This window comes from Rattus norvegicus, chromosome 4 (genome assembly GCF_021556685.1).
Source record: "Rattus norvegicus strain SHRSP/BbbUtx chromosome 4, alternate assembly SHRSP_T2T, whole genome shotgun sequence".
NCBI lineage: Eukaryota > Metazoa > Chordata > Mammalia > Rodentia > Muridae > Rattus > Rattus norvegicus.
Genome location: NC_141537.1, coordinates 36710043 through 36854221, shown reverse-complemented (window position 1 = coordinate 36854221; position 144179 = coordinate 36710043). Strand labels below are relative to the sequence as shown.

The 144179-nt window shown below is 40.6% G+C and overlaps 1 protein-coding gene, 1 long non-coding RNA gene and 2 pseudogenes across 5 annotated transcripts; 2 read left to right on the top strand and 2 right to left on the bottom strand.

The window, feature by feature from the left end:
• The first annotated feature begins 15268 nt into the window (after nt 1-15268).
• LOC102550307 (uncharacterized) lies at nt 15269-36796 on the top strand. 3 transcript variants are annotated; one of them, XR_015686369.1, is made up of 5 exons: nt 15269-15506; nt 23383-23485; nt 31416-31710; nt 34848-34975; nt 36503-36796. It is a non-coding gene; the product is annotated as an uncharacterized LOC102550307 (long non-coding RNA). The 3 variants fall into 3 exon arrangements; XR_015686370.1 differs by lacking the exon at nt 23383-23485 and having other exon boundaries at nt 15273-15506; XR_015686368.1 differs by lacking the exons at nt 31416-31710; nt 34848-34975; nt 36503-36796 and adding an exon at nt 24019-24818 and having other exon boundaries at nt 15308-15506.
• Nucleotides 36797-76795: 39999 nt separating this feature from the next.
• On the top strand, nt 76796-77600 carry LOC134486877 (glyceraldehyde-3-phosphate dehydrogenase-like; annotated as a pseudogene).
• Nucleotides 77601-86069: 8469 nt separating this feature from the next.
• Nucleotides 86070-86191, bottom strand: LOC120102629 (small nucleolar RNA SNORA3/SNORA45 family; annotated as a pseudogene).
• A 3626-nt stretch (nt 86192-89817) lies between these two features.
• Nucleotides 89818-124936, bottom strand: C1galt1 (core 1 synthase, glycoprotein-N-acetylgalactosamine 3-beta-galactosyltransferase, 1). 2 transcript variants are annotated; one of them, NM_001398710.1, is made up of 4 exons: nt 124781-124936; nt 103320-103556; nt 98731-99398; nt 89818-94519 (listed from the first exon to the last, which is right to left on the bottom strand). In NM_001398710.1, exons 1-4 carry the CDS (start codon nt 124785-124787, stop codon nt 94316-94318), a joined length of 1116 nt encoding a protein of 371 aa, NP_001385639.1. In that variant the 5' UTR covers nt 124788-124936; the 3' UTR covers nt 89818-94315. The 2 variants fall into 2 exon arrangements, with proteins under 2 accessions (NP_001385639.1, NP_075239.1); NM_022950.3 differs by lacking the exon at nt 124781-124936 and adding an exon at nt 124394-124547.
• Between the last annotated feature and the right edge of the window lie 19243 nt (nt 124937-144179).

Below are 144179 nucleotides of genomic sequence, written 5' to 3'. Positions count from 1 at the left end.
AGTGTGTAAGAATTCTCTTGGCTTTGCATTTTCACTGTTGTCTTCTTTTCTTTTATTAAAAATAGGTTCTTTTCTCATGCAATATTTCCTAATTACACTTCCCCTCCCTCTTTACCTCCCAATGCACCCCCCCTCCCATCTGGATTCATTTTATTTCTCTCAATAGAAAAGAAAAGGCTTCTAAGGGATAACACCCAAACATGAAAAAAATATTATAAAGAAAAAGCAAAACCATGATATCAAGGCTGGATAAGGCAACCTAGCAGAAGAAAGAGTCCTAAGATCAAACAGAAGAATCAGAGACCTACTTGTTCTCATGGTCAAGACTCCTACAACATACTAAGCTAGAAGCTATAATGTGTGCAGAGAAGCCCTGGTACAGGCACAGGACCTGCATAGGCTCTGTGCTTGCTGCGTCACACTCTGTGAATTCCTATGTGCCTTGCTTAGTTGATTCAAAAGGCCTTGTTCTCTCTGTCTCCTCCCTCTCTTCCGGTTCTTAACATTGTTTCCACCTCCTCCTCCTTGAGCTCTGAAGGGAGGGATTAGTGGAGATATCCCATCAAATGTGGCTGGGTAATTGCAGGGTGTGGGTCTCCTCATCTGTTCTCATCTGCTGCAGGAGGAAGCTTCTCTGATGAGACAGAACAAGGCACTGATCTATGAGCAAAGCAGAACATCACTGGGAGTCATTTTATTGGTACTTAAAAGAAAAAAAAAAGTGGTGTTTGGTTTTACCTAAGTCTCTTGCTATCTGGTCTCTAGTGCTTGGTCACCAAAGAAGTGTTGGCTATGGGTTCCATCTTGTGGAGTGGGCCTTAAGTCAGATCAGATATTGGTTGGCCAGTCTTGAAAGTTCTAGGCCACTATTGCCCTAGCAGATGTTGCAGGCAAGACAGATTGTAGGTCAAAGTTTTTGTGGCTGGTTTGGCGTTTACATTTCTCTTTTGCTAACCTGCAGAGTACTTTCGCACACGAGAGACAGAAGAACATAGGAGCAAAGGCTCATGTAGGCACCAGTTGGACTTCTCCATAGGCAATGAGTTGTATGGGTAGTATCCTTAGCCAGTGGCCCCCACTGTTAGTGTGCAAAGAGCAACCCTTTGTTATAGCTACGACCTGGGTTGTTTGAGGGATTCTCATGTGATCCCCTTGGTCAACAACTCAATGGAATGCAACTGAGTCCTGTTACTAGAAGTCTTTTGTTTGTTTGTTTGTTTGTTTGTTTTAATTTTATCTTAGCCGTTCTGACAGGTATAAGATGAATTTCAAAGTAGTTTTGATTCGTATTTCCCTGATGGCTAAGGACACGAAACATTTCTTTAAGAGTTTCTCAGCAGCTTGTGATTCCTCAGTTGAGAATACCTTTTTGATTGGTACCCACATTTTAAAACTGGATTACTTGGGTTTCTTTATTTCTAATTTCTGAGTTCCTTTTATAGTTTGGACATTGGACCTATTGAATGTGGAGTTATTAAGAAATCTTTTCACACTCTATAGGCTGCCACCTTGTCTGAACAATGCTGCCTTTTGCCTTATAGAAGCTTTTCAGTTTCATGAGGTCCAATTTATTAATTATTGATCTTAGAGCCTGTGCTATTGGTGTCTGCTCAGAAAATCTTGTCCTGTGCCCCTGTGTTCAAAGCTATTCTGCACATTCTCTTTTATGAAGTTTAGTGTATCTGGCTCTATGTTGAGGTCCTTGATCCCACTTAGACTTGAGTTTTGGGCAGAGTGATAAATATGGATATATTTACATTCTTCTACATGCCAACATCCACTTTGGCCAGCACCATTTGTTGAAGGTATCTTTTTTCCCCCAGTAAATATTTTTGGCTTCTTTATTAAAAAAAATCAGGTATCTATTTATGTGTGGATCTGTATCTTGGTCTTCAATTTGATTCTATTAATCAACATGTCTGTTTTCATTCCGATGCCATATCTTTTGCATAACTGGAGCTCTGTAGGACAACTTGAAATCAGGAACCGTGAGAGGTCCAGAAGTTCTTCTACTGTTCAAGATTGTTTTAAATGTCCTGTTTGTTTTCCTGCATTTCTTTAAGTGAATTATTTATTTCCTGTTTAAGGACCTTTATCATATTCTTATAATTGAGTTTTAGGTCTGTGTTTCAGCTGTGTTGGAGTATTAAAGCCTTCTGTGGCAGTGTAGCTGGGCTCTAGTGCAGACATGTTGCCCTGGTTTTTATTGTGTTCTAGTGTCTAGGTATTTGTGTTTGGGGTAGTTATAGGTCTAGGTATTGATTTCTGGATTTGTCTTTGTTGGGTGGGTGTTTTGTTCTTTGGGTTCTTCTCTGGAACAGAAAGTGTAATGGCTGTGTGTTGCCTGTTTTCTTGGCCTACTCAGCTGGTAGGTTCAAAGGAAATGTCTGTTGGTGTTGGAGGCTGGGCACTGGGATGACTTGGAGTAGGAGGTTGGAGTAAAGGGTTTTTGTGATCTATTAGGGATGGGGTCAGAGAGGAAATGGAGACCACAGCAAGTTTTCTGCTACAGGGCTGGGGATAATACTGGTGGAATTGGAACTGAAGGAGCAAAAGGTGTAGATCTGCCCTCAGCCTAACTTATTTCCCTGGGAAAAGTGGTCCTTGGGTTAACAGGGGGTGCCTGCCGGGGTTGAGGACTGGGAAAAAGTGATGAGTGGCATGGTGGTAAGAAGGGTAAGATCTGTGTGATCTACAGGAAACAGGGGTGGGACAGAACATGGCATAAGGCTGGGGATTGGATTTGAGGAAAGAAAGGGAGAAGAAAAGACCTGCAGGAGGATAACTTTTTTTCTGGCCTTAGTTGTTGTCAAAATGGCTGTCCTTCTGGTGACCCAGGTCACTGTGCCATCTGCTGTGGATGGATGTATCAATTCAGACAGCCTGATGCTAAAAGACATTTGCATCAACCCACTAAATCTTCCCACTCCAATTTGGAGTCTTGAAGCATACTTCTGATTATTATTCGCATAGCAACTTTCTAGGAGGGGGATGGATCTGACTCTGTATATTTTTATTTGTCTACTAAAAGATAGGACAGTATGAAATTTTGCATGTCTTGTAATTCTTTTAAAAAACCTGAGCTGATGTAATTTCTCTGAAGGACCGGGAGAACAGAACATAAGAAGAGAAGTGCAAAATTTGCCCTGGAGTCACACTCCAAACTGGTTAGTATGCAGAAGTTATCTACATAGAAAAAAATCATTTAATTTCAGAATAAAGAAGGTGTGAGAAGCATCTTAAAACGCAGGAGAATAGGTCTGACACTAACCATGTTTCTTCTACTCGGAGGCTGTTTCGTAGCTTTATTAGGTGGTATTGCCTTGGGCTTTGCTTTTTAATAAGCCATTTTCTCAGGGATTCTCACTCTGAAACATGTTAGGATCCAAAGGTTCTCTAAAAATGTAAGCATATGAGGAAAATAATTGAGAAATGAAGGTCTATTTACTTCCCCCAATACTTGAGAAAGCAATTATAGACATGTCTGGCACCATCTAAAACTCAGAGGCTGGAATAAGAAAATTTTCAACCTTTGTACCTTGTTAAAGAAATGAATGGGGCTTGTGCCCAGGAGCCAAGAAAAATGAAGGAGAGTGGTTGGGGTGTTCTGGGTTAGCACAGGATAGACAGACCCTCCTTGAATTCAGCTTGGGCAGAACCAGCGATTGCTTTCTTTGTTCCCTGGACAGAATCTAGGTCTCAGGGCCAGAGAGCAAAAAGTACTGAGATTTAGAGATGCCTCAGTCTCCATCCAAGTTCCTCTCTCCCTTTCATCTTCCACTCTTTTTTCTCCTCCTCTTGCACGGTTAAGGAGGGGAAAGAAGACCTACTAGAACCACTGTCAAAACCACAAAATTCCAGGAGGCCTGTTTGTGTGCTTACCAGTTCCTAGAATTAACTTCCTGTTGTTGGAGGCTTACCAGGTGCTACTGGAGAGAGAGGTCTTTATTAAAACTCTGGGCTTGTTCCATAAGTCTCTGAGACATATATCATCCAATCTCTTGCTAACATGAGAGAAGGAGATTTTTGTCTCAGTCTCAATGATTTGGGTTAGTACCCTTGTCTGCTCAAGAGACAGCTCCAGCCATGTCAGATCCAGCTATAAATTCTACTTTTAAAATCTGGGACTTGGAGATCATAAAATTGAAAGATAAATGTGATGTTTCTAGCAGAAGTGGAGAGAAACTGTCATGACAATCATTTTGTCTCCCTTACAGAAACGGAATTTATTTAGCTGTGGGGGGGGGATGAATGATGAGTTCAGAAACTTGGCCAGGTACCCTCAGACTGAGTTCCAAGACTGGTTTCTAGCCATTGTGCATTGAGACTGTGCAGTGGGCAGGGTTTGGAGGTGTGGGAAGCACTTGTGTATTGAAGTTCCACCGGTGTGCTAGCCTCCTCATTACCCTCCACCGTTTCCTGAAACTCAGGAGAGCAACCAGTAACGTGGCAATGGTTTGTGTGTTCATCTTTGCTCACGCTGAAGTCTCGAGTTGGAAAACTGCCTTTTCTTCTATGTCTCCTGAGCAGGGAGCATGCAATAGTTATGGGGAGAGCGAACAAAGCCTGAAGCAGGGTTCAGGGGGAGGAGGCAGTAAAGACCAGAAAAAGATTGTTTCTCTAAAAATTAGAAAAATCATCAGCACACATACTATTAGGTATCTGAGGACTATTAAAAAATGCCAAATAAAGCCAGACACTGCGGGAGAGAACCAAGAAGGTCAAAAGTTCTTTGTTTCATTATGCGACGTGGCTAATGTTTTGTGTCAATCTGAGTAGGCTCCAGTGTCCAGATGTTCTGGCCCCAAACCAGCCTGGCTGTTGTTGTGGGAACAGATGCGATTAATATTTAAATTAGTAGACCTTGGGTCAGACAAATTACCTTTCTATGATGTGAGTGGGCTTTATCCAAAGGACTGCTGGCTGTAATAAAAATAATTGAATCTCCTTCTAGACTGCCTTCAAAGGCACAGCTTGCCAACTCTCCTCTGGGTCTTCTGCTTTGCAGATGAACGATTTTCCAGTTGTACCCTGTGTGAGCTGATTGGTTAAAATCTCTCCTCTTCCTCTTCTTCATCCTCCTCCTCTTCCTCCTCCTCCTGCTCCTCCTCCTCCTCCTCCTCCCGGTTTTCTAACACAGTTGAGAACTGACCATGTGTTCAGGCTACTCTGGAAAAGTTAAGACGCCAGAGCAGCTCTCAGCAGGCGCCTGGACTTTTAATGTCCCCATTGTTGTATGCATGAGAATCTTCCAAGTGTATCCCTCTGGATCTCATTTTCAGCCACTGACCTTCTTTAAGGGGAAAAATCAGGTGTGCTCATAGCTTACTTTGCTGACTGATTGGCTGATAAGGCAAAAGTGACATTTAATCACAGGGGTCAGACCAAGCACGTAATGATGTCCTTTTTCTGCCTGATGGCTTGAATTCAGTCAATAACAAAATTATTCAATGCTAGTTATATTTAGACTATAATTACATGTTATAAGGATTAAAAAGAAAGCAAAGACATCATACCCCTGCTCAAGACATATACTACAAAGACAATTAAGATTAAATCCACACGCTAGAGATAGAAAATCAATTACAATACTTTGTAGTATAATAATTCTTAGGAGATGTCAGAGTCTAAGCAAGTGAATAATTCTTATAATCTAAACTGTATCTAATATTTAAATTTATTTAACTTAAATAATATTAGGGATGTAATGACATGTATAGTTTGCATATTACTAAGGAAATCCAGGAAGCTGTGTCAACCAAGCATCATTTAGCTACATGGCAGTTTTAATGGAAAGATTTGAAAAATGTGGTTTGAGAACTCTAGGAAAAACAAGACTTAGACTTTCTGTTTTAAAATTCTGTATTTCCTGTCATAAATGTTCATAGAAATACATGATTCACTAGTTGGGTTGAGTTGAAAACTTTTATTTCATAAATGTCACGACTCAGTTCCTAAAGGTAGAATAATTTTCTCTCACAGTTACTTTAGTTAATCCAGCTGATCACATTAGTGAAGTAACCACTCAAAAGCAACTCTAATAACACACACACAAACACACACAGACACACACACACAGACACACACACAGAGACACACACACAGAGAGACACATACATACACAGATACACACACAGAGACACACAGAGAGACAGAGAGAGAGACAGAGAAAGACAGAGACACACACACATATTCACACACATATACACACATACACATATACACAGACACACACAGACACACACAGACACACTCACAGACACACAAAGAGACAGAGAGACAGAGAGAGAGACAGAGGTAGACAGAGACACACACAGAGACGCACACACATACACACATGCACACACACACAGACAGAGACAGAGATACGCACAGACACACACACACACACACACACACACACACAGACACACACACACACACACTGTCTCCTTCACTGCCCACACTGTTTCTAGCATGCCTAGAAATAGGGTAGCTGGCATGCTAAGTTCCCTTCTCAGACCCACTCTCAATGGTTGGCTTTTACTTTGCAGTTTGTTAAGAGCTCAGAGGCTAACTGAAGAAGTAGTGATTCCTAGCCTTTCTAGATCTGGGTCATGCCTGGGTCACAGGTATCTGAAAGGGTTAATTAGGTGTGAGTCAGACCTACAGAGTGTTTGGCTCCAAGAAGCACAATTACTAGAACAGATACTCAACTACTTTTCATGTGGAAAAGACATTATCTGCAGCAGCTACTTCAGTACTCCTTTGGTTTGAATGCAGACTGTCATTTAAAGAGTCTCTTGACCTTGAGTGTGGTCTGGAGCCAAGTATCTTAGAATTTTAAATCTACACATAACCAAACTCCTAACTCCCTTTCCCACAATATCAAGGCTTTATGGGTGCTCAGTATCTGGGCCTGGTGTTTCCAGTTCTTAGTGCCTTGTCCAAAGTATTGAAGTAAGCACATAGAGAAGTAGCAAGGGAAATTTATTTAAATCAAAATGATAATATATGCAAGAGAACAGTGGGCCACAAAAATCAAAGTATTCAAGGGTTCTTCCAAATATTGTCTGGGGCTTCCTTTGTGGGGTTCAAGAGGAGGAGTTTGGTTGCTAAGAGGCATAGCGAGGGTGTTTTTCTGTTTTGGTCAATAGATTAAGTTGCATAATCATCTTTACTGACCATTTTCCTTCCTGTAATACATTTTATTTTAATTATAATGAGCACCCAATTATAAATAAGATGGTAAATACAGGGTTCTCTCTAAAATTTCATTTAAGAACAGTTTGCCTTATTGTGCAACAAGTTTAGGCCATATCATCCTGTTGTATATAGTTCCCAGATGGAATAGAATAGAATAGAATAGAATAGAATAGAATAGAATAGAATAGAATAGAATAGAATAGAATAGAATAGAATAGAATAGAACAGAATAGAACAGAATAGAACAGAATAGAATAGAATTTGTCTGTGTTTAATGGTCCTTAATAGAAGGAGAGACTCATTCCACTCTTCAGGGTAATGTCAAGTAAGTAGATCAGGGAGAGGCTTAGGTTGCTAACAGGTGCAGGGTGAATTTCTCAGAGATGGGTATGAATAAATTGCACTTGCAGATGAAGATCTTGCATTGCTAATTGCATTTTTAGTCAAGGGCCTGTGTATAGCTGAAGACTAGCAAAGCTTTTCTATGTCCTCACTTGCCTCACATGGGCTCTTTCCAGTCCTCTGTTCTCTGGAAGAAAACAGCAATTTAGGAGGACAGATTTCATTAAAATTTATATGCATCTCCATGCATGACATTCTACAGAATTGTTTTGCAATTGCCATTGACTATTATTTGAAAACTACCAGTTCCCCTTTACATTAATACTGAACGACATCTGTAATCTTCGCCATGTATGTCCTTCTAATTCAGTAGTCATTTTACGCTCAAGAATTAGGTTAGTGGGTAGCATTGCATCCAATGTTAGGGAACGAAAATGAGATCTCACAGAATGGAACCAAGGGCCTTAATAAGTTATTCACATGATTAATGAGTGGTCTCTAGGTACTGGCACAAGTACCAGGAACAGAACATTCTCACTTAACCCCAATCTCCTGGCCCACTTAAGGCACAGGGAGCTGCAACCTAGCCATCACAATGGATTTGCCTTCAACCAGGCTCTTCTCTCAGATACACCAGAGTTATAGTCCCCCAGATGCCTGATGTCAAACCACTGCCTTCTCCTCTAGGTGGCACGTTCCCTACAGGATGCAAGATGTCCTTGGATTACAAAGCATTTTGTCCTTTCCACTGGGATACAATTTCTGTACCAGAGCCTGCCTTTGTGTGAGGTGTTACTTGAGATAGTTTGTCTTAGGAGAAACAAGGGCTTGCCATGGGAAAAAAATGAGGTTTAGCCCTCTGTATCAAAAGTGCATCAGTGCTACCCTGGAGTAGGGTTCATTTTTAGGTTAGTCTTATTATCAACTATGCTGATTTGATCCAGACTCAGGACACTGACTTGCTCTTGGGTCTTTGATTTCCTTGGAGGAAAGTTCATACAGAGGCCCATTGTCCTTTGTCCTCACGCTACACCCATTCCAGTTCTTCTTGCCCATTGATTGTTCACTCAGTCTTGATACACCAGGATGCCACTCAAGGGCAGCTCTTCAGCATTGCAGAAACCAAGAGAACAAGGCTGAAAACACACACAGACATCTTTACAACAGCATCATATACGGACAACCTGTGGAAAGACTACATCTACTTTGTCTTAGAAAAGCACATGCTTGCTTCTTTAATGCTTCTGGGTTTGTTTTCTTTTTATGTGTTCAAATTCCTCATTTGATTTTCTGTTCCTACTTCCCTCACACCCTGTCCAATTAAACTGCTATAAACTCAGAACTTCTCAACTGTACTAAAAAGGTAAACAGAAAGCCATTGGTTTGGAAAACTTGCTTTTTCTTGCATGCTCCAAAGGAGGCCTACTTATTTGTGGGATAATTTCTATCCTCTCCTTACGTCTGGGTAGCCTCTTACAAATCAAGATTGGCATTCTTAGTTCTGTGGAATCTAACTCCTTAAATTATATTATTAGACTTTTAGATTGGCAGGATAAAGCTAGCAGGTCTAAGTTTTTAGATCGTAGTATCCACGGTGAAGAAGTCATTTCTCAGTCTAGTGTCTGCTCTCATCTCAGCATTTCCAAGACGAAGATGTGCAAGGAATCAGAGAGAGTAGAGCCTAGACCTTGTCACTTGAGATATATAAGTTGTGTGACTGTCCCCAAGGTGGTAGAATCCATTAATTTCTGTGGTTCATTGAGTAACACTTCATGTTCAAGACGAAAACATGAAGCAATTAGTGGTATTTGAAGTGTAATTATGAAGCAAGGAGGAAGCTTTTGCAAGCCATAGGTCCTCAGATATTATTTTTATGTGTGTGAAATAAAGGCCCCAGCCTAGACCTCATTTCCATGTCTGCTTTGGACATTCTCCAATATCAGGGCAGATGTGAATCTAATTGGAAAAGGAACTATCTCTGACTCTTGGGAGAAGGGACAAAAGCAACCTTGGACTAAATAGTGACAAGTTTAGAGGTGGGCAGAAAATACACACAGGGAAGTCCCTAGGCTTTCCTCACTAGAAAATAGGACCCAGTGAAAACAATTGGGAATAGGGCCTCACGGAGAGGAGTAAGCCAAGTCAAAGGAAGTTCCGTCAGCACATCCGGAGCGTCATCTACAAATGGCGACAAGCAAGGGCAGAGTCTACACGGCAGTCCTGCTGGTCGGCTTGAGAGCAGGAGAAAATGATAGCTTTGCACACGGCAGTTGTTGAGACAAATGCAGATTGATGGTTGTTCCGCCAAAATAAACAGCAGCTTGACTGGAACCACTCAAAGAAACGTAGGCAGAAAACTCCACAGCAGAATACCAAAGTCCTTGTCTGACTTATCCCCCGAGACTCTTAACATGAGCGGAACACCAGAGGACAGCAGCAGGAGGAGGAGCAATGTGCGTGTCCAGATGGCTGCGGATGCTGCTTGGTGGTCACACATATCTAGCAGAAACGATGCAAAGACCACTGAGGAAAAAGCAGTTTCGTCAAGCTCTTTGGCAACATGTCAAAGGGTTCCAGACAGGAATTACACCCTGCTTCCCAAAGCCATAATTCTGTCTCTGACTGCTGAGGCCTGCACAAGAAGACTGTGGAAGAATTCCCCTCAGTTTTCCTTAATAATCCCCAACCCCCTTCCCGCTACCCTCAGCACAGGACGTGTTTTCCTGCGTCAGCTTCTGTGGTCTTTATTTATTGAAGACATATTTAGCCATCTTAATGAACCACATCCAATGACCTCTCATCAAATATACAAGATGGGGCACAGTGTGACACAGATGTTGCTACCTTTCCCTTCATTTGCCATGCCTGTTCTCTGGACTCTACTTTCTTCAGAGTAGTTACCCTTTCTCTTCCCTCAGCCTTGGAGGCTCCTCTTCAGCTCTTTGCATGGATGGTCCGCTGTGCTCTTCATAACTTGGGTCTGTGATTAAGGGTTATTGCCTTCCCCAACTGAGCTATCTAGGGTCATCTTTCCCACAGTGACTCTGTCCCACATTGCTTGTTCAGTTTTGGTTGCCTCTTCTAAGGTCCAGTGCCTTGTGTGTCCTGTTCATTATATTCCGTGTGTACTAAAGTGTCCCAGTGAGTATGTCTGAGTTAGGCAGATGAGTTGGGTGGGTGATAGGTTGGGAAAGGCAGAGGGTCTAGAGTCCTGTGTTTCATGGAAGTCAATCAGAAATTCTCCTTGCTCATTCTCCTCCCTCTGGGTCACCCAGCTCTATGTTTCTATGGTCTTGTTCCTTTAGTGACAGACAAGCACACAGAGACAACAGTTTGTATGTGGATTTCAAGCATAAATGGGACAGCTTCTAAGATTCTGTGTCAGACTGCTTTTCAGGTTCTGTGTCAAGGAGACAGCTTTTTTCCATCCTTCCTAGGCTCACAGCCACAGCTCCTGTAAGGATAAAGCAACAAGAAAAAAGTACACAAGCTTGTTTGACATAAGCTCTACTTCACATGGGAACTCTCATCAGGAAATGAACACCTCTCCTCCTAAACCTAGGCAAACTTGGATATATTTTATGCAGGCCAGGTATCACTTTTCTAAAATGCTTGGGATTAGAAGTGTTTTTGATTTTAGATTGTTTTCTTGTTATAGAGAGTTTCCGAATATAAAAAATTACTTGTTAATAATAAGTCTAAATATGACATTAATTAATGTTTAATATATGCCTTAAACATATTGTCTAGAAGTAATTTAAAGCATTTAAAAGAATTTTGTACACGAAACAATGTTTTATGGTGTGAAATTTTCCACTATGATACCATGTCCGTATTCAAAATGTCATAGATTTAGCTGAATTTCAGAGTTTTGATTTTTGGTTTAAGCCTTTGAAACTGTAATGAATTCAGCAAAGAATAGAGAGGAAAGGTTTTGGGTGATACTTAGCAGGATGCCTGTGATGGTTTCTATATGCTCAACCCAGGGAGTGGCAGAATTAGAAGGTGTGGCCCTGTTGGAGTAGGTGTGTCACTGTAGGTGTGGGCTATAAGACACTCATCCTAACTCCCTGGGAGCCAGTATTCTGCTAGCAGCCTTCAGATGAAGATGTAGAACTCTCAGCTCCTCCGGCACCATGCTCACCTTGATGATAAGGGACTGAACCTCTGAACCATAAGCTAGTCCCAATTAACTCTTGTCCTTATAAGAGTTGCCTTGAAACCCTAACTAAGACAATTCTTACTGACATTTCTGCATCTGTATTCTTAATGCATTTCCTCCAGGAAATGCCTCACATGCTCTCCTTTTTTAAAATTTTTAGATATTCTTAAATTTTTTTTGAGATTATAATTGTACTGCTCCTGATTTTTTCTTTCTTTAAACCTTCTCATATTCCCCTATACACTTTTCTTCAAATCCATGCCTTTTCCTCATTAATTGTAATTGCATGCATACATACATATGTATACACATATATATTCTAAAAATAACCTGACCAGTAATGTTATATAATATATAATAACCTGCACATATAATGTTACTCGTATGTATGTTTTCAGGGCTGACCATTTGGGACTGGACAACCAATTGCTCTTCTCTTCCCAGAGGAAAACCACCTGAGCCACTGCCTGTTTTTCTCAGCTGCCTGTAGTTCTTTGTGTAGAGGTGAGGTCTCAGGAGCTTTTCCTATCCACTTTGGCCTCTCATGAGGTCCTTAGGAGCTGGCCCTGAATCCAGTCTAAGGTTTATGAAGGGGAAAGAGAACATTGTATGCGAGGGACTGTAGGAAGAAAACTGCCAACATGACCACTGAATTATTAGGGAACATTTTTATTGTGCACTAGAGAGAAAATATCAAGAGGCATCTGGAGCAAAGAGAAAGTAAAACAGATTGAACATGGCCATGTCTAGGAAAGTGAGAGAGTGGGAGAGAACAGAGACAGCAAGAGATAGCATAGTCAGACAAGCTAGAGGCAAAGAGAACAAAAGCGACCAGGTGTTGGAATGGTAGAATATTGTGTTATAAGGAAGGTGAGTAGCTGTGAGGAAAGAAGGGTTCGGATACTGATGTGTGTGTGTGTGTGTGTGTGTGTGTGTGTGTGTGTGTGTGTGTGTGTTGAAATGCACAGCAAGTACTTGTAAGCAGGGACTGAGGGGACCTGGAAGTGATTTGGACATTGATATTCAGCTACAGGTATATGTGGATGGAGCCGTATGCCCGTCTGCAGAGGTAAGGGAAATGACTCCTTTTGGCAGGTGAGAACCTGTTTCATTCTGAAATCCTGAGGAATGTTAGCTTTTATCTAATCATCAGAAATCCTCTTATAGTTGAGGTTGATCTGGGGTTAGGTGTAATTTTGGACTGAGTCAGTGGGCCTTCCCATTTGAGGGAGAGTAGGGTACCCTTTGGACAAACCTGAGGCATGACCTTGCTTCTGCTGTTTTCCTAATGCCAGGATGGCATGCTTTGGGTATTGTGTCCTGAATGCTGTGAGTTCTTTAACTTGAAAGGCTTGGGAAGTCTTTGACTTGAAAATACTGTCGTGTCTATCTATTACTTTATCTAAAGGCATTGTGTAGTTGATTTTTTTTTAGTTGAATGTTGCCTTCTGGAATCTTCTTGTCCAAATGTAAGTAGCTGTGGTGAAGAAGTACAAAAAATATCACCACTGGCTTCCATCAACTACAGTCTAGGACTTTGATCTACCTAGTCCCAGAGTCCTCACAATCCAGCTTGAACCCGAAGCCTAACCAGGCAATTCTCCTTTAATAGGTTCAGAAAGTCTCTAGAGGAGGCTGTGAAATGCCCCAGTGGCTAAACTGATGGTCAAGAATGAGGGCCTGAGTTTGAAGCCTCAGAAGTCAGTAACATTCAACTAAGTAATTCCAGTGCTCTCACAAGGATATTGGAGGGAGACCAGAGAATCTTTGGAAGCTTGTGGGCCAGGTAGCCCAAAGAACACAGCACTGAACAGAAAAGAAGAGACTATGTCTCAAGTAAGCTGGAAAGCAAGGAACAAATACTGACCAAGGGCTGACATCAGGAGTTGTCTGTTGATTCCTCACCTCCTCTCTAACATAGACACAAACAGGCACAATAGATGAATAGACACAGACAGACACAGAGACAGACACACACTCACATACACACAGAAATATACACAAAGACAGGCACACACACAGACAGACAGACACACTGACAGACAGGCACAGAGAGAGATAAACACAGAGAGACACAGATACTCATTCACATACATACACACACATACATGCAGAGACAAACACACAGAGACACACACACACATGCACAGAAACAGACACATACTCACACTCTACATAGACAAATACACACAGAGACAGATAGTAACATACACTCACACACTCATCCACACAGATGGACATACACAGAGGCAGACACACACACACACACAAATGCATACCATATACAGAGACATACACTCACAAACACACATACAAACGACAAAAACAAACCCTTTCAAAAGAAACCCAAAGATCATTTAAAGAAAACAAAATGTTGGAACAGCATGGAACAAACAAAACAAAAGAATAACAAAAAGTTCATTAAGTTCTTAGTTGGAATAGAACTAATTACAACAGATGGCTCAGTATGAGGAAACCGACAGAGGGTTAATTATGTCATGTGTTTCATATATGTGAGACAGAAATGAACAATCCTTAAGATGATGGCTCTGAATTCTATCATCAGAAAAGAACTGGGTGTTTATAAGGAAGAAAGGTTATAAGGTCATGGTGGCAGCTTGGGGGAAGGCAAATAAAAGGCAAATAGAAGCTGGTTAGCTCCTGGGTGATGTGACTTTACCTGGTACCATCACTAGGCCCAGAGGTCAAAAGCTGTCTCCCTGGTTAACCTTTAATCTGTGGCTAGAGATGGGGCAGGGATGGTTAAAGTCCATCTTCATAAATCTAACTCCTACTTTTAGTCAAATACAGAGAAGATGGAGAACTCTTCAATAAACATTTTTTCCTAATTACAGGCAACTCAATGTTCCTTCACATCTTGGGGAGGCACAATCTAATTCACAAGTAAAGAACAGAATTCATTCCACGCCATACCGAACCCAGAGGTGGCTCACATAGAGATGGGTGAGGAGGGGACTTGACAGAAAAGAGTCAACACTAAAACAGTCACTCAGCTTTTGGAGTGCAACCACATCTCTCCTCCCTTATATATTTGCTCCTTGCAAATATAAGAGGGATGTAGTCACACCTCAGATAACAGCACTGGACCTGTTTAACCTGCCTCTCAAGGTACTTAATGAGAATGAGATAAAGGCTGATCCTTGTCTTGGGTTAGGCAAAAACAAGCATTGATGACAAAGCTTCTTCCTAGACTGAGGCTCTTTCCTTCTTTGCCTCTCAAGATATAATGGAAGACTTTCAACAAGACACTCACATGTTTCTGGGTCCACAATGTGCCTGAAATTGGCTTTAGATGTGATTTTTAGTGTAGGCAACACTTGAAGGTCATCATCCTTGAGAGATTGACATCTTTTGTTTTGTTTTGTTTTGCTTTGCTTTGTTTTGTTTTTCTTTTCTTTCCTTTCCTTTTCTTATCTTATTCTTAAGCTTCTATTTTCACTTTCTTCATTCCAGCCCTGCATACTGGTATTGTTGGTATTCTATCTAAGCTCCACCCCCACAGCTACCTGGCAACAACCAGGTATGCTCCGCCCCACAGTTGCCTGGCAACAACGTTATGCCTGACTATAAAAGGGGCTGCTTGTCCCCCTCCTCACTAGCTCTCTTCTCTCCTCTGCTCTCTTGCCCTCTTCCCCTTTGTCCCTTCTCTCCCCAGTTCCCTTTCCCCTTCCCTCCACATGCTCATGGCCAGCCTTTTCTTCTCCCCTCTTCTATTCTCTCATTAAACCTCTCCATGTGGAACCATGTTGGCTTGCTTGGTGTGGTCTGATGAGAGCCAAGGTTTAAACCCCAAAAGGTATGCTCTCTCACATGCATATCTCTCCATAGTTAACCCTGTTGATCTGACACAGTCTTGAGGCCAGCTTCCACTAAAGTTGACCTATGGGATCCCTTCTATTCTCTGGAGCTGGTGGGGTCTCTAGTGGTGTCAAGCCTCCGTTTACAATTGAAATTTTTTATTCTTGTGTTTTCTTGTTTTACCAGGCAGCCATTTAAAGGTACAACATTTTCTATTTTAGAATACCAAATTTTAAAAGTGTAGCTTGTATTACTCCCCCTCACATGCACACACACACACACACACACACACACACACACACACACACACACACCACAGTCTTGATCTAATCTGGACCTGGGGATCAATCTAGTCACATTCACTTCAAGTAGCATAGGCAGAAGAGTTTACTGATAACCAAGAAAAATAATAAGTGAAGAAAATAACATGTAGTTATAAAGGAAGAGTGGAGGTTATATCTACTCATATTTTACAGACAAAGTGAATGTTGAAGAACTGTCAAGCAGCTTGACCAAAGTGTACACAAGCTAAGATGGTTCTGGAACCAGGGCCTGCCATTTTATTCCCATTGTGCTGCTTTCACAGGAAGCACCGTGGACAAGGAATATACAGTTAGCATATCATCCAGGATCAGATAGCTACAGTACATCAAAGACTAGATGTAACACCATGTTTTATGCAAATTAGGAGTGTTATTTGGCAGTCTAGGCTCCTTCTAACATCCCAGAACACTTTCTTCAAACCATGCCTGTATTCTGACTGGTGTCAGGATGGATTTTTAACCAGATCATACATGTCTCGAGTAGGAAGAGGGGAGCTGAGGGAAGTGAGTACTTTACGCCAGATGAATTAGCTAGTCTCCTAAAGAATTTTCCAGAATTCTGCATTGTGTGCCTTTTGTTTTCATCCCCCAACCTGGGGGAGAGCGGTGTCACATGGTCTATTCTAGCTCACAGGCAGTAGAGCCCTGTCATCCTGGATTAAATGGGGTTCTTTAAGGAAGCAGCAGCTGTATTCTGTAGGCAACATGCAGTCTGCACAAACTGGAAAATTGGCTCTAGGTGCATGTCCTTCAAATGGGAGGAAATGTGGGGAACAGCAGAAGGTAATGGACGAACTCGGTCTCACTGCACTAAATCTTTCAGCAGTGTTTGGAGAACAGATAGCTCCCCTTCGTGATATTTAATTGCCCCTTGTTTCCCAGGAAATCATCTCCTGCTTTCCTCCTCTAAGATTCAACATTTCTTTCAGTGTCTTTGACTACATCATCCTCCTTTTCTGACCTCTGACACCAGAGAGCCTATAGGCTGAGTCCACAAGAGAGTTTCTCTGTCTTTGCTTCCTCTCTGGATGTCTCCTCTAGTATCATGACTTCATTGATTCTTTATATGATTCTTACCAGATTTTATCACTGCCCTTTTCTCTACCCTCTAGTCTTGAGTACCTGTCTGCTACAAAACATATCCATGTTTAATAGGCTCCCCAATGTAATGTATTTAAGAATCAAACTTTCTTATTCAGGCCAGCTCTCAGACTCTTTTGTGTGTGTATAAGAGTAATTTTTAAAGAGAAGAAATGTATTTCTCTACATTCTGGATCTCAGGAAATCATGTGTCATGGGTAGGCATGTAATGAAGAGCGTCCTGTTGCATCATAACATGGAGGAGAACACCATACTTTGTGTGTATGTGTGTGAGAGAGAGAGAATAGAAAATTCACTTTTATAACAAAAACAACTCACATTTCATGAATCCACTTCTACTATAAAAGGATAAATCAAAACAATCCTCAAAACTGATGCCTATTCACCCCCACGTTTGATGTCTCCATGATAATGGTAAGTCATGCTTCTGCCCAAAGCCCAGGTTCAGACTAACTTCTTTGGCTTGTTCTTACCCAGTGTGAGACCTTCATGACCTACAGAGACTTTTACCACCTTTTACAATTTTCCAGAACTGCATTGACGGTTAGTAACTAGTATTTTCATAGATATAACTCATAACTAATCTCTTTGCATCTATTCCTACTTTTGCAGTTGGTTTTTGTTTTGTGAGATGGGTTCTTGCTGTGTAACTCAGGCTGGCTTTGAACTCACCATTTTTCCTGCCTCAGCTCCCTGAGTATATACGACGGCACTCAGGCCATGCCTTCTTCAGTCTTTGGTATTCACTTCTACAGTGTTGTACAGAACATTTCTCTTAGACTCAACTCCTCATGCTGTGGCTAGAGCTAGGCTTGGAAAGTAGAAATTGGGTAGTCTTCCGGTGTAGCTCCCATAGCTTTGCTATAAAAGTTAACATACTTTATGATAAAACTATGGAGTGTAATCCTCCTCCCATGAGAATGCTAGGCACACTGACATAGGTGACTCACTGACCTCAGCTACATGCCACATCTAGACCAAGGATTTTGCCAGACCTTTGGAGAACTTAGGCTGTAGCAAGGCTGCTGTCTGGCAGCTTACTGTTAGGATTGTCCCTGTGTTGATCAGTCCTCGGTTGAATCTGCCTTCTAGAAAAAGATGCCTCAGACTGTTGACTTTGCACCCACAGAGGCCAACTTGCACCCTACTGGAGTAACTCGATTACAATGAAATTGGAACTCATTCTCTCTGTGTGTAATGTGCCCTGTCCGTTCCCTGTTTGTTTCACTCTTTAGGTGTGAAATCCTTCTTTGAACTTATTTGGCTGATATAAAATAGGCTTTTTAAAAGTTGGCTAATGGCTTATAAGGAGAGGCCTCTGTAACCGTGTCTCTCCTCTTCACCATGTTTGTACATGTCTAACCACACTGACCGTTTGCTCAACCTTAGACACATTAACCAGAGTCTTCTCCCTTGGCCCTGGCTATTCCCTATTTCAGGAATTCCCCATTCATGGCCTCCCCTGATCTGTTCTCTGTTCTAATAGTGTCCTTTCCTTTGAAAGGTCTTCCCAACTAACATGATAGCTATTTTCCTCACACCCGCAGTCTGCATTATTTGATTTTCATAGTGACAATCATCTGCCACCATAGCATACATTGATTAATACCCTTTTTCTCTCAGTCTTTCTACATGAGCTTGTCTGCTCCTTAAAAGCAAGAATTAAGGTGTTTTTCCCAATATTTTACCATTAGCACTTGTGGTGGTTAATCTTCTTTACTAATTTGACAAGATTTAGAGTCACCATGGAAACAAATGTGATTGTGTCTATAAGGGTGATTCTGGATAGGATTAGATAAGGGAAAGACTCCCCCCTTAATGTAGGTGGTACCATCCAATGGAGTGGGGTTTCAAAAGAAGTAAAAGTGAGTAGGGCAGTAGCATTCATTTCCCTGACTACCACTGTGGCTACAATGTGACTAGCCACCGCACACCCCTGCTATCATGCCTTCCCCATCATGATGAACTCTATCCTCAAACTCTGAGCCAAAGGGGGAAAAATCTCTGTCATCTTTCATTCATCAGACACCACTGCAAAAGTAGCTTCTCTGCGCTTTATAGTCAGTGGAAGCAGAGATCAGAGACCTCCATACAGTTTCAGGAGACAGTACTGACCGTGGATATGCACATGGTCTCTGGCCTCAGCATGGTCTCTGGTGGCAGTACAGACCACTGTATCAATAAGGCACTCAGCAACAGTATAGACCATGGACATCAACATGGCCTCCCGGGGACACCAACTTAGCTCCTGACAACAAGGCTCATGGATACCAACATGGCTTCAGGTGGCAACATTAGCCTAGCTTTCAGTGGCCACAGACATCAACCCATCCTCCCCCCAACACACACACACACACACACACACACACACACACACACACACACACACACACACGTAAGCCTGATGCAGTAGGACCACAAATCCCAACATGGCCTCAGGTGGCAGTACAGGAGGCTCACATCAACATGGCCCCCAGAAGCTATATAGTCCCCAGACATCAACATGAATTTAGGAAGGAGCACAGACCTTGGACATCCTCATAACCTTTGGTGGTAGATAACACAGGCTTTTGAGAGTCTTAAAGGGAGTTTACTTCTAAATGTACTTTATTCCAAGAGATAGGCAGATCAAGTTGGCAACACCCTTATCGAATTCCTCCAAGGAAACATACTATGTGGCTATTTCTATGACTATTAATTCCCTCCACCTTGAGAGGCACTTTGTCTTCCAACTGAAATTGAAAAGATAATCCCTGTTTAAACTGAAGAGGCGTTAAGATCACATTGTAGTGTTCTGAGGCCGTTGCTGAAGTTGAACATTAGAAACTGACTGGACCAATAGCATCAGCCTGTCCCTTGCAAAAGGGATAAGGATGCTGACATTCTATTCAATCCACTGCTTGAGTATTTGAAAGAATGATGGGAGGACAGGTACATACATAGAGCAAGGATCAGGTCCTCAGCAAGGTGAGAAAGAGGACCAATTATCCTGGTGGCAGTGGTCCAAGAAAACCTTTGTAGGTCAGGGGATAGATGGCAACTTTGCATATTAATGTTAGGGATGAATAGAAGGGGTTCCAAGAGCCACAGGACAGGACATACTTCTAAAGATCTCTTCAGATTTCTCAGATGCAAAAAGAACATATAGAAGGAACACTAGAACATATTTTTTACTATTATCTCATGGTAAGAAAAAATCTTAGCAGGATTATAAACACCAGAGTTCATAAACAAGAAAATAAGTTAATTTGTATAAAATTACATGGGACAGTAAAAAAAAATTAATGACTGATGAATGGCAAGCAAATGACAAACTGAGATTATGTGTTCAATGTATGAACTCCCAATTAACTGGTGGATACAGAGAAACAGCAAGGCAACAGAAAATGGATCAAGGGCAAAAAAGAAAAGAAAGGAAAAAGAAAGAAAGAAAAAAAGAAAGAAAGAAAGAAAGGAAGAAAGAAAGAAAGAAAGGAAGAAAGAAAGAAGCAAAGCTTTGGTACAGTGAAGACTATCCCTTTCTCTCTTGAATTTTTTCTTCTCCTTTCTTTTCTCCCTCTCTCCTTCTTTCCTTCCCCCTTTTCCCTTTCTTTTTTGTCCTCTTTCCTCCCTCCTTCCATCCCTACATTCTTCCCTACCTCCTCCCTCCCTCCTTTCCTTCCCCACTCCCCTCCCTCCCTTTCCCTCTGTCTCTTTACCCCTCTTACCTACTCTCCTGCTTGTCCTTGGTTTCCACAGATAGGCAAGGTGGGCAGTGCCAGCTCCTCAGTTTTCGTGATACTCCTGTTGGGTAGTCTCCTACAGAGATGCTGCTCTGCCTGAGGCCTGCCTTCTCCCCACACCTCAGGTCAGCCTGGGTGATGGCTGATGGGAGGTCAGACTCCCCTGCTCTTCCTAATGAGCTACCTGCCTCTGCATCCTCCTCTTTACATTTTGGGGAACTTTTTTCAGTAAGTTTAAAAGTCCTGTTTGCTGGGATTAAGACCTTTTTCCATTTGGAAGCTTACCTCTTCTTAAAAGCAAAAACAAACACGTCAGTAGCTCTAGGATTTAGGATAGGAGATGCTGGAGGCCTGAAAGGGGAGGCAGCTCTCTCCCATGTGTCCTTCCACACAGCAGCTGGATCACTACCTACCCCAAGAGTAGAAAAACCTGAAAACAGAAGTTCTCTTAAGGGCTGTTCACGGCTTCTAACTCGGTTCCTTTCCTTGCTGGTACCCAGAGTCTTTTCAGGGATCTTCCTCTGCACCATCAGGGCTTCCGACTTTCAGTTTGTGTTTAGGGACCCCTGACACAGACTTGAGCCCAAGAAAATGGAGAATCCTCACTCTTGTTCTCAACAAGTGTATTGAGTTATATTCTGAGATCGCCTGAAGCTAACTGGGCAGAGAGTTCTGCCTCAGCTCAGTTGAAGACCCACTGGGTCCTCTTGCCCAGATGATCTCATGTTTCTAGTGCTGACTTATTAGTGAAGGGAACTGTTTACATTTTGGTTCATCAGTTTGATGGGTTTTGTAAAAGGCTATATTTTCCCTGAGAACATGGTGTCCAGGAAACTGGAGGAATCTTGCTGTCTTCACCTCTACACACAACTCAGGTTCTCATTCGTGCATGACAAGCAACTTCACAGGCTAAGCCACTTCTCAGAGCCATGTCAGTCTTCTTGGCACAGTGTCTCGGAATCCCAGAGATGAGATAATTTTTTCCATCTAGTGTTACCTTTGAGCTGTATGTCCTGGCACTTCTTTACTTTCTTAGACCTTTTTCTTGAAGCAGAACCATTGTCTTGCTCCTCCAAAGCCATCTATGACTCTCGCCTTCAAGTCATGGGATATATCTTTCATCACTGTCCTTTCACTGTCTCTAATAATGACCTCACCAGCTCCCATTCCACTCACGTACAATGGCCTTGCCCTTTTCCCTTCAACCCTACCATTCCCAGTTGGTGTGCTCAGGAAAATAGATCCACAAAGTCTCTGTACTGCCACGGGGTCTTTCAACCCTACAATGAAACACAGAACATGTTCTGAGTAGGATAGGGGAGTGGTGGGAGAGCTGGCAGAAGAAAACCTGGAGAGAATAGGAATTGCATAATTAGCATACCGAACCTTTCCAGCTCTGGCTTGTTCTGGTGTCTGTTTTCTTAAGAACATCTGATGTGGAGGTTAATGGAACATCAGTGTGAAGTCTGGTTTACTACCTTTATTCAGTTACTCGATATAGCTGTTTCAGTGTGAATGAGGCTCCATCTAGGATGGTGAAAAATAAGAAATACCTATTTCAAATAATCTCTCCGTGTTCGGTGAGTACATCTACTATTCTGTCTTCTCTAGAGTATTTTCTTTGGGTGGATGAACAGGCGTTTAATAGGGGAGTAATTGGACATGTGTAGCATACTGCTAATGAGGTTTAGATGCTCTTCCACAGACCGCTCTTGGCTTGCCTGCCTGGCTATCCCACTTGGTTCAGAATAAGATTTATGGTTGTATAGTGGAGCAAGCATTTAATCCCAGCACTCAGGAGGCAGGGGTAGGTGTACTTCTGTGAATCTGAGGTTAGCTAGGGCGACATGAAAGACCCTGTCTCAAAAAAACAAAAAGAAGGGGTTGAGTATGTAATTATTTATGATAAACATATGATAGTCTATTCTGCCTGCATGGTCTAAAAGCTCCAATTGTTTTATATGAAACAACGCCCCCCCCCCACCTCTATCTCTACTAATTTTTTTATTGTAATCAGGAATTCTATAGTTGACCACTATTTTATACAGCAGGCAACATCTCTGGGATAGCGGACATATTCACTTAACAAGCCAATATCTTCCTCAAGAAGAGGAATCCATCCATTGGTTATTTTTATTGATGTGCGCGCGCGAGCTCGTGTGTGTGTGTGTGTGTGTGTGTGTGTGTGTGTGTGTGTGTGTGTGTGTTGTTTGTTTGAGTTTTTGTTCTTACTGTTGTTTTGTTTTGTGGCATGATTTTATCTGAATGTTTTCTGTGAAATTTCAAACCCAGGACAAAACAGCTGAAGTGCCTATTTAACATATCAAAGAGACCTGGCCTCCAGGTTTGTCTGGTAACCTTCATCCTCTGTCCTGAACTCTTCAGCCCAAGGGTTTGGGCTGCCCATCCCCTGGAGGCTCTTTCCTATATAATCCCCACATTTTGGTTACCAGCATCTTTTTTGTGCCTTTGCCCTCCTGGATGCTGTGTTGCTTCCCCTCTGTCCCTTTTCCTTTCTGTCAACCCTCTCATCACATGGTTCAGAGCCATGACTCTGCAAGATGTCCCTGCGTTTGGCTATGCTCTTCCTTTTATCTACAATAAACCTTCTCCTCCACCATAGGAGCAGTCATGGTCTTTCCTTTTCTTTTTCTTTCTTTCTTTTTATTTTTAATTTTATTTATTTATTTAAGTTTTTTATTGGATTTTTTTTCTTTCTTTTTTAAAGTTCAGTTTCAGTTTGAAAGAAGCAGCTAGGACCCTGACACCACAGCTTCCGTGAGAAATGGACAGTGTCTGCTAGAAGCACAGTATATGACACAGAGTATGTGGTACGTGAGTGACACTGTCATTTCAATGTCTGTTAACCAAAACTACTTTTAGATATTTTTCCTGTTTCCTTCGCTAGATAGTTTACAGTCTTTGTTCTTTAGATGATAGGCTGTTTTTTTCCCAGTTTTATGGCTCCCTGGAGAAATCTCTAAAATTATTGAGGGATATCTATTTTGCTAACAGAGTCTTCCCACAGCTGTCACCTCTGTCCTCAATTTGGGAGGGAGAGTGTGCCAGGCCCAGAAGTCGACTCTAGAGAGATTGTAGCTGTCTTCTCCATGTTCTTGCCTTAAAAAAGGGACAGTCAGACAATCCTACCTTCTTCCATACATGGGCCCTTTACCAACTCTCTCATAGGAAAGGCAGACGGAGAGGTTGAAAAGGTTGACTGGAGACAAGAATAGTGGTAAAGAATCAAACAGAAACCTCCAGGCTAGACCTGCCTTCCTGGTGTTCCTAGGTGTGATACCACACATTCTTTTAGAAGGCTAATGGCTAATGCTAATGGCTCTCTCTTCTCTGCCTTTTCTAGGCTAAAATAGTAGCCTCTATTGAAAGGGCCATTCTCTGTGTTCTGCCTGTTGCCAAAACCATCAACACAGACTCATCAACTCAGGTCGGCCATTTTCATGAGAATCTCCCACAGTATTATTCATAGCAGCTCAGGAGCTCATCTTTGATTCAAGAAATAAGCTGGACATTGTGGTATGCAACTGGGAGCTGAAGCTGGAGGATTGTATGTTTCTGGCCAATTCAGGCTACATGGAGAAACTGAGACACAAGAAAAAGAAAACCTATAGGAGTAGCAAGAGAAAGGGAAGAAAGAGAAGAGGAAGAAAAAGAGAAAGAGGGATTTTTAGATCTTTAAGAAGAAAAAAAAATTAATTTGTAATTAAACCCAGGCCCAGAGGCCTACATTTGTGAACTTTAAAGGAAGAAGCCAGATCAATACTAAAACTCTTTCAGAAAGTTTCCCAATTCCTTTCAGGAGGCCGCCATCCCTTGTAGGATGATGTCATCATGCAGGTGAAGGCAGGTGCAAGCTAGGACAAGGCCTGTCATTGGATGAGAAGGCAGGAGGGGCAGGAGAAAGGTTTTAGAGAGAGGAGAAAACTGGAGCAAAGAAGAGAAGCAGCAGAGAGAACATGGAGGCAGATGTTAAGATTCTTCTCTGTACCTTTACAGTTGTTATGAATATTCTTAAGGGATGGGTGTGTACAGGGCTTTGTGTATCTAGGTGGGCAATTATATATTATCAATTGGTTGTAAGTTAATTGTGTGGATGTATTGTACATTGAACATTTAACACATAAATCTGCTTGTTGGGTTCCAGTCTGTTGAGTAATGATTTCACTGGGTGTTGGGACTATGAACAGAGTTTGTGACAGGAAGCCGTACTAGTCTATAGAATGCTTGGGGCTAACATGGTATGGGGCCATGCTACCATGGCCTGCAGAAGGCTATGTGACTCTCAGGTGTGGTAACAACTACCAAGGGGATGGTGTGTGAAAGCAATCACAGAGAAACAGTTAGAGTGTGCGGATCCTCAGGAGTAGGAACGAGCAGGAACCAGGCCAAGTGTCATTTTTTATAATTTTACAGCAACAATCCCTAACCAGATGGAGTCTTCGGAAGAATTATAAAACTAGGTTCAGGAACACAGGTATGAAGATAATACCATACCATAAAAACAAATAGCAAAATGTGGGGATTATACATATAAACAAGCACAACATATTTAAGAACATAATCTAGCTCATGCCAGTTATCGGGATACATTACAGTAATGGCATAAAGGAGGTTTAAAAAATCATCATCCCAGTGGAAGCAGGAAAAGCATCTGGAAATTCTAACACCCTTGATTGACGTCATGCTCTGAGTCCCTTCAGGGGTGGGCTGTAACTTGGAGGTATAAGCAAGATAAACCCTTTCCTCCCTGAGTGTACTTTTGGTCAAAGTGTTTCTTCACAGCAACAGAATGGAGCTGGAACTCCACTGCTGATTTAATGTGGACATACTAGGCCTCCTTACTCTGAGAGTGAGAGGGCTGACAGCAAAGTCATAGCTGATAGCCTAATGGATGAAAGGCCGCATTAGTTTCCTGTAAAGGTGAGGACAAGGAAGGCTGCAGCTGCTTTTATCAAACACCGTGCTGGAGGTGTCAGTGGGTACCAACACAAAGAGAAGAACAGGAATGTGAGGGAGGAAGTGAAGTGGGAGGATGGTCATGCTCTCGGCATAGAAAATCCTAAGGAATCTAAAAATCTATTACGATGAAGTTTAGCAATATTACAGGACAGCTGATCAGTTTATAAAAATAGGCTGCATTTCTGTACTCTAAAGTTTCAATAAAGTTTCAAAAGGGAGGAAAATGCATTTCAACAAAGAAATTATCTTCTTATGTAGTAAGTACATAAGAATATAGTCGATATCATTATCCAACAGAAGGTGCAATTCAGAATCACGAGGATCCACTTCATATTCATGGGATTTGCTGCAGTGAAAATGACTCTCAATACCAGCTGTTGGTGAGGATGTAGAGAAACTTGACGGAAAGGACTGCATTGGAGCAAATTCTCAAATGTAAAGGATTAAAGCCACTTCAGGAAAACATACTATTTAGAGTGAGGTATAGACATAGCATAGGGAGCTGCAATTCAGTCCTGGGTTATTAGTCATAGAACGTTAACACATGTCTTCATGACATCATTGATCGTAGCCCGGAACTGGAAGTCATTATACAGCCCAGCCTTAGGCAAATGGAGGAACAAACTACATTCTGTCTCTGTGTAGAATACTGCTCTTCCACAAAAGGAACAAAATACTTGCAATAATATGGATCGATCCCAAAACAGTATGCTAAGTAAAAGACACTAGACTTGACAACTACATATTGTGAGTGGTTCTACTTGCCCAAACTTCCTAGAAAAGGAAAGATGATGGAGACAGAGAGCAGGGAATACGGATTGGCTGCAAATGAGCATGAGGGAACTTTCTAGATGACAGAAACTCAGCTATAATGGTAACACAAGTGAAAACATGTCACAACTGTTTGACCTGTGTGTGCTGCTGGGACATAGCTGGCAGCACTGAGTTCACTACAAAGGGAAGGATCCACTCAGCTCATCTGCTGTGCACTAACGACTCTGAGAAGTCATGCACTCATTGAACGAAGTCCATTAACGGACAATAGCCCTTGTGGAGATGTTGAAATATTGCAGATGCAGGGCCACATACCTCTGGCTCTCTCAGCCCTTCAATTAGCCACTTGCTCCACCTTTGTGACTATTTGGTAAGTCGTTCTGGAAGCTTCCACCAACAAGTTAAGAACATGACCAAATAGCACTCCTACTTACCTGTGTACACACCAATGTATTCGGAAAAGTGTTTCGATTTCTTATTTTCTTTGTTCTGATACTCTGCAAACTTCATGAAGCTATTAGACCATTGGCATGCAGAGTTTGGGATAAGCTAAACCCGTGTTCCAGGCTATTGTAACATTCTAAATGATGTCATCGAATTGACATACCTGAATCCCCCCTTATCCAATAAGGCCATTTTCAGAGCCCATTTCCCATAAGGGGCTGGCAAAGGGCGAAGGAGTGAGCTCTCTCAGATCCCAGCAGGTAACTGCAAACTGTCTGTGCTTGCTTCGCTATATCTTTACGTTTGTCAAGATTAATCTGAATGTTGTCTTCATTTCAGATATTGAGGCTTCTAGAGTAATAGTTATCTTAATGAGGCTACATTATGTGGTCAATTCTATACACTTGGCATCTGTCATGTAGCCATTGGCCAAGTGTGGTCCCCACGGAAAATGTGTGAAGCCCAACTTTATTCTGGGTTTACGGCTAGCAATATGTCCACATCCTGAGTCAGTATGGCACCTCCTCATTTAAATACTCCTATAAAAAGAAGAGAATACATGCTTCATTTTTTCTGAAGGTGGTTGAAGAGAGGATTTTAATACCTTAAAACGGTTTTTTAAAGGTATTCTCTACATGAACAATTTAATTTAAAGTGTGTTGCCAAATGCATGGACCCATGTGAAATGGCTATTTACCTATCTGTCAAAGGAGACTTAACATAAGGAAGATATATTATCATAATTGCTAACTGTCTAATAATGTGAAAAATGTGTATTATCACCCTTTTGTTAAGGTCTGAAACCAGTCCCTTAAGCTTTTCACAGTCAACTATTCCACTCTTGACTAACTTCTTATAATTCTGTGGCTCAAAATTCATACCAATTTTGCTAAACTTAAAGACACAATTTCAGTTGTGACTCTGCTGGAATTAAAGCAGACATAGGTTTATAGATATTCTGTTGCATTCATTTTCTTATACCATTGAGCTGAGGTTGGTAATGTTGGCATTCAGGACGAGGGATCATCCATCAGCCTGCCCATGCATATCGATCCCACAGACTCTCAAAGGCCATTAATATGCTTTGTCGGTAACAGGCAAGTTTCCCCCAGGACATGCAGGAAGGTGTGACTAAGTCATCTTATGGTCATTTATACTAAGTTCATCATCTAAAATTTTATAATATAAATGTTTAAGAACACATCTATACCTCCTTCAACTGTACTTATCATGGTTGTGGAATGAAAATCTTTCTCAACGTGGACTGCACCTTTTCTTTCTACATGCCACCAGCAGCAGGGAAGAGAGGAAAAGAATCTATTGATCAAAATACAATGGGAAGTTATATCTGTGTGGAGAATGCCCTTCATTCATGTATCAGCCTAAGTGGGGGAGTATCACGAGACTGTCTCAGACTTGCCAGTTGCACAATATGACACAGACATAATTATTATTTATTATAGCCCAGGCCTTAACTTAGGCTATTTCCCAATAGCTCATATAATTTAAATACCCATTTATTGTAATCTCAATTCTGCCATGTGACCCATTAGTTACCTCTCCTTCAGTCCTGGCACTTGTTCCTTCCTCCATGTCTGGCTGGTAAATCTCCCACCTCTGACTCTCCCAGAGTTCCTATCTCTGCCTGGAAGTTCTTCCTATCCTCTCCTACTTTGCTGTAGATTATTCAGCTCTTTACTAAAACAATAAAAAGGTGATGGAGAAGATGTTTACAAAACACCAACACTGAGACAAGTGATACTTCATAAAAACAACAATACCATAGTCCTGGTCTGTACTCAGTCAAATGTCTGCCTGCACAGAAACCAGCATTTGAATAATACAAAGACAACCTTTACACAAGGCACGAGAGAGTATCCCAACAGGGGGATGATGTTGCTGCACCAATTGAAGACAAGAGAAGACATTGAACAAGAAATGACCATTGGTAATTTGAGGCAATGGACTCAAAAGCTGTGTCAAATGATTATGAAAGCTATCCCTAGAGTACCGATTATGTGACTGTGGATGCTATAGTGGGCATGAAATGTCTGCTTTGGGTGACAGTGGTAGAAAGTACACAGAACCAATTTCTACCCTCATAAGTTGGAGCTATAGGCAGAATCATAGAGCACTGCTAGGAGAGCCCAGCTTGGGTCTTTTTAAAATGGCTTCTTGCCACTGGTGAAGCACCCAAAAGAGGAGTTTTCCAGGTAAAGCAGTGGTCCAAACTTTCTGTGCTATTTGTCTCGGTGTTTCTGTCTGTCTCTTATTCTCTGTCTCCCCGTGTGTGCACGTGTGTGTATGTGTGTGTGGTGGTGTGGTGTGTGTGGTGTGTGTGTTGGGGGGTATGGGTATGTGGTGTGTGTGTGTGTGTGTGTGTGGTGTGGTATGTGTGTGGTGTGTGATGTGTGTGTTGGGGGTATGTGTGGTGTGTGTGTGTATGTGTGTGTGTGTGTGTGTGGTGTGGTATATGTGGTGTGTGTGTGTGTGTGTGGTGTGTGTGTGTGTGTGCGCGCGCGCGCGCATGCACACATACCCCACTCTTGTTCTCTCAAGCTCTCACCTTTTAAGTGTTACTGCAAGTACAATGTAGATTTCCTTTGTCTCTCTTTTTCTTATGCCTCACCCTCTGCTTATGTCTTCCCTCACAAGAAAAATAGCACTCGCCTCTTCCCCACTCCTCCATTCAGGGCTAATCCTTTTGGAATGGGTTTTGACCTGTCTTCTAGTCTACTCTGCAAAGCTTCGAAGTTTACTTTCTGATTGAAACTAGTGTTTTTCTGCTCTCAGCTGCCTCTTGGGATGGCTGTACACCAACTATCCTTTTAATGTTAGAGAATCTAGCAATTTGTGCAAGGGGACCATCTGCCATCTTCCAAAAGGCTAAGTAGAGGAACTAAGATAAGCAGCACCCCTCTTCAAAGATGGCCACAGTGGGTTAGAGCTGGGAGTGGAGGTGAATAAAAGATCCTGGGACCATTTAGGAGAGATCTGATTGAAAATCCAGTCCTCAGCCATTGTTAGCATAAGACCCTAAAAGAACTTCAAAGATTCTTAGCTGCATTGCTATAGCTAGAGTGTACTATATTACATGAAGAGAAACAAGTGCTTTAAAATGCACAAGGGACATTACATCCAGGTAAGTGGGAGGTGACACCCCAGCAAGCCTGTCAATAACTTACAATGCCTGGTTCTGTTTCTATCTTAATAGTTAGGGTTTTAACAAATATTAATGACTGCTATAATATATAATTCATAAATAAATTCTAGCATATCAAGAAATGGTTTCTTCACTAAGGAAAGTTAATTTGGACTGGCAAAAGGGTTCAGGAGGTTAGCACACCTGCCACCAAGCGGGACAGTCTAATTTCAATCCCCAAGACCCACACTGTGGAAAGAAGAATCAAGTCCTTCAAGTTGTCCTCTGATTTCCGTGTGTGTGTTGTTTGTGGCATCTGTGCGCCACATGTACACACACACTTACATACACAAATACAAATAATAATTGTATGATTCTATGTACATAACAATCACATCTAAGGGATAGAGTCATAAGTTGTCTATCACATGTTGAACAATCATTATTAACCTTGAATCATACAGACATGAGACACACACACACACACACACACACACACACAGAGAGAGAGAGAGAGAGAGAGAGAGAGAGAGAGAGAGAGAGAGAGAGAGACTTGCACACATTATGGTTTTGATTTACACTGCATTCTTCCTTATTCTGTTTCCTCTGTCTATACAGTATACAGAGCCTCAGGCTATGTATCTTTCTTTCTTACCTCACTTGGCACGAATATTAGCTCCATTTAACTTTCTGCGTGAGATCACTAGTTCTCCTTAAGATCTTTCTCTGGCTGTGTGAGGTGTTCATGCCTTTGGCTTCACACGACTGCTCAGCCTTGTGCACAAGGGTTTGCCTGCAAAGTAACCAACACACCTTTTATGTTTCCATTAAACTGTGGATGAAAAACATCGCTCACCATAAAAACAATACTTAGGCAAGCAAAATAACAACAGCTTGGAGTGGAATATGGTCAGGTTTGGCAGGCGTCTTCACAAAAGGAGTAAATTTAAAACAACTTTGTTGGTGCTGAGGAGACTAAAATGGCAGACATTGTCCAGGGCCCTGCTTTTCTATAAGGACATTGCTTTGTATGTTGCTCCTTATGTGGCTGCAAATGGATCACAGTGCCCAACTGTCCTTGCTCTGTATGAGTGAAGGGTGAAAAGGGAGTTTAAGCTGCCTGAATTCCCAGATGGGCTGGCTTGGCACCACAACAAGCTGCATAGGTTAATTTTCTGAGGGCAGTTGTAATGGAGTACTGTAAGCTGAGTGATTTAGAACAACCAGAATTTATTCTGATCAGGTGCTGGCAGGGCCTGATTCCTCCAAAGACACCAAGAATGATCCCTGTTTCTTTTAGCCCCTGGCAGTGGCCCAAAATCCCTCATGCCCTTGAGCTTGTAGATGATGTATTCCAGTCACTGTCTCTCATGTTGCATAGCGTTCTCTCACGTATCCATGTGTCTTTTTTTCTGTGACAGAATGTGATCTCTTCTTGTGAGGACACTGGTCATATTAGATTTAAGGCCCACGCTAATGTACTATGACCTCATCTTAGGACGATGACATCTACAAAGATCTCATTTCCAGCATGCCTGCCTCATTATCCCCAGGGGTTTGGAATTGAGTGTGCGTTTTTGAGGGACACAGTTCAACCTCCAACAATGTTTTTCTCTGTGGAATTCAAACACGAAGCATATGCAGACTGCAACTGTCGGGAGGAATTCACAGAAGAGTGATGTGATGAGCCCATGTACAAGCAGAAGCACAGAAAAGGTACAAGATCGAAGCCAAGGAAAGGAGGGAACGGGCTAGAACAGCCAGGGAAGAAGTCAGGATGGTTCTGGAAACGGCCCTGCCCTTTCTTGCCCTTTCATCCTTCTGACTTAACCCTGCTCCTTCCCCTAGGAGTAGGGCCTTTAATAAGAGTCCAGGACGAGGCTTGCTTTAGAGTTGAGCAATCAGAGGTTCTGGGTCATGGTTCTGCCTCTTTGGCCACTGTGTGTGTTATAATCTCTTGACCTCTGGGATCAGGAAGGGAGCCCAAGTACCACTTGCAGTCAGCGCCTCCCTAGAAGAGCGGTTGTGACTCACAAGGCAGCAGGAGCATGCTCAGGCGTGTCCAGGAGGCAGAGGGTGAAAGAGCTGCCCTGTTAGTTCGATTTAGGGAGTCTGAGCCAGGTCTTAGATAGACATGCAGGGCAGGCTAGGCTGACTATGCTTTGTTCTACCAGCTTCGCATCCCGGTGAAAGAGAGGTTGACAGTGGGCCAGGAAAAGGCCAGAGTGACTTAGGCAAAGACTGCGCTTGAATCTTCTAACCTGCTCCCTTCCTGGCTGGGATAGAATAGACTATAAAAACTTCTCGCTACTAGCTGCAACCCAGCTCTACAACTTCTAATCAGAAGTGGTTGGGGCGGGGGACTGAATGAGCACAGATATTCTTAGAGCTCTACCCACCTCATTCCCACCTGATTCCTGCTTTCTGTCTTTGAAGAGAAGCTTTGTGTAAGCAGAAAACAATTTGCCATCCCAGGACCAGCACAATAGGTGCTTATTTAAAATTCCCTCATAACACTGTGAAAGCTTGAGTGATTGAAAATCCATTTTGGTTTAAATTTAAATAGCAGGTTAGAGAAGAAATGCAATTTGGAAACCGGAGAAAGGGCCACTACCTCTGTTGCTCTGCAAAGCCAGGCGGCTGAGCATGGGGATTCCCAGATCTGATTTCCTCTGGATGGCTGGGCAGTTGCTTGACTGTACAGGAGTCCGAGTGAAGGGAAGAATGCTTACATCATGGGAGAGCTGAGCATTGTGAGAATATGAAGGAACATGCGGCCAAGTGTCTTATTTAACACCGAGGACTCCATTGAGAAGTAGTTTTAATAAAGGAGAGATTGGAGAGTCCAAAAGACAGGAAGAATCTGTGTTGTTTGAATTCCTGTTGAGCAGGAAATGACGGGAGACCACCAGGGCTCTGCAGTTTTTGTTTTCAGCCTTCTTTATGTGAGACCAGGAATTTTAGAAAACAAACATTGGCGGTACAGCCATCAACGGAAGTATCATTTGCTAAGAGCTTACAAAGATTTGATATGAGTGCAGGAGGATGCTTATGTTAAAATATTCTACCAGAAAAGCCAGAGGCACAAATACAAATACATTATCAGCTCCGTGTCTTTAGGTTCCTTAAAACAACAAACATAAGCAAACAATAACTGATTTTTCAAATCTGGAGATACGTATGGCAAAATATCGAAAGCAGACGTAGTTACAAAAAGAGTAGTCATTTGTGTTTTTATGTTTTCTATACCAGACAATATCTCTGTTGTGCAAAACCCAACATTATAATCACTTTTAAAAAAGCAATTATTCCAGAATTTAGCCTTCAATGGGGAATGGCTTGGGCATTTCTAGAAACTGTTAGACTTCTCTCTAGTTACAGCTTGTGAAGGTTCTTTTCTGAAGCAACTGGGGAGTTGAAAGTAAAATGACTTTGAGGTCACATCTACATTGTAGTAAATCCACCTTGGACATTGTACAGAATAAATTGGAATCTAAGAAATGGGAGGAGAGGGCTGTTTGTCATGTATAATGGTGTACATGATGTAGATTTTATCTCACATGGGAAGTATGATTTGAATCTGAAAGTCTCTGACAGGCTCATGTTTTGAGCACTTGTTCTCCAGTGGGTAGTGCTGTTTGAAGAGTGTATAGAATCTTTAAGAGGTTGGCTGAGTTGTTGCTAGGGGCTGATCTTTATAGGTTAGGGTAACTTGGGGCCCCTTATAAGCAGTTAAGAACCCATATATAGTAAAATTGCTTTTCTCCCCATTGCAGACAGCAACTTTCTCTAAAAGATGCATAGATATTCTACCCACCTGTATGTGTACAAAGTTGGTTTGACCTGACATATCTTATCCGTGGTGACTGAGCTAAAATCTGTCTGCAAAAGTCCCATGGAAACTATAAAGAGCTCATCTGGGCCCCAGTGGAACAAGATTAACATTTCAGCCACTCTGGCAACTGCGGAGGGAGGATTGAATGTTCAAGTCCTGCCTGGAGTGTAGAGTGAGTTCAAGGTCAGTCTGTGTAACTTACAGACTTTGTAAAACAGTTCAAAAATGAAAGGTTGAGGGTTTACAGCTCAGTGAGGAAACCAAGGCACTGGGCTCTGGGTCCATTCCAAGTACTGAAAAGAAAAGAAAGGAAAAAAGAGAGAAAGAGAGAAAGAGAGAAAGAGGGAGAGAGGTAGAGAGAGAGGGAGAAGGAGAGAGAGAGAGGGAGAGGGAGAGAGAGAGGGAGGAAGGGAGAGAGGGAAGGCAGTTATTCCTATGCAAACAACAGGAAGCAGTTAGACCTTTGAAATACATAACGTTTAACATTGCATTTGTATACAGTCTGTTACACTTGACATTCACTTGGAGAGAGGAATTTTATTCTAGCACCCAATAATAATAACGGAAGTAACAATATAAGAAGACTTTAATAATATCCTTTAATTATAAGCTTAACTTACACCATGTTTGCCTGTTCCTTTAAACTGAAAAGTAGAAGAGCGGGGCCCTGGCTCGTTTTGAACGGTTTCCTTTCTGTGGGCTTTTGACTGTCCTAAGGGATGAGGCTGGTTTGCTTGCAGATTGAACTTGAGTTCCGAAGAAGAAAACTTGAGTTTTTAAACTCAGGTTAGAGAAAACTGTAAACAAAAGGATGCCACTTATTTTTCTTTCTTGGATATTTTAAGAAGCTAGGCTAAAATTATAAATTATTCAGGGTTCCTACTAGGCAGTACTTCTTTCTATGTCCGGGAATAGACCAAAAGAGAGTATGCTAAGTCTGCCAAAGGGTTGACTTTTGGTGTAGTTCCTATAAGAAATCAGTTTTAAAAGCTGACTTTCCCTGTGCTTCCTTTAACAGGCTCAAACCTCGAAGTTCCTGACACAGATAACACCACTGCCAAAACTAAAACAAAGGCCTACTCCAGCAAAGCCCATAGTTCTGGGAAAGTCTCTCAACATACTAACCTTGGTTTTTGCCTTCTGCAGGTCAGCTTCTGGGTAACTCTTCTTGTTAATGGGGATAGGACAACCTAGTACATAATTTTTACCCTTAAAACTCACCCGAGAACGGCTTAGTGCTCCACTGGGGTCCTAAACACCAGCTGACAGTGAAGCCTTTCTGTTGGCTTAAACCCATATCTGAGCAGTCTTCTCTAGTGAGTCCCTCACAACTGCCTATAAGGAGACAAAGAGTCTGATTTGTAATTTCTAGTCACCCACCACATGTTGCTTTGTATCAACAACATGGACGATGCAATTTGTTTTGTTTTTTCTTGGTGTGGCAGAGGGGTCATGGTTAACAAATCATTCCTTTTTTCATTTTTTAAAAATTGTTTTATTTATTTACATTCCAGGTGTTGATCCTCCCTCCTGGTTCCCCCTCGAACAGTTCCCCATCCCACTCTTCCTCCCCATTGCCTCTGAGATGGTGCTTTCCCCCCTAATAGGCCTCCTCCTTCCCTGGGTCCTCAAGTTTCTCAATGATTAGAGTGTCTTCTCCCACTGAGGTCAGATAGCCCTCTGCTGTATGTGCCTGGGGTTTTGGACCGCCTTGTGTATGCTGCCGGGTTGGTGGCTCAGTCTCTGGGACTTCTCTGAGGTCTGGGTTAGTTGAGACTGTTGGTTTTCCTATGTGGTCACCCTCTTTCTCAGCTTCTTCCAGCCTTTCTCTAATTCAACCACAGGGGCTCCTGACTTCAGTCCAATGGTTGGGTGTAGGTATCTGCATCTGTCTCAGTCAGTTTTTTGTTGGACCTCTGAGAGGACAGCCATGCTAGGCTCCTGTCTGTAAGCACATCATAGCATCAGTAATAGTGTCAGGCCTTGGTGCCTGCCACCCATGAGATGGATCCCAAGTTGAGCCAGTCACTGGACCACCTTTCCTTCAGTCTCTTCTCCATTTTTGTCCCTACAGTACTTTTAGACAAGACTGGGTCAGAAATTTTGACTGGGTGGATAAGCCTGTTTCTCCACTTGGGGCCCTACCTATCTACTGGAAGTGGACTCCTTTGAGTTCCGTCTCTCCAATGTTGGGCATTTTGGCTAAGGTCACCCACACTGAGTTCTGAGAGTATCTCACCTCCCAGGTCTCTGGGACTTTCTAGATTGGACCAGAAAAGATAATCCTCCCATTGCATAAAAATCAAAACAAATCATTCTTAAAGATCTCTGTAAGAGATTTCTCTTGTTGACTAAAAGCCATCAACAAAGTATTGGCAGGTCCTATGAGCCCAAAATAAAGGTGTAATATGTCTCCAAATGACTTAGGTTCCTAGTTCATTGCAAATTCATATTCAGAAAATATTTTATTGGCAACTTAAGATGCATTTTTTCAGACTCCTAAGTCCCAAGTTAATATCATTTTCTACGACTGATTGTGTTCACCTGCTCAGCTTCTCTGCTTAAAATGCAGTGACCTCTATCTAAGTGGGAACAGTTGCTGTTCTGTGACTTATGCCTGGTATACCAGTTGGTAACATCCTTTTTTTTTCCTCCCTCGGTAAACGTTTAAAGAATATGGAACAGATGGGTCATGCCAGCCTTCCTGTTTACAAATGTCCTATGGCATTTGCAGAAATCCAGCTTCATCCTTCTCAATTTTATATACCCCAGAAACTAGTCTGAAAATGCTTGTTATAGTAAAGAAGTCTCATCTGGCACAGCTGAAAACACCTTCTGATTGCTTTGATTAGTTCCTCGAATTGCCTGCACAGGGGCTTGGCTTTATCCAGTGCAGAACAATGCTTCTTGCCTCAAATACTCAGTTTCCACTGGGAACGTGTGTAGAACATTGCTGCTGTAAGGTAATGGGGTCACCTGTCTTTTCTTGTCTGAAAATGTAGTTGTGTGTGTTGGTTTCTGTATGGCAAGACATATGGGATTATGGCTGTGTCTCTTTGTCTCCCTTGCTCTGTAGCTTCAGTAAGACTAGACTTTTTATTACGTGACATTGTTCTGAAAGGCTATGGACCCTGCCTTAGAGCTGGTCTGGGATGAATCTCTAGTACAGGGGTGAGAAATCGACAGGTCATGCTACTTTACCACAAAGTCCTTCCTTCAGTAAACCGTTCTTCAGTGGTGGGGTGGGTTAGGAGATTGGCATTTGTCATGCAAGATGGGTGCCTTTTTGGCTACTACTTATCTCATATTAGAGTCAGGGCAAATTTCTTACAGTAGAGGTTTGGTAAGGTTCATTAGAGGAAAGGAAAAAAATTACTTGCCAGAGTCATCAAGGGAGAGACAGCAGGAGATCTCCATACTCTATCTCCTCACAGAGGGATAGGGCAGGATACCCTTTTGGATGTGTGATGGGGTCCAGCCTCGACACAGGATCAGAGTTCTCAACTGGAAGCAGGGATATCTGGAAGGCGCATAATAAATATACACAGACTACTCTTTGGGTACAAACTGACAGGCAATTTCAAGGCTTAAAGTTTCTCTCTCTCTCTCTCTCTCTCTCTCTCTCTCTCTCTCTCTGTCTCTCTCTCTTTCTCTCTGCCTGAGGCTCCACACACTCTGCATTCTCTTGCACACTCTGCTTTTTTTATTGTGGTTTTCTTTTCTCAAACTCCCACACTCATGCACACCTCTGTTCATTACCCTTTCATTCTCACACACACTCTTCATACACACCTCACACATATCTCACTCACACCACATGCACTCTCCTTTCACTCACACACACACTCTTCATACACACCTCACATTCTCTCTCCACTCACTCTTCACATGCTCTTCCCCTGCTCTCTCACTCGCTCTCTCTTCGCTCCCTCCTGCGTTTTCTCATTCACTCTCACATTCGCTCCCTCATTTGCTCTCTCATTCACTCTTCACATGTTCTCTTCATTCTCTCCGGCCTTTCCCTTGCCCCAGTCTTTTATTGATAATTCAAAAGTAGGTAGAAAAAAGCCAAATCAAATCCAAAAGAATAACTACATCCCACAAAGAACTAAGAATTATAATTATTCCCCAAAATTTCAAGCTTCCCCTATCCCTAGGCCTATGACCAAAATAATAGTAATTGTAAACGTATTATTATTTAAAGTTTAACTTTTAACGTACTATACTTCAGAGCTCAAAGCTCCAAGGTCAGCTACTTACATTTTCCTGTGAAGCTCTAATGATAAATGACATGGGAAAAGCTGCCAGGCAGTGGCCAGAAAGAATCAAGTTAACCCTTAACTCAGTGGTTCCGCAAGCTTTCTGTTCCTTGCACACAATGACTCTCGTAAGAGCCCCAGTATTTTGACTTAGTTTATTAGTATATAATTTTATATATTCTATACTTCCTTATCCAGGAACCACTCTCAGAAGTTACATAAAACTTAATTCCTAACTTCAATAACTTTTTCCTATCTTAGGGTCCCAATGTTGGCTCTAATTCATTTTTTATAATTTCATTAAAGCTTCTTTGCAAGTCAAGCATTAATCTGGAACTACTATTGTGCAGTTATTACATTGTTCCCAAGATGAGACACACAGCATGCACCTGGGCCATTAGGGCTGTGCTGTGCTGTGCCCCTATGCCTCAATGTCCAATTGTTTGAGAATCATAACATCAAGGAAGATCTAGTTTCACAGAATTCACTAGAGCAGAAGGAGAAAGAAGTAGAAAAGTCAGATATAATAGAATAATTCTGTACACCAAGGCCAACTGAAAGGAAGTCACACACAAATGAAATCTATACAGCAGTTGTCCAGGGCTAAGGTTAGGAGAAATGAAATGGGAACAACCAGTTTTTACAGAGAGCTGCTGCGGGCTACTGAGATGTCTCCATCCCGGCCTACTGCAGGCAGCCTCTTATTTCAGATGGCGGGTCCCCTGGAGGGATGTGTCTCCTGCTTCTCAGGGTCCCAGACGCCACCCTACTTTACAAGGAGCTGCCACGGGCTTCTGAGATGTCTCCATCCCGGCCTACTGCTGGCAGTCCCTGTCACCATATGTTGTCCCCAGCAGAAGTGTAGAGTGGGTTTATGTTCACATGGGGTAAACTGTGCCCTTGGTACCCTTTCTTTTTGTGGGACAGATAGAAGGAAGCAGCCTGTTGCAAGCAGAGACATACAGGAAGGATGCAGTTTACAGAGCCTGTCTAGGAGTGCCAGCAGTCAAGCAAATAGAAACCCTCCACCCATGGGAAGCTGAGTAAGCTAGGGCATAGGTAGGAGGAAGTAATATGGTCCCTTGAGCAGCTGGTATGAATATAGCTTAGTTTGAGTAAGAGCAACTGCTCTCGTTGTCCTGGCAACCCAGATGAGTATCTAAGACCACCTCTGGCTCTTCTGACCACTATCTATTCTTCAGGAGGGATCAGGGATCAGGGTGGATCCCATCTTTCAAGACCACATAACCAATTATCTAACAGCAAAGAGGAAGAAGTGGATAGAAGGACCAGAGAGGATAGAACAAGTTTGAGGAAGAATTTGCATATCAAAAAGTGGCTGTCACTTTCTTGATTGCACAAATGAGAATTCGATGAATACCAAAAGGACTAAGTCTGCTAGCTACAAACCAGGTCATTGGCTATTTTATGATAAAGTGGCTTAAGATGAAAATCTACTCTTTTTCTTTTTCTTTTGTTGAGACAGGGTCTCTCTGTGAACCTGGAACTGTCCTGGAGCTTGCTCTGTAGACCAGGCTAGTCTTGAACTCAGAGATCTGCTTGCCTCTGCCTCCTGAGTCCTGGGATTAAAAGCATAGACCACCACCATCTGGCTGGCTGAAAATTCTCTTAATTTATTGGAGAAAAAAAATAATGATTGTGCTCTTTTACCTTCACCCCTCACCAGAATCATAGAAAAGAGGACCAGTAGTTTCAATACCAATGTGAGTTTGCCTGATAACCTTGCTGTCTTGTCACCCTAACATAATTATTTGGAACCCAGGATCTCCAACTTCCACTCTGTGAGGGTAACAATACACCCCATCTGTTACTTATTTTGTAAGCTCAACTTTAGTGCTTCCCACAGCTTCCAGTCATGATAAAATCTAATGACTAACCCCCCCACCCCGCCCCCAGGCCCGGAAGTTCCCTCTTTTCACATGACTTCAGCCCATGCACAAGCCCTTCCAGAGCCTGGGGGTGACTTGATGGATCTAGTAAAGGCTGCATCCAACAGCTTGTTTCCGTCTCGCTCCCTTCTGCTTCCTGTTGTGCTCTATGTTGCCTCCCAACTTCCCTCTGACCTCCCATTAGCACTCGGAACATCTCTTAATTATGTAAGTGATATACTGGTTCTGTTTCATGCAGTTTGGATTTTATCGTGTCCCCGTTGAACACCCTGTGACCTCATGTCTCTCTAGTCGGGCCTGTTCTGGAGTGTAACTTTCTTGGCTTATGTTCACACTCAACAGGAATCTCATGACCAAGTTAAAACAACAAACAAAAGCAATTAAAATCATAGCTGGGATCAGCCCTGAGATTCTCCTTCATAGCACACTCTACTAAAAAGACCAATTATTAAAAATTCTTGAGGATGAGGTCATCATATTTCCAAGTAAAAAAAATGTCTTAAGAGTTTGGTACAAACACTATTCAACAGATGTGTGGATAAGGTTTTTTTGTTTTTTGGGTTTTTTTGTTTTGTTTTGTTTTCTGCAACATTTTCAGGAAGTAAAAAAGGATTAGAATATAAATAATCCAGTTATTAACAGGGTTCTTGTTATATAAGTCACCACTAGTTTCACTAGCGGGTGGTACAGGTATAAACAAAGTATCATCCTGTGATCATACTGATGGCATTTAAAAATTTATGATGAATTTTAATATTTATCCTTAGGTAAGAGAGTAGCTGCAAGCAGTCCTCTATGTTGCCAGTCATGCAAGAAAACAGTGGAGATAGAGGGTGCATGTATGTTTGGCTTTGTACAAGGATAAAATATTTCCAGAAAGATATGGAAACATTAGGAAGAGGCATTCGGAGGTTAGGAAGAACAGAGATTTCACAGAAATGCATTTTGCGTCTCTTGAGCCAGGAGAATGTATCAACTATTCTGAAAAAAAAATTACTTAAGAACAGCATATAAAGCCATATACTTACTTTCTCTTCCGGATTAAGTCTTTCTGTGTTAGTTTCAGGCCTTTAGCTAAGATTTCTGTTGTACGGTTTCCTGGATTCCTGTTTGCAGAGTGGCAGAGGGTGCTTATAAATGTTGTGGAGAACAGGTTTTGGAAGCAGGCTAGGTGGGAGCCGTCTTCCAGTGGTCTGGCTACAAGGAGGGACTGGCCAGCTACTTGACTTTACAAAGTGGGCTAGTGATAGATCATGCCCCTTTTTCTATTTGGTTGATTTCAGCTCAATAGCATCCTCTAGTTCAATCTGTCTATTCTGAATGCTGCCTGCCTTCTAGGGTAGAATGATATTCCTTCCTGCGAATGTCTATCACAGTTACTTAGATTTATCCAGCCATCAGTGGGTGTTGAGATCACCTTGTATTTACCTTCTGTGAATGCTACTGCAAGAAAACCTAGGAGCACAGGTATCTGAGGTTAATCTGTTACAGACATTTACATATCTGTGTGGAAGAGTTTTGGATTGTGTAGTACTTTGACATTTAGTTATTTTAAGAGGAGAAGAGACCTCATATTATTTATTTATTTGTGATATCTGCACTAATTTTTTCTTTTTTCTTTTTTCTTTTTTCTTTTTTCTTTTTTTCCCGGAGCTGGGGACCGAACCCAGGGCCTTGTGCTTGCTAGGCAAGCGCTCTACCACTGAGCTAAATCCCCAACCCCTGAACTAATTTTCAATCCCACCAATAGTATATATGTTTCTGTTTTCTCTACATCTTTGCCAGGATTTGCTTCTTGATCTTAGTCATTCATGATATGCCACATTGTTTCTATTTCTCTTTCTTTGTGGATTTGATGAAATTAATACTTTTCATTATTCATATGGTATCTTTGAAAAAAGTCAATTTAAGTTCTTTTTCAATTACTGAACTTGGCTTTTTGTTGGCTTTGTTACTGAATTTCATGTCCTTGTGATTTTGGGATTTACCTCCCTATCAGACACTAGTTTGCAAATGTTCTGGCCCCTTTCCTATGTTGCCTTTGTGCCCAGTTTGTTGTTCAGGGTGTTTTTCTTTGCCTGTGCACCCCCCTCCCCACCCCACTCATCTTTACTTTTTTAATGCTGCACTTCTAGGGTGCTGACCAAAATCTCGCCACTAAACCATGTCAGGGGTTGTCCTCTGGTTTTATAATTCAAATTTACATTAAAGATTTCAGCTCATTTCAAGTTCATTTGTGCATGTGGTATAAGAGAAGCATCCATATTCTTTCTCTTAAGTGCGGACATTCATTTTCCAGCCTGGTTTATACAAAAGGCTGTTCTGACTCCACTGTGAATTCTTGCTGCCTTTATCTAACAATATTATCTGACCATGTGTGTAGATTTTCTTCAGCTTCTCTCTCTTCCACTAATCTATGTCAGTTTCTGCTATTATCACATGACTTTAACTGTTGTAATTTTGCTGTATAATTTGAAAAGAGGTGGTTTGTCCTAGCTTTATTATTTTTTATGGTTGCTTTGATATTTGGGAACAAGTTATAATTCCATTTTTAAATTTTTGCTCTCTATTTTGTCTATTACTATGCATGGAAATACATATCAATTATTTATCAATGATAACTACATTTTAAAACAATCCTTTAATAGCCATATAGTTTTAGCACTTACCAAAGATGTAATCAAATTTTCACACTAACGAGATGGAATGTTTGCTTGTTCCTCCATTAAAGAATTAAAACGTTGCTGAATATTTGATGCTTTGGGGTAAAGAACACCTTTGGCATTTTGAGAACTGATTGATATTTTGATTTTATAATAATGTTGATGAAGCCACTTTGCATTAATACATAACACAAAATGACAGAACTATGTTTGGGGCTATTTTAGACATCATTGGAAATTCTGTCTTAATCCTAAGCCAAATTTCTTTTAATGATTTTTAAAAATAAAAATAAAGCTCGCTGGCAACCCAAACACCACTTCTCATCATGAAACAATTCTACAACAACACAATCTGTGCTGTAAAATGTTATCTTTCAGATGTACTAAAGTATGTAGACCATGAATGTTTAATGAGAGGACTACATTTATACAGCTATGACAAAGTCACCATACATGCTGGGGCTTGACTTCCCTGTGGTGTGGCTGCTCTGAGATCACCCTTGACCTGACCCTGGAACTAACTTTCATGCATGTTCTATAATTAAGACCAACAAATTCCTTGGTCCCCTCAGTTAGACTTCGGTGGAATTATACTTTGCTTCACCATAGGGTCATATAAGGAAGGGGTAGACATTTGTTTACATTTCCCCATGGAAGGAAGTCTTACAATATTCTCTGAGATTGTTCTGTGGGGAAAAGGTCATAGTGCTATTTTAACTTTTTAATTTTTGGACAGCTTCATATATCTGCACGGTGTTGTGGTTCTAATATCACCTTTCCTTGCGGGTTTCCACCTGCTCTCCACTCTAAGCCATCTTTTTCCTACCTTGACTTCCAGTGGCTCTGTTATTAGAGAAAATGACTTCCCCCTCCCAGCACCCATTAGAAGTCACTGTATCTTCAGTTTTCATAGGTGCAATAGTAATGCCACATTTGGACATGACCATTTTGTAACATTCTTCTCCACCGTCTGACTCTTAAATTCTTTCCACCCCCTCTTCTGTAATGTTCCTGATACAGAGGTCCAACCTGCTTAAAGCCGCATGCTCACCAGTCAGTTTTTCTAGGCACTTCGACCAGATGTGAGTCTCAGCATAACTGTCACTCTGTGCAGAGGGGAGCAGAAATGTAGGAAGAGGCTGTAAAATAGTATCTATGGGCGTGACATGGATATTACACTTATGAGGCTGCATTAGGTGTGGTTGCCTGCAGAAGAGTAGAGCTACTATTCTGTGCGGTTGGTGAGAAGCTCATGACACCCTGCTCTACTCAGGGGAACTAAAGCAGTTGGGGACTGTTGGAAGAGGAGAAGCCATTGTGTTCAGAAATGCAGCTACTGGCAGGTTACTCATGCTCCAGTAGATAGCCTTACACCCACATCCACATGAGTGGTCCAGGTTAAACTTAGTGGGTCACAAACAAACAAACAACAAATACAAAAACCAAAAAAACAAAAAAAAAAACCAAAAAAAAAAAAAAACAGCCCAAAGACAGCATGGATGTGGACTGGGGAGGAAGGCGAAAAATGGGAGGAAGAGAAGAAAGTGGAAGGATGCGTGTGACAGAAGGAACTACATACAACTATGAAAACCTTGAGAAAATTGCCATAAAAGAAGAAAATAGATGGGACCTTTACATTGCAATTATCTATGGACTACAGGGACATAAGCTTGCTCCCTGTGTCACATGGAGACATTGTATACATTTTTCTAGTGCAGGCAACAACAGTATGCCATCTTAGAAAGCAGAAATGGAGACCTCACCATACCCTAAACCTACCGATGTCTCAATCTTAAATTTCCAACTCTAAAGCTGTGAAACATTCATCTTTGCTGATAAAACACTCTGTCTCAAACATGTTGTTTTATCAAAGAGAACAGAGGTAGGCATGGAGGTTTATCTACAGATAAACATGGACACATTTGGTTAAACCAGCATTTGTTTGTTTAGTATAATAATTTTGTCAGGTATTATTTTCATTAAATACTTCATCTTGGGATAACTATAGACTGATTATGGCCCTAAGAACTATTATAGCAGGAGAGGAATTGCAATCCTCTTCCCCTCACCAACATCTACCGTAATCTTGTCTTACTGAAAATCATCACACAGTGTGATAGTCAAATAAGTGCCATCAAGGCGGTCAAGGTTCAAGCCACAGCCTTAGTCATGGGGACCTCTACACACAGGTGTGTGTGTGTGTGTGTGTGTGTGTGTGTGTGTGCATGTGTGACATTTCCTCCTGCTTCCATTCCTCCTTCACCAGGGAAGAATTGTATAGAAAGCTAACCTGTTGTCCATTTTTAAAATTTTGTCATTTTTAAGAATGTTAGATAAATCGAATTATATGGCTTTTAGCTTGACTTGGACAAATGTGAGATAGCAATCAAAGCATATATGTCCCTTCAGTGAATTATAAAACGGAGTAGAAAGTATAGGGAAATGTGTGCTCCAAAGATGAGTACCAGACCATATAATGCTATCTAAAAAAATTTCATGGGAAGCTGTTTAAAACTTTTAATTATCGGAATAATAATTTCAGAGTATGGTCGCAAAAGCTGTCATTGGCAGAATGCAGTGGATGAGCCTGGGCTAGAAGCAGGAAGACCAACCAGGACATTATCTCAACAGTGCATGGAAGCAGTTACCAGGGATGCTCAGTGCAGTGTCAGTAAGAGAAAAATGAACCACATAGAGGAAGTAGGAAAGAGAAGCATGGGATAGAGGGCAGAAGGCCATGGTCTTGGTGACTATGTAGCAGGGCACCTACCAGACAAACTGATGATGACGGACAAATTCATAGTGACAATGATGAGTGCAGTGCCTAACTCACCATTTTGAGGAATATAAGGATGGCTGATGGACAGTGCCAAAGAGGAGAGGGAGGGCTAAAGCTCTACAGAAGTGGGAGTCTAAGCTCTCCACAGAAAAGAAGTCAGGGCATGGCGAGGGGAGTGTTCCTACCGGAGGACACCGCATTCTTTTCTTTTAGCCAGGGCCTGTGTCACCCACGCTGGTTCTGCCTCTCTGGAGCTCTGAAGTCTCTTTCTCCACCCGGCTCCCACTAAGTTCCCATGGCTGGCTGCTGCCATGCATGCCCTGTGCTTCTGAATTCCCGTAGCTGATTGAGATGCCCTCTTGCACACCATGCTTTGCTGCCATACCTTTCTCTGGAACCAGTTGAGTCGCTGCCTGAAGGAAAACATCATACAGTCTTGGTTTACAATCAACAGGTAATACAGTTGCCAGACACAGAACCTAGCATCCTAATTTTACAAACTATTCTATGTTAGAAATCCTGCGGCAATGGATCCTGGTGGATTAGCCATTCGAACCAACAACCTCCAGCTACCTACATTCTGTCTGCCTCCCTTGCTCTTGCCATCATAAAGGGCCATTCCTTTCTCCTGCTTTCCCTCTTCCTCTTCCTCGGAAGTCCCACCTACTCGCCCAGTGATTGATTTCCTATAATGTTTATTTATTAGGGGAAAATCCTACCTTGTGTTCCCACATATCAGAGCCTAGAAGGAGACATAAAGCAGGACAAATCATTGCTCATCATCAGAAAATTGGCTATAATGGCAACCACCAACCCTACATTATACTCGGGGACGGGGGGGGTGGGGGGGGTGGAGTAAGAACTTTACAAATTCAAAGTATTGCTATTAAAACAAACACCATTCTGAAATATAGAGCTGTAAAGAAATGGCAGCAGATTTTAGCCCATTTTCCTTTCAGCAGTAAGCACTTTTGTACCACTCTCCAATTATGGCATGTTCCTATCTTAGCAGAACCCAGAGTGGCAGATGTGTAATTACAATGATATTCTGAGTGGGTGTTCGGGCATAAACAGCAACTTCAACAGCCAGGATCGTATAATTAGGGGCAAGTTTTCAGCCACAATTAAAAAAAAATAGTGGGATGTTACCAAGTGGAAGCACCAAAGAAGCAGACCCTCGTTACAAACTGAGAAAGCAGCGTCCACACATACCTTTCCTTCCGCGCGGTATGGCCAATTCTGAACTTTCCATTTATTCACTGTTCTGAGTTCTTTTTGCTATACAAGGTTGATATTAGAGACATCCATGTGGGAGACAATAGTGTTACAAATCAAAAGCAGTCATTGGAAGGAAATCCCTCCTTGTCCCCCTCACCCCAGTCTCCCCACAAGGTAACTAATTCCTCTACTGTCTTCACATCTCTTTATAGTAATGGGATGCATGGATACTACGGGGGGGAAAACCACAAGAAGACATCAAAGTGGTTGAGCACATGATATACAAAGGCATTTAACTGCATACAATTTGATGTTAAGTCCTAACATTCCCTATGTATGCAAGGAATGAGGTTACACATTTCCAAAGGAGTCAAGAGGACACACTTATTTCATGAATCTTATACATTTGTATATTGGCCCATTTCTCTTTTGTTGAAAAAAGTGTTATTGTATCCAAATTTCTCATGCCTCATTGACTGATATGCACTTTTATTTATCTAAGGAGCATCCATTGGGTGCCATAAGTAAGTCACATATTAAACTCAGGATGGGGTCTGGGGCTGGAGAAGAGAAGCCCTGCTCAGATACTTTATAATCTGGTGGATGCTAGTGAATGAATAAGATCTTGATTGTGATATTATAAAAAATATTTCTACATCTTTAAAGAATTCCATGTGACCTAAGAGAATTTAAGAAATCCAAACTACATGTTCTTCAGGGTCCCCACATTTCCTCATTTTTATTATTTTGGGTAAAGCTATCTAAAGGGAAATTTTACTTAACTTCAAAACTTTTTGGGGGAAAGTGGCTAAGGGTCCCAGATCAAAACTGAAGAAAAGAAATCTGACCAAGTACAGTAGAGAATCCTAAATATCTAGGTAATATTGCAAGGCTACATTTGCCCTGGGAAAAGGTAGTATTCATGTAGAAAGCCCTTCTTGGGCCATCCTGAAGCTTTGTGGAATAGAATCATGCAGCTCACCAAGGCGTTAGGGCAGCAACGCTACTTCATGCTGCAACAACAAATGAGACTGGAGGCTCCATCCACCTCTCATTTCCCTTACTGAACTTTATCCGTATTGAGAAAAAGCTTCTTGCAGATTATATCCTCTTGGAGTGGCTAAGAAAAGTCCCTGTATGAGACCACAGAGCATGAGTGACTATATTATTCAGTAGAGGTGGATAGAGACTTTGAAAGCTGCTGTTGGAACTCAGTAAAAACAAGGCAGATCCTTTGCCCATCCAGAAAAGAGAATAATGGTACTGGGTGTGGCAAAGGGAAGAACACAAGAATTCTCTTTTGCCTGGATATACGGCTTCTAATTACTTCTACAACCAAACTAGAGTTTCAAAGGATGGCTAACTCTTCATCTGTCCAGTGATTAAAGTGAGACGGAATCCTAGCCAGTTTAATTAATCCCATTTTCAACAAAGAATTATCATATGCCTGCTGCTATGCAGTGGGTTTTCAGGGAGCTGGAGGAGTGGCACAGAAAAGCATTTCATCATCTGGGTCAGGATGAGACATTAGATGATAGTTCAGTGGCAGTCCTATTTGCTTCCAGATTCACATATTCAACACTGGACTTGACCTTTGGTCCACATGGTCTACCTTCACTGTGTGTGACAAAGGACATAAATTCTCAACTTCCTAGCCACTCAGCCATGGTATCCTTATTTGGTATTCCCATTGGATCACTTATTGCCTATAATATAAACCTAACAATGAGAAGGGTTTAGGACTCAGATACTTACTATCTAAGGCTTAAGGGTCACTACTTTTCAGATCACTACTGCTTTGCTCACATTGCCTAACAGGCTTTGGTATGTCGCTTCCCAGCGTTGGCTTACAGACCCTCATCTCTACATCATATCCAACCAAGAGAGGAATCTTCAGACATCACTACTCTAATATCTGCTGCTTGTGCCTGTGCTATGTATGAAGCAATGACCCTTCGCCTGTCAACTCTGTCAAGGAAGATGTAAATCCAGCATACTCCACAAACACAACACTTAGTCCTACTGGACTTATTCTTGTGTGGAGAGCTTGTCTTTCAGAACTCAGAATAAGCACAGCTTCTGACTCACATGTGAGTCTAGTCACATATGGAGGCTAGAGATGGAGAGGTTAATGCCTTGACTCATGCTTGTACCCAGACTGATTGGAACCAACTTGAGACTGAACTCTAAGTTGGGTCATATGAGAAAAATTATTTTATCATCTCCAATTGGCTACTTCTAGTTGTGGCCATTATTTTGGTATAATACAGTACTCATAATCTTGAGAGGAATCTACTTCCAATAAGCTTTCATCTCTATATTAAATTTCCATTCTATGTCTCTCTAAAATTTACAGTCACTAATATAATTTTCATCTGCATGCATTTGTTATGTCTCTGTACAAAGTGTTTGGTATCATATATTATCATATAGAATCATTAGTCTTTGTACGTAAGATAATGTATTAAAAATGTAAAGTTATTGTCATTGGTGAACATCTTTGTGTAGTATCATGTAAGAGACAAGACCAATGAGGCAAAGCTTCCTCAGTTTGTGCCCTTCCTCTTGGTGACAGGTAGTGAGTGTGACTTGTTCTGAGCTGTGCATGTCACTTCTTTCCTTATCTTCCTCATTTAATAACTTAGGACACCAGGGTGGGGGCAGGCATCTGCAAGAGAGTGTGGGTGGACACAGTGTTCTGAAGGTCTGTGAACTGAATCGAAGGCACAGGCAGTGTCTGGGGAAACTTCGCTATGTTGGAAAGATTCAGACTCTTCAGGCACTTGGACATCCCGGGGAATTCAGACACAGATTCACAGATAAAAAAAGGCATCATGCACAGCTAACAAATGCATGCAGATTAGAACTGTATTAGTGTGACTGCAAATTTTCGAGAGACCTGGAATGGAGATATAATCTAGATGAAAGCTTGCTGGAAGCAGACTCCTCTCAGGACCATGAGAACAGTGCCTTTGGCAGTCTGCACTGTCATTGCTGCCAAAAAAAGAAGGAAAACCCTGGGGGGAAATTCAATGTCTGTGACAAGCTGTCAGGCAGTCATTAGTATTCCCTTGAACACCGAGTAGCTCAGATTTGAAGGTCTTGCCTGATCAAACACGCATTCTCAGTAATGAAGTATTGAGCCAAGCCTTGGAATAAAAGCCTTGTGAGTCTCCTTGGAATCACACTGCCATGTAGAATGTGGTCATCTCTGCTTGTGGGCATAGCCCCATGGGGTCCATTTTTTTTCCCTGAGACTTCAGTCATTAACACGGATGAGAATGATTTGAAGAACTATCAGACAGGTAGCTCACCTGTATTTCTTACCTAAGCTGGCTAGAAAGTGTGATCTTCTAATGTTGTTAATATAACTGATCCGGTGCTAAAACAGGTCCTAGAAATGGGACCCATTGTTCTTGTTCCTAATAAGCCTCTGTTGGTTATTTATATATGGATTTTACATATACTTTAACTGAATTTGCTTTTTACTTAAGAAATAGAAACCTTTTCTACTTGTTTGAACTTTAGAAAGGATATTCTCCTCATTACATATTGATGTCAACAAGTAATACCAAATTTCGTAGAGGAATCATCTATTGTCTGCAAATTTGTCCTGTGTCCACACTTAACACACTGATAAATGCAGAACTTAAGTAAAGAAGTTTAAATCTATAAAACTTCCTTGACCTGGGAATTAGAACCACTCAGATGTCATCCCCTACCCAGGAGTGTGTAATTAAGTTTCTATAATTTGCTGAGTGTGCAGCTTTAGAATTAAAGTGTTTGTTAAGAAGCCGGCATGGTGACCAGCATTGCTGGGGATAATTTTTGCTCGCTCATCTGGCTGCTAAGTTGGTTTTCAGAAGGTCATACCCAAATCCTAAGAGTTCAAGGAGAATGAAATCAGTACCTATACAACCGCGTTTGCTGGGATGAGTGTAACACTGGGCTCACAGGCCTAGAGGGTGATAGCATGGTTCTTCTTCCCCCAAAATATTAGCTTCCTGAAATCGCTCAATGAAATACCATTAGAGGGAAACATACTTCGTTTATCATGGCCAAATCACTGAGAAGTAGTGGGAAAGACATGTTAGGATATATTTTAAGTATGTGTTCTATCTGTTGGAAGTGTTCTGCTTCAAATAACAAGAGACGCTTTGCTCACACTTCCATTGGGATTCTTATTACTGCATCCTTCACCTCCTTCCCTCCCTGGGCTTTTTCAGACATTCAGTTGTCTTCTTCATGACTCTACAATAGTCACATCACAAGCATCAGGACCACTAAAAAGATAAGAAGGAAAGTATTTGGGCAAATATCCTTCTCTCTTGAGGTTTTGTTGCTCAGGATAGACCACCTCTGGGATGTTTGCCCATGTCTCAGTGGCATTGTATCATACACTTAGCTGAAAGGAATCTGGGAAGGTCAACTTCAGAATTACTGATATTGTGTCCAAGAGGAAAAACTGTGAATTTTGTTAAGAACAATAGGGAAGCAAAACCCAATAGCTAGTGTATTTGCATGTCTGTGAGTGTGTGTGTGTGTGTGTGTGTGTGTGTGTGTGTGTGTGTGTGTGTGTGTGTGTGTGTGTGCATGTACAGGTCTTGGTACCTGTGTGTGTATGTGGAAGTCAACATCTTGTATCGTTATCTTTTACTCTGGACTTTATTTTTTCCTGCAAAATCTGTCATTCAATGTAGAGATCATGAATTGGTTAGACTGGCTGATGAAGGAGTTTTTTGAGTACACACTTCATGTTTTAAAGCCATTATGTTAATGGGGTTGGGGGGTATCTTTCAGTACACTTTATACTAAGTAAAATGTCCTGGTAATAGTAAATAATTGTGTTGTGGCCACCCATGCTTCCTTAGATTAATTCTTCAATAAACAATGTTGATTTTCATAGCATATGCAGACAAAGGATAAACTTTACATGTTAAAACTCAACTCTGGCATTTTTCTGGTTGTAAAAAAAGCAGACTTGTATTTTCATGACTTTTCAAAGCAACATGCCAGAGATGTTAATTGAACTTATACTATAACCAACACATGCTTCGTTAGTTTTCAATTTATAAACATTTTGACTTTTCCCCTTATGTCTAGTAGGAGGAGAGAAAAAAGTCACTTTTAGCTCAGTCTGGATAAAATTGTAATTTAAACTAATAATCCCTCCAGATAATGCTCAGTACAAAAAAAAAGTTCTTCTATGTTTCTTTTTTTCCTTTCTTCTTTTGTTTTGTGTTGTTGTTGTTGTTGTTGTTTTTGTTTTTGAGACAGGATCTCTCTATGTAGTCCTGGATGTTCTAAAACTTACTATGTTGATAAATCTGGCCAGAAGTTCTTGGAGCTTGGTCACCAAAGGTAGCAAGGGTTTCTTCTTTTCTAGACTATGAGAGAACTCCATGAGTTGAATCCTAGGACTTGGGCAGGGATACATTAAACAGAGCAAAGAATATTTTGGAACCTAACTCCCAGTGCTACTGCTTGAGTTCAAGTCCTTTTCTTCTTTCCATACAACACTATTTGACATGCTAGAATTACATAATATGGGTTGGGTTTGTTTTCTTACTGCAAATACTAATGTGTACCTATGCCTTCAGTTAGGCATCACAGAGAGTTAGAAAAAGGATGCTCTCTTAGACAGGTTAAAAAGAGGAGCACTCTTAATGTTCATGATTATTGTAAAACGTGTTGCTCCAGGAAGTCCCTGCATCTCTGTATGAAGATGGACCGCGGGCAAGTAACCAATTCCTTTATAAAAAATAATCACAGAGTGAGGCAAAGCTTTCATTCTTTTGGAATTTTTGTTTTCTATAAAACCAAGTGTATTCTGTAGACAAACCTCAGGGAGCATTGCATTAGACCGGAGTACACAAATAGCTATTCCTTTTTAAAACAGAATATAGACAGTGAAGCTTGACGGTTCACCAAACACAGCAGAGGACCATCAGTACAAACTGACCCATGCATAGCCCATGTTACCTTGTGTTTCAAAAGCAATCTAGGAGGAGATTGCTTACATTCTATGGTCTGCAAGATCCTTTCAGTTAACTGAAACCGTTCACGAGTGAATTGATCTACATTGTCTCCCTCAGACACTGCCTGCAGTTGACTCCAGACACTCATGTGGTAAGGCTCATTGGGCTGAATGCTCCTCTAAGGAGAAAATGGGGTTATTTCTGAAATGTGCTTCCTAGAGATTCTGGCTTTTCATTTAACTCTTCAAACAGATCTCATCATCTCTGGTGCATTTATTTCCAACACAAATTTTAAAAAGCATTTTCAATACTTTTCCATTGTCCTTCAAATAAGGTTTCTTCTCTTTGGCATATGATTTTGTCACCTTTTTTTTTAAAGCCAGAGACTTTCAAGGCACACAAACTCACATACCCTTAGGGTTTTGTTATGATCAAGTCTCTCCATATTACATATATAAATAGAATGTCTACTTGGATATAAAAATCACATCAGAGTTTCAATATCTGAGATAACAGGGCTCACAAGTTACTTTGCTATTGGGAAATTCCATCTCTGTCTAATGTATAAAAGAAACTAGATGAAACTTTCTGGGTTTATTTTATCTTTATGGCACAACAACAAAAAAAATAGCAAAGGCATTGGATTTTACTATGGAATTAACAACATATTAACAGGAAATGGCTAATTAATTAAGCAAACATATTAGACTACTGATATATCTACACATGTATGACAAAATTATCCATGGCATCTCGAGTGGAAAATCCTTTCTGGAAAGTTTTGACTTAGCTTGTCTCACTGGTGATGATGCCTTATAAGCAATGTTCTTAAGTATGGAATTATTTCTTAATCTACAGGATGGATTTTGTGTTAACATGTATAAAAATCACATGTGTCTTCCTATATCCTTCTGTTGCTGTAAACTTATTAAAAAATGGCTGTCTTTTACCCCCACCAGGTCCAGCACCATAGTACCCCAAGATATCTGGTAGACATCTTCATCTCAGTCAGCAAAGCGTCTGCCCCATCCCATATCACACTGCCCATGGCTTCTCTGTGAGCCTGGCAACAATCTCTCTACCCATCTAGTTCCCAAGGCAGGTTGCCACCATGCCTGACATACACATGTCTCCAGTCACCACATACTCTCTAGAATTTAAATCGTTCCAGTCTCCTCCTCCCTCTAAAACTTTTCTCCTGCCCACCCTTCCTTCTCGTCCAATGACATCATCCTACATCCTTCCTTCAAAACTCCTGGCTAATCAGTGAACATATTTTGAAAGCAGTCCTTCTTTGAGCAGAAGCTCTCCACAGGAATCTTGAAGTAGTCAGTAAGCCTTGTTATGAACACATGAGCTTTATAGCTCATAGGCACAGATTTAATATAATTTTATTGTCCGTATGTGTGGGAGGAATGGCAGGCTTCACTGAAAAGGCAGTGGCCACCTCCACATAAACATCAATAAAAAGCTAGTGGAGCTGTGCTGTGGAGGTAACGTCCACATGAGGGCCAAACTGAAGCCTGCCTTACAGTCTAGAGATTGGCGATGCAGACAATGATAACCAATCAGGAACTGCCACTTGGAGGACACACTTGCTTGGCCCCAATGAGACAAGGGTAGAGGATATAAAGGGCACTCCCCAAGAATTAACATATGAACTTGCTGCCCCCAGAGTCTGAGCTGTTGATTCTGCACTGTCTCTTCCTCAGACCTAAAGGGTGAGTATGGTAGGGCCACAGGCAGTCCAGGGTGTAAAACAACATACAAGAACCTTGAAAGAGCAAATGAGTGTTGGCTTCAGTGCAAGTAGCCAGTTGCATTGTCCTCCTGGAAGAGGCAGGTTCTTTTGAAGCTTTGATGCCAGGCACTGATTGGGTTCTATCTCGCCATGAAAATCCAGCATGTTTCCTTCTCCTAATGAACGGCTATCCGCATATTCTGGAGGTTCTGTTGCTTGTGCGGTCACTGCCATCTGGAACCTTAGCTGCATCTCCTGAATTACTCACAAGCGAAACGTTTCCCACTTCAATCGGGATTATTATATAACGCAAGTGGCCTTCCTCCCTCCTGCCTCAGGAACAAATATCTGCCAAGGTAAGGCTATATTTCTGTAGCGTCCTCACTGGCCAGTCTTCATAAAACTGAGAAGTAAGGCTTTGCTCTGTGGTAAGCTGAAACTGATTTGGTTTTGTATTCAGATTGTTATTTTTTCTCATATTGGCACTAAAGCTATTTTTCTTTCTTTTTTTTTTAAATTGAGAGAACACTTTATTAGTTTTTGTAATCAAACCCACGTAGATAAGACCTTACATATTTAATACAGTGTGTTACCCCTGTACAAATGGAAAAAACTTAAGTTCAACATTTCTAGACCAATATGGCTGTTAATTTCTGTACAGTGCCAACTCAACACAGTAAACGGGGATACTTTTTTCCAAAGTTGACAGCACAGCTAAAGTTTCAAAAAATTCAAATTATATATCTGTATATATATATTTATATTTATATAAAAAGACCAATAATAGCAGTGTGTTATGCATCAACAGCAGCAACAGCTTTTCCAGGTTCTGCAGTCATCTGAACAAAACTGTAGAGACATCCAGCACACTCCATTAAAAAAAAAAAAAAGTAAAAAAACAAAACCCGAGAAAACGGCACAGTTCTGTTACTCTTGTGGTACCTGGCACCATTTTTTTTTTAAATTAGCTTCTCAATCATCATCTGGAAAGAAAACATTCTGAGCAACATCATTAAAAACAGCTCTGATAAAGCACGGTCACTACTACGTATCATAAAGCAGGTACAAGCTATTTTACATCCACAGAGGTATGATACAGTACTGTCCTACATCTATAATACTAGAGGATACAATTTAAAAGGCATTATTTGAGACTTGATTCTACTTTTCCAGCAGAGGGCCCAAAGGATGGTGTGACACAGCTTTGTAAAGAAACATACTCTAGACAGGATTTCCTTTCACTAGTGGCACAGTTCTAAGGATTCATTCTCTCCATGAATGTCAGCTAAAACTGTTATTAAAAAAATGAAATATCCCTAGAACAAAACCGTATAACCACCGGATTCACATGAAGATGACCTAGTGGAGACAAGCTGGACCTCACCTTACCAACAAGCTATCAAATCTGTTATGTTTAAACAGTGAGACCTCCAAGGAAGGAGATGCCAAGTAGTGCTTCAAAGCTTCGGACCACAATCAAACACAGCATCCTTTTCAACAGAAGCAGAAGCTCATCTGAATATGCTCAAGGATGCTGACATCAACATTTAATCATCTCCTCACTCATCCAGGAAGAAGGGGAGATCAGTTACTACTGTACTTTATTGTGTTCAACCAAATCACCATGTTACAAAAATAGCAAGCTGCCATAATAAAAAATAAGGCTCCTCTATCCAGCACCAGATAGCATCATTTTACTTTCAAGCCTAGAAATTGCACACTTGTATATAAACCAACCGAAGATGAGTATTGAGAGTTCATCTTGGTGGATTTTTCCTTTGATGAATATGAAGTGTCCTTCCTTATCTTTTTTGATGACTTTTAATTGAAAATTGATTTTATTTGATATTAGAATGGCTACTCCAGCTTGCTTCTTCTGACCATTTGCTTGGAAAGTTGTTTTCCAGCCTTTCACTCTGAGGTAGTGTCTGTCTTTGTCTCTGAGGTGTGTTTCCTGTAGGCAGCAGAATGCAGGGTCCTCATTGCATATCCAGTTTGTTAATCTATGTCTTTTTATTGGGGGGTTGAGGCCATTGATGTTGAGAGATATTAAGGAATAGTGATTATTGCTTCCTGTTATATTCATATTTGGATGTGAGGTTATGTTTGTGTGCTTTTCTTCTCTTTGTTTTGTTGCCAAGATGATTAGTTTCTTGCTTCTTCTAGGGTATAGCTTGCCTCCTTATGTTGGGCTTTACCATTTATTATCCTTTGTAGTGCTGGATTTGTAGAAAGATATTGTGTAAATTTGGTTTTGTCATGGAATATCTTGGTTTCTCCATCTATGTTAATTGAGAGTTTTGCAGGATACAGTAACCTGGGCTGGCATTTGTGTTCTCTTAGGGTCTGTATGACATCTGTCCAGGATCTTCTGGCCTTCATAGTTTCTGGCGAAAAGTCTGGTGTGATTCTGATAGGTCTGCCTTTATATGTTACTTGACCTTTTTCCCTTACTGCTTTTAATATTCTTTCTTTATTTTGTGCGTTTGGTGTTTTGACAATTATGTGACGGGAGGTGTTTCTTTTCTGGTCCAATCTATTTGGAGTTCTGTAGGCTTCTTGTATGCCTATGGGTATCTCTTTTTTTAGGTTAGGGAAGTTTTCTTCTATGATTTTGTTGAAGATATTTACTGGTCCTTTGAGCTGGGAGTCTTCACTCTCTTCTATACCTATTATCCTTAGGTTTGATCTTCTCATTGAGTCCTGGATTTCCTGTATGTTTTGGACCAGTAGCTTTTTCTGCTTTACATTATCTTTGACAGTTGAGTCAATGATTTCTATGGAATCTTCTGCTCCCGAGATTCTCTCTTCCATCTCTTGTATTCTGTTGGTGAAGCTTGTATCTACAGCTCCTTGTCTTTTCTTTTGATTTTCTATGTCCAGGGTTGTTTCCATGTGTTCTTTCTTGATTGCTTCTATTTCCATTTTTAATTCCTTCAACTGTTTGATTGTGTTTTTCTGGAATTCTTTCAGGGATTTTTGCGATTCCTCTCTGTAGGCTTTTACTTGTTCTCTAAGGGAGTTCTTTATGTCTTTCTTGAAGTCCTCCAGCATCATGATCAAATATGATTTTTTTTTTTGGTTTTTTGTTCTTTTGTTTTTTTGGTTTTTTTTGTTTTTTTTTTTTTTGGTTCTTTTTTTTCCGGAGCTGGGGACTGAACCCAGGGCCTTGCGCTTCCTAGGCAAGCGCTCTACCACTGAGCTAAATCCCCAACCCCCAAATATGATTTTGAAACTAGATCTTGCTTTTCTGGTGTGTTTGGATATTCCGTGTTTGCTTTGGTGGGAGAATTGGGCTCCGATGATGCCATGTAGTCTTGGTTTCTGTTGCTTGGGTTCCTGCGCTTGCCTCTCGCCATCAGATTATCTCTAGTGTTACTTTGTTCTGCTATTTCTGACCGTGGCTAGACTGTCCTATAAGCCTGTGTGTCAGGAGTGCTGTAGACCTGTTTTCCTATTTTCTTTCAGCCAGTTATGGGGACAGAGTGTTCTGCTTTCGGGCATGTAGTTTTTCCTCTCTACAGGTCTTCAGCTGTTCCTGTGGGCCTGTGTCTTGAGTTCACCAGGCAGGTTTCTTGCAGGGGAAAAGTTGGTCCTACCCGTGGTTCCAAGGCTCAAGTTTGCTCGTGGGGCACTGCCTAAGTCCTCTCCGCGGCGGCAGCAACCGGGAAGATCTGCGCCGCTCTTTCCAGGAGCCTCCATGCACCAGGGTTCCAGATGACGTTTGGTGTTTTCCTCTGGCATCTGGACGTGCACAGAGTGCAGTCTCTTCTGGTTTCCCAGGCGTGTCTGCCTCTCTGAAGGTTTAGCTCTCCCTCCCACGGGATTTGGGTGCAGAGAACTGTTTATCCAGTCTGTTTCCTTCAGGCTCCGGCGGTGTCTCAGGCGCAGGGGTCCTGCCGCTCCTGGGCCCTCCCCTACGGGAACCCAGAGGCCTTATACAGTTGCCTCTTGGGCCAGGGATGTGGGCAGGGGTGGGCAGTGTTGGTGGTCTCCTCCGCTCTGCAGCCTCAGGAGTGCCCACCTGATCAGGCGGTGAGGTCTCTCTCCCACGGGGTTTGGGAGCAGAGAGCTGCTGCGGGCCGGGATCCGCGGGTTGCTATTTTGCTTTCTTATCATTTGGGGTTCCCTGAAGTAACACTTTTAATTTCCTTCAACACTCTTTCCTTATATTTACAACTCAGCTTTTTGCCTCAAGAGATATCTATTTCATCTTTTGAAGTGCCTTCTTCCCTAAGCATAGATTTTTATTTAAAGGGAGTGATGTACAACTCTTTTCTCAGTTGAACACTTAGAGGCTATTAGTGGGTCTGATTTTAATATTTTCTCATGTCTAGGGATATTTATCGCCCAAGGAAAGGGAGAGAGCTAGAAGGTGAGTTGGTCTGAAGTATTTAGAAAACAAGGTATTTATAAATAAAGTTTATCATCAAAATATTAGCATCTGTTACTTATGTGTAATGGATTTCATTATGACATTTTAATACTTGTAAATTATTTTGAAAATATCATTGTAATATATCACTCTCTCCTATGGTTCATCTTTTGTTTTTAGTCTCTTTCTTCCTTAGTCTCTTCTTTCCTTCTCTCTGTTTAATCAGCAAGCTTAATTAGGGTAACTTATAGGAACCTGGGTAATGGGCATTTACAGAAGCATGGGCAAGCTACCTATTGGCAATACCACTGAGGAAGATATCTCTCTCTGGCATCCATTGACTGTTTATAAGATGTCTGGAGTGACTTCATAAGCACCCCCCCCACTTGAGGCTGAAATGTTAAATTCCCAATATCATACAGGTCTTATATAGGTAACCTTGACTGCTAAGAATTCAAGAGTATAATGGGCATGTCATGACTGCCCGATTGGATGACACAATTCTGCAACACACCACCCATTCTCCCACACTCAGATCATTCCACCCCTTATTCTATGATAGTCCTTAAGACTTTGATATCAATGTCATTTTTAGGGATGAGCAACTCAACCATCTCTTTTCCTTGGCACTGCAGTCTGTAGTGATTGTTACCTATAACAAAAAGAATCATCTTTGAGCAAAGGTGATAGTATCATGAATCTATGAAGACAACTTGATAGACATATCATGTCTGGCCAACAAAAAGACAAAACCAACAACAACAGCAACAAAAACAAAAACAAAAAACCAAAAATGATAGCTACCCAAGTAGGGACTATGGTTTTCATCTGGTTTTGGCCAGGTTTACAACTCTGTACATACATTTTTTTCTGTAGAATGGTTCCTAAATTCAATCAAGACACAAACAGATGGTTACCCTCATAACCGTCTTGCTATTATTGCAACAGTATACATATCTTACCTGAAAGGTCAGTATGTAGCCTGCAGAATCCATAGCTGAGTAAGAGTGTTGATGACATTTCTCTCCAGTAGCCTGCATGGGTGGCACCTTTCAATACTAGAAAACCTAGCTATCAGGGAGGAAACTTCCAGTCCAGTTCCAGCTTGACTTTTCTATATCCTGCAGCTCAACATATGATACCATCATCAATATACTTTGCTGTTCTACAAGCATGCTTGGCAGTTAATCTTTATTGTCAATGTAACTCTGTTAAGAGTCACGTAGAAGAAACTTTTAGGTACCAGAGAGAATTTCCTGAGGAAGGAATATTCACCCTGAATGTAGATGACGTTATCCTATGTACTGGGGTCCTCTACTGAATAAAAATGGAAAACTACGTTAATGATGGCATCCTCCTAATTCTAGTTGCTGGTCTACTATGATGTAGCCAAACATCCTGACTCTGCTACCACCACAGCTATACGTCACTCTGGCTGCCATACCTGTCTAACCACATAGACTGTATCCTTACAAATTATAAGATATAATACACTTCTGTTGTTTCTTATCAGACAGGTGGTCACTTTGGTAGTTTGAATATACTTGGCATGTTAGTGGCACTATTAGGCAGTGTGGCCTTGTCAGAGAGAATGGATCACTGTGGGCATGGGCTTTAAGACCCTCATCCTAGCTGCCTAGAAGTCAGTCTTCTCTTGTTTGCCTTAGAACAAGATGTAGAACTCTCAGCTACTCCAGCACCATGCCTGCTAAATGGTTCTATGATCCATTTTATGATAATGAACTGAACCTATGAACTTGTAAGCCAGGCCCAATTAAATGTTGTCCTTATATGAGTTGCCTTGGTCATGGTATCTATTCACAGCAGTAAAACCCTAATCAAGACAGTCACAAACATGAGAAAGGTATCTAACATATAACATTGCTTCTGAACAGTGAGGTATTGCTGGAGTCAATTTTTACCAGGTGGTGCGTGCGTGTGTGTGTGTGTGTGTGTGTGTGTGTGTGTGTGTGTATAACTTTACAACTAGTTTGGAGAAGTTTAGAGCCAAAGGCCAGAGAAGCCATAGAATGCTCTAAATATAGCTTAATAGGCCATTCTGATGGGATAGAATGGGAGGCCAGAATGTGGATAGATATGTGACCCTAAAACCTCTTTTCATAAAGTTTCAGAGAGAAACAAAGATTCTGTTAGAAACAAGCCTATAGGCCATTCATGTTACAATCTGCAAAGTTTCTGGTTATTGTCTACTAGTGTACTAAGACTTAGAGTGCAATGAAATTCAGAAGTAATGGACTAAGTTGTGTGGCAGACGAAATCTCAAGGCACCCATGTACAGTTTGTGACAAGGTAATTGTTCGCTACTTTTAGTCAGTTTTATAATGAGATGGGTCAAAAACAGTACAGTCTGATAAAGAAAGAAGCCTGACATAATGTAGAGAGAGTTAAGCTGTAGATTAGAAAATATGGATAAGGTTCTGTAGTTGTTAAATAGATTAACATCATCAGAGAGAAATCTCTATATTTATTGGGACAATAGGAAAGATACCTTAAAGACAAGAGCCAATTCATAAAAAACTCCGGGTCATAATAATGCAAACTAATTTCTCAAACTTTGATTTGGAAAGAGCATACTTGAACAGAGAAAACTTCAAGGTATCCTGCACCTACTAGGCTCCCTAGTAACTGTTTTCTCAGGTTTAGCCTCAAAAGCACATTGAGGACACTTTAGTTGTGCCCAAATGTTGTGGTAAATATTTAAAAATGTGGAAACTTTTATCCTGTGCTAATACTGGCACCTGTAGGGCCACATGGCACTGCAGGGTATCTTTATCTCAGTGGGTCCATGATGCCCCCAAGTACTCTCAGACCCAGGTGATCCATGAGCCATTCCAGTGTGGCACCTTGCCACTCTGGTCCCTAGAGTTAGTCCTAGCACCCATGGAGCCATATGGCAATAACCATAATTTTTCTCTGGTTAGTATCTCTTCCGTGGCTCTCTATTAGCAGAGAACTCTCTGGGTCCAGCTACCTGGTAAGATCAGGGCTCTAGAAGTCCAGCATAGGGTTGGCCTATTGTGGCTCCCTGCCATGAACTCTGCCCACACTCTCAACAACCGCCCTCTGGTAGTTAAATTATAAACTTCCAACACCCAGTGAAATCAGGATGTAATAAACTGTAATTTATCAATTACATTTCTATGTTAAACACAATACATCCACACAACAAACTCACAACCAATTGATAAGGATATAAACTGCCCACCTAGATAAGATAAATTGGCCTATAGAAATCCATCTCTTAAGAAATTTACATAACTCTCAAGGGCCATTTAAGACCACTAAGATCTGAGTCTTTCTTCTCAGTCTCCATCTTCATTCTCCCCCTTTTTCTTCCCCTTCTCTCCCTTACAAAAACTTTGTCCCACCTTACATTTTACTGTCCAATCATGGGCCTTGACCTAATTTGTGCCAGCTCTCACCTGCATAAAGAGATCAACCTACACCCCAAAGATATTAACAAACTAGCTAGCAATAAAATTTGGCATCATCTACATGTGGCTGGTTTTAAAAGCATGCAAGATGCAAAAGTAAGGGATCATAGTGGCTTTTATCAATGTTCCAGAAAGTCACTGGTTGCCTTCCCCGAGTGGAGATCTTAAGAAGGTTTTGCATGAAGCTATGAAATGGAAGCCTAAATTTCAATGGAAATTCTGGCATATTGAAGAGAACAACAATAATCACTTGCTGGAGAAAACTTCAGGCACCAACTGGCACTAGCTTAAGTGAGAGACTACCCATGCCACAAGCAGCAGAACTGGAGTGGCAGGGCTACCCAAGATCATTGAATCACAAACCCAAGATGCCAGCCATATAGCTGGAGGTTCTGGTATTTTCCCTTCTGTGTTTCAGTACCACTTTGTTCTGATATTCCTTGCTATCCTCTGGTTCTTTCCTCTTGAAATACTAATGGTTACTCTGTGTAATTGTAATAGTTGAAATTTTAAAAATTTTCTGGGACTCGCAGATAAGAGTTTCTCTTTAATTTTTTTTTTTTCAGAGCTGGGGGCCGAACCCAGGGCCTTGCGCTTGCTAGGCAAGCGCTCTACCACTGAGCTAAATCCCCAACCCCGTTTCTCTTTAATTTTATAAGAGACTTTGGACTTTTAACATTGCTGATATTTTAAGATAATGTGGTGTTTTGAGGTCTAACTGAATGCTTTTGGAATTAAGAGGGGACTATGAGAGTAACATCATGCCTTACCAGTGACATGTTTGTTACAAGTGACATGTTTGTGTTCTCAGTTGATAATTAATGGACTTGTGATGGTTAATATTTTCAACTTGACTAGATTTAGAATAAGCTATGAAAAACATACCTCTAGATATATCTGTAAAAACATTCTAGGAAAAAATGTAAAGGAGAAGAATAAAGACTCATCCTGAGTGCAGGTAGCACAATATCATTGGATGGTCCTAGACTGAGAAAGGTGAAAGCCAGATGAGTGCTAATATAACCCTTTTCTTGTTTTCTTCTCAGTGGAGATATAATCAAGCAACCCCAGCCTCCTTCTGTCACAATTGTAAGCCACACCAACTCCTCTGTCTCTTATAGACTCAGACTCTTCTAACAGAATATACATTTCTCTTTTACATTGCTTTCTGTCAGCTATTTATGTTTTCAAATATATTCTTGGCACTCAGTGAGAATTTTTTCACATAAGAAGTATTTGTGTAGTAGAGTATTGTCACCATGAAAATCTCTCTATAAACACCCAAAGCCATCTGAAAAGTATCAAACAGTTGACAGAACTAAGAGCAAGATTTGCAATGTCAAGCTTAATAGAGAGTTCCTTTCCTAATACAAATTTTACTTAATATTTAAACAAATGTTTAGCTATACTCATCAAAATCAAACACCTTTGTGACAGGAACTCTTACTTAAAATTCTACTGTTTTTCCATTCATGGTGTTTCTCAAACCATGGCTTATAATGTTTCTAGTTCCTCAGTAATCCTATCCTGTGTGTGCCTCAGGACTTTCCTCCTAGCTTGTCATCAATGTTGACCTAGTTGATTGAGTATGTCTTAATGAACACACAGAGAAGCAGGAAGGTAATTTTAATCTGCTATAGAATCACATTACATGTACCTTCTGTTTATGTGCTCTTTACCCTTGACTTCTTCCAGGAAGACTTAAGGATGATGTGTTCTCAGAGAGTCCTGGCCCATGATCATAAGCTTACTCATATAGCAAATGCTTTAGTCTTATACTTTTAGCAGCTAGGGCTTCACTTATTAGAAATAAATTTAGAGATCAAGTAATGGGTAAGGCCCAACTTTAACCATTCCACTGATCTTTTATAAAAGGGATACTGTGAGAAATAACAAGGCCCAAGCAGTTCAGAGTTGCCAGATATCAGCAATGTCACTGCTCAAAATTAATCATGGTGCATGTCATTGGTTCCCCTGAACTGGAAGGGAAGAAGCCTCTTCCCATAGGTAGAAGATTCCTCAGAACACTACCACTCATGTTATGACTCAGAAATCAGAAATCCAACTGTTATTACCTACATCTTGGGTTCTGTACCATGTCCTTGGGTCCCGGATAGTGTAAGAGATGTAAAAATATGTCTCCCTGCCTTCTGAGAAATTCAATCTATGTATGAAAATAGATTTGTTAAGTGGAGAAAAAAAAACAACAACCTTTGTTTTAAATAAGTGCAACATGAACACAGTGTAAAGTCCAGAACCATGTGGTCAGCTCTCCTGGAAGCGTGGGGTTAAGCCTGAAGAGAAGCAGGACGACTTAGGCAGTGAAGAAAGAGGCTGTGGGAAGTCACAATAAAAACAGACTGTCCTAAAAGGCTCTAGAAATCCCAGCACAGTCATGGGGAAGAGGAGGCCAACTGCCAGGCTGTCATGAGGCACAGAGCTGGTTCCCTCCATGAGGGAAGCAAAGGAATGATCAGAGACCTGACACTCAGTTGCCCTCTATAGAAATAAAATAACCCAGAAGTGGAGTAATGGAGTATTGGGTTGTTAATTTCCTACAATCTCCTCCAAATATAGCTTTAATTCTGAGTTTTATAGGAGAAATGTTCCAATTTTAGTGTTGGATAGAGGACTAGATTTAAGAAAACTCATGTTCTTTGTGTGAGGATGCTTTATTCCTCGGGCAAAAAATAAGCCCTTGCTAGGTTGGAGCAGCTACAGGAAAGTGAAATCAGCTGGTTTGTTTATTAGCTGGTTTCCAGTTGATAAAACTTGTCCTAGGGTAAGATTCATTACTGTGGTGACTTTTATGTCTTCATATATTTAATGAGCTGCTGATTCTTGTCACAGAATGTCAAATTGGGATCTGAAGAAGGTGAAGGGGAAAAAAACTCAAAAGGGTCAGAAATTCTGTGCCATGATGTATCATCATGGCAAATGCACATTTAATGTAATATGACTGGGCTATAATTATGTGTTACCCTGACGTTTGGAAGGATGCAGATTCTAATTTTGTAAAGAAACCCGTTGGTTCTTCCTTTATTAAAAAATCATAATACACTGTCATTTGTTGGTGGTAAAACACTTGTGTGTCTTGTTTAATCTTCATGGAGTAGACATGTTTAGGGAGAATTTGAAAAATATATCAGGGACCTTTGAGGTGACCCTGTAAGAATGTGCATGGGTTTAGGCTTAAGGAACATGGTTTAATCCTGTAACCTTTAGAAATGCACCTGACTATTCAGTGTTTGTGGTTCAGTCTGAGAGAATGAGATAGAAGAATATTCCAGGCTGCCCCCCAAAAAACAGGTTCCCAGTGTGTCAATTACCACATGGATGATCGAGGATCCTACAGTTGATGTCAGTCATCCCCTACTGACGCGACCAAAGCTAATGCTGCAGGCTCTGCCTAGGGCAATAACTGGAGGAGACCTGGTAGTGTTCCTCATGAGGCTCACATGACTTTCTATGCATGGGGCCACTTCCAAAAAAATTATCAGAGATAATGCTAGGGTTAGGATGATGATAAAGATGCTTGAAGTGGGAAATCTGGGGATTTTATACAAAGAGATTATGTTATTACAATATCTAACTTACTAATATATGTTCTGGTAAGTGGAATTAATGTGTGAAACTTCAAGAGCTTCTCTCCTATGATCATCTAATCATTTTCAATCGATATAAACATTGAATAATTGGTGCTTTATCTACTTCCTTTCTTACCCCTCCACATGTACTCATATTCTCTAAATCATTTATCAATGTGAGTTTTACAAACTTTTTTCTGCCTTGAACAAGAAGCTGGTAGACGTGTTTCTCAAGACTCTCTTTGTGATTTCTGGTAGGTTTAATACTACTAATCCCACAGGAACTGTGCCATGAAGATGTGCTTCCATTGGTTTGGTTCATAGTACCATAGAGTAGGAAGTAGCTTTGTCTTCTGGACTAGGTGAGCTGATAACAGCTCATGTAGAAAACAGTGATTTATGAAAAACAAACCCAGCCAGCCCATCTTTTCAGCATGTGTTAGCCTTTCATTTAGAGTCTTACCCCTTGGCCACTGATAACAGTTGCTTGTCCTAAATCATCCTCTCTCTTCCCTATCCAGGGAGTGGCACTGCATCTTCTACTTTCTTTTTTAAAAAGATATATTTTATTTTTAATTATATCTATATGTGTGTGTAAGTGTGAGTATATGCACATGAGTGCATATGAGCATAGAGGCCAGAAGAGGAGGTAAGATTCCACGGAGCTAGAGTCATATGTAGTTGTGGGTCTTTTGACTTATGTTCTGGAAACTGAATCAAAAATTTGGGAAGAGCAAAATGTTCTCAGAACCATTGAGCTATCTCTCTGGTCCCTTTTCTGTTTCTTATGGTGGAAAAAGTTCCCTTAGTTGTGGTAGTCTCCTTTTGTGGTTTGGCTAAAAGTGTGTCAATGGCTGACTCTAGCCAGAAACAGAACCTATAGGACAGGTTTATATGGAAATTGCCCAACATATAGTAGTAGTTCAATTTCAGATTATATTGTCTTTATGCTAGCATAAAAATGGCATGTATTCAGTAAAACCATTGTTATTTTTCTATTTCCTTCCTCCCTTCCTTCCCTCCTTCCTTCCTCCCTCCCTCCCTCCCTCCCTCCCTCCCTCCCTCCCTCCCTCCTTCCTTCCTTCCTTCCTTCCTTCCTTCCTTCCTTCCTTCCTTCCTTCCTTCCTTCCTTCCTTCCTTCCTTCCTTTCTTTATAGTTGTATGCCCACATATGTGTGCCAAAGTCACTTGCTGGATTCTGTTTTCCTTTTCTAATATGTAGGTTCTGGGGATTAACTGAAAGCGTAAGGCTTGGTGAAAAGTGTCTTAGCCCATTGAGCAATTTTGCCAGCCCCGATAGAAACCAATCTTCATCTTTTAGCTTGTGGAAAGCTGGGAATACTGTACGATACTCTCTTGTGATGCTGAGCAGCAGCAGGGAGCAGCAGCTTTAGTCACGTGATCATAAACGTGAGCCTTCCGTATGCTGCATTGCACTGAGCTTCCTCATCAAATAGCAATTACACCCAGTTCAGTGCTTTGACCATTCTTCAGGTCCAGTGAACCTGCAGCTGTGGCGAGATGGGGAGATGCTATCGAGGCTCTGTAAAGACTACAGAGTCCTACAATCTACATTCTGGGAGTTGGAGGCCCAGGAAAGCTACTGCCGTAATTTGAAGTAAAGGGCTGAGAACCAGGCGTGGGCGCAAATTGGGTGAAGCAAAGGTCAAGGGCTAGAAGAGTTGAAAAGAGAGGTTTCCATGAAGAGGTACGGCTAGAAATCAAGTGAATTCTTGCTTCTTCCTATTGATTTAACTTTTCAGTCATGCCCTGGGGAGCCTGTAGTGTACCCCCTTAGGGAAGGTAATCTCTACTTTAGAAGCTTTCTGAGTCAAACGCACATCCTTCCCCAAGCAAGCCAGGCATTCTTCTTTAAGATCTTGCATTTTTAAACTGGAAAGACTTAAACAAATGTTTTTCATCCTAGACAGGGTGGGGATAATAACCCAAAGAAATTATTCTGGCCTAGTCAAGCATGATGAATCAATGAGTTTCTTAGAGATGTAGAGAACTTGGGCAGTTGTGTTTCTGAAAAGCCCAACTGCATGAGTGGTGACTCACTAAAACTACAGGCAATTCCATAGAAGAGTCTCCATCCCCACTCAACAATAGCTTATAGAATCGTTTATAGAACCTCAGGAGGGTCCTTTTGGCACTTGTAACTTTCTGGTGAATTTCATGAGCTTCCTCCCTTCCCTCCAGGAGGGACTACTTCAATTCCAAGGAAATAACTATACAGCCTGAGTAATGCTGAGTGGATGTTGGAGGACTGCAGAGATGGCATGGTTCTTGTACCACTGCTGAGGGATACAAGTGGGTTTTGGGTCATACTTTTGGACATTATCTGGTTATTACACAACCATCCAAGGGTCTTTAAAAGTTCCAGATGCCTTGATATCATTGATTTAAGTTGAGGCTCAGCATAGGAACTTTTAATTAATTGATTAGAATTTTTCTCTTAGGTAGGTGACTCAGTTACAAAACTGGAATAGGAGCTCATCATTTTCATGTCCAAAAGAAACCCAGGATAAATGGCTAACTGTGGTGCATGGGGACCTCTAGGATCCCTTAGCATCACAGAATGTTACAGAATCTAGACTACTAGCATCGCTGGCTCCTCTTGGCTCTTCTCACCCTTTTTTCCCTACCCTAAACTCCTCCAGGCCATGGGCTTCCCTTCCCTCAGCCTCTCATTCCTATATAACCCTGCCATTTCTTGCCCATCTCTTAGTGCCCCCAGTTCCTTCTGCTATACATAGTGTACAACTTTCTTCCCTTGCTCTAGACTCTTCCAATTGTCTCTGGCTTTACTCTTCTTCATATCTATAATAAAAATTTTGTCCTCAGTCATACCTTATAGTGATCATGTCCTCACCTCATACAACCAAAATCAATTTCTCCTAATATCAGTTGGAAGACCACAGGAATGTTATTAGGATTATCATGCTGTTTGTCACCTAGGGTCAGTGTTAGCTTCCAACACACAGATGTGCATATATTGTTGAAGCTCAAGATAGCATGTAACAGGTGAATAAATTTGAATCAACATACTTTCTCTAATGCCAGATGATTAAAAGGACAGCTTCCAATTCCTTCCAAAGCCATGGTGTCACTCAATCTGTGAGTGTGTATGTAGGGGCAACTGTACTTACTAGGTTTTTATTGCTATAGTAACAAATGATCACAATTCAGGCAGCTTAAAACATAAACTCATTAGCTCGCAGCTATCTAGGTTAGAGTTTAGGTAGATTAGGCTGATTTTTATGCTTAGCCTCACAGAGCTCTAATTGATGTTGACTAGTTTAAGCTTTTAGCCTAATCTTGAATGAAGAGTCTGATTTTAAGTTGACTCCAGCTTTTGACCAATTTCAGCACATTGTGTTTGAGACAAGCTGGGATCCTCTCCCTATTCCTGGAAGCTTCTTACATGGCTTCTCTTATGGTCTCCTCCATCTCCAAAGCCATGCAGTGAGCAAGTTCGCTTGAAGCTATCTCTCTCTGGTTTCCTTTTAGGTTCCCAGCTGAAAAGGCTCATGTTCATGGCTCATGTGGTCAACCTCATGTGGATAAGCTAAGTTCAACTCTTTATGTTAAGGTTGCCTGCAATTTATCAACCAGTAAGACCACAGAAGTGCTGGGTCGTCAAGGTCGAAGGTTCTTCAGAATATGATAAGACATCTTTGGGGATATCCTGCCCACTATAGCTCTCCATTTTCTCCCCTGTCGAGCATTCCTTTCCCCAGTGGTTCTCATGTATCCTATAGTCCTTCAGTGATCCATACCATGTTTTTTATTGTAGCTCCATGTAAATATCATATTAAGCAGGCACCAGGACAAGAATGTAAGGCATCTTACAGCTGTCCAGAGCAGTTTTTTTTTAAGAGTATGAAGACCCAAATTTCTTTAGTCTGATTTTTAATGATCATGCTGGAAAACTGCCTATATATTAAGACCAGAACACAGAGAATGTTTGTAGTGCTTGAAGAATTCGGAGTAATAATCTTCAAAAGACAAATCAAGGTGAACAAGACGGTACAGTAAAGGTGTTTCTTGCCAAATCTGCTGACTACCCGAGTTTGATTCCAAGATTCACATGGAAGGAAGAAAGAACAGAGTTCTGCAAATTGGCCTCACGTTTCCACAAACATGTTATGTCATGCACATGACCACTCCCAAATAAATGAATATATATATTTTTTTAAAAAATTGAGAAAACTAAAAAGCAAAATCCATAAAATTACAGGTGTGAGGCAGAAGTTACAGGTGAACATTCCTAGTGTTTTGTGTGTGTGTGTGTGTGTGTGTGTGTGTGTGTGTGTGTGTGTGTGTGTGTGTGTGTGGTGGGAAGTGAACCTATCACCTCACACATGTGAGGCACTCAACTACTGTGATACATCTCCAGTCTTCATAAACCACTTCTTTACTATAATGCTACAAGGGACAGTGATACATGGCCCAGTCCCTACTTAAACTTGAGATTATTATAGTACATCTAGCGGCTGATACCTATTATTAAGTACTAATAATGGAATTTAGTCAAAGAGAGGTATTTTGCCCAAGGTCTTGGTGCCTTTCTGGTCACTACTTTCCAAGGATTGAAAAATGTTAGGGCAAGAACACACAGCCTTGGCTCAAATAGAACAAAAACAAACAGCTATCTATGCTGTAGCATATCTTTGAGTTGTCAGCTGATTTTGGCTTCTTCACAATCCAACCCATCCTTCTACCCAATCCTGCTGCCTTGACATCTTCAGAGGTACCAACCTACTATACCAACCCCAACCTGCCTGTGTATTCCTCTCTGGCTGGCAACAGATCCCAATAGTCTCAGCAGCCTTGAAGATAGATTATTTGACAGACACATTCAAAGTAGATATGCCTCTGTTCTCGAGATACGTATGTGCTTTCTAGTGTATCTGAGAAGGAAGAGTGACGAAGCAGTAGTTGGTTAATCTGCTCTAAACTCCCCAGCAGGTAGGCATGCACTCCTCACCACCTGCACAAATGTTTTGGATCTACAAATGAAACACACACACACGCACACACACACACATACATGCGCACACACACAAACATACACACACACATGCACACACACACACACACACATACACACACATGCAGTCTTCTATTTTAATATGCCTTAAACAGTGCAATGACTGGACACTTCCATACCTCCCTGCTATTAACACACTCTCTTCCCCCGATATTCCTGAAGTATTACTTACTAAAATCTATTTTCCATCCTGGCCACCATGGATCCAGGCCTGCGGCCCTTGTGGGCCACAACCCACGACTCCTATATCTTAACAGTGTCTCTGTCTTTCTGTTCCACACTTCTCAGACTGGGACCTTCTCTTTCCAAACAATGGTGATTCTCTTCTTGTCTAGCATCTCTTGCCCAGGAACCTCAAAGTTCCATCTCTGTCTCCCTGCCCTGCCACTGGACCCTGGCAACTTTATTTACCTGTTAGTACCTGCTGAGGGGAAGGGACCATCAGCATCTCACATGCACATGTACAAATTTCTCATATAATTTGGGAACCCAATTAACATAATATAAGCAATAAACCAAATCCACAACATCTCATCCTTTTCATCAATTAAAAAGACCTTTCTCTCAGATATAAATTAACATAGTTATAACAGTTGTAAACTATAAGCTATGATATATACTAATAATGTCCAGTCCATCAATTCTGTCAATTTGTATACATTAGTCTAAAATCATACCTTAAAGAATTTATAATTCTATACCTGAATTATGTTCTGATTTTAACTTGCATTACCATCTGAAAACCATCCTTTCAAATATAGATCATCTTTGTTAGTGTTTGACAACTTAAAGTTTGATTATGAGACTATAACTAGCCTTCAACCTCATCGAAGATCTGAGAATAAATTAAATATTACCTGAATATTTAACCAATTTTCAGAGACAGTCGACTACCTGGGCAGTCCCCCATTGCTTAAAACATTGTAGCATCTGTCTTCAGTCTTCTGGCCCAGAACCATCTTATAGAACTTAAGTGAAGCAGGAACTATGAAGGACTAGCTTACCCTGTATTGGCAGAGCTAAGCTGTTGACTATCCCATAACATGTGTCCTTTCCTGGATGGTATGTTTTTGTTTGTAGATGAATTAAGGCAATTCTTGCCCAGTGGCTACCTTGTCATAACTGGAGCAGCTCCATGTGGAAGTTATAATGTTCAATATCTTCTTTGAACCATGAAGGGGGCACTGTCAGGAACTGACATGTCTCTTAGTCAAATCTAATAATAATGAAATGATTATAAATGCCATATTTTATCGATTTCTGATGTTTTTGAATACTACCTATATAAAGTATATCTGAACTGCTAAACTTGACTATGCTTAGCTATTTCTATTTGAATAATATTGAAAATATTTTATTATAATTAAATCAGAATTTAATATAACCACAAGCTACTATCTGGCCCTTAACTTTCATTACTTAATCATATTAAACAGTTTGTAATAGCAGCTACAGAAGGACTGGGTCAAAGCCTTGTATCTTTAAGTGAGTTGTATAGGCACAACATCAATATAAGAGTAACAATATTAATTTCAAATTTTGTATCAATATACAAAGATTTATATCAATGAAAATCTGAACTCTGTATCAATATATAAAATCTTTACCCATGTAAAAAATTTACAACTTCAATTTTATGGATCAATTATAAAGATCTCTATCAATTTAAGAAATGGCTGTACAATGCTTTGTTCATGAATGAATTTAGTAATACATTCCATCTATCTCCTTGCTGTTCAGAATTTTGACCATTCCCAAATTATCCCTTAAAATGACAACCTATCTATAATTTATAAAATAACTGTAACCAGACACCCAAAACCAAGGGATTGGGATGACAACTCTCCACAACTTCTTCCTGCTGAAGAGGGGCAATGAAAATTTTTTTAAAGGAGTAGGAGGAATTGGAAAATTAGAAAAAAATTGGTTAGACTTAAGAAAGCTAGCTTTAGCATCTGCTATTCAGTCTCTGTGTGTTTTGAAGGCTCAGGACTTTACTGAAGTTCTCACTGGATCTGTCTGAAAGGCTGGATGAATTGAGTCCACTGGGAATCAGCAGTTATTACTGAAGTTATACTGGAAGCAAGTTTTTGAAAACAACATCAAGAGGCAGGTAGTTGAAACAGCAGATCATTTCAGCATCCCTGCGGATGCATTTTGTCAGAGTTGCACATTCTGTAATATATGAATCCTACAACCGAAATGTTAGTACTATTAAATATTCCTATGACTTGTGCAAGCGAGGTGCACAGATCAGTAAAGGATGAGTTTTTGCTCCTTGTGTGTGCAGGCGAAAGACAACAATCCTTTTGTGAGTTAATTTGTCCAATAATAAATGTAATAAATATTCATTCATGCAATATGTAAGATGACACAGTGAGTCTTAAGGATTCCATAACCAACAAGCTTTATTGTCTAATTTTAGCTGAAATATTGGCTAGAGACATTTTTATTTCTAAGCCAGTTACAGGGCTGTTCCTATGTGGAGTAATCAGTTACCTAACCCATTTGATTTTTTCTGAATGTTTCTTTCCTGTAGCCAAAATCTTCAGGTTGCCTTCCCCTGTCATATCTGATCCATATCACTATGAAAGGGGTCCAAAGTCTTTTCTTCCTATTAACACATAAAGAGCCTCTCCCGACAATAGCATGTGGTCCTACAGCCCAAAGTCATCAAAGGTATAGACTGATTCAAAGAAGCAGCCTCCTTCAGTCCTGCCCCATTTTAACCTCTCTCCCAGAGGCTTTTTAATGTCATAACCAACAAACTTAAAAACCACATACATTTTGATAATTAAAATAATTCAAAGTAATTAAAGCAATCTAAACAAGTAGTAGTAATGTTGAGACGGTGCTCCCCCATTATCTCCTACCTTGTTCTTACACAAATAGTTTATAACAGTGAGATCAAGACCTAAATTTATTTATTCATCTATGTATACTTAAATTCTCCCTTCTATAGAGATTAATATCTCTGTGGGAATATATATCCCCTTTCTCTTACATAACTTGAATTAACACCCTTTCCTATGTATTTAACTTTAATTAAATTCCCTTCTATATTTCTGTATGAGCTTACTTATCATACCAGGCTAAGCATTCCTAGATATCTTATGCAGACCATGTTCAAAAGATCCTGAGGGCTGCCCTGGCATAGACGTTTTCAAATTTCTTTTAATGCATTTTTTTCTCATTCAGTCTATTCTATCTCTCTGCTTTTGTTTCCTACATTTGAGATCAAAGGCCTAGATTTCTTTATTCCATGTATACTTAAAAACACTTAAACAATTACTATTATACTTCTTTCTATCCTTAAAAATAATTAAATCAAATTTCATTAATCTCTATCCTTAGTTTACCCGATTGTTGGAGGCAATCAGCCTCTAATGACTGCCTGTCTCTGCCTTCTGAGTAGCCTGTCTGTTTGCATAGCAGGTGCTCCAAACCCCTCTAAGTTCAAACTCTCTGAGGCAGTCAGAAGACTTTGAGAAGGGTCTGGGTAAACATCTACCAGTCAGCTTTGTCTGAGTCAACTTGGAGGAGTTAACTGTGTCCCACCTCACACCATGAACCACGAGGAACCACCAAGCTCAGCTCAGCTCTGCTGAGAAACCAGTTCTCCCCACCTCCTAATCTCACATCAAGGAATGTGTCTTCCATTTGATAATTCTAATTAATTTTTAATAGTGAGTACAAGTCTCACATGTTGGATGCCATTAGAAGTGGGAGTGTGGTTAATCCACTCTCCAGCGGGTGTACATGTGCTGCTCACTACCCACTCAAATGTTTTGGATCCATAAATGAAAATCATGTAGCCTTCTATTTTAATATGTCTTAAACAATGCAATGGCTGGACACTTCCAATCTCTCCACTGCTAACACACTCTCTCCTCCAATATTCCTGAATTATTACTTACTAAAACCTATTTTCCATTCTGGCTACCATAGACCCAGGCCTGCAGTCCTCATGGGACATGACCCCTGACCCTCACATCTTGGCAGTGTCTCTGTCTCTCTGTCTTACATGTCTCAGGCTGGAACCTTCTCTTCCCCAGCAATGGTGATTCTTTTCATGCCTCATGTTCCTTACCCAGGAACCTCAAGGTTCCATTTCTGTCTCCTGCCCTGCCTTTAGGCCCTGACAACTTTACCAGTTAGAACCAGCGGGGGGCAGGGACCATCCTCATCTCACATGCAGACCTACAAATTCTCTTGTAATTTGGGAACCTAATTAACATAATAAAAGTACTAAACCACATCCACAATAGAGGGGAAATGGTCTGGCAGTTTTGAATGTTTAAATGAGGGAAGATTTGAAAAATCCCATCATGTACTACAATTTCAATCCTAGGAGATATCAAAAAAGAAGTGATGGAAAGTTAAAAACTTCCCAGAGGTCATAAACACATCAGAGCCATTCCTTTCAGCAATACAATGAATATACTGTGTTTGGAGCACAGATGAGAGGAAGGGTAGGTTGTCAGTCATAAGTAGCTATGCAAGATTTATAAAATAGTGGAACCCTTTCAAAATTTACATTAGTCACAAATAACAATTTTCCACTACCTCTAAAAAGTAATTCGAGGGAATTTTTTTTCTATAATTCATATTCAAGCTTTATCTGGCCAGTGGAGTGGATAGCACTGTGACCTGAACAGGCAATCTTGATGAATATTTACTCTTGGGAGAGTTGCGTCTCTGTGTAGAGCAGCAGGGGTTCTCATTCTTGACCTCTACTCAAGATGGTTCGGAACATTAATTGGATAGTAACTGTCACATTGAATTTAGGGCGGTATCAGAAACATCCTAGGAGAGAAGCAGTGTCTAATGAATATGAATATGACAACAGGAATCCCCTCAGGAAGAAGACACATGCACACGTCTGGCTCAGGATCAGAAGTGCAAGCCCATAGGTATTTTCTAGGTCTTCCAAAACACTTGATTTTCACAGAAATTGTCATAGCCTGAGAAACGCCCAGTCTTAAATAGTTAGGTCACAAGGTCACATAAGGTAACCTTAAGGTGCTCATAAGGTCACAAAGTGCTCTTAAGCATCATGAGCTATCTTGGAGCCAGCTGGAGAAGAAAGATGAATGCAACATTTCTGGTCTTCAGTGATGCACATTTTGGATAACATTTAGACTCTACAATTCTTTAAATATAAAGTACTAAGTAAAGGCAGGTCCTCATGAGTTAAAACATTCTTTAGAATGACAAATATTTTATAAACTATTATAACTGTAAGCAAATATGGGAAACAACAGACTGCATAGCACAAATCAATGCCTCTAATCTGAGGCTTCATATTATCTCTAATAGAATCATCCAGAATGACTTATAAAACTAACATTCCTAAACCTTACTCTAGACCTGTTTGGCCCAGTACAGTAAATTTTATCTCACATACAGAGTGATTCTGGGACAGGAAAACATAAGGAACACCTCCATTATAAGGGGATAAGCTTAAGGACTGGTAGAGTCTTTATAGAGAGCTAATCAAACCCTCTTGAGCTGTAGCTAAGGCATACAGATATAAGGTTCAAGAAATGGGCTGAGATATCTTTATTTGAACAAACATTTAGGACTGACTTGCCTTCGTAAATGTGTGGGGAGAATAAAGAGATGAATGAAACAAGTTCTTTTCCTCCATGAATCTAAAATGCCGTTTAAATTTTCAACAGAATGTCATTTTTAACTTCTAATTCTCTGTTTTTTATTCTTCATGAACATTGTGTCCTGGAAGTCATTTAATGCAATGCTCATAAAATTCCAACTAGTAATTTTATTCTTGTTTTAAAATCATTTCCAAGCTCTATGCTTAAGACCAGGGTGCTGGATGGTAAACTGGAATGTTATAGGCCACTTTAACATCAAAGCTAGGCTCCTCCCTGTTCCAGAGACAGCTGCATCTTCTCATGTAGTGCCAACCTCATCCTGCAGACAAGATGGTGAAGGTTGGTGTGAACGGATTTGGCCATATTGGATGCCTCGTTACCAGAGATGCCTTCTCTGCATCTGGCAAAGTGGAGATTGTTGCCATCAATGACCCCTTCATTGACCTCAACTACATGGTCTACATGTTCCAGTATGACTCTACCCATGGCAAGTTCAATGGCACTGTCAAGGCTGAGAATTGGAATCTTATCAACAGGAAGCCCGTCATCATCTTCCAGGAGCAAGATCCCTAACATCAAATGGGGTGATGCTGGTGCTGAGTATGTCGTGGAATCTACTGGCATCTTTACCACCATGGAGAAGGCTGGGGACCACTTGAAGGGTGGGGCCAAAAAGGGTCATCATCTCCGCCCCTTCGGCCGATGCCCCCATGTTTGTGATGGGTGTGAACCATGAGAAATATGACAACTTGCTCAAGATTGTCAGCAATGCATCCTGTACCACCAACTGCTTAGCTGTCATCTGTGACAACTTTGGCATTGTGGAAGGGCTCATGACCACAGTTCATGCCATCACTGCCACTCAGAAGACGGTGGATGGCCCCTCTGGAAAACTGTGGCGTGATGGCCGTGGGGCAGCCCAGAACATCATCCCTGCATCCACTGGTGCTGCCAAGGATGTGGGCAAGGTCATCCCAGAGCTGAATGGGAAGCTCACTGGCATGGCCTTCCGTGTTCTTACCCCTGTGTATTCACTGTGGATCTGACATGCCGCCTGGAGAAACCTGCCATGTATGATGACATCAAGAAGGTGGTGAAGTAGGCATCTGAGGGCCCACTAAAGGGGCTACACTGAGGACCAGGTTGTCTCCTGAGACTTCAACAGCAGCTCCCACTCTTCCACCTTTGATGCTGGGACTGGCATTGCTCTCAATGACAACTTTGTAAAGCTCATTTCCTGGTATGACAATGAATATGGCTACAGCATCAGGGTGGTGAACCTCATGGCCTACGTGGCCTCCAAGGAGTAAGAAACCCTGGACTACCCACCCTAGTTCAGCAAGGATATTGAGAGCAAGAGAGGCCCTCAGCTGCTGAGGATCCCCATCCCAATTTGGCCCCCAACACTGAGCACCTCCCTCACAATTTCCATCCCAGACCCCCATAATAACAGGAGGGGCCTAGGGAGCCCTCCCTACTCTCTTGAAACCATCAATAAAGTTTGCTACACACACACACACACACACACACACACACACACACACACACACACACACACACACAAACAGTCAAAGCTAAACTACTATTATCAAGCATGTGGCTTTAATATACAAATTGAAGTGAATACATTTACAATGTTTATGCTGTGTTCCACATGTAGCATGCCATGCTCTACTGATTTGTTTACATGGCATTGCCCTGGTAAATTATCTGTTTCAGAGGGGTCTCTGAAACTTCAAGATTCAAGCTGAGCCTTGCTCTCTGGTCCACATTTTAAGACTGACTTTACTGACTGGGACCAGTCACAGTTTCTCTCATCTGTAGCTTTCTGTGAATTTAAGTCAGTTAAGTATGCAACTGAAGCTCTCTGTAGGACAAAGAATGAATGATATTAAGCTTTCTCAGCTCCTGTGTTCTCAATTTAATTTTGGAGTCCACTGAAGTATGACTGCTTAGAGATTAAATGTATGTTTATCCTCCCTCTTAAGACCATAGAGTTCAGCGCATCCCCAATTGTCTAAAGTGTGAAGGATTTTTCCTGGGCTGAATACTAACCAAGGTAAATGAGTGTTCTCCCCATTGCAAGAATAAGAGTGGGCCTTGCTTTTACTTCATTTGTTACCATGAGGACAATTTTTTGCTGAGTTCTCTCTAATTTCACCATGAAATTGGTAAGCAAAAGTCAGATCTCGGGCTGTCAGTCATATCACGCCACGGCCACAGAACTTTGAAATGTTATGTATTATGGAAAGTACATATTACAGCCTCTGTAAGATAGGCTATTGGGGTTTTTTTTCTTTTCTCATCAAAGGGTTTCTGAGAAGTATAATATTCCTGCCAAAAGACAGCATTTAACCCAAAATAAAATAGGAAAATACCAATGAGTACCCAAAGAAATAAAAGACAGGAAACTCAGCAGTAAAAGATCCTGCTGATAACATCATTTACATGCATTCTATGATTTTATGCTTAATATTTCTTATGCTTAACATTTTTTATATTTTTTTATTTTATTTTATTTTATTTTTTTGGAGCTGGGGACCGAACCCAGGGCCTTGCGCTTCCTAGGCAAGCGCTCTACCACTGAGCTAAATCCCCAACCCCCTATGCTTAACATTTTTAAGGGAATAAAAATTAAGATGAATACCAGCAGAGACCTTAAGATAGTTTTTGAAGTATTCAAATGGTATTTCTGTGCTTTAAAACTTAAAACAAGAAACAAATAATTCAAAAAGGACTTTACAGTAGACAAGCTTTGCCAGGAAAACTCTATGACAAGTCACTGCCTGGCCTCCCTTAGGGAGAATGAGGATTTTTTTTTTTTATATTTGAATCATTCTTTGCTTCTAAGCCCTGGCCCTAGTTGCTCAGGCTGGCTTGACATATTAAATAATTCTCTCCTTGAGTTGAAGGACTCATCTCTGGGCATGGAGTTCTTGGAACCTTAGCCTTCTCTCTCTTTTCAACCTCAGGAAGGGAGATATCCTGAGGAAAGGAAACATTCATTTATATGGTCATAAGAATGACAACTGAAAAGCAGAGGGAAACTGAGCAAAAGATTGGTAAGAAGAACATCAAAGAAGCAAGCCTTGCAGTATGCATCCCACACAATTGTCTCCTGGGTGTGGCTTTGCCTGACATTAAAGCTGGCAAAGGAAAGCAAATGCTTGCTAACTTGTGACGTTTGGATATTTGGGGTGGATCTTGGGTGGAATTCCTGTTGAGAGTCTGAAGAGACAGTGACACTAATACCCTGTGATGCCATCATGCCAGACCATGCGCGAAGTTAATCTTTAGTGCTTTAAAAAGAAAATGATTTAGCATACTGTCACATAACACAGAGTCTGGGGAAAAGCTTTGTCAGTTCAAAGGAAGCTCCTACTTCAAAAAAAATCTTATTAAAAATTGATGATCTCATTGATGCTAACAACAGTGCTGCCGGGTGGAAGTCACTCCTAACATGTTTTGCAGACTTCTCTTTCCTTGGCTTCACTTTTTTAGTTTCAGTAGAAGTAGGAGGTTTGAGTAATTCGGCATCAAAATCTTAAATTCAGAAAAAAAAAAAGGTAAACTTATTTGTGATTTTTTTAAAAAAAAGTTCCAAACATTGTCCTAGAAGAATCAGAGAACAAATTTAGAAAACTCTCCGAAAGCCTGGTGTCTGTAGACTACGGAGTGGGTAAGAATCCAAGCAAACCAATTTCTACTGCTTACCATAGAGTGAATTTATATATTAAACTACTAATTTGCATTACCACAATGAAACTGGCTATGGGTGAAGTTATTTGTGATTGCACATTGAAATATAAGGTCACAGTTTTTGATGGTGTTACACTCCCTGACTTACATAGTTTCCACCCCAGAGAAGACTGGGTTCTGCTTTGTTTTGAAACCTCAGACTCAGGTTAAATTTCTGTTTCGTTCTGCACCATGGCTCTCACTGATTCTCCCAGCATCTGGGTGCCAGCTTTCCATGGGGCAGGGTTCTGGGAGGATTTGTCCAAGCTGACTGATTGTGTCTAAGCAGAAAAAGACACATGGACTCGAGGGCTATCTTGGTAAGGATGGTGATTTCCACACAGAAGAATACCGTTTATCTCAGAAATTGCTGGTCCTATGTCTAACTTAGGCTCACTTTAAGAGGGTGATTTCCCTCATGCTTGCAACTGACTTTTCCCCTTTCCCTTTTTAATTATTTGTGTGTCTGTGTGTGTGTGTGTGTGTGTGTGTGTGTGTGTGTGTGTGTGTGTGTGTGTGTGGTGAGCTGGGCATGGCTTTGTCAGTTCCAATGAGACACAGGCTTACTGGGAGATTTTTTTTTTCTCACAGAGAACATAAATCCAAACCGTAGGGCACAAATGTTTTCGATGTTGGCCTCACAGGGTGAGGTTAGATTGTCAGCAGGAACGAGGGCTGGGATGAGAGGACATCTTCAGTACGCTTGGCAGGCCAAATTAGCTCAGCATCTGAAGATGTGATACCTGGTCTGTTTCTGTACTGAGACAGATGAACAGCTACTCAATTATCCGCTACTCTAGAAACAGATGGCGAAGAAAGTCAGGAACCAACCTGATACTTGGCGACTCTCATAAGGGCGTACCTGGTTTCTTTCCCTACTCTCTGGAATGATCTGGAAAAAAATGTAACTATATTGAGGTAGAATGGGGCAAAAATGGTTTTTCCCCAAGGCCACGCAAGCTATAGGATAAAGTTACCAGTTGAAGATTGCATGCCATCCTTATGGCTGTTACCAGACGGACAACCTGGGAGCTAGGTGAGACAGCAACATCTGTCTGGATACAAATGACACTGGGACTTTCTCAGGTCAACACTTTTGGTGGCTTCCTTTGGTAGGAATACTGGAAAGAGTTCAGGGAATGTCACAGTCTATGACATAGTCATGTATATTGCCTGCACAACATTATTCTGACTATTGTTATGACTCTGAAAACTGTGGTATTACAGAAGAAATAGGCAGGGGAACAGCAGTTCACATATACTCTTAAAAGATGAAGTCATATACGGTGCTAAGTGTTTTCAAATAAATTTTGAAAGACTAATAAAACAATTTGAAAGAAATAAGGAGCCACTTTCTAAAATCTTCTCCTAAATTTCCTAAGTTTAGAAGAGAGAAAGAAAAATATAAACATACAAAATCATATATGCATGAGTAATGGATGGAAACATGAGATTTGTTTTTCTGAGATTTCCTTTCGTAACTACACTGAATTTACATGATTCCCCTTCCCCCTCCACTGCCCTAGGATTCATAACCTCTTTTTCTCTAACTACTGTTACATGCGTATAAAACCTACCGAATCCATGCTGTGTTGGCTATTTTTAGGGCTGAGCACTTGAAACTGGCAAACCTGTCAGGGGACTCATCCCTAGAAAAGACTGGTTCTCCCTCTCTTGGCATCCACTGTCTGCCCATAGGAGTGGGGCCTTGTGAAGTTTCTCCATTCTAGTCAGTACACTGACTGACATAATCAGTGATCAGGTTTTATTTAGGTGGCCATATCGTTGTAATTCATAGGTGCAAGTTCTCTGTCGTATCTAGAAGACACTATCTTGCAGCAGGCTTCCTGGTTCTTTTGGTTCTTACGATCTCTCTGTCCCTACCCCGACCATGTTTTCTAAGCTTTAGGTCTAGGGGTTGTATTGTAGATATACAAATTGGGGTTAGGTAACTTACACTCAGTTATTCTCTGCATTCTGACTAGCTGTGGAATTCTGTAGCAGCCTTCTCCTATAAAAAGAAGCTGTTTTGACGAACATTGAAGGCTATTCTTACCGAATGTGTATAGCATAGTCAGGTGTTTTATTGATTGAAAAGAAAATGGTGGTAGTTTCTTCTCTAAGATCCATGAATTCTCCAACCCTGGGTAGGGTTTCTATCCATTCCCCTGGTTCTCCACTGCCTTGGGATTCATGACATTTTCTTCTCTAATTACTATTACATATGTATAAAACCTACTGAGTCCCTTTTGTGGTGACCTAGTCACATGGTTTTAGGGCTGAACACTTGGACTTGGCAAACCTATCTAGGTTACAGTACCAGGCATGAACTGTATTGAGCACTTCTAAGTTCTATTAGAACTTAGATGTTGGTTCCCCTCAGGAAACAAGCATCGTTATTAACTCCACTGGGGATATCTTACCTAACTGGACATTGTTGTGGTTCACAGGCTTAAGAGCTGGGTAAGTCTACTGATTGTCTTTTATCTTTGGCACCTTGAATAGCACTGTTGGTGCTGAGGAAGACAGACCCCAGGAAGGAGGCTCCCAGGTCAGTACCAGCTAGATACCCCCAAGCCTTGTGTCTAGAGAGTGCCTCAGCTAGAGGGTCTTAATCTTCCTTTTTTTCTGCTCTATATTCTTTTAATATAAATATAATGGTTTTTGCCTGGTGGTGGGTGTGTGGAAGCTCAATTCTACATATTTTGAAGTAGAAAACCTGTTTGAGGGATCCCTGCAGTCATAAAGAAGATGTTTGGGCTAGACAACTCCATATATTTGGAAGAGAATAAAGTAGGGATTACACATTAGCCTCAAAACTTTCTTTAGAGTGACAGGGTCTCATAGTTTATTTCTACTCATATACATGTATGTATATTTCACATTATTTATCATACAAAATGGAAAAGAAGGTATCCAAACCCTGCCCACACAGGACACAACATTCTCACTATATAATTTAAACGCTAATCACTTAATTGGTTTTTCTCTGAGTAGTGACAAGGGAAGTCTGCGGAAGAAAGCAGTGCAATACTGAAGAGAACATCTGAAGAGAGAATGGATTCTGGAAGGACACATGTCTAAGAGTCAGCAAAGTGGGGTTTCTGGGCTGCAGAGTCAGCCAGGAAGGGCAGCCACTGTACAGCATGTTCTTCATCATTCCCTAGAGCTTGGGAGTCATGCCTCCAACTGAACCCTTTAATGGCTGCTTTCCAGACCTTTTGCAATAAGCTCTATTTATTTTCAACTGCTGTAAAACTAACCACAAACTCGAAGACCTAAAACAACAGAAATTTGTTTGCTCATAGTTCTGGAATTCGAAAACGCGAAATTAATGTGCTGGCATGGTCACACTGTCTCCAAACGTTCTCGATGGAATCCCTTCTCCTCTGGCATCTAGTGGCTCCTTGCATTCCTTGGCTTGTGGGAGCTTATCTTCACTCTCGACTCTGTGCTCATGTGGCTTTCCCTGTTCCTCTCTATGTGACGACTGTCCTTCTCTCCTCTTTGGAAGGACATCAGAATTATCTCATTTTGAGAGCCATAGTTAAATACTCCAGGATGGAACTAGAAAATAGCATCCTGAGTGAGGAAATCCAGACCCAAAAGGACGCATGCATGCATGGTATATACTCATGATAAGTGGATATTAGCTATACAGTACAGGATAACCAGGCTGTAATCAACAGAACCAACGGAGCCAAACAACCAGGAGGGCCCAAGGGAGGATGGTTGAATCCTTCTCAGAAGGGGAAATAAAATAGATATCAGAAGTAAATGGGGGAGGGGACTGAATGGGGGAGGGGATGGGGGAGGATCTGGGTAAGAGGGTGCTATGAGGAGGGGGGGTCCTGATACTTCAATGTAAAGTGAATAAATACATTTTAAAAAAACGTCTACAGCTGTCCTCCACCACAGGCAGCTATAGCACCCGTGACTGAGGGCCAGGAGCTCCTTTCTCCTCTTAAGCAGTCTTTGCTCTCAAAACATAATTAAAAACAAAACAAAACAAAAACTGCAGAACATAACATGCCAATTAATCTGCTTCTAATCCTAATACATTTATGTGTGGGGGAGGGGCTCACATGTGTGTATGTGTACCTTTACGTATGTCTGAATTCTGTCGTCAACTTACTCTTTCCCTTTTAAATGTGTTATCCTTTGCCCCATGGCCTGTTAGCTTCATGTTTGCATTTTAATAGTTAAGAGGCTTACATTTGTGGCTATTTTGGTAATTTTATGACCATTTATTTAGCATATTCTCTTTCTGTTTCTTGAAAGATATATTTCACAAAATTTCTAACTTCTGAAACTTCAAAGCAATTAGGGCCTTCTTCTCCATCTTCAATTATCTCAATTTTTTTTTTTAAAAATCAAGACTTACAATTATGTTCTGCTATTTTAATTTTGTATTGAAATAATGGGACAACCAGCACACACCCTTCATCTTTTGTCCACTCCTCGTTTTAAATGGGTATCATCAACCAGTTTTCATCACCATGCCCCCTTACTCTTCGCGCTTGCCTTTAAGTTTGGGATCCAGTATGGCTCTCCTTGGGAGAGTGTTAGGGAGAACTCTAAAGGCGTCTGTTAGCCCTCTGTCCATTCCTTCCCTCCACATATGTGACTTGAATCTGTTTGTTAGATCTTGGGCTATCTGCGCTCTAGATCAACCGGCAGGTTCTCAAGAACTCTATTTTAAATATATGTATAATATAGTAAAATAGTGTTAACTATACATTTAGGCTACTGGTCTACTGTTCTGTTATTGATGCATAATAGATTCTGAAACTAGTTTTAGATAATAAAATTTAGAGTTCTATTGTTTGAATTTGAATTTGAATTCTTGAACCTTAATGTCTAATTTTTTTAAAAAAATTTATTGACCTCAAAATTTACTAAATAGATTTACTGACCCATGGGTGGCGGGGGGGAAGGGGGACTGCCAGGGAATATGTAAATGGTAACACAATTTACTTTTGAGATGGTGGCTAATTTCTTGACTTATACCCTTCTGACACAAAGGAGAGGGAAGCATTGAAAATGTTTTAAGAAAAAGCATTTCTTAGATAGACTTCACTTCCCAGTCTTGACAGCTTGGATGGAATGTTGGGTAAGCCAGAGAATCAGAATTCCCCTCTCTGGGCATCCAGAGTCAGGCTAGTTTGTAAGCTCACGCTTTCTTGGTGTTGTGAGGTTATGGTATAAAAAGCACTGAGTGCCACAGAAGGAGAGTTTTCACAGAGTCGTCACATTTATGGCTGGGTATGGGCAAGAGGGGCTCCGGGGATGCTGCTCAAGGGCCTTACTTATATTCTGTTTCTGTCTTTCCGATGCAGCATCTTGTTCTTTCAGTTCCCTGTTCATAAGTGCTTCCCAGTTAGCAAAGAAAGCACTCAGTTCTGGTCCCAGAGATTCTTTACTAAGTCTCATTTCCAACTGAGGAACTCCAATAGATAAGACTATCGCCACTGGAAAGCTCTTGTCTCTCAATGAATTTCCAAGATGTTCTACTATTATTGGATGAAGAGCTCAAATGTGTCGATGACCAATCACTAACTTCATTGCATTCTTAGGTCACCCGAACTTGTGGGCTTCTGCTCAACTGTTTGTAATACTCATACAAACTTTTTCTTCCGCATTCTGTGGTCATCTAGAAAACACCTTATTTTAGGCATGTCAGGCTGTAAAATCTGGGTTAAAAAGATCACCCCAGGAGGAGTCAGGAGGAGTTACAAACTATTCGGTAAGATCATCTGTGAGAGACAAAACTGAAGCCATGACTAAACTCCACAACTGAGAGTAAATTTATTTTATTTTTAAAGGATTTAGAAGAAAGTAAGTATGCACTGATAGGTGAAGTAGGACATTTTTCTGCACTGGTCACTAACAAGGCACTGGGTGTCCCTTCCAGTGTACCAAGACCAGCAGATTCTCTCAGAGAATTCTATTCACCAGGACATATGCTGTACCAGGCTGTGACTCTAGTGAAATAGCAAGGGTGAAATTTTGATGGAATATTTTATTAGTTGGTTTAGATCCTGTATGCTGACTTTCCTTTCCCCACCCCCCCCCCGGAGCTGGGGACTGAACCCAGGGCCTTGTGCTTGCTAGGCAAGCGCTCTACCACTGAGCTAAATCCCCAACCCCGTGTGCTGACTTTCCAAGTACTAATGTACCAATGTCATATCAAAACACAGAATATGGCTGAGAAGAAAGAAACTTCTTATGACTATTGATCCTTATGGCTATATGGAAGAGATCAGATTCATTTACTAAAACCCAGACAATAAAAATGGGCACAGTCATTGCATAGAACTTACCAGAAAGAAATAAAACAAAACACGCTCAACTGGCTAAGAGTTATTTTTCTGCTCTTCCTTTTTTAACCTTACAGTACATAGTAGTGATAACTGACCTATTTTATTGACGTGTTGAAATGTTGATACTGCTCTGTCATTCATATAGACTTGGATAAATTACTTCAACTATAAACAGGTTATAACTACTGCCAAGATTATGATTATTCACTCAACAGAATAATATAGTGTAAAGTAGCCAGCACACTCACCACCTTGATATCTATAACCTAGTGTATTTAACTACCTTTAAGTTATTTTCACTTTATACCTCATAAAAAGTGAGATCTCTGAGACCATCAAAAAATTCATTTACCTATTATATAGCTCTGTGCTTTACTTGAAATAGGTACTCAAGTACTTGTTAAAATGTTTGACTGGAAGCTGAATGTGTGCTATTAAATATTTGGTTAGTATGTATCAGTAAACAATAAAGGGATATTGGTATGATCAGGCTGTTGGGGACCACAAAATCTTAAAATACACTGAAATTCAAGAGGTGGTAACAGAGCTGGGCCTGGTGACATAAGCTTATAATTCTAGCTACTTAGGAGACTAGGACAGGAGACAAATTCACACTCTGTCTAGACTACAATTTTATATTTCTCACTTGCCTCCTGCTCAACATAGGGAGAGCCCATCTCAAAATTTTAAGGAGAGATGGTTTGGGGATATAGTTCAATGGCAGGACTTATAGGTGGCAGGCTCTAGTCTCAACCTACAGTGAAAATAAAATGAAGTGATAGAGCAATGAACTTTGGTGTGGTGGGCTATTTTAATACTGTACTGAAACAACTTTTGTCTACAAAGGTGTTTTTCTCTCAACTGAGGTGAATTAATACACTTATTTCTGTCCTTTATACCAAGAGATGTTTTACTCTGTGAAATACGTATTCTTTTCTGATTGTTTGCCAGTTCTCCAAATACTCTAAGATTAAACCTAAGTTGCTCCATAATGTTAGAGGTCCAAGCATCTCAAAGAGATGACAATACCCTAGTTAAAAAAAAAATCTGAACCAATTTAACGGATACGTAGCTCCTAAAGACCACTTACTTTAGGCTAATACAAGATTCTGAATCTGCTTCTTTTGGGTAATTTCACATATCCCTTCCCAATGCCTTGCCTCTATATTCCTCAATCCACCTGGGATTAAATCAGTTAAAATGCCATTTGTAATACCCAGGAGACAACCTCAGGTCTTTTGTTACCTTCCTACCCTCTATCTGAAGGAGCAAGTCATGTTTCATCTCAGCTGGGAAACAATTGCTTCTCAAAATAACAGGGTTTGAAGTTTTGTTTGCCAAAAATGGTTGTCAGCGTGCCAAGAAGTGTCACCTTCCTGAGACACCTGTTAAGAACGCTAAGCACTATTTTCCACAATGGTGTGAACCTCCCCTCCAGCAGACCGGAAGATATTCAGTCTCATTGTTTCAAAACAAGTGGGAAAACATGTCTGATTATGTTACTAAGACATTATAGGCTAAGACAGTGCCAGTCCAAATCTCAAGTGCCAGTTTTGCCAAAGAAGATAGTATCGATTGTAGTTGTAAATTAAGTTTATCTCACTGGGTAGTATGAGTTTACATACAGAAATTTTACTAGCTTAGGTTTTAGAAACATTTGTGTAGGGAAGAAAAATTCTAGGTCATGTTAACATGTATTTTCAGTCATCTTCTTTCAGTAACATATAGGAAATGGCTAAGATTAACTGAGAACTGAATTTCTCTTTTAACTATCCAATAAGGTATAATTTCAAAACAGTTTTTCCAAATGTGGAAGTAAGTTATAAAGAATATTAGCAATGAGAAGACAACAATGGTGTGAGTGAAAGTGGAAATAGGCTGTGAGGTTTGACAGAGCAGAAACCAAAAGGCAAAGGGCAGAGAAATTCAACTGGGCAAGCAGTTTCTAAAAGTTATTTTATAAGCCAGAAGTCATCTCTGTGACTAATTATTCTAAGCACATACTTTCACCTCACTGAGAAAGCTGTTTATATTCACCATAAAAAAGGTGAGAGTTTTAATGAGAAATGGAATCATTAAAACTATACCCACATTTTTGGTGGTTTGAAAGAGAATGGCCCTCATAGCTTGTATGTTTGAAGCTTTTGACCCAGTTGATGGAAATGTTAGTGAAGGATTAAGAAGATGTGGCCTTGTTGGAAGTATGTCACTGGGAGTGGGTTCTGAAATTTCAAGACTCCTGCAAGATTCCTAGAGCTCTCTCTGTTTCTATTGTACCAGGAAACTTTGAACCCCCAAAAGACCACCAAGGAGCCAAATCTGATGCAATCACATTAGGGTCTCTTTATTCAAACTTGAGTTTGGGTTCCCTGCCAACCTTGACACAGCAAGAGGGTAGAGTCCTGAGCCTAGTTTTAGGCAAGCATTTATGGGAGCAAGAAAGGGTTATCTAGATAGCCTGGTACCACGATGGACTCTATCCCTCTGAAACTAGAAGCCAATTGACACACTTTATGAGTTAACTTGCTCATTTGTGTCAATTGCCTAGGAAAAATACTGAGTCAATTTTGATTTATATCCTAAATATACCAGATAAATCTAACATTACCAGACCTGAGCACCAGATGAATTGAGACTACAAACACCAAATATCCCAGCCTATCATCAAATTTCAGTGAGTTCATATATGTGCCCAAAGCATGCTTAAGCAAATAAAGTAGCCTGTTTTTATATACCAAGAACAATGAACTTCAGAGGCATGAATGGCTTCAGAAATTCACAAAATGTCCATCATTCTGGTCAAAGTTACCTTCTCAGAGCTCTCTGACGCACTGTTCAGAAAATTGCTGTTTCATAGGGCTTTATTTTCCTAATATCACTTCCCTTGGTAAATGTTCACTCTACTAATGAATTTCCTGGCTCTAGAATGACAAACTGGATGACAGTGAGTCCTGCTTGCTACTATATTTCTAGCTGATGCTTATTGAATAAACAGATTCCTCAGTTTATGGAAAAGATAAAAATAACAAACAGGACAGCAATCTTTCTTCCCTTTCCTTGTTTTTCATTATCCCCCCTCCCTTCTTTCCCTATTAGCCTTCTCTGTAGGACTGTAATGAGTAGCTATTCTAATTTTATATATGCATTATTGTAAGTCACATGTGGGACACTTTGTTTCCTTATATAACATATATTCTAGAACAATTATGAAAAGTTATACAAACAGAAGGTTTTGATAGAGAAAATCCCCTCAAACCCTTACAGCAGTTAAACAACACGCAGATGAAGCAATTTTTGAACATGGTAGTTTATTTTATGCAGTTGTTTGAATCAATTGTTTAAAAATTCTCAAAAGGCACTTTAAAAAACATTTAAAAATACATTTTTTCTGACTTAATGGTGATCACTTAAAATAAGCAAGTCACCAGACATTTTTAAACCCTTCATTGACACTACTACTTTAAATAATTTTTAAATTCCCAAACACAAACATTTACTGTATAATACAACACACTGCTTAGCAGTAAGATTAGTTTCCCTCTAATAATACACTTCATGTAGATCATTAATTTATAGAGCCCTGCAAAGTTACTCAAACTTAATTAATGTAACTGAAAACTTTAATGTAACTGAAAACTCAAAGGAGGTAAGGGAGTCGAAATGAAGTACATTCAACTCTGATGCTGATTTTACAGTTGCTTCTCTAAAGAGAATCTGTACAAAGTTCTCACTTCCATTGGTGTTAAAATGTCAATACAGCTGATATAGAACTGTAAATCATTTTTAATCAAGAGGTTACATTAGTGTAAAATATACCACAGCTTGTCTCCCATATTTCTCATGATGTTTCTTTAAGTCCTAATACAAAACAATAGAAACGAAGGCAATGTGTTTGCCTTTTGCTTTTAAGAGGGGGGGTAAATAACTTTGCTTTCTTAATTATAGATGTAGAATTGTTTTAGGTTGTACAAGTTCAATTAGGGCAAATAGCCTGAGAGTCAGCAGACTATTGTTGGACTTTTAGTCTCATGGGAAACCTGTGCTAGGTATAAAACTATCTTAAAGGATAAACATTCTGATCACCCAAATCAACTACTCCAAGTAACTAGAAGTTAAGCATGAAGGAACTATCAAAAACAGAATGAAACTGAAAGTGCAAGAACAAAGCTAGGTAGGATCTGACAAACCAAGTGCAGATGTCTTTCAAGTATAACAGGGCCTCAATCTAGCAATACAGTTTGACAGGCTAAGAGTGTAAAAACAAAACAAAAAACAAAGCAAACCTCAAAAAACAACTATGAACACAACCAGTTAGCAAACACTGTAATGCTCAAACCCAATTACCATATTCAAGACATAGTATGAACTGGTCAGTGATTTATTTTTGAATCCTTTTGTAGTAACAAACTGATCTGTGAAATTTAGATATGTTCAAACAGCCAAAACTCTGGGGTAAAAACCTGCTTCGTATCTATGAGCTGCTCACTAGAAAAACACAAGCATATTATTAATAGATAACATAAGACTTTACTAAAAGTCTTATGTCTTCTTGAAACCACACTACAATCAATTATTCATGTGACAGAGATCTTTATCTAAAAGATAGTGAATTAATCATTTCACCATAAAATCTTGTTTTATGTGCTCTATCAAATATTTGGGAGAATTTTTTTTTTTTTGCTTCATTAGATCACAGGATAGGTACATAGGTTTTGAAAGTGACAAAACTTACTTATACTGACAATATAAATTAGCAGAAAATACTTGGCATATTATAAAGTAGCATTTTTCTATTTCTATTGGAAATTTCAGTAACTAGTGGACATTTTTTTCATGATATTCATTTACATATGTTTTAATGAATTCATATGTACATATTAGTACTCACTGAACCCTTTCTACTCAGTGTGAAATGACTAAACTTGTAGAATTATAGATTTTTTTTAAGGTCCTGGTAATAACAATTAGAGTGAAGGGAAGAATTTTGCCAAAACCAATGATGCATGGACCCATTAAACTTTATAAGATTTTTTTAATATAGTATGATCCTGGACTACACTGATTTAACACATATTTCAGAGTCTTTGAAAAATGCCTCTCTCCTGGGCAGAAATCCTGAGTGTGTTCCAAAGACTATTTGCACCAAAATCGTGTAGGTAAACAGGCAATGGTTCTCAACATAGGATTAGTAAAATAAACCTTCAGAGCTTTTTCAAACCAAACTGACTTAGGTCTGAGCTGGGGTGAAGAGAAGAACAAGCTCCAACAAGCTCTCGGCAGTGCTACTTTAATAATTCTCACTAGAAGTCATCTGGTAAGAATGCATACTCTAGGGCCCCATGCTAAAAATCAAACCTTGAGATGTTCATCTCGACAAACTTATAGCTAGAGTACGAGAATCACAATTTAACAATCAGCATGCCCATTTAGCTGTCTGACCAATGTTTACTATTGCTGGCCAAAAGTTCCAGAAGTTACGTACTATTCATACGTGTATGTGTGTGTAATTATTCCACATACTCATGTGACTAACCCTAAGGCTAACATAATACAAACAACACACAGGTTTTGATTACAGATCCCAGCCTTCTCACTTACTAGCTTTGTGACAGTGGAAACATTACTTGAATTCTTTGAGCCTCAGTCTCCTCACCTATAGTATGGGACTAACACCCAATTATAAGGATTAACACAAACATACAGAATAAGACCAGCATCTGGCACACAGCAGGTACTAGATGAATACTACATATTACATATTGTAAGAAATGTGCAAACCATTTCTTCAGATCTCAGTTGATAATTTCATCCATCTAAATCAAATTACTTACACTCCAAGGTAACAGAATAAAACTGTATACTTAAAAGTCATGCCCTTTTCTGAGCCAGTGTTCTAATAACTTTATGTATATTCATTTATATGATCCTCATTAAAATCCTGTGAGGTAGGTAGTATCATTATCCCTAATCTATAGATGAGGAAATGGAGGCACAGAGAAATTAAGTAATTGTTCAAGGTTACATAAATAGTGATGGAGGAGGAACTTAAAAGCCAGGCTGCCTGGCTTTGCAGCCCAGGATTCATTGCAGCGTTCACTTGCTATGAATGAATGTTAAGAATTTTGGATGATTATGATAAATCATTTACTCTGCTAGTAAAGAAGAGTAGCCCATATGGAATACAGACAAATTCATATCCAAACCATGGTAAAGAGCTGTGCAAAAAGCAGACTAGAAAGTAGGATACTGGTAGATGGCACCACCATAAGAACAACGTAAACCAAATTAAATCTGTAAGTTGGACTTTGTAGTTTCATTACAGGGACAGCGTAATCCATAACTAGCCAATGAAATACATATCCTGCCAAGCAGATCACCTATAAAGGTTATGATTTTGGCACCATAAGTATAAATTATATTTATTATTTAGCCAAGATATAGACTCAGTGGTGTATTGATCAGGCAAAATTAGCATGAGGAAATGTAAATCATTAACAGTTAAAAACAATCTTATAGGAAATCTGTAAAATATTCTGCTCTACATTCAGTGTTGATGATGACACAAAAAAGTTAAGGTTCTATCCTGTCGGAAGCTCTTTAAGCAGCCAGTCAATCTGGAGTGGTACAGACTACCTGACAGCAGACTGAACGGGGCTGACTCTGCTCGCTCTGACGGAGTTACTGCTGGCAGGACCTATCCCCAAATCAGAAGTCAGCAGGAAATATGTCCGGATTTCTAAACAAAGCACTCGACGTTTTAGCTTCTCTAAGTACCCTTTACTTGCTCATGTTTTAGATTTATTCTGGCCAAAAGCTGCAATTAAAAATTTTTGACGGTGTTACCTGTCACATCAGACATAAAAATTAATTTTAAAAGTGCTTTAAACAAGTTATGAAAGGCACAAACAAGTCTCATCTCCACAGGGTGAAAATAGAAGAAACAATTATGTAGTTGGGAAAGACTTCTAAATAATCAATAGTTCCTGAGCGTGGTGCCAATACAAGAAAAGTTTGTCCAAGCAGCATTAAATTCAACTGTTACCTACAATTAACAATGGATGAATCTGGGAACAAAATATTTAAAAATGCATTATTTTACAGAATGCTGCCAATGCTTTGAGTAAATAAGTATTAATAATGAAAATGGTATTCAAGAGTCAAACATTTCAAAAAGAGACAATGGGGACTTGGTGTAAGACTGATTATATAGAGAACTAAGTATGGAATGCAGTCAAGGCCCATAATTATCAGAAATGTGGTTCATTAGTGCACTTTGGGGTAAGTGCCATTTTTACTCTATTTTTTCTTGCGGAAACATTGCCAATTATAAGTTTTCATCCAGCAATTGGAAGGCTGGTTTGTAGCATATACATATTAGCTGAGAAACAATACTGAGCAATAGTATTTCTTTCTTTTTTAAGGCAGATCTGTTCAGCAGTGTGTTCTAACTTGTGTGGTACAGAAGGTGACTACAAACTAACCAACTTTAGTGGAAAACCACATACACTGTCAGGAACAGTCAGTCTTTCTAGCTCTTCTGTCACCATTTAAAAACACAAATTCTTCATATAGATTTATTTATATTTATATATTACTGTATCAAAACACATTTTAGCAAACTTCACAGCTCTTTAAATGCTTCAGTTTATAGTCATCCATTTGAAAACTTTCTATACGGAATGTCCACTTCAGATGAGTTCCTCACTGGGATTTCAGTGTTCTGTCACAAAGGCAGGAGTCCTTCAGTGCAATGTAGACCATTTGACCACAGTCCACTCCTGGTCTGCTTTCAGGGGTTGCCTAATTTTATTTTTGTATCTTCCTTTTTGTTTACTTGATTAATTTCTTTTAGTATATTCTCAGGTAAGGCAGGTTGATATCTATATAAATAACCATATGGACGAAGATGATAAACGAGGTATTCTAATTCATACATAGTTGTAGAATCAACATAGTGAAAAGAAACTGCAATATCAGAACAGCAACCAGGACCCTAAAAAACAACAGAAGGGGACATTGTTAATGAGTGGCACACAGCCCACATTTCGCATATTCACACTAGTTTTAAAATACGAAGCCATCGAAGCTTGAGGAGAAGGCCGAGGTATCTAACCCATGAGATGGTGTAAGAAGCCAATAGTTCTTTCAGGTCCTAGGTATTTAAACCAAACCTGCAGCCGCCAAAGCAACAGCAACTGGAGCTGTATTTTCTTATATATATTCTTTATTGCTCAACCATGAAAAATTTTGATTTCCTGCACCCAGAGCCAGGGCTGTCCTACAGCCCTTGAACACAAAATCTGCTTCTCTTCCAGGAGCGCTCTCCCTCCTAAGCACACAGCCCACAGGTGGAACCCCACTTTTTCTTCACTGACTGTCCAAGGAGAAATACACCAGGAGCACTCTAGGCTCAGGAGTCGCAGGGCGGCCTAGGACAGGATCCTTCCAGTCTCCATCTGCATCCAAGGTGAGGCTTGGGCACAGCTCTAGGACCTAAAACCTGCCCTGAGAGACCTGGTCTCCCAGGAGCCCTCTCACTCCTAAGATCAAAGGCTCAAAGGAAGGACAAGCTCCAGTCAGAGACAGCAAGGCCAACTAACATCAGAGATAAGCAGATGGCAAGAGGCAAGCACAAGAACCTAAGCAAGAGAAACCAAGATTACTTGGCATCATCAGAACCCAGTTCTCCGACCAAAGCAAATACTGGATATGCCAACACACAGGAAATGCAAGGTTTGGATTTAAAATCACGTTTCATGAAGATGACCAAAGGACTTTAACAAGGACATAAATAAGTACCCTACAGAAATACAGAACACAGGTAAACAAGTAGAAGCCCTTAAAGAGGAAACACAAAAATCCCTTAAAGAATTACAGGAAAACACAAACAAACGGGTAAAGGAATTGAACTACACCATCCAGGATTTAAAAATGGAAAGAGAAACAATAAAGAAATCACAGAGACAACTTTGGAGATAGAAAACCTAGGAAAGCAATCAGGAGACACAGATGCAAACATCACCAACAGAATACAAGAGATTGAAGAACGTATCTCAGGAGTAAGAGATACCATGGAAAACATCGACACAATAGTCAAAGAAAATACAAAAAGCAAAAATCTCCTAACCCAAAACATCCAGGAAATTCAGGGCACAATGAGAAGACCAAACGTAAGAATAATAGGTATAGAAGAGAGCAAAGATTCCCAACTTAAAGGGCCAGTAAATATCTTCAACAAAATTATAGAAGAAAACTTTTCTACCTAAAGAAAGAGATGCCCAAGAGCATACAAGAAGCCTACAGAACTCCAAACAGATTGGACCAGAAAAGAAATTCCTCCTGTCAAATAATAGTAAAAACACCAAATACACAAAGCAAAGAAGGAATATTAAAAGCAGTAAGGGGAAATGGTCAAGTGACATATAAAGGCAGACCTACTACAACTATACCAAATTTCTCACCAGCTATACCACTCCTGGGCATATACCCAAAAAATGCTCCAACGTATAACAAGGACACATGCTCCTCTATGTTCATTGCAGCCTTATTTATAATAGCCAGAAGCTGGAAAGAATCCAGATGCCCTTCAACAGAGGAATGGATACAGAAAATGTGGTACATTTACACAATGGAGTACTATTCAGCTATCGACTACATGAAATTCTTAGGCAAATGGATGGACCTAGAAAATATGATCCTGAGTGAGGGAACCCAGTCACAAAAGAACACAGATGGTATGCACTCACTGCTAAGTAGATATTAGCCCAAAAGCTTCAAATACCTAAAAGAAATTCACAGATCATATGAAGCTCAAGAAGAAGACCAAAATGTGGATGTTTCAGTCCTTCTTAGTAAGGAGAACAAAATACTCACAGTGGGAAATACAGGGACAAAGAGTGAAGCAGGAACTCAAGAAAAGGTCACCCAGAGATTTCCATACCTGGGGATCCATCCCATATGTAGCCACCAAACTCAGTCACTATTGGTGATGCCAAGAAGTGCTTGCTGACAGGAGCCAGATATGGGTGTATCCTGAGAGGCTCTGCAAGAGCCTTACTGATACAGATGAGGATGGTTGCAGCTAACCATTGGACTGAACAAAGGGACCACAATGGAGGAGCTACAGAAAGGACTGAAGGAGCTGAAAGGATTTGCAACCCCATAAGAAGACAACAATATCAACCAACCAGACCCCATCAAGGCTCCCAGGGACTAAACCACCAGCCAATGAGTATACATGGAGGGACCCATGACTCCAGCCACATATATAGCAGAGGATGGCATTGTCCAGTGTCAATAGGAGGAAAAACCCTTGGTCCTGTGAAGGCTCGCTTCTCCAATGTAATGGAATGCCAGGATGTTGATGTGGGAGTGGGAATATCCTCATAGAAGCAGGGGAAGAGGGAGGGGATATGGGAGAGGTGGGGAAAGGGATAACATTTGAAATATAAGTACATAAAATATCCAAGAAAAATAAAATAAATGTTAATAAAATTCAATGTGTAAAAATAGAAATTTGTAAGATGTCTAAGGTATAATTTGATCTTAAAATCTGCAAAACAATGCTGACTTATTTATACGCATGTCAACATGTAGGGAAAACAAAAGCTTGCAATGGTAATGAATAACATTTAATTCCTGGAAGTGGTGGTTGGAGGAAAAAGATAAGAGAACTAGATACAAGGGCACACAGCCCTTGACTGTCTACAATACTTTTATTCTGAAAATATTTGAGGCAAATGTGGCGATAGTTTTAAACTTGGGAAAGTTAGACGTATACTTTTGAGACAGATCATAGATATCAGTTCTGATTTAATGTACATTAAGATACAAACTAGAGTCAAGCTTGTCATTAAATACTGTCCTGGACTAGACTACACCGTAATTACAAGTAGATGAGAGACAGATCATATCCATTTTACAAATGAGAAGCTGAGACTCAAAGATAAGCCAGATCTTGCACATTAAGATCATCCAACTACGAAATGGAAGAACAGTAGTTGAATCTAGTCTTTCTGAACCTTATTTTTGTCCTGATAACTATAAAACTCATTGTCTAGATCTTACACAGCTTTCTGGCCTTACCCAAAGTTTATTCAATGTCACCTCCTTAATCACCAAAACCATGGTAGCCTACTCCACCTCAAGTCACACTGTTTCACTGGTTTTCTTTAGAACAATGGTTCTCCTTCTTGATGCTCTACTTTTTAATACAGTTCCTCATGTTGTGGTGTGGTTCTCCCCGCCCTCATGGATCATTTGGCTGACACAGTCCACATGGGCAAAGGGAGCAGAGATGATGATGAAGGGTGAACGAGTGGAGGGGAGTTTGGAAGTCCTGTGAGTATGTATGGTGAATAACATACCAGGACCAGCTGGAGGGAGTCATATCAATTTTACTTTGGGTGATTCAAGTCTTATGAAGTTTGGGAGGTGGGTAGAAACATCCAGGATAGGGTACCAAAATGCCTCATTACCATGGGGAAGCATTTCAGGATTCTCAGATGCTACCTGAACAGTTTTGTATCAGGAGACAGGAAGTTGATCCTATAATCTACCTGAGGCTATAGTAACATTCCTCAGGTAGAGGCATGTGTTGGAGCTTAGGATTCCCCAGACAAGGTCAGAGAAGGAAAGTCCAACTAACGAAGGACGTCTACCATTGTGTGCTGAGCCTCAGAGTCTATCTATCTGGTCAGTGGTGGATTTCACCCTTAATTAGCAGAGTTTTACTACATTTGTGGTGATCCCTAAGCCTAAAATTATTTTGGTTGCTAATTCGTAACTGTAATTTTGCTAGTTATGAATCATAATGTAAATATTTTTGCAGTTAGAAGTTTGCCAAAGAGTCATGACCACTGGTTTAGAGCAGCTGCTATACTCTAGTCACTTCTTTATAATATGCTTATTTATCCTGTGCCGCCTTATGTAGAACATAAAGAAACTCTAAGTTGACTGTATTAACTTCTTTATGTCTGTGACAGTATGCTAGTGGCTGGCCTACAGAGGTATCAACTGATAGCTACTAAATGACTGGCTGGGGCCCCTGTTCTCATCTGCTTTGTTAAACTGTCAGGCTATACATTAAAAAGAAGGAAAAAAAACAAGCTCTAGTCATTGGTACTAATGAAACATATACATATTAACTTTTTTTTTTAATTTTCAGGTAAACAAAAGTCAGTCCCAAGTAACTTCTAGACTTACCTCTACGGGAGGATAGTAGTTGTAATTCCAGTACCAAAATGTTTTTGGCAGATAGCCTTTGATTAAGTGGTGTTCTGGTACAAAGGGGTGGAAGGTTTCCTTCCCAGTGGGATCTCTGGAATCTCCAGCTTCTACCTTTATAATCTCCATGCACCTTCCCAGGGCCAAGTCTTCAATGGAGGAACTGTGCGTACATTTTTCTGTTTTAAATGCATCCACAAATCTTCTCAAGGCTTCCTTGCTTAGGACATATCCTGCTCCTCCACTCATGTATCCCTGCTTCACATAGGGCTTAAATCTTCTCCCAAAGTAAATGGGCTGTTCAGGGTTATACTTTGATAGAAGCCATCTCAGATTGTCCAGTATGACATAGGTGTCATCGTCTGCTTTCATAAACCAGTCAGCATCTTCTAAGTAATGGTCATGTACGTACTGAAACGCTTTAATTGTTTTCCAGTACAGTTGCTCTCTGCCTTCTTTGGTTTCCAGCCCCACAGTAGGGAAGTCTTTATTTTCTTCTGAACTCATAAATAACACTTTATTACAACGCTGGGCCCATGTAGCTTTGACGTGTTTGGCCTTTTTCTCTAGATTTTGAGGGCTTGTCATAACCCAACAAAGAACTTTAACTTTCTGATAGAGGTTCTCAGCAACGTCTGTGTTCTCATCTATCAAACAAACATTTTTACAAGTTACCTTTACACAGATGTAAAGCCCAAATAAATCACACCAACGAAACTTTTTATAAATAACTTCCAAGACTCAATTTACCCATCATCATTAATGACTTTTAGAAAAGGGAACAAGCTAATATGACTTGACACTCTAATTTCCTGTCAATCTTATCCACAGATCTTTAAATCATCGCCAGCTCCTAAGTGCTTACTACCTGAACTGACTCAAAGTATCAAGAGCACTGGAAATCTGTTAGCACTGAGGTGTGCTAAAGGTCCCACCTCAGACCTCGCAATTCAGCTTCACATCCTATCTTACACTGTCTCTCCTTGCTACTTAATACTACAAAGAAAGCAGTAATTCCCAATATCCCTGGGAATTTCACTGTTGTGAAATGTTTCTAAAAGACAGAAGAATAAAAAGGAAAACAAATCAGGAAAACCATGCTGCTAAGTCCAATTCGTTATTTTTGAAGCCCAGAAGCCAATTGTTGTAAATTTGTACAAATACTCTAAGGTGTTCTTGAAGACTTTCACAATAACATCAGTTCAAGTTCAAAGCAAAAGAGTTAATGAAGACTTCAGAGTGCTTGGACAAAACTATATTCCTCATTCCAAAATGCAAACCCAGCAGTTAGAAACAGAGCAGAGCAATGGGTAGAGGTTGGATTCCTGAGATTCTCTAGAACAATGCTTCTGTAAACTATCAGTTTGTAAAGAAATAGGAGGTTCATGTCAGAATATAGAGCAGAATACCACTGTCATCAAACCAGACTTAATGAAAATGCTTACTAAACACAATAGTAAGCTTAGGATCTGAAACCTGGTCCAAAAGCTTTTTACCTGGGTGGAAACAATTCTCAAGCTATCAGGCACACAATGTGAACAGCACTGGTTTAGATGAAGTGTACAACTAGAAGATCTAGATTAGTGCTTTTTAAAAACATAGTTTTTCTTCTCTGAAAGATGTATACATTTATATAATATATGTTGATCATACCTTACTCTGTCCTTCCAATTCCCCCTAGTGTTACAGCTCTTTTGTCCAAACTTCATAACTTTATGCCCTCTTTTTTCCCCTAAAAGCAGGGCTTCATTTTGTGTCCCTTGCTGTCCTGGAACTTGCTCTATAGACCAGGTTGGCCTCAAACTCGGAGATACACCTGCCTCAGCTTCCTGAATGCTGTCGTTAAAGGTATGTGCCACCACTCGACTGGATTCTCTTCTGTACTTTTATTGTCATTAATAACTGAAGTCCAATTAGTACTGCTCATGAGTTATTAACGTGTGGTCATATGCCAAAGCTTTCCAAATTATACGTGGTGAAGGAGCATGCTTTATTTTCAATTGCTAGAGGCCTACCTATACTTCTATAAATCATTACAAAACACTCAGCTTTAGAAGATATACAAGCCCTGCATCTCTATTTTTATATCTATACAAAATTACTTTGCAAATTAGTGTTCTACTCCTGATTTCAACTTACTCAATTACAGAACAATATAATCTATAAGCAATACTTGATAAGAAAGCTCTAGTTGATCCTAAAGTACAACACTTTTAAAGTTAACAGTCAACTAGTTGTTGAAGCCTGTAAGAGATTAACAATGAGGTAGAGTTAACAAGTTAACCGACTGACAGAAAACAGAAGAAAAGGTGATGAAGGGCATGAAAGAATTTTCAAGCCATGGAGTAGCAGGAACACAGTTCAGAGAGAAGAGCTGCAATCTGTAGTTAGGGAGCATCCACTGCTCATGGAATTAAGGAATCAATCTTAGCCACACAGACACATCAAACCCTGGACGAACAGCAAAACATGGTGTAGTGCATGGAGGAAGGTAAGATAGCTTTATCCTCTCAGTTGGGGTCTGATAGATCCTCTCACTGTATGCACATATATTTGATAAATATGTGTTACCTTTATGGACCACAAGATGTGCATAATGCTAAAAATTACTCACCCCACTCCCAAAATGTATTCATTGAATTCCTTTTTTCCCCCACTCTCAGAACATTACTTTCCTTGTTTTCTCATATATCTAGCTTTCATTTATTAGTTACTTTGTACTAGTTATGTGCTAGCACAGGAGTGGAAATATGAACAGACACATTTCTTACCAGAACAAAATCCAGTTTAGCAGGAACTTCACTAGTAAACCAGGAATTATTGCATAGTAAGAAGTACTGCGACAGAAGGACTTTTACAATAGATATATTATTTATTTCAAGTGTATGGGTGTTGAGTGTGCATATGAACCACATGGCATGCAGTGTCCAGAGGCTCTGGAATTGGGGTGCCTGCTGTAGGCCATGATGTGGGTCCTCTGGAAAAACAGCTAGTGCCTTTAAGTACTGAGCCATTTCCCCATCCAGCTGGCAGGTGAATGTTGAAAGGGGTGAATGTTGAAAGAGTTCTGTATGCTGAAGAAAAAGCAAATGTGGGGACTATTAAATGAGAGGCTCAAGAACTTGGGCAGAACAGAGAAGGGAGAAATGTAGGCACTAGAAAGATGATGTAAGACATGGGTCTCCAGGAAAAGCTCACTACAAGAAAGGGCAAGAGAAGGCGTGGGCAAATGTAATAGAATGTAGGTATGTGCAGGCAGCTGCAAGCCTGACTTAGGGAAAACATATTTGAGAGCAAAAGATCTTAGAAGACAGTGATGTAGAATTGTTAAAATTCAGTAGCAATTGCAATGTAAAAAGACACGTCCCCAGTTTCATAGTTCCCAGCTTACATGGATGGTTGTTGGATAAAATGAGAAAATAATGTTCTGGGAATGGGGAGAAAAAGGAGTTTGATTAATTTAGGCATTTTGAGAGTGGGGTAATTTTTAGCATGACTCAAATGTGGTTCATGAAGGTAACAAATATTTATCAGCTATGTGTGCATACAGTGAGGTGCAAAGCAGCTTCCCAGTGATGCAGACGTTTGGAGCTGTGCAGTAGCGTAACTCCTGGGCAGTGAACTGCTCTGTAAGAACACAAAGCACCACTGAGCCGCTGTGCATAAACTGTCATGCAACACAACAATTGGCTACACTGCAAATATGTGTGTTAGTCGATAACACATAATCGGATTCAGATACCCTCACCCTCGATCTCTGTATAAGAGGTAAGAAAGAAACAATTTACTACTAGGAAGATAAAGCAATCAACTCTTAATTGGAGAAGCTTTTCCATTTTGCAATTTCAATTATTTCTAGGCTACATGTGTTCTGTTCTGCCAAATCATTTTGCAGAGATGTATGCCTGTGTTAATAAATGCCTTCTCTCAATGTTCAGAAATGGGCGGTAGATAAACTCAGTAAGGAAAGTGCAGAAGTCAAAGCTTTAAGACTTGGTGCTACACACAGCCAAAGGTAAAGGCTGAAACTCAGAGAAACCAACATGCCAGGGATACTCGGAAGACGAAGATGCCACTGAAAGAAGTCTGGTTTCAATGATAAGAAAGAAATGAAGTCATTTTCAGGAGAAAATGAAGTCATTGTAACACACACTTAACTTTTGTTACCTCTGAACCTCCTTGACCCTCAAAAAGAAAAATGATTAATCACTGACAAAAATGCAAATTAAATATACATCTTAATGTTTCTCTATGGCAGCAGGACTAAACAAAAATAAACAGCCTATATAAATCATAACAAAACTGACCCTAGAGAAAAATTTCCTCAAGCTTGTGCCTTTCTCCGAGTCATGGTTTATGAATCATTTCCATTTACAACTAATTTTAAATTTAACTTCTTAAACAAATCATGGGTTTTTCTCCCAAAGCAAATCAAAAATCATCATCATATCTTAACACATAGGTGTCATTTTAGTAGAGAGAGCAACTCTACTAGTGTCATTGGTAGAGAGAGCAACAAAATTTCCCAACATACTCAACAACTAAATATTTATTACCACAGCCCATACCTTTATGTTGGCTAGAATCTGCATTGAAGTCCATCTGTCCTTTGAGGTGATTATGTCCACTGTCGTCTGAATGTCTGGCATGAGGATCATTATGAAGCATGTTAGGCTGAACGTCAGCCTGTTCTTGCAACAAAATATTCAAGAGTTGAGAACATAAGAAAAATCCTATTGCTGATCCACAGAGGAAAGTTAAAAAATTCAGCCAAGATTTAGAGGCCATTTCCTGGGAATGTATTTCTGTTAAAAAAAGAAAAAGAAAAAAGAAAAGAAAAATAGTAATAATTATAAAATAAGTAACAATAAAAGAAATAATAATTTTAAAATTAGTACCTGGTTATTAAATTATTAAGTGTCTACATTATCAAGAAGAAATATTCTGAGGTTTAATTTCCATGGCAAGTTGATCCCTCCCTCTGTAAGATAATATGTCTAACAGTAGTAACCTCTCATCTATAACTTTACCTCTTTATGTGTTGTTTTAAAGGCCCTTTGTGGACAATTATAAGCAAGTACAAGGTGGAGTCGTTGTTACTGGCCCAGAGCCTGGGATCCTCCTCTCCCCGGGATCCTCCATGAACCAAGCTTGTTTGCTGAGATAGTTTTCATTCTTGGCTGTCAACTCTAGTGCCTTCACCTCTGTATCAATCATCATGTACTCTATTCCTCAGTATGGGGTGAGCAAACTCTGAGAAGAACTGGAAATAAAGTGCTTCAGGCTTTGTGAGCTACAGAGCTTCTCTGTTCTCTAAAGTGTAAAAGCCATCTCTCTCTCTCTGAGTTGGAGAGCCTGGACACTGGCGCCAGCTCCATTCAAGAAGCTGGTGGGGCTATGGGAAGAGAGAGGAGACTGAAGAGGATCTGTACTTCTGAGAGAAGACTACAGAACACCATGGCTATTCTTGAAGAAACGACATGAGGATGAACTCAAGCAGCAGGAAAAGGAGACGGAGCGTTTGTACAACCATAAGATGAAAAACCTAAGACAGGGTAATTAAGTGCATGCAGCCTCCCAGAGAATGGCCTGCGCCACTGCCTACTTCAATGAAAACACAATTAACACTTGATCTGTGTGCTATGGACAGATAACAACTTATCTACAGAAATATATATGTAGCAGAACTTCCCTCTAATTGATTAAAATAATAAAGATAAGAAGCCAATCACTGGGGGAGAAGAGGGCCTGAGAGAGGAAGAGAGAAGGCAGGAAGAGGGGACGTCCTTTTGGATACTGGGAGCAAGGTGAACAAGATGTAGGCCGGGCGCTATTAGTTAGGGTGGGGAATCCACCAGGATCCGGACCTGAAGATTTCTAACACAGAATAGTTGATGAACTTAGGATGTTAGGTTCCGCGCCCAGCGACTGTGTTATCTGTCGATTCTAAACAGAAACTGTCTGGTGTTTTCCATCGTTCTGCGACTCAGCTGAGCTCCAGGGAAGGGTAACCACCGCAGAGTGAGTGAGCCCTAGGTAGCAGCAGAAATTTGGGAGTGCTGAGTGGGTTTGGCAGCAGCCAGCTGCCAGGAGGAGAGAGCTATCTCAGAGCTCTGGAGAGGCAGAGCCAGTGTTGGTGGGAGAGGCCTTGTCAAGGGAAAACATGTGGTCTCGGGCTTGGTACCATGCTGGAAACAGACAGAGACCAGCTGGTGCCTAGCCAACGATAGTGTGGATTGTTTCTTAATGTTACACGCTATATATAAAGATAGGTAGGTAGATAGATAGGTAGGTAGGTAGGTAGGTAGGTAGGTAGATAGATAGATAGATAGATAGATAGATAGATAGATAGATAGATAGATAGATAGATAGATAGATAGATAGAGCGAGCGCCAGGGAAGGGTAGGGAATGGGCAGAGTCTTGGGATATAGGTTCCTGTTTTTCCAAATGTAGTTTTATTTTAAAACATCCATGTTTATTCCTGTGTATGATGACTGTGGCTGGTTCCAAATCAGAGCTGAATAACTACAACAGAAGTAACATGTCCGACGAAGCTTCGCCTAGCCCTTTCATAGACATTCGCTAGCTCCTACTCCAAATCCCTGTTTTGTAACGTGGCTGGACGTAGACTCTGGATGCTCAAGGCTCTCACTGCTAACATCCTGGCTCACAAAGCCCAGTGCATCTGTCTAGCATCAAATTTAGTATGGTACCTGGAACAGTGGGGCTCCAAGAATACTTACTGCCTACTTCACAACCAAGTTACTCTCTTTTTAACATTTGTTAACAATCAACTACATGGCAGTTATAAACCTGTATGAGAGTGGCCCGAAGTATACTTTCTCATTCTCTAAGAGAAGTTCCAAAATGCTAACCATCTGCCACATTGCTAGTTCACTTTCCATTCTCATAATGTGCGTTTTACAAACAAGAAAACAGAAAGTTTAAAAAGTCAAGCTGGGGAAATAGTTCATTGTGAAGATCAAAGTTTAGACACTAGCACCCATGTAACATTACATACAAGTACCTTTCCATTTTCTATAGATTTTGCCATCTGTGGATTTAGATATTCTGGAGAAACCTAGAACCAATTTTCCACCAACAAGCTGGCAATTTTGACCACAAACACCTATAATTCTGACTGTGAGGGGTCTGATAGCCTTTCCTGGCCTTCATGTATGCATACTCTGTATGTGTATGTGCACACACATGCGTGTGCACAAACACACACACACACACAATAAATCTTTAAGTCAACAGGTAATACAGACTTTCCCTTGATACTATTTCCAATACAATATAGTTTAACTTTATTAGGCAGTATAAGTAACGATACAACGAAAAGGTATTTGCATATAACATCTAACATCTTCCCATGTTGTGTAAATGGTTAACACAATTACAAAGCAGAGATGTGCACTCCCATCTACCTGCTTAAGAAATGTCAATGTTTTTATTCACTACATTTCTCATTCTTTCAAACAATCACCATTAATAGAAAGGGCAACATACATATAGGGAGTCAGGAAGAAGTCAGTGTTCTATTAAATTAAAATGCAAAAGCCAATGACCACCACTATCACGACACCCCCCCCCCACACACACACAGCTCTACCACTGTTTTCATGGAATACTCACTGGGTTCACCCCCATTAGTCATCAATGCAATGAGAACAGATGAACAAAGTCTAACAGACTGTGTGAAGACAGTGGTGAAACAGAGACAGGGATAATAGTGAGGAGGAAAAGGGAGTAGTCAGGATAGGTGAGCAAGGAAAATGATTGTATATGTTTACTACACATGCACCTTTCTAATAGCTTTACTCTATCGTTGGCTCAATTTATGGATATGGCTATAGAAGGCGGAGTTATACTGACTTCGAAAATAAACAGTTGGGGCTGGGGATTTAGCTCAGTGGTAGAGCGCTTACCTAGGAAGCGCAAGGCCCTGGGTTCGGTCCCCAGCTCCGAAAAAAAAAGAACCAAAAAAAAAAAAAAAAGAAAATAAACAGTTGAGGTGGCAATAACACTAAGCAAAACTCAAAGTTAGCATCTTCCTGGGAGAGATGCAGAGAAACACTTGGTGCTGTATATAATGTGTTTTCAATTTTAAAATGCTTCGGGACCCTGACTGATGCTGCCAGCCTCACTTACTCTTCTCAGAGCCGAGTCACAGCATATGAAGGCTCTTCCCCACTGTAACCCTTCCTGCGTCAAGGACTCCTGCCTTTATGACTACTCGTGAACTCCTATTTTCTTTCCTGTTCCTACAATAAAGCGGTCATCTTGTGAAGGTGGAATGTATCCCCAAGGCCGGTTGGATTTCCTAAGAGCATGCCCACCTCTCAGAGTCTTCAGTCCCTGCATGCAGTAGACTAGGCTGGAAGAAGACCACTCGGCCATGTTGTACATTAATTATGGAAACTTGCTTACGTGGGAGAGAGTTGCCTATTTCAAGGTCCATATATATGAGAATCACTTGAGGAACATTTTAAAAATTCAGATCTTTGGGCTTGTAAACTGTGACCTCATATGCAAAACTGAGAAAATTAAAAATCATTTGGATTTTAAAGAAAGGGCTTTGTATTGTTGTTGTGAAGAAAAAAATTCAACCAATAAGGATCTGTATAAAGGAGGAAACAACCCGAAGTTCACTACTCAAAAGTAATCACTATTAATATTTGGTGAGAATGGACATTTGGTAAGATCTAGAACTGTGAGGAGCAGGAGAGAAGAGAAACGGTAACTATGGCAAACATGTCAGAAATACTATATAATAATAATTCCATACAGAGGGAAAGCAAAATGGCGTAGTGCGTAAAGGTGCGTGCAACCCATGTTTGATGCTAGAGACCTGTGTGATGGAAGAGAACTGACGCTTGCAAGTTCTCCTCTGACCCCCACAGAGAGGGCACAATGCACATGTATGTGTGAACGCACATACATAAGTAAGTGCAGAAATGTGGTAAGAGCTTTATATGGATAAACTGATGAACTTGTTTGCATTTTACAGATGAATGCAGACAGACCAGTAGCACCGTATGTCACACTAGCAAACTGAACTAAGAATTCTGACTCTTAAGCGCTTTGTTAGTTTTAAAGAATTGAGATTACACTGGTCATACAATTTCAAAGATTTAACACTGTGAATTCTATTTCTTTGAACTTATAAGAAAAAAGGAAATGAAATTAATTGAAAGAAGTTAAATATTTGGAATTATCTTTCTCTAAATGATCCTTTTTGAAGACAGAGAAATGTATCAAAAACAGTTTTGTTTTCTGTATTTGAGTTATAGGCAGCACTGTTTTGCTGTGGGAAGTATGGAAATGCATATGTGTTCTATGCACACACTCTTTATTCGTTTTATTTGCTGTTCGTTGTGAATTGAAATTGTTCCATTGCCACATCGTGGATCTATATAAAACTGGGCTCCAAGTGCATCAGCAGTCATTTTATCAGAGCCTTTCTCACTCTTGTCCCATGTCAACATCTGGAAGTCAGCAACCAGTTGTGCCAGTGCCAACTGGTACTGCAACTGGCATTCCCAAAAGCTCAAGTATGCTTGCTATTGATTCCATAAAGTACAACTTGATACAATACATTTTCTCCTCCAAATTTTGTAGATATAATTATACCCTAGTCTTCTCATATGGGTACTATACAAGTATTTAGCCCTTGTACAAGTGTATTATCTTTGCTTTCTGTAGACACAGGTGTGTATTCCTGATAAATTGAAGGCTGTGACAGTCCTGAACTAAAAAGTCTATTTTTCCAAAAGCACTTTCTCACTTTCTATCACTGTCACAATTTAGTAATGTGCCCAATTCTAGGGCACTAAAATTGCAGGAGCAGTGCTAGGAACCTAGTTGAAGGTCTCATGCATGCCAGGCAAGACTTTCACTTCTTTTGAGACAGTTTTACTAAGTAGTCCAGGCTGGCCTACAACTCAGATAGGGTTACAGGCCTGACTCATTGTTACTATATATTATGGTGATCTGTAATCAGTGACCTTTGCTTTCAGTATTAGTAGTGTTTGGGACAGCATGGAACACTCTTGTTTGAGGCTGTGAACCCAATAAAGATTCTTCTTGTTCTGATTGGTTCACTAACTTCTTGTTCTCCATTCCTTCTTTCCTAGGATACAACAATACTGAAATTATGTCAAACAAGAATCTTACAATGGATCCTACGTGTTCGAGTGAAACCAACTCTAAGACACTTACCAGTTTAAATTAAAAGCTGGAAATCAATATACTTAGTAAGAAAGGCATGTCAAACCAGGATTCTTATACCAACTAGCTAAGTAGTAAAACCAAAGTTCTTGAAGCATAATGACATTTCTACTGCTGGGTATACATGACTGACAAGAAAACTTAAGTCTTATTGCTGGTATGAAATAGTGGACTGGATAGAAGATTCACTGTGCTATTTACTAAGGCAAAACCTAACTCAGAGCAAGACCCTAACTTAATTTAATAAATGCCAGGTGAGTAAGGAACACAAGGAAAGCATAAAGCTAGCAGAGGTTGGTTCCTAAGGCCTAGCGATAGTATGAAATGAAGCTGAAAATGCTGGTGTGGAAACTGTAACTTATCCAGATGATCTGGCCAGACGATGCTGGAGGGGGCTAAGTGACAGCATTTTCAGTGTAAATGAAACAGCCTTATACTAGAAAAAGATGTCACATGAGACTGTCATAGAGGGAGAGGAGATGACCACCCTGGCTCAAAGCTTCACAAAATAGGTCTGATCATCTTGTTAAGGCTGAATGCAGCTGATGACCCTAGGATGAAGCTGGTGGCACTTAACACTCCCACAATTATTTCCCCCAAATTACCTTTAGAGTTAGACCAAATGTTTTCTCCCTGTGCTGTGTAACTGAAATAACAAAACCAGGTTGGCAGTTCTTCCTTAAGCATCGCTTACTGAAACCTGCTTCTTAGGAAAAAGGCCTTCTTTTTAAAATACTACCATTCGTTGCCATGGTCCCCAGCCCCCAGGACCTGATGGAGATATAGCAAGCTTAATGCTGCTGTCAACCTAACACAGCATGCACTCTGAAGCCTGTGGGTCAAGAGGAGCTCCAGCTCTGACTTAGGAGATACAGCTTTTAAAAGAATGATCTGCTTTATACAGTGACTTTCCTGATTTGTTTTGCCAAAGGGAACTGAAAGCCACTTGGAAAGGATCAAGGATTCAACATTCTCAATGTAAACATGAACATCTGTGCTTTGTGGAAGGCATCTTATAAAAGGCTGATTTGAGCACTCTGGGAATTCCAAGGATTTCAAGACCAGTGAGGGCAGCATCTGAAGGTAGGGTAGGAAGAGCAAGAGAACTACAAGTGTGGACTGTAGTTGCTGAAATGTCACGTTAGAACTGGAAATGCAGTCTGACTGTGTGACTAATGACTAGATCATCATAAAACTTTGAGGAGTAATTCTTACAGAAGGACAAAGAGTTTCTAGTGATGGAAACTAATCCTGATGAAGGAAGACCGCTATTCAAATAACAACACAGCACTCTGAATATTCATCAATACAGCTGACAATGTGTGAGGCAGGGGAGCCATGGAGCTAGGGATGGCGCAGGCTCAGAGCAAGACTGGGCTGCGGTGTGTTCAAATCCCAGAACTCCAAGATCAGCAGTTCTGAGTTGGTTCCCCACCCTTCCCTGGGCCTGCATAACCCAGGGCACATGGCCCTGTGCCCCCACCTTTGCCCACAGGAGGTCATATTAGTCCGGTTAAACTTCCTCTCCCCCTTACAAGGTCATGTCTGGTAGCACCAGGAATTCCTCCTTATGCAAATGTGGCATCCCTAGTACTGTGACCCCTGCCAATGACACACAGTTAGCCCAAAGCCTCTATCCAACCGCCAAAGGTTTAAGTAGCCTTTGTGAAGCTGCCTCCCAAGAATCTGTTTTCACTCTGCTCACCACCTTCTGAGGTCTCCTCAGCTGCCAGTCATTTCCACCCTGCTTTCCCTTTCAGGATCCCAGATTGCTATGCAAGGCTGATCAGGCCATTATGGGCAGGAAGGGGAGCCTGAACAGCAGAGTGGGTGGCAGAGTTTTGAGAGGGCTCAGTATAATTTTGGGAAAGTCCAATAAGCATCAAATGCTACAGCTTCCACATGACTGATTTTTCACAAAAGTGTCAACTGATAAGGCAACCTTCATTGTATTTTGCTTTCAGAAATAGTTATATTACCCCTCCCTAACCTTCAGCAACCCACCCCCATCCATGGGCAGTCAAGAGGAGTCCTCCATCCACTAAGAGTATGACTCATTGAGGTCACTGAGGGCTCAGGAGGCTATGGTTGTTTTCTAGCAATAAAGAATATTTAAAATTTGTCATGGCATATACTTTTAAAGGAGAATGTTATCGCACATTATAGTACTATGTAAATGTAATACACATTTAGTTCCTGGGAAACCCAAACTTTTTTGATTCATTTTATGCTGTGATATTTGCTTTACTGCATTGGTCTGGAACAAAACTAACAATCTTGCTGATGTACACTTATCAATGTATATCGGCTATGCTTTGTTTTCAGTTACATCAGCAAGTTACTTTCACCAAGACATCAATGACTACTTTACAGTAAGAGCAAGTCCTTATCCAATTCTCAGGCTTTCAGAATCCCTCTGCAGTTCATAACAAAGACCTTCCGATTTGTCTTTTGTTCCTTCAAGTATCTTGCAAAAGTTTCACTTTGGTATTTGAACTTTTGCTCTGAATTATTATACTTATGTGCTGTATTTACATATTCACAATATACGTCTCTTTCCAAATAAAATATTCCAATCTTTCAAAAACCCTTTTATACTTAAGTATTTATTCCAGAAAGTCACATAGCAAATTCTTTTAAAAGTTTGACATCGATATTAATGGGAAAAAACCTAAAATATATAGTACAAAAAATACACTCCAAACTTCAGCCTCCAAAACATACTAGGAGCAAAGAGAATGCAGAATTCACAACAATTATTTTAAGTTATGCCTCCTAGAAGAAAATCTCAAGCTAAGGTATATGGATGAAAGTGATTTATTGAAAAGAATGGACAATTTAAATTAAAAAGATATGAAGTTATCTTACTGAGGTATCTCAAAATACTAGGTCAAGAGGATGTGAGAGACCAGGTTTTAATCACATCCACCCGCCAAATAAACTTTTAAGAAAAACCAAATGAGAAAAACAAAACAAAACATTTTTCCCCAAATAAATTTTGGGCATTATCCAGCATCTCCGTTCTGTAGTTTAAACAGTGAGATCTAAAGTCTCATCTGAGTGAAGAACTCTTTCTTGAGAGTTCCTTCCTGTTGCCTGCTTGAATAGGTACTGCACAGGGCAGGCTGCCGCACTTGCTACCTAGTGAAGGGAGGACCAGCTTGAAACTCCCAACTGCACTCCCAAGGGCTGCGGGTGCGTGCACCAACCATACCCCAACATTTGTTTTGTTTCTCACCCATCTCCCTTGTTTTTTGTTTTTGTTTCTTTTTTCTTTTTAATTTTCTCTAAATTATCTAATTTCTTCAGGACAGTGCTTCTATGCCAGCTCAAAACTTCTGGCAAACAACTGAGGTAATTCCTCCACCTATGTGGGATTTTGTCTTTAAAACTTGTTTGAATTTCTATGACCTAAGATAACATTTCAGTCTGTGTTAACTCTTTCTTAGCCATTTTGTACCCTAATTTCTCTTTAGAGTCAACCAAAATATTCTCTGGAAAAAACTTTTAAGGAAGCTAAGGGTCACATGGAGGGCCATTTAATTCCCCAAGGCAGCACCTGATCACTTCTTGGAATCAGCCTTAGGAAGAGTGTGTGCTAGCAACTTCTACAGCACATACAGTGGCAATTCAGCTGCAGACACAGGGAGGGCAGCTACATTCCACACAATACAGGAGGAACCAGATATTGGAACTGAGCATCAGGAGCAAAGATCAGGGCAAAGTAAGACCTTAGCAGGCCTTTGAACAAAGCTACCAAATTTCATCTGCTACCATGATTCTGGGATAGTGAATGGTTGAAAAGCTAACTAGTTTGGATTTGTACTGTGGAACTACCACAGAGAATGGCACATTAGATCATCTTACAATTGAGGCTCATTGGTGATTAGGCCCAACTGCCCAGAGGTTACAATTAATTTTTAGCACCACTGTAAGTTATGAAGACAGCTAAGGATTAGCTGACATTTTAAGGAAGGCTCTACATAACTAATGAACCTAAGGATCGCCACAAGTCCAGAGTTCACATTAGGAGCAAGCCATTAAGCAGCACAGCCCCATGACCTCAGCATCAGTTCCTGCCCTGCCTGCCTTCAACCATGAACAGTGATAGGAAAGAGTGAGTGAAACAGACTCTTTCCTTCCCAAACTGCTTTTGTTCATGCTTCACCACAGCAACAGAAACCCTAAGGCAGGTGTTCAACTTATGATGGACTTATAGTCCAATAAACCCACTATAAGTTAAAACTATTCGAGTAAGGAGAAAATTTATTTAATACCCTGATAAACACATCATAAAATTTGAAAAACCACATTGAACCATTCAAAATCCAGATGCACAGATGGCTCGGTGGGTAAAAGTGCTTGTTCACAAGCCAGACCATTGAAGGACTCCCAAAGAAAGGGAAAACTGACTTCTGAAAATTGTCCTCTGGACCTCTACACATGTCCTGCAATAACTACAGGCCCATACTCACACACCACATACATACCATAATAATTTTCTTAAGTTTCTGTATTACCACTAAACATAATTCTGGTGCTCACTGACTCCCCATGAGGTTATGTTCCAATAAGCCCATCATAAAGACAAAAAGTTAGAATCCATTTGTTCGACCACAGAAACATAATCACTGGTGAATTTCTCCTGTCCAGAGTAAAGACTTCCAGAAGCACATATCAGTGCAACAATACAAGAAAATAACAGGTATATGTATTTAAGAAGGTGTCAAAACCATCATGGTAATTGATAATTTGACCAACTGTGAAGAGTTGGAAAAACTTAAAAGAAATAATTTAAAGGTGGCTATTTGTGAAGTGAATCATATTTTATATACAGAAAATAAGTAATTATATAGAAAATAATTGTAATAGAAACCAAAAAACGCTATAGGTAACAAAGAATAACTATCACTTTAAACGTACAGACTCTACATCAAGGAAAATATAATCCCTTTATGTAATATAATATGAAGGATCAAAAATAAAAATTCAACAAAGGAAAAGCACAACACTGTGTGACATATGAGCCATCAACAACAGCTTCTGAGGAAAGGGTGCCTTAGCTTAGGAATAAGTTTTCCCGCTCAGACTTCACATAGACAGAACCCGATGTTAACTATTTAGAACACTGAAAAACCATCAAAGGCTCAAAAATTCCTGTGAACGACTTGGAAAGTAAGGTGAATGGTAGGTGATTCTAGTTAATTTCACTCTTAGAGTAAATACCCACCTTTCCCTCTACTGGGTCTGCTTGGTAGGCAGCTGTTTGCAGAGCACACATTTGTGGAGCAGTTGTTTGAAGATTATGGGAGCAAAGGTGGGCAGTAAACCTGTCTTCTGAATCCCAGAAATGGCTGACTGCTGCTTCTGATCACAGAAGTAGATTCAAATGGGCAGCTACTGATGATACACGTACCCAGATAAACCCTCCCAGCCCCACCCCAGCTGTAGTGACTTCCAGAGAATTCACTCCTTTTTATTTTGTCTCCTCCACCTCAGTTTGGGAATTAGACTACAACATCCAAAAGCCACTGCATGCACAAGGGCAAGCATGTACAAGCCAGTGTATCTGACCTGATAAAACACAACCTCAGAAACACCTTGGTTATACTTATCTTTGACACAGAGACAGACTACAGCAATCAAAACAAACAACAACATCAACAACAAAACAAAAACAAAGCAACAACAAAGAGAAACACAGAACACCGACACCAGGGAATGGAACATTCTGATTTCATGATCACATTATTAAATGGAAACAGCTGGGGTTTGGATTTTTTTTTAAACAACACATGGCATACAAAAATGATTCGTTCAAAGCAACAAGGAAGCAAAACCTAACTATCTCTAAGTCAGACCTGACAGTAATCTAGTAAATCAAGACTTTGAAGAAATAGAAAACCTAAAAAAAGAAACAAAACAGAAGATCTAAAGCATAACTGCATAGCTAACTAAATTTAAAAATCTACTAGCAAGAATAAACCCAAATTTGAGTGGGCAGGAGAAAGAGAAACACTAAGCCTCAAAGCAGAACAACTGAAAGGCCTGAGTCTGAGGAGTGGAGCAGAAAGGATGAATGTGAGAGTGTGCATGTGAGGTCTGGGACACTGTGAAGGAGTCCACAAAGACTGCAGAAGTGGGAGGGAGAGAACAGCCAAAACAATCACTAGCAATCCCCAGACTCAAGTCAAGACTCCAATATCAGCACCCAAGGGGCTGACTAGACTCTAGGGAGTGTGCACTCAACACTTACACCAAAACATGTGTCAATCAAACTGTAGGCCAAAGAGACAACTCTGAAAGCATGAAGATGTGATTCATGGCCTACAAGTGACTGTCAGTAAGATTATCATATTTCTCATCGGAAACTTTGGAGGACAGAAGGTAGTAGGCTGGAATATTTAAAGTGCTAAAAAGAAAAAGTGTCAACCACGAATCCTACATCTGACCATTTTTTTCCTTTAAAAGCGAAAGGGAACTTAAGACATTCTTGTGTGAACACCCCCGATGCAGTTCACTACTACAGTCCTGCTCTGCAAGAAATGCAGAGCATTGCAGAAGTACAGTGGACAATAGAAGTAAGTGAAAATTAAACACACAGGTGGACAGAACACCTTATACTATTATAGCTATTTTTTTTTAGCTCTACACTTGGTTTCCACATAATTTAAGAGACAGGCATTAGGATGGTTTTGACACACAATGTATAAAGATGTAACTGTGTGGTAACAACAAGGGAACTGGTGGAGTTATAGCAGAAAGGCATTTTGTATGCTACGGAGATTAAATGGGTATAACTCAAGCTAGAGTACTGTACTTAAGGATATCAAGTATAATTCTGATAACCAAAGAAAACAGCTAAACAACATACTCAAGGGAAATGAGATAGTAACACAGGAAAAGAGTGCTAGGAAACTAGGACAGGGGTCCCTCCTGGTAACTACTTTAAATTAAAATAGATTAAACTCTAACCAAGAGGCAGAGAGAGGCAGAATGAATAAACATGATCCAACTCTATTGTAACCTTAAGACTAACTTGAGACCCCAGTTGGAAAGTAACAGAATAGAAACGAGACAATGCCTGCACACAGTAACTGAGAAGAGCAACATAAAACAATTATGTCTCTAATAATTGATCCCTAAAACATAAAGCAAAAAATAAGAATAAATGTTTTATGTTCACAGACTGTAAGACTTCACACTGTTAAAATAGTATAGTGTTCATCTCCAGTCAATATCTTTAACAAAATAATCTATAGATTCAATAAAATTTTTAGTAAAATCCCAACAATGTTTTCTAAATTGATATGGAATCTACAAAGGTCCTAAATAGTCAAAATAGTATTGAATTTAGCAACCAAAACACAAAAAACATAAAACTTTTTGCATCAAAATACTTTATCAACTGTTTAAAAAATAAAAACAAGCCACAGAATGAACAAAACACAAATCATGTAAGTAATTTGGGATAAACGGGGGTGGGGTGAGGTGGGGTGGGGAGGGGATGTTATATGAAAAAGTTCTAAAAAAAAAAAATCAACTAAAATAAAATTAAATCCAACTCAAAATGAACATGTGATTATTCAACTATTCAAGTTCTCCAGAAGATACACAACAGTTAGTAAGCAAGTAAAACGATTCCTCATATGTTCATCATTGGTTAAATGCCAGTTCATAACTCATAATGATAGCTACTACCAACAATCAGAAGGTAACAGGTGCTGGCAAGAACATAAAGAAATTGGAATCTGTGTACACGTCAGTAGAAATGTAAAACAGTTCTACTGCTGTAGACAGTTTAGTACAGCAGGTCCTCAAAAATTAGAACTAATAATCACTGGATGTGGGGGTGTTCAATTTTAATCCCAGTGCCTGGGAGAAGCAGGCACACCTCAGCTAGCTCAAGGTCAGTCTGGTCTACATATTGAGTTCCAGACCACAGTTATACAGTGAGACTATCCTGAAAAGGGGCCGGGGGTAATTATCACATGACCACTAATTCTACTCGGAGGTACATACTCTAAGGACTTGAAAACAAAGTCCCCAAGTGGTACCCCACTGGTATTCACAGCAGTATTAACATGGAGTAGGAGTGCATCTATTGACAGTAAATGAATTAGTAAATATGCAAAGGATTTATTGACCAATCTTTAAAAAAAAAGTGAAGAGAATTCCAATCTGTTACAACAGATAAAAGGAGGGCATTTTGTTAAGTGAAACAAGCCAATAAAAAGAAGACACTGTATGGCTTCCCTTGCTTTAAGTAAAACTCAGTAACAGGGTAGTTCTGGTTGACAGAGGTGGCAGGGAGGTAGAATGGGACTTGTTTAAATGGGACTGAGTTTCAGTTTCACAGGATGCAGGCTCTAGAGGAGGACAACGATGATAGGGACACATAATATAAATGCAATCACCACTGAACTGAACTGCATGGTTAGGATTAGCATTTTAGGTGTGTTTTATCTCACACGCACACAAATCAGATGACTGTTTTCTACAGATCAATCTGTGTGTATAATGTGATTCCAGCCCAAACATAGAGTTTTAAAAGTTAAATAAATATGTAAAAAGAGTTTTGCGTGCGTGCCTGTGTGTGTGTGTGTGTGTGTGTGTGTGTGTGTGTGAGTGTTGTGGTAAAAATAAAAATAAAAAAGTGGTGGAACGGGTTCCCGCACGTACCCTGGTGGTCACTAGTCCTGGCTCCAATGGGCCATTGGAACGAGTGCTAATTTATCTCAGATTAGTATCTCTCCTGGCAGCTCTCTGCTATCCTTGAACTCTCTGGTTTCAGTCACCCAGTAAAATCAAGACTCAACAAACTGTAACCCAACAGATTTATATATTAAATTGTCAATCCACAACACATCCATACAGTAAACTTACAACCAATTGATAACAATATAATTTGCCCATCTAGACAACACAAAATCCTATACCCATCCATCCCTTAAGAATAGTCCTAACAACCTGTAATATGTGCAGAGAGGAATCTGAACATCCATGTTCTCTCCTCCTCCTTGCTCCAGCTTCCTCTGCCTCTCTAAAACTTTTCTCCCACCCATCCTTCCTTCTCATCCAATGACAGACCTCGTTCTATTCTGTACCTGCCTTCACCTGTAAGATAATGACATCATCCTACACATATGTAAGTATTGGACCACATCACTACGTACACCAGGCTGTCCTGGAACCCAGAATGTAGACCAACCTGGCCTGGAAAAAGAATGAGTTCAAATTTTTTATTGGATCAATCACTATGTACCCCAGGCTGTCCTGGGCTGGAACTGGCTCATAAGTGCTGTAATTAAGGACCTATGCCACCATGACTGACCAGAGAATGGGTAATTCTTGAATGGTGAATGGGTGGGGAGAAAATATGATGTATGTTGCATATTAAAATATTTGCATCGAGGCATGGTGGCACACACAAATAATCTTAGCACTTGGGAGGTGAAGATAAAGGGGTGTAAGACCTGAAGGCCAGCCTAGGGTCAGCCTGGGCTACCTTATCTCAAATACACGTACACATACTTTGTCTTTTTCATAACCAAACTAAAAAACAAAACAAACAAATCAGAGGTGAACTGAAATGATTTAACAATTTAATGTTGAGACTGACAGGCCAATCACTGTGTATTTAAAAGCATGTCAATTAATGACAGAGATTAGCTGAGCAACTCTATGATTGCTACAAACTACGCTGTTTCAAATGCCATCAGTGAGACTTATCTTGCACTTCTTGCATGGATGACTGATCATTATGTGTCTAAAGCAACCTCAGTTTTCAGTGGAGTGTCAGATAAGGGACTACAGACATAACATTCCACAATCATCTTATCTCTGAGGTCTCCAAACACCAGGCCGGATGCTGAACCTTTTGACACCAGTCTCTGTACTTTTAAAACTATTAAATACTGCAACAGTAGAATTTTGCTCAACGCCACCCTTCCCCAAAACCTTACAGTAGTGCTTTCTTCCTCCCTGAGATCTGCTGTTTCCCCAGCTGTACAGTCTTCTTCACTGCAGCACAGGAATTACCCTACTCTTGTCAACCCCCAGACAGACACTGAGGCAGTTTTTCATCAGATTGAAATGGTTTGTGGGGAAGAATTGCATGTGGAAATGTTAAGACACAATCCACACAGCACATGACATCAGGAAGAGATGGCTTACTCAAGGCATAGTAGGAAAATAATTAATCCTTTGGAAAACGCAAGAGCAACAAGCTGGATCCTATGCTAATAATTAACAACTACAACTTCTACAATTTCAATATTTTAAAAACAGGCTAGGAGAAGACATCGTTTTGCATATTTTTATGGTGAACTGAGAGGTTCCTAAAACTCAGAAGCTGTGTCTACACAAAAACAGTTTCTTCCGTGGGCAAGTTCTGGAGGCAAAGCAGGTGCAAAGGAGTGTTTCTTTGTAACATGCTTTAAAATGTGTATGGGTAAAGACAAATGATTAACACCATACAAGAAACGAACACAAAAGACTCAGAGGAAAACAAACACTGTAGTCAAGGCTATTCAATTTCACCAACAATTAGGAGAGGCAAATCAAATGAAGAGGGTCTGTTTCTAAGCTAGCATCCTGGTAGAATGTCTGGTTTGTTAACACAATATTAACTGACACCATACAATCTTTCTTACAACATACTTTTACTGTCTTTTCAAAGAGTATTTGGCAATTATCTTAGAAGCTTAACAATAAACCCTGAATAATCATTTGATAATCAGAAATTTAACTTATGGGTAAATTCCTAGCCACCTTCCAAGATGTTCAGGACAGTTCAGCTGTTAGTTCTAGGCTGTTACAATAACCCACATGTGTGCTGAAGAAAACATTTGCACCTGTGGCTAACCTTTTTAATTGCTAATAGGTTGTTCCTAGAAGTAGACCGTGAAAACGAACCAAACCAAAGAGAAATGAAAGGGGGACAAACCCTCAAAGGACAGAGGGAGGAAAATACTCAAAAGAGCATTAGAATTCATTACTTGCTCTTACCTAAGCTCTCCCTCACCATTATATGGAACCTGCCCCCCTCCTACCACCCTTCAGAGTGGCAAGCAGCATGGTGGGTCGCACCTGTAACCCCAGCACTCACTCGGGAAGGCAGAGATACAAGGTCCAAGGCTGTCCAGCCCACAGGAGTCTGGTCTTAGAAAAATCAAACAGCACAAAATGATGCGTGTCACTCCTAGTCCCTCGATGCCACCCTGCAGCAGTGCTGAAATGTAAAGGGCTCTACTCCTCTCCCTTTCATCACTACCACCTTGTTCTCCCCAACTCTGCCTCACTCGCTTTAACTGTATAAAGGACTTACTTTTAAAACAAAGTAAGTCAACATAGCACAATCTCATTGTACTTTTAAAAAGAATATATATATGCACACATGTAAATTTCTCTATATGTAAAACAAAAAAGTTTTTACTTTTTCTTACAAAAATCGAAGGTATTTATCTAGAGAGAAAAATAAAAACATATGAATCCCCCTTCCCATTTCATCTCTTGACCCTTAGAACTCCTTATGATTCAAAATCACATGGACTCAAATACACCGTGACCACAGGCAACTCAAGCGCAACAGGCCCCAAAGTGAGTCAATGCCTTCCTTAAATACCTTACCTTAAATACAGGTAATTATCTAAGTTACCAGCAGTGCTCCTCTGTCACTAAGATTCATCCCATTATTGAAACCAGTAATTAGGAAAAGAAACTAGCGTGTATGCTGGGGTTGTTGTGGCTCAAACCCAGGGCCTTATACATGCTAAGCACATGTGCTACCAGAGAAGCCCCACAGACATTCCTAATGTTATACCTACTCTCACCCACTCCCATGTACCAACTTCTAATCCATCCTCTTCCCAGTCTACTCTGTCAGCTGTACGCTAGGGGATACTGAACTTGTCTCCCTCCAGATGTACTACTCCTCAATCCATTTCTACTTTACCAGAATGATCTCTAGCATGAAAAAGTAGCCATGCCACTCCATGATCCTCACAGAATTCTATAGCCTACACTTGTGAACGGAAGCATCCTTAATTAACAAGACATATAAGGCCTCTCCTGAATGACTCCTTAGTCCAACCTCACTGTTCACTAACCCATTCAATAATCCTATCAATAGATTCTTAAACGTCCCAGTTGAGCCAGCTCCATATTTCTCCTGTTATCTGACTAAAATGCCCTCCTCTCTCCACTCCCTGTTCTCACCTCTGCAAGTGCTTTTAAGTCATATTTTCTTAATCTTGGTACAAGTAGCAGTGTGAGCTAGCTAGTGGCACTTTTGTGGGGGCTGTCCTATCACTCTTAAGACATTTAGAAGCTTGTATTTAGTAGACAACAGTAGCATTTCTTCTAGTGGTGGCAACCAACATTCTATTCGGACAAGGATCAAAGTCCTCTTAGAGGAATAAATCAGCTCTTTAGTCAAGAACCACTCCTCCAGGAAGGGGCAAGGGGCTTAGTGAGGACCTGAGTTCAATCACCCAGATCCCATGTAAAAACAGCAAGGTTAGTAGGGAAACAGTGCCACAAGGGCTCCCACCTCCTAGGGGCCTGCCAACCAGCTAACTAACCTCCAGGTTCAGTGAGAGACCAGACTGTCTCAAACCACATGGAAAGCAACTGAGGAAGACACCTGATGTTGACTCACAATGGCAAAGGCACACCCCTTTTCTAACCTGTTGTAACATATTTTCTCATATATATCACTTCTGAAAGATTATATCAAGACTATATTATCATCTTTAAGGAACACTGACAAGGGGGGTACTAAGGGGAAAGCTGACGGTTTTTGCACTCACTGTTTGTCTTGTGTACTTAGCTTGTGTAGTTAGCTTGTGTCCACTGCCTCCACCCTGGTCTGAGCTGTTTTACAATTACTGAGACAGCCTTCCGGCCAACACGTCTCTTCCTCCCACCCTTCTTTCTTCTATTTTTGCTAGTATGCCAGAGTCATCCTATCAACTGAAACCAGACCTTGTCACCCATTTTCTCAAAAGCCTCTACCACCTGCCTAATCTCATGTTAAAAAGCCAAAACCTTAAGATGACCTTTGTTCTATACTGCCTAATACTGTTTCCTCGACTGTGTTTTAACTTTGGACTCTGCTTTCTTCCTTCCACTCACCAGGGTTTTGCTGGTCTTTGCTGCAAACACTCTGCTCTCAGACATTCCTATATTTCATTCCACGACTCTTTCAACTCTTTCCTTACAGGGCTCTCCCCTGGACATCCTACAAACTCTAGCTGACATTAGCATCCTAGCTGTTTTTCACTTATTTACCACCTAAAAGCAAAGCATCTGATCAGATAGCCTATCTAATACGATCTGTCACGTCACAAGCTTCCAAATCAAGAGAACTTTGAAAAATTCCATTTCTAACAACCAGGGACAACGCCTTGTGATAACCTGGGCAGAGGCTGGAGTGATATAAAAGAAAGCAAAGGACAACCTTAGAGACAGAAGCCTAGAGTAACAGTAGATTCTAGAACCTCTGCAACACAGCTTTGCCAACACCTCAAATGGTCCTTTGTTGGTAGCCTCAGAAAACTAACACAGCAAACAAGAATGCAAGCGACGACGACACAGAGCTCTATGATTTCAACCCCATAGTTAAAATGTGCTTTAGCATACAGCTTTCTCTGCAAAATAATCAGGTTTCCAAATTCAGAATCTCTCAATATTGCCTCCTCAGGCCCTTACTCACTTCACATTGCAGGTGCAAGATAATTTGTTTGAAGTTTCTTCTTGGGGTGTCTCCCACCTTCTTTCTAATGGGGCTCCCTGGTTCATAGAGAGCTGCTTCCTGTTTCACACCTAACAGATCTATCAGTAGTGGCTGAGTATCCTACCCTCCCCAACGACAGTAGGGGAGTGGCATTTCAATTAGGTGCAAAAACGCAAGTATATTTTGTCATTTGTTTCTTATTGTATTGAAAGATAAAACGCTAACTTCACGTCTTATGGAGCAAGTCTTGTCTTTATAAAGAATAAAGTATAATGACAAACTGTACATGGATCTGATTACTTTGCATGTTAATTTAAAATTTTAACTTTTAAGAAGGCCTTAGTCCCACCAGATTTAGTATTTAAAAATGGGTATCTTTCTTTTAGCCTTGCTGTAATTTTTAACTAGCTGTTTTACTCAAATCTCACAAAGTTTTTAAAATACTTGTACTGAAAAGCCAAAACTTTTGAATAGGTAAACAGGAGCATTAAGGTAACAATTTCTATTTACATTTGACTCATAAATACATTTTCACAAAAATTCCAACCACTACTTTCACCAAAGACTTGACTTTATATTATCATGGATAATATAATTTTCATTTCAGCGAAATCACCATGTAAGCAGTATAAAGCCAACATATGCACACGCTTTTGAATACTATTAGCCAAACATTTAACTCATGATGTGTACTTTTAAACCGCTTAGAAAATTCTAAAATTGTCTTAATATTAAAGTTATTCACAATTATAGGCTGATTTGTTTTTTTAAGAGCCCAAGGCGGGAGGGGTGTTTAAGTGGGAAGTAACCACAAAGCATTTGTAAAATGCTGAGTCCTGAGTAAAAAGATACAGGAAAACATAAATTTCAAGCAAATCTGAGACACGGAATAGATAGTTCTCCACTAATGCTGAATTTTAAGTGAGTCATACTTGCCGGCCTAAATGACTGTTTTACTTAACATATGGTGAAAAGAGTTCGGTAACTTGAAACTTTATATTCATTTAAACTGTACAAAAAATATATACTAAGGCTGGCAGAAATGCTACATACAATGCTTACAGTACACAATATCGTGTGCATAAGGCTTATATGACATTTATCTGATAAGGGGCTGGAAAACTGTAGTTTTAAATACCTTCTAAAAACTCAAATTTCCACTTCCAAACTTACACCAGAATCAAATAACTTGTAATGTACACAGCATTTTTTCTTGGCAACCAGGCAGAGTATCTGTGGTCTACGCTCAACCTCCAGTAAATTACCATATTTCTGTCCCTTACCCATTGCCTTATTACTCAGTCTGATGCACTGAAGTTCTAACTTTGTAACTTTTAAATTCAGAATACGCTTTCAGTCTGTATGTACTAAAAGGCAATACCGTGAATGCAAAAACCTAGATTGGAAAAAAATTTTTTTTCTTCTAGAATGTGAGGGATCTTAAAACATTCTAAGCCCCCTCGCCGCTTGTAAGAAGTGTGTAGATGGAGCTCAAAAGAATTGATTCCCGAACCTCACTCTTAAATTAGTTAATTTAGGAGAATATCTAAAGCCAAAGCAGTTTGTTTAACTAGCCAACATCTAGGAAGCCCATCACACTTTGTTACCAAAGCGGAGAGAAAAAAAAAATTTTTTTTTCCAATCCTGCGCGTAGCAAACCCCCAACACACCTGGTCAGTTCACTCAAGTCAATGAAGGGCAGGGAAAGTTTCAACCATAATCAACCGGCTCCAGACAAAGCTGACGGTCCAGCGGCGGCCACAGGCACTAGGGACTGGAGCGTCCGGAAGGTGCCCGCACCTGAGTGCAGGCAGCTGGCGGCCGCTGGGCGCGCGGAGGCCGGGGCGGGGCGGCGGGCAGGACCGCTAGGCGCTGGCCCGCCTCGGGCGCCTCCGGTCGGACACGCCGGGCTGAGGAGAGCGCGAGGGCTGCCGCTCGCCCGCCGCCCGAGACACCTGTTTGGCCGCGCCGGGCGGCGTTTCCGTAGCCTCAGTCGCCCCGCCACCGGCAGCCGAGCCCCGGGACCCGAAGCCCTCGGGCGCCTCCGCCCGCCGTACCTGACATCAGCCGCGGCTCTCTCTCGCCCCTCCCAGAGGCGGGGAGGAGAACGACCCCCAACCCTCGACCTTCGCTGCCCTGGCCCGCCGCAGCACCGGCAGGGGCTGCTAGCCAGGGCCGCCCGCGGCCGCCCAGATCATCCCCCGGCGGCGGCGGCCGAGGCGGGCCCGGCGCGCGTTCCCGCCGCTCGCTCCCGCAGCTCGCTCCGCCCCTCCCCGCCGCGCGGCCTGGCCACGGCCCGCCTACAGCGCAGCCGCCACCCACGGGTCTCGGAGAGCTGACGTCGCGGCTGCTGCAGCGGCCCCGGGGAAGGGCGGGATCTAGGTGGAGTGGGCGGGGACAGGGCGACGTGCGGATGCAGGGATTGGCCGCCGGGAGTTCGCCCCGCCCTCCTGCGAAGGGGGCTGGGAAGTCCTGGCTTCCCCGAGGTGAGTGTTTAGGTTCAGCCCCCTTCTGGTGAGATTGAGTGTTCTCTTTAATTCTCTCTGGGATGCAGAAAGCGAAATTAGCAGGGACTACAAGTAGAACCGCCTTATAAATTGTCTGTGGAACAAACCCTAACGTCACGCTGACCTCTAACCCAATTTTAGCCCCTTCATCTTTTTTTGCCGTTTGTCCTCTGACTGCATCTCTCTATCCTTAATAACAAGAAATTTGGCATAGTGAAGAGTGCTGTGTAACCAGATGTGTGCCTCAGAAGAACAGAAAACTCAGAGAATGGTAACTGAAAGACTCTTGGAGGAATTCATGTATAGCACTTCACTTCTGGGCAAGTACTTAAGAGCTTTGCAAACCCGTCTGCCTTGCTTTGGCAAATGTCCTGTGTACCAGAAAGTTATCTTTGTGGCCATGGAAGTTGTTTGCCACCTGTTGAGGCAGCAAAGAGTGGAAGTAAGATCTAGGGACTACAGACCTTAACCATCATCTACAAGGCCAGGCCCTGAGATGGAAAAACTGTGCCCTGCTTCATAAATGTTCAAACTAGGCAGGTCTGAGCATACCACAGCATAGCTATTCAAAGTAAGAGTTTTGAAATAAGAAACTTAAGCTTTATCTGAATCTACTTTATGCCTCTAATATTACAGATACTAAGTTATAAAGAGCAGGTATATTTTGGTTATGATTCTAGACAAGGAGCTGGGTGTGATGATATCTTCGTTTATCAAGTCCTGAACCAGCTGGAAATCGTGGCAGGAAACAGCTTATTGGAGACCTAGCCAAACTCGATTTTATAGCAGTCACTGAATAGCCCATTTATTCATTAATCCATTAGTCACAAGAACGAATTGAGCCTTTCGGTAAGGGGAGAGTCCTAATCAACAGGTTTACTTAGCCTCGCCCCCTAATACATGATAATAGAGACCAAAGAGTCTTGGGAAAGAAACGCCACATTCCAACCATAGTAGGCTAGGATCACCTGATGACCCACCCATTGGTTGTGTAATTTTAGGAAGCTACAGAACGGCGTGTCTGATAGGAATAATAAACGCTGGCTGTTGCTGTTACTTGGCCTTCAGTTTACTTAGTTTCAGCTTTAGTGCCATTTGCTAGGACATAGACAGCACCAATATATCCAAGAAAAAATTTTCCCCAAAGGAAGTTTGAAACTTGAAACAAAGTTAGTGATTTTAGTTCAAAGGTCTCCTTTTCAGATGAGAAAATTGAGGAAAGAATGAGAAATGGATAGGACCCGGCCAGAAAAGAAGGCAGGTAGCTAAGTGTCCTTTCTCTGGTCCATGGCCCTCCTACTTTTCTCCCAGACATCCTTACCTCCATTCTTTTTTCCTCAGCTCTTGCTCAGCCTTAACACTCCGCAAAAATCATTTTGCCATGCATAAACGTAAAAAAGAACCACCCGGAAGTCCAAGTATTCTAAATATAGAACCAACCTCAGGAGTCCTGAATTCTATTAAGAGTTATAATGGCTAAAGAATAACATTATTTTATCAAAGGTAAGAAACACCCCCAAGAATAAACTCTAAGTTTATAGTCACATTTAGCAAGATTACAGGCACAAAGGAATGAGAATAGAAACAATATTGATCAAATGACCACTCCCTTCCTTAGTTTTTTTAAAGAGCCACCATTTTATGAAAATAATATATGCATACACAAACAGATTCAAAACATGTAAACCAATTCAAACAAAAAAGCAGATAAGTTGTGCAGATATAAGATGAAATTATCTCATAATCTAAATATTCTGTCTTATTTTTTTAGACTTTTCTCTAAAACTAAAACAAAAAATATCCCACAAGAGCACATACCAGTTCACATATATATTTGACACATTATTTTTTTATGAAAGGATCCATCCTAAGTCCCTACTGGTATAAACAATTCTTTGATGAACTTACCTTTGTACAACCGTGCAGTTATCTCCTTGGAAGTAGAAATGATACTCATGTCAGTAACTTTCATTCCTGTTAAGTAGAAAGGATGATTACTTGTGAAAATATACTTCTTATTTGGGGCTCAAAGCTGACTGAATTGTGCTATTTAAAACAGATAAATCCTAGCCAGTATTGTCTGTCTGATATTTAATGTCTCAAAAAAGTGTATCAATGCACATCAAAGCTCCTTGGAATAAGAAGACAGCTACTATTAGTTGTCTGAATAATATCCTTTTTACCTTTCTAGCACAGTCTCGGTAATTTGAAGGGTGCCGATGTATCCAGCTAAATTTGTTTACTTCCTTAGACTCTTGGTCGTTATGTCCTTCCATGTGTTCCTAGGTGAGCATAAGAAAAGTTTTATGGAAGAAGTGTCCTTTAAGCACTCTGACTTACATGTATCCATTTTCTCAAACAGGGAGGTTGTGATGGTAACTTTGATGTTCGGCTTGATTAGATCAAGGAACACCTAAGATTCTTTCTCTTGGCCTTATCCCCTCCCCTCTTCACCTCCCTTTTCAGAACTTGGAGAAGAGTCTCCTTTTCGCCTGTGCTACCTGAGAATTTCCTGGAGCCACCCCTTGCCATAGAAGAGGATCTGGAGCTGTAGAGAAAAATATCACGATTGAAGACCTCAGTGGCTGAAGGCAAGAGGAAGACAGCCCAGGAAATGGTTCAGGCAGCTGGAACAGATAAGACAGCGTGTGACATTTGTACCGCACAAGGAGGACCACACACTAGGAAATTGTCTGCGGTACTTAATCATGAAGAACCCAGAAGTGGAATTTCGCAGTTACTCTGTGGTCCATCCTTCAGAGAGCAAAATTCATTTGTGAATTCAGAGGTAGATGCACTTCCAATTGTTGAGCCATTTCAAAAGGGCCTGATTGAGCTCTTGAATATCTGCCAGCATGTGCTTGTCAAGTTTGAGGTTGGCATAAAGGACTTGAAAGATCAAAAGGCAAGTGAAAACCAAACCCACGTTCTGGTCACACCTGTAGGGTACAAGCAGGACCACCCTCATGATGGTGCAGAACCCACACCTAGAATTTGTGATTGCAGCGTGTTCTGTCCTACAGGAAAATATGGTTCTAGCTGTTGACCCATCACAGCTGTTGGAATCTCTGAAAATATATTCACCTAATAAATTCTCTGTTTTGTTTTCTTTTGTTTTTGTTTTTTTAAAGGAACACCTACGTGATTACTGGAGCATACTCCTGGGTGCATCTTTGAAGTTATTTCCTTAAGCAATGTGATACTGAGGGTGTGATTCCTTCATAGATTCATAATATTGTGGCATTGTGGTGGTGATGGAAAATAGGGAGTAGCACCTTTTAAGGAAGTGGGATGCTGGGGGGTGTCTTTGAGGGGTATAAGTCTCCTTGACCCCTTCCTATGTGCTGTACTTTTCATAGTCCAATAAACAAAGAAGACTCTCTAATGTACAGTCCTGACGTTAAAGTACATGAGGCCAGGCGACCATGAACCAAACTCTCTAAAGTCATAAGCCAAGGTAATACTTCGTCCTTTAGGTCACTTCTGTCCTGTATTATGTCACAGCAGCAACAAAGTGTTTAAGACAATGCAAAGACAGAGCAGCCATCTTTCCAGTTCAATAGTGAAAGTTACTGGCACTATTATTGCTGTTGGAAGTGGAAGGTACATGGGTCATTTTTGCTTTGGAGAGCCACCTTTCCATGTCTGGCCTGCCTCCTTGTGGACTGTTGTTACACAAGGAAAAGCAAACTACTCTTATAAAAGGTTTCATTAATTGAGTTTGCGTCATAAACATTGAATGGAGTTTTTACTTGATAGAATAAGATAGGTGATCGCTCGTCCATCACTATAAAGAGAATTTTTGCATAGAGATAGGAGATGGAAATAAGAGACTTACAATGTAGATAAACAACAGTACAACATTCCCTAAAGATTTACTTTTATTTTACCCCAGTGTTAAACATATTAACCTGGCCAGGTATGATGATGGCACACACACTTAATCCCAGCACTCAAGAGGCAAAGGCAGGTGGATCTCTGTGACTTCAAATCCAGCCTGACCTACATAGAGAGCTCCAAGCCAGCCAGGGCTTCATAGTAAAACATTCTCTCTAAAAATAAATAAGTAAACAAAAGTAGATCAATAAATAGATTAACAAATGATTTTGTAATGCTGAAGTTCACAGTTTAAGTTAACTTATATCCACTCATCAGGAAATTGTAAAATACATCCTCAAATTCTATAATGCATCTTCCACAGTTAACTCCCTTCCCCTTACAGTAGACTGTACTTAATGACTTGTATCGTGAACAGAATGAGGTTGCAGTAATGTGGTGTGACTACTTGGAGGAGTTTAAACAACGAGGGCCAGCTTTCATCCTGTTCTTTTTCTTGAAGCACTTGCTGGGGAAAGAGCCTGTCATAGAATCATTACAAGACTTCTGAGGCAACTTACTGAGAGGCCACCTCAGTAAGTAATTAAGTTCTTAAGGATAACAGTTAACAATCACACAAATCATCTTAAAAGCAGATCCACCAGCCCTAGTAAGCCTTCAAATGACCAGACACATGTCACTTAATGTTCCTAGCCAACATCTGTACTATGAGTCACCCAACTAAACTGCTCCCAAGTTTCTACCCCACAATAACTGGGATAATCCATGTTTAAATAATTGTTTTACACCAGTAAGCTGGGATGACTTGTTATGCAACAATATGTACATAAGAGCTGGGTATAATAGGATCTCCTACAATCCCAGCATATAAGTAACTGTTTAATCCTTTGTTGTTTGAAGGGCTAAACCAATGAATGATGTAGAGTATATCTACCATACTGTAGTGTAGTCTGCACAATACGGGCACCGTCTTTGATCCCTAACACCTATGTTCTATAATGTTTTTAAAATAAACTCATAGAAATCAATTGAGAACCTCTGTGAAATCTGGTAGTCACAGTTCTTGAAAATGCCATGGCAAGTGTAATGTACAATCATCGAACCTTACATGCTATTGTCTGAGTAATCTAATCCTTCTTAATCTCATTTTTCCTTCTCTTTAGTTAGGGACAATAATCGGAGTCTGCATATGCTACACATACAGACAAGCAGACAAACACATAAATAAAAAACAAAATAGTAAAATAAATTCTTTTTACAAATTTAGATTGATCAAGTTTACTTTTTAAAAAATAAATGATCATTAAATATTATGTGTGTGAATGACATGGAGACTTTCCCTGAAGAGGAAGCATCTTACTTACTGATTCATATATATTTGTACAATTATTCATAACAAGCAGGTTGGATTTAATTGGGTGGTAGGATGATAGTTTATTATGTGGCAGACTTCATTTTATTAGCCTGTTGAAAATTTATTGTGCTTTAAAAAGAATACCTAATTATGACTGGCTGCTTTTCCTTTTGAAAAGTTAATTTGTAACAAGGTCCTGTGTCTGCCCTTCTTTGCTGTACAGTGGTGTGTAAATATTCCTAGTTATAAACAAACGTTTAGCCAGTCTGAAGAGTTTATTCTGGAACAAAACTGTACCCAATAAAAGAAGAGGCATGCGTTGATGTAGTCGACTGTCCTCAGTGCTGTGATGTTGTGACAATATACCAGGGATCTGAAAACAATACCCCCCACACACCAATATTTCAAATTTCCCCAGGAATCCCATGCTGGGATCAAGAAAAGCTAAAGCCCTGTGCCAGGGGAAGAATCCCCCCTCCAGAAGAGATTTCATGCTGTTCTGAGAACATCTCACCAATCAATACATGCAGGTGTCCCACCTTCTGTTCCATGCTTCTGCGAAATCATAACTGCTATAGGGAAAAGTGGAGAGACTCTTAAATTTTTTCCTCTGGTTTTGGACCAAATTATAAATAAGTCTGTGTTCCTACTCAAAGTTTTACTCCCTATTTTCTTTTGAGAAACGAAATGTTAAGGTGTTGGGTTTTCAGCCCCAGGTGCCTGGTATCAGCAGGAGTAAGCTAAATCCTTCAGATACAAGTTCTTTTGCAGTGGATTAATTCTGAAGTCTCCCTGCCTTTGTCCTATAGGTGACTCCCCTTATCAACAGGAAATAGGTTTCAAGACCTTCAGTGCTCAGCAGAAATAGCACACAGTACCAAACCCTGTGTATACTATGTTTCTCCCACAAATAAACAGCCACGACAAATTTTAATTTATAAAGTAGGCATAGGAAGAGATTAATAATAACTAATAAAATGGAATAATTATAATAGCATACTATTAAAAGTTGGTCTTCATCCCACAATCTTATAGTACCTTAGAAAACTCAGCATGCAAGTCTCTCTTCTTACTAAGAACTTTCACCTTTCATTTAAAGGAAACATATCTGGCTTTTCTTTGCTGCATTCACAGAGTTAGAATCATTATCCTGGAATTTCTGAGGCTACTATTGAATGCAAAGAGGGTCCCTTCAAGATGAGCAGTGTGTATGGTGGTGACCTGACAGACATCATAGCTATCAAGTGTATAGTGGGCAACTGGTTTGCACACTGTCTGCTAGACAAAGATGGACGAGGACAGCAGGAGATTTCATCACACTAATTAGGTTGATGCACAAAAAAAAACATTTTAATAACTTATTTCTGGGAATTTGCACTAGTAATTTGGGGCCATATTTGAGAAGAGGTAAGGAGGGCCCCGCCACCACTATGAAATGGAGTAAAGGAAGGCTGTTCTATACTTGTTTCTTGCCTTCTGCCTTTTAGCCATCTGCTTAACAGCAAACCTGTCTAAACTACTGCCTCACTAACACTGGATTGTTTGTGGCTGTGGGTGATCTCTGCCTAGGAAGGAGCATTTTAAGAAAGAGAGAACTTCAGTACACCTTTGCAATATCAAAAACAGAAATAAAAGATGAAACTAGGGGCTGGAAAGATGGCTCAGCAGTTAAGAGCACTGACTGATCTTCCAGAGGTCTTGAGTTCAATTCCTAGCAACCACATGGTGGCTCACAACCATGTGTAATGAGATCCGATGCCTTCTTCTGGTGGGTCTGAAGAGAGGGACAGTGTACTCACATACATAAAATAAATATAATTAAAACTAAAAAGATGAAACTGAGGAAACCAAGGGGCAGTGACAGAATCCTTCCAACAGGTCATCCCTTCCCCTCTAGAAAATTCTAAATGATATTTATTCCTAACAGCCATACCTTCAGGAAATCTACCAAGACATTGAGCAGGGGAGGCTAGTGTACTTTCTAACTTGACTGACACAGGAAGTGTTAATGTGGGGAACAGGGCAGTGGACAGGATAGACTAAGAACATCTAGAAAATACTCTCAACCCCAAGGGAAGTGACTGAGCATGACTCACACACTAGGTTGACAGCAAAGTCTGTCACGTGTGCACCAGAAACTGGTGTTGTCTCTGTGTCTGCTGCTCCTCAGGGCAGGCTCCCTGACATTATGCTGTACTGTCTAGCTTCCTGATATAAGAACCACAGTGATCCTCAGCTGTTTTCATTGGTAGCTCACCAAAAGCAGAATACATTTGTGGTAAAGGGAACAGGTGTCACTTTGGTTTCAAATCCTGTTTTGAAAGCAAAACAGTAATGTGCATACTGACTGGTTCTGTCGTCGACACAGTCTCACAAATTTCAGTGCATAGCATGGGGACTGTTTTTTCTTTTCAGTATGGGTTTTTAGATATAAAGAAGGATAGCTTTTATCACATTTATTCAATTACATCGATTTCATTTTTGCTTGTATTAGTGTGGTAGCACCCACGTACCATATCATGTGGTAGGAGTCAGAGGACAACTTGCAAGAGTCATTTCTCTTCTTTCACTGTGAATCAGACTTGGCCGGGAGCCCCTTCATCCACAGAGCCATTCAGCCAGCCCTGTAGTAGGCATCTTTAGGGGATTCTGTATCTCCATTGAGAAGTACCCCATTCCTCAGCTCTTCTTCTCTATGTTTGCCTACAAGTTGGTTCCCATAGTCATATCTGCAGAGAAGACTTTCTTCCTATTTGCACTGCCCTAGTAGGCATATATTTTAAAATTTGTTTGTTCTTGTTAAACCAATTTGAATGGATTTTTTCCCCCATTCTTCCACATATATTTTGGCAGAAACAGGAAATCACCCTGTCAGCAGGGGGACTGAGAGAGTTTGGAGCCAGTCTGGATTTTGTATGAATATAATCTAGAATATACAATAAATGTAAATGAGTTAAACAACAACAACAACAAAAAACTGAACAGATTTTTATTAAAATGAAAATATATGTAACGATATATCTAGCACTTTATTTAGGAGGGATGTGAGTAGTTCTTTGTAACGTCTGTGAGACAAGAAGTGGAAAGCACTGGTTTAAGGAACAATACAAGGCTTAGGAAGAGCCCGGAAGCTTAAGGGCAATCAAGCAGCACAAGAAGAAGCTCCAGGTCCTTGTCCTCCTGTAGAAACATCAGAAAACTAGGAACTGTTAAGGCAGCTCAGGGGAAGCCCTAGCAAACAGTCCAGCCTTCACAGCAACCAGCTAGGCCTGGACACAAGAGAAAGGCAGTCGAAAGCCCTAAGGACGTTTCCTGGTGATTTTGCTGCCCTCCCTTATTGCTGTCCTCCACAGGCTGAGCCATTAGCAGTGAGTCAGATACAAAGAGGCAACAGTCTTAAAACTGTGGCAACTCTGCTTCTCCTGATGACGTGCCAGAAGGGACAAAACAGACTTCCTTCTCAAGTGAATGAGTCTGTGTGGTCATCAGGAGACAGGACCTACTAACATAAGTAAACCACAAGGGGCAGGCCTCTGAAGGTTATGCCCACTCTGGTTTTTCCTATTTTTTTTCCTGTGTTTTATGATCTACCATAATGTGAGTACTCCCTACTACATACTCCCATCCCCACAGACGGATTCTGCCGCCCTGCTCTAGCTATCACAATGGACTGAAATTTCTCTGCCACCATGAGTCCAAATAAACCTTTCCTTTCTTACTTAGGTTGTTCCTGCTGGGCACTTGGTCGGAGTAATGATATCAATGAGTAGTACAAATACTATTCAACACTAAAAAGAAAGAAGCTGCTGAAATACGAAAAGATATAATGGAATCTTAACATGCATATTTTTAAGTTAAAAAAGTGATGTCAAAAGACTACATGCTATTCGATTTCAACTAGATGACTTTATAAAAAAAGAAGAACTATCCAAAGTGACCAAAGTTTGCTGGGACTTTGAAAGGAAGGTGGCATGAATAGGAAGCATGTAGGAGATTTGGAGCAGAGCAGAGTATATTTATGATATTTTATATAGTATGATATATATGATATATTTATATGTACATATATAATATATTTATGATATTATAATGCGAGTATGCATCATTATACATTTCTCCAAACTCATGGAATGAACAACAGCAAAGATTCCACCTAATATAATCCAATGAACTTATAACAGAACCTATAAAAGAGACGACAAATACAAGGGGCCCTTATGGGATATTAAGGGAAAATCCTCGACAAAGCATTGGTAAACTGGATCCAAGAGTTAAAACAGGAACAGCCTGAGCAATCAGTGGGCAAAGAACTAGAGTAGACCATTCTCCAAAAAAGAAAGACGTCCAATAAGCACAGGGAAGAGATGCAGTGTCCTTAGTCATTGATTTAATATAAATCAAAGACGAAAAGGAGGTACTATTTCACACTGGAGAGATATAAGGTAAAAATATACAAAGTAGCAAGTTTAACAAGGATGTGGAGCAGCTGGAATACTTATATGTCACTAGTAGGAGCATACAGTGGTCCAGACACTGTGTAAAATGAATAAGCGCTAACACAGGACCCAGCAAACATGTCAACTACTTTTGTGTCATCTGTGACGTTACCTGACATAACACCTTAATGGAGTCCAAAGTTATTTTGGCTCTTGGTTTCAGAGGTTTCAGTTTGTCATAGGTGTGGGGGGGGCAGTGGGGACTGGTGGAGAACTCACCCATGGTGGATCAGGCACAAAGATGAAGAGTGGAGTGGGAGTCAGTACAACTTTCAAGGGCTGTCCCCAGTGACTTACATCTTCCTGCTGGACCCCACTTAGGATATACTCCCACTGTATCCTAAAAGTGCACTGCTAGCTGGACACTAAAACATTCAGAACACAGCACCATACAATCCACTAATTCTTTAAGGTGAGCGTTAAAAAGTGAAAGCATTAAATGAAATTATATTAATTAATTCCTAAAAAGTGAAAGCAGAGACAAGATGAGCTATCTGTCTATGAACGTTCACAGTGACAGGATTCATAAAAGCCCAAAGGCAGAAATGACCTAAGCACCCAGCCAATGATAGCTAAATAAACAAAATGTGATGTGTTGGACATTTGGTCGCCATGATGAAATAGTGACCTGACACAAAAAGCTCGAGGGGTGAATAATTCCTTCTGGATCATGGTGGCAGAGATTCCATTTCGCACGAGGCTGGATCTGTTTTCCTGGGTCTGAGGTGAGGCAGTACACCATGACAGGAAAGCAAGGTAGAACAGGACTGCTTACTTCTAGAGCCAGGAATTCAGGAACAAAATATAGCCCTCAAGACCACTGCCCCATCACCTTGAAAGCACGGAGCCACGGAGAAGATGGTAGTGACTGTCGAGTGTTCAGCCCTGTCACCCTTGCAAAGCCTAGGGAACAGGGAACTCTGCAGAAGGAAGTTCAGAAGAATGTTAGAGCCAGAGCTCAGGAAGGAGTGCTGCAAAACGCTGTCTTCTAGACATGATGTAGCTGTTGTACCCACAAAACTCTGCATTCGTAATTACCTGTACAAGATCTGCTCAAGACTGCAACCATCATCACTCCACGTAACCTAGATGGGCCAGGAGCTCACAAGACCCCAATCCTTTCTGAGGAGCTACAGGCAGTAAATACTTTCTAGGAGAGGGGAGTCATCTTCTTTAGTGGTACAACCACTAGTAAGTTGTCCTCACTCAATCCCCCACTCATGTTTTTGTAGGCAATATCCGGTAAAGGAAGCAACAGTCCCACACAACCACACACAAACATTAAAACAGAAGAGGTTGTCGAGAAGAAGAGGGTTGTTTGGACTATAAGGGAGATATGAGATGATATATATATATATATATATATATGTATATGTATATGTATATATATATTTGTGTAAATATGTATATATGTAAATGTGTATATACATGTGTGTGAAATTGTGGGAGAATTTTTTATTAAAAAGAATATTTTCTAATAATCTGTTTCTTTAGCTGGTCCTCACCTTCTAACAGGTTCTCAGTCTTCCTAACATTGTGACCCTTTATGTAATCCTCATGTCGTGGTGACCCACGTAAAATTATTTTTATTGTTCCTTTGTAACTGTAATTTTGCTACTGTTATAAATTGTAATGTAGACATCTGTGTTTCCTGATGGTCGTAGGTGACCCCTGAGAAAAGGTTATGTCCCCAAGGGGGACACAACCCACAGATTGAGAACCACAGTTCTAAAGGGTTTGGTTCCTTCGAAAATAGCACCACCAGCTGGACACCATGCCCTAGACACATGTGCCTGTAAAGAAAAATACTACCCAGATGCTTATGTTCCAAACACACTTCTTGTTTGGATCATGTCAGTGATTTTCCTTGAAGGAGGACTGCAAGCCTGCATAATTCCATGAAATGGCATCTTGACTGAATAGAGTAGGATGTTAATAATTCATCAGTCTTAACTGCCCTCTTTTGGGAATGAGCAATTGAGACTCTAGTAGTTCATATAATCTTATTTTTAAAATTTTGTCTATAATTTAAGATTAAATGTATGTGTAGCATGCAGCAAGATATATTTTTGTTGCTGTTTTGATGTTGAGACATCTGGCTACATAGCTGGTATTACAGGTATGTGTCACAATGCCAGGCTGCAATACAGCATTCTTTTTAAAATTATATATACATATATTCATTATTTTATTTATTTACATTTAAAATGTTACCCCGTTCCAGGTTTTCCCCTCCACAAACCTCCTATCCCCTCCCAAACTCCTTCTCCAATCCCCATCCCCCTGCTTCTAAGAGGGAGACCCTTCCCCCAACTCCTGCATCACTGCCCTAGCATTCCCCTATGCCAGACAATGCCATCCTCTGCTACATATGTAGCTGGAACCTTGGGCCCTCTATGTGTACTCTTTGGTTGGTAGTTTAGTCCCTGGGAGCTCTTGGGGGTCTGGTTGTTTGATATTGTTGTTCTTCCTACCGGGTTAGTCTTTCCCCTAACTCCTCCATTGGAGTCCTGGTTTTCAGTATGATGGTTGGCTTCAAGCATCAGCAACTGTATTGGCTCTGGTAGAACCTCTAATGGGACAGCCATACCAGGCTCCTGTCAGCAAGCGCTTTTTTTAGCATTAGCAATAGTGACTGGGTTTGGAGTCTGCAGATAGGATGGATCGGTAGGTGGGGCAGCTCTGAATGACATTCTTAACAATTGATTAACCCACTAATCAACTGTCACACATACGAAGGGCAGTTATTCTCAACATGCCATTCTTCTCCATGTCAAACTATAGGCTGGGCTATGGCAAAACTTTTTAGAAATAAGAGCTGTTGCTTTTTCAAGGAACTGTGTCGGTTGTACCTGGCATGTCATCTCATGGGTATACCCGCACCTTTCGGAAAATCCATTCCAATGACTAATCAACACAGATCGTTGTAAAAACCAGTTCCCAACTCCCAGACTATGGTACATTTCGATTTTAAAATATTTTGAAGTCAGCAAGATGTGTCATCAGATAAGGGTGTTTAGGAACAGGTCTGCCAACCAGAGTTCAGTTTCTGGGATCTACAGTGAAAGAAGAGAACCACCTGCCAAAAATTGTCCTCTATCCTCTACACATGTGCATTCACACATATATCACAAACATACACACATACATACCTACACACATGCTAACATACACACATACATGTCAACATGCATACATGCTAACATGCATACATACATGCTAATATACATGCATACATATATGCTAATATACATACATACACACATACATACACACATGCTAACATGCATACATACATGCTAATATACATGCATACATACATGCTAATATACATACATACATGCTAACATACAAAGTAGTAAATAAAATCTAATAAATATATTTTGATACATGGTCAGTTAAACCCATGGATATAGAACCTACAGCTATTGAAGGTTTACTACATACAAATATAGCACATACATGCGTGTATGCATTAAATATGTATATAACAGGAGGTATCTCTAGGAGGTATGTAGGAATCTTTGCACTCAAACATGGAAACTGACGTGCAGACAGATTGAGAGCCCTGCTCAGCCCACCTGCAATTAAGCACTAAAGCAGCAAAGTTAAGGAGCTGGAGACAAGTCTCAGTAATAGAGATCCCTCACTGCTCTTCTAGAAGACCTGACTTTGGTTCCTAGCACCCACATCATGCTTATATATCTTCTATAGATTGTAAATATAGTTCCAGGGAATCTGACCCTCTTTGGCCTCCATAGACATATGCCTCCATGTGACCGATGTTGGCTCAGGCAAGCCAAAACACACACACACACACACACACACACACACACACACACACATGTATGCATGGAAGCACGCACAGACACACATCTCTGTACCCACAATTTTTATAATTACAAAAAAAAAAATTCAGCTCAGAGCTATGTCTAATGCACCTGGGAGGGTGATTTCTTATTTGCCTTCATGCAACACAAATTGTAGCATACAGTCATGGAGGGCTGGGATGCAGACTTAATTAAACTAATCAGAGTCAAGTACAGGGCTCTGCAATAAGTCACTGGAGGTTAGAGATGGCTCCTCTAGCCTCACGCTAGCCTCCCATTTAAATTTTAAATTTTCTGACTTTAGAGAAAAGATGTCATTTTAACATTCTAAAGAGTGAGCGAAGCTCTACAAATGTTCAGAGAAATACAATGATTTCACACCATTCTTCAGCTCTAGCAGGGACAGAGTAACTGGCTTGGAGATTCCAAGTTTCGTTGGAAAGCAATGTGCAATGGAGTTAATTCAATAGTAACACATGGAAACCGTTTTCAATTTATCAAGCCTTCTGAAGAGGCCTTCTGGCTGGGGCTTGGGGAATAGAGAGAGCAGTAGGATCCGTGCCTAAGAGGAGCACGCTGAACGTTAAGACAGTTCTCAGATGAACTGCTTCAAAGGAAGGAGAATATCGTGAATTGAAGAAATTGCTTAAAATGCACATGTCCGTAGTCTAACTAAGTGTAGATAATGAAGAGAGACAAGATTTGACAAAGGTTGGGGAAGAAAAGGAAAGCAATATCAGAATATGGGAAACCCCAAGAAAGAGGCTTACTATGCTTAAAAAACAAATAAAACAAAATAACAAGAAGTCTTTCCATTCCAGAAGATGATAAACACTAAGCTAAGAGAAGCAGAAGCTGCATTATATATAAGTAAGCACAATCTGGATTATAGAACAGTGACACATCAGAGACTTCATGGACTGGATTGCTAGGCTCATGGTTTAAAACTAAGCCCATCTTCAGGTGGAGATAAAATTACAAATTGCCCCAAATGTGCTCCTAAAAACACACCGAACAACTAGAATAGTAAAAACCATAATCATAACATTCTCCAGGAAACTAACTGAAAAAAATGTCCCCATCACGTCAGAATGCCAGAAGCTTTGGCCCTGCCCCAAACCACAGGCAACAGTTGAAGCTGTACAGGGTGCCCATATAGAGTTAGCATCTAGAAAGGAAAGAGCAGTCGTGTGAGCAGTGCAGTATGGAAATTGCCAACAAATTGTTAAATCAGAGAGAACCTCACTCTGAGGATCGCAGCAACCATTGTGAGAATGTTGCTGGACAGGAAATGGCTCCAAGCCCTAATATATCAGTGAATGAAATTTAAAAGTTCTCAACCAGACACCGAGCAACTACAGAGTGACCAGTAAAAAGTGGGATGGTTTGAGTACTCAAAAGCACCCTCGGAAAAATCCAACTAAACCTCTTTATTGTGGAAAACAGTATTGTTATTCTTTGTTATGAAAAAGAACACATGAAGAGAATTTAAAGTGAGGACAGCCGCGCAAGGGAAGGAAGACAACTACTAGACACTGGGAGGCAGAGGTAGGAGTTCAGAGGAGGCAGAGCTTTGAAAGTGAGTATCACTACACAGAGAGCGCATCTACATCTGTATGAAGTCCATCTATTAATCAGTCACCCTATGTTGTGGTTTGCTGGCTTTTCTGCTCCTTCAAAAGGGGTGCCTGTACTCAGGTGAAATCTTAACTGGTCAGGTAAGGCTAGAGCCTGTGATTGGGCAGTGAAAGGAGGGGACCCAAACTGAAAGTTTTAGAGAGCGGAAAGAGGAAGAAGAGGTGGAACCGGAAAGAGAAGATGGAGCTGACTCACGTGGTCTGTAGAAGCCGGAAGTAGCAGGTGATTTCATAGATGGGAAATAGAGTAATATAAGGTACATTTGCCCGATCTAGGTATGCAGCTTGAATTTGTACCAATTGAGTTTTGTGTTCTTTGCGTGGGCATTTTGGGGTTGGGGATCACCTTGTATATATCAAGTCTCTGGTGTTAACGTTTTACTGGACTGAGGGAATCTGAGCGAGCAGTAGCTGGCTTTCTGCAAGCTAGCCACAGGGGGATGGATGGCCTGGGAAGTGAGAGCCGCTTAGCAGCAGCTGGCCCCTGGAAACTATGGGGACAGGCAAGACTGCCAGTGCCAGTACTTAGCCTAGCCAGCATAGCATGGTTGGTTTTTTTTAAACGACACACTACAAACCTACCTACCTACTTTGCATTAGTGATAGGTGGGAACCTTCAAGTAACAAAAAGCCTCCGTGGTACCCCCCAGTCCCTCGTAAGGAAATCCTTTCGTAAACGAGCAGCACACCTGATTTTTGTTGATGCACAGTAGAAAAGGGGTTTGTGATTGCTACTTCTCAGTGACAATGAGAAAATCACCATGGACAAGCTACCTGAATGAGCATTTCTGTTTCTCTGCTTCCTTGATGTGGATGCAATATGACCATTCATGTCATGATCTGGCTGCCACATCTTTCCCCACCACTGCGAGACCAAATAAACCCTTCCTAAGTTGCTTTTGTCTGATATTTGATCCCAGCAACAAAAAAGGAAACATATCCAATACAGATGTGGTAGAATAGGAAAGACATTTGCTCGACCCACCCCCAAATAAAACAATGAAAAATACAGATAAGTTGTAGAGGGCCGCAATAACATTTGCCACCACTAGATGGCGCTGGCTTCCACTGCGCCCCACGTGGAAGGCCGAGCTAGACAAGATGGCGCTGGCCTCCGCCGTGCCAAGCCAACTTCCTTTCAGGAAGTTAACTGTGTGCGCATGTGCAACAGTGCCTTCGTGCCAGGTCTTTGCCCATTCCGGGGAGTGCCTTATGAGATCATGGGTAAGCGACCAATCAGGTGTGGATGTGCCGCGCTAGGGTGTATATAGCCGCGCCATGTTGGCGCGCTGGGGCTTCTCCTTAAGATATTAATGAAGTTTGGTCGCAGCTAGGATTCTTATGTCCCCGCGTGTTTTCTTGCTGGCGAGAGGAAGTGCGAGGGACATTTGGTGCCGAGAACCCGGGACAAAAGCCACACCATCGCCAGGCGCCAAGGAGGGCCTCCGTTTCACGGAAGGGATCCAGAAGCTGCAGAACGTGGGTGAGACTCTGAGAGACTATGTTTAGCCTTGATCTGTTCCTCCTCACTCCTCTGCCGGATGCGGCGGGAGCCTCGATTGTTGTTTTGACCGCCCTCGGGTTTTTTCTATTAGCCTTTGAGCTTCTAGTTACCGCCAAACAACGTCAGAGGTCTCGTGGGAACTGCCCAGTTGTAACAGCAAAGCAGAGAGTGTTGGGGGAAGGGCAAGGCGGCATGTCAGAAACAGAGTGTAGTGAAAGGTTGCAACGAAGAAATGATACTGATCGATCTCAAGCACCAGGCCCGTCTGCGGTCTTACCACCGCCAGAGGCGAAAGGTTGGGGAAAGAAGGCCCCAGGAGAGAAAAAGGGAGGAGATAAAAGGAACACAGTATTTTGGGAGAAAAATTTTGTCTTTGTGCTTGTAAAAGGTGTGATTAAGCTCCCGCGCCAGCCCGTGGGGCGCCGCGGCGTCCATGCGCCGACGCGACAGCTTTGCAGAGTCATACTGATTAGGCTTGATAAAGGTAGACCGCCTGAAAATTTATTCAGGAGAATCAAACAAAAGGACATCTCAATGCCCATGCACAGCTTGATGGAGTTAATGTAATTAGGTTGTGAGTAAAAATATTCAGGACTGTTTCACTTCCATACCATTGGCGAATGTCAGTCATGCTGCTCAGATAATATATCTCAGTATCTTACAGGAATTGGGTTTCAACACGTTGATGGACTAGTCCAGGAATTGAGACAATCCATCCATCGTCCATATCGACTCCACTCGAGTGGATAGTCACCGTGAACACCATCTGGTTTTTTCCCTCTTTGTCTATTGTTTGTCCCTGGTGCACTAGGATGTCCCCATGTCTGTCAGTGTATGTCTGTGGTTTTCGTTTCTCGTTGTTTAAATGTTTTATGTTTCATGTTCAAAAGAAAAAATGGTAAAAACTTTATCTGCCGGTTGTTTACACCTTGATTTGGCTTTAACTCATTTCAAAAAGGGAACAAATGAATAAAAAACAGTTTCAATCAGGCCTTTAGAGCCCTACACCTGTAGCTAGGAACATAGGTCAGCTGGAGAAGCTGCCCAGAAGCTAAGCGTCTGCACGAGCTGATCCTAAAGGCGCCAGCAGCTTCTCAGCTTCTTTGGTACAAGAGTTGAGAGCTGTTTCTCTTAGAGAAATCCCTGACTTATTATTTGACTCAACAGGTAACAAAGTGCTTCTCTTAAATTCATAGCTAAAAAGGTAAAAATGGTGTTTGGTCTAAATATTAAAGATATGTGTAGCCACTTCAATTTGTTTCTCATTGGTTTTAAATGTGTAAATATGCTCTACTTGCCTTGGTCATAGATTGTTGGCTTTTTAGTTATTGGATATGGTTAAAAGGGTATAATATTGATAACAGAAAGTTGACATAAAGCTGGTAATTTGGATGAAGTCATTCTAGATAACATGTGACATGGGCCAACCCAGGGAAACAGATCTAAATTGAGAAAATATTTTTATGGAATTCTTATCCTAGAAACCAGGCTTCTAAAAGAATTTAGGACAATGTTTCTTTGTTGAGGTACTAGAGACTATGCCATCGTGCGTTCATATATAGGAATTGACAGTCAAACTTTGTACTAGTTTGTTGGAGGTCGAGTTTTGCTTTCCAAAGTTGTGGTTTGCCCGGAAGCTATCTGTATTTTAATGCTAATTCCACTGGCCCGAGGACAGCTGCCTAGTCACGTACTCAGAACTCAGGTGACCTTGTGGTTGTGCTCTGTTGTTACAAGGAGAATTTAAGGATTGTGATTTAGGATTGCCAGTGTTACATTGACTAACTCAAACTTATTTTTAATTAAGAAAAAATCAAACAGGTAGAGATTGTTACAAGATTTACAAAGGATTGATGAGGTTTTGGAACTTGTGAGAACATTACAGCCAGTTTACTTACTCCAACTGCCATTTCAAGATAGATTTAGAGGATTGATTTTGAGTTTTCATTTCATGAGCTTGCTTATAATTTTAGAGAGCCCATGAAGTGATATCATTAAAAATTTTACAAAATGGCTAATAGCCTTATATTATGTAATTTTGTTGCTTCTTCAATGTAAGAAGTTAGAACTTTGAATCTTTCGGTGTATATGGAAATTTTTACTACAAACCTTTGCTCTCAAAATGAGCTTTAATATTTGGGGAGTAGCTGTTACACTACTCCAGAAAAGAATATTTGAAGCTAATTTTAAGCTTCTAAGGATATGTTAATTGGCTAAGTACCTCACCCTACCAGAGGACTTAGGTCTTTGTTATGCACATTGGAGATAAAGCTTCAGCTGTGTTAATACAG

Coding starts and splice junctions, on each gene's coding strand:
- C1galt1 (NM_001398710.1), bottom strand. Junction 99,399..103,319: donor AGATTCTAGCCAACATAAAG/GTATGGGCTGTG, acceptor TTTGTTTGATAG/ATGAGAACACAGACGTTGCT. Junction 94,520..98,730: donor ACTACTATCCTCCCGTAGAG/GTAAGTCTAGAA, acceptor GTTGTTTTTTAG/GGTCCTGGTTGCTGTTCTGA.